This window comes from Macrobrachium nipponense, chromosome 20, assembly GCF_015104395.2.
Source record: "Macrobrachium nipponense isolate FS-2020 chromosome 20, ASM1510439v2, whole genome shotgun sequence".
Taxonomy (NCBI): domain Eukaryota; kingdom Metazoa; phylum Arthropoda; class Malacostraca; order Decapoda; family Palaemonidae; genus Macrobrachium; species Macrobrachium nipponense.
This window is the reverse complement of record NC_061089.1, coordinates 21,424,779-21,568,957: the sequence shown is the minus strand read 5'-3', so window position 1 is coordinate 21,568,957 and position 144,179 is coordinate 21,424,779. Positions and strand designations below refer to the sequence as shown.

The following is a 144,179-nucleotide window of genomic DNA, read 5'->3' as shown; positions in this document are numbered from 1 at the left end:
CAGATCACACCCACACTGAGAACACCCAGAGAAAGAAAAAATAAAAAGGGGAAAAAAAACTCGGCCAAACGAAAAACCGGCTTTAAAACAGATAGAAAGTAATCATGTCCTATCTTAAAGGCGGTAGGAAAGTAACTGTCAGGTCACGGGAAGCCAAGGGCATTCTGGGTACTACATACCCTGTGACCTGGTACAGATGCCAATAGTCCCTGGATCTCAAGTTTATTTTTAATTCTACCGGTTTCCAGCTTGGCGCTAGTATTATCCTAATGTTAAGACCGAAGGTTTGTTTCGTATATGAAAAAACATTCCTTTCAATGAGGAAAAAACCTATTATAAATGGTATTCCCACTTGTTTCTTTTATCTCTCAAGAGTGTAATTAAGAAAATACTTTTATCTCTCAAGAAGTGTAAATAAGAAAATAGATCTAACCTTTGAAATTTATCACTCTTTGGCACTTGCAACAAAAATGTAGGTATATAGTTTACGTAGAGAATATACATTTACCAATTTACCTTCAACTTTACTTAAAATTACATAACTTCTAAAACATGCTCTTGAGAAATGAGAATAAAAAAATTTAAGTTTAAAAATAAAAATTACATTTGTATGATTCAAGTTTTATATATATGTACATACTTACCAAGTAATTACATAGGTATAGTTTCCTCTTGCACAGCAGCTTGAATTCAAGAATTAGCAAGTAACACTGCAGTTTAATGCAGGTGACTGGTCCCGCTGACCAACAGGACCAAGAACTAGTACTTAGCAAACCTCATTCTGTCTATGCCATACGTTCATCAGAGGGGAGGAGGAAGGGCTCTGATCATGTAATTACGTACTTGGTAAGTATATATGTAAAACTATTCTATTATAAAATTGTCATCTTTACATAAGTAACTTGGCAAGTAATTACATAGCTGACTCCTACACTGACAGGAGGTGGGATACATGGACATATTCTACAACAAAACATTAAGTCATATAATGAATTTGAAAAAGAAAGTTGCTAGCATTAAATACAATGCTTGTATTCCCTTGTTAGTTAAGAGAGCCTGCAGTAGCAAACTGTCTCTACTTAAGTGGGAACTTTGCAGCGAAGGAGCTGTCCGATGGCTAGCAAAGTATTATGGGAACTTTGCAGTGAAGGATTAACCTGATGGCTAGCAAAGCATCCAAAAGTGCCTTGCCCTAGGAGGAGCAGTACCAAAATAAACACAACCAGATCGGACTGTCACCTGCACTGAAATAAAAGACCAAAACCCATCCACTGATAGTGACGGGTGCTCAAGATACATTGTAACCCCTGGCTCTCATAACTCTCGGAACCTTACTATGTGAATAGATAGTAGGAAAAAATTCAATGCTTCCTTCCACAATGCCATCTCAGTTACTAAAAATTATCACAAGATACTGAAAGAATCTAAAACTGTTTTTAACTTCCTTCGAAAAAGTGAGAATAGAGATAGATTGTAGAATGGACATCAGGGGCATACTGTGCTTGAAAGCTAATGAAATAGAAGCTGTTCTGACATTCTTAGCTTTCATTAAAATGGGAAAAATGCTTTCTAAATCTGAGTCTCAGAAAAGGTTGATTGTGGACTGGACATCAGGGGCATTACAGTGCATACATGAAAGCTAATGAGGTAGAAGTTGTTCTGATGTATTTAGCTTTCACTGAAAAGTAGACCGAGGGCTCTCCTAAATTTAAGAGTGGTCTCAGAAAACAAGTCCAATCAAAAGAAAGGACCATATGTTCTTGGACGGAGGGCAAAAGGGAACCTTGCCAGGACACTTAAGGTTATGAATGTTCCCGTGCTTTCAATCTTACTTGGGTATTATCAGAAAACTCCAACAGAATAGCAAACTTCTTCACTTCCCTACAGCCAAGGATGAGGGAAGAGATGGTGCCAGAAGCTGGTGCCAGGCTGTAGGCAGGGCCATCTGAGTTGGCTGCCAGACAACTAATCGGTCAGGCACTGGTGGGCGCTCCTACGAGCTTGGGGTAGAGCTGGCGCCAGGCGAGATGGAGGCAAGGCGAAGTCAAAGTTTGGGCTGGTGGGAGCTCCTGGGAGCCCAGCGCACTGACCCCAGCTGTCAAGACAGTCTTCTCTTCCATTAACTTCTTGAGAGTGAGAAAGGATCTAGGTCATGGAAGGGTCCTCGTTCTCAAGTAAAAATTCCCAGGGTAAATAAAAACATATTACTGAGTCAGTCATAACTCAATACCCCATTTGCAATTCTCACATGTCTCTTGTAGCACCTCTGAAACACCAACCCCCCTTCCTGATAAACAACTGGACAGCTCAAAGGCCTGTCTGCTGAAGAGCATACCACCCTTGATGGTGTCTCTAGAAGTGAGGTTGATCAAAAAAAAAAAAAAAAAAAAAAAAAAAAAAAAAAAAAAAAAAAAAAAAAAAAAAAAAAAAAAAAAAAAAAAAGAGAGGTAGAATTCTGAGTCTCCACCAATCAATCGTAGCAATCCGGTAACCATAAAACAGAATTCAGAAACAGGGCTACGAGAAACATCATAACGTTCTGACAAGTTTGAAAAAGTCCTCCCGTTCCTTGACCGTTTCGAGCAGTGGAAGAGCATATAAATCCAGGTTGGAACGATCTTGCAGTATGGTGCCTGTTACTCATGCTAGAAGGTTCCTTTAACCCTTAATGAACTGATATACTCATGAGTGGTAATAACAGGTTTTGGGTGGTTGACGGATTTACTCATGGTAACAATATTGCTTCTATAGCCCCTAAATTCACTAACAGCAACTTTTAGACTGGTTCAGATAAAATGGGCACCCCAAGACACAGTTAGTAGTGTACTTGACTTCAAGGAGAGATGTACTGCCTGCTGAGTTGGCGGCGCGCCAGTTTTAAAATTGTTCTTGGCGGCCCTTTCGCAACCTGAATTATTTTTGTACACAACCAAAAAATCTTCGGATTTGCTTTCGTGACCTGAATTTTTCGTACTTAGGGACTTTTGTATGTAGAGGTTCCAATGTATATACATTACTTTTTATACACTAATGTACATATGCATAAAGAAGCTCATTTCAATTCAATTTTATTCATGGTGAAGACAAAGATAGAGCATTGGAAAAGGAGTAAAAATACAATACTGCAGTTCACAAAAATTAATTCAATCACATAAATCAAAATCTTACCTGCTCAAATATGACAGTTATAAGCTCCTTCATTAAAAAGGCATCTTGAACCTGCCAACTAAATATTGTCGTCAATTGACGGGCAACCTGTTCAAACCTGCAAAAAAATAAAATAAAATAAAGAAAAAAAAATAGAAAAAATGTCACAGTTCTTGTTACTTACATATATATATCAAAACATCAGAATTAAGATAATGGATTATAAAACCATCTTCAGTTTACTATATGGAAATGGGCCAGTCTTGGCATTCACACAACACAAATGAATGGAGTGATACAATGTAATACTTAATGTGAATAAAAATTAATGGCCCTTTAGCCAGTCCCAAGCCTAAACAATGGGAAAAGATACATTTGTTACTAAATGAATTTAGAGTTTCTATGCAGAGTAATTACCAGAAGTTGGATTGCTAGGTAGGAAGAGGCAAACGAAACACGAAAGTATGATGCAGCAAGTAGTGCAGTAAGTAACTGTGAATGAGTGCTTGGTCTCTTCATGCATCTAGCAAATACTGAATGTTTATCCAGTAAGATGATATCTTTATATGGAAATAAGGTTTTGTATATACTTACCCAGTAATTATATAGCTATTAGTTTCCATGGATAGCAGCCTAATTCAAATTTCACAGGTAGCGCTTCGGTTGCTCAGTGTGTAGGTACTAGGTATACAGTGCCGTCCCCCAACGGCAATACTAGGAACAACTTAGCAAAGCACTTCATTCTGTTTCATGCATTATGTCCATCAGAGGGGAGGCGGGTGGACTCCGATCATATAATTACTGGGTAGTATATACAAAACCTTATTTATTATAAAAATATAATTTTTCCTTTCACTGAAAGGAGGTGGGATCATGGACATATTATACTCCAAAGCATTACATCATATAACGAATTTGAAATAGAAAAGTTGCTAGCATAGATGAAAAAACATTGCCTGTCATTCCAATCAGTTAAAGAGAGCTATGTAGAAGAACACTGCCTCTGGTTGGCGCTCATCTTAACTTGTAGTGGCGTGGCGGTAGAGCCAAGGGTCGCCTCCTACTTAGGGGAAACTTTGCAGCGAGGAGAATGCTCCTATGGCTAGCAAAGTATGATAGGTGCCCACCCTTGCCCTGGGTGCAGCACCAAAATAAAACAACCAGAAAACACTGACACCTACACTGAAATAAAGTCACGACCCATCCACTGAGTGGTGGGTGCTCCAAGTACACTGTACCCCCTGGCTCTCCAAACTCAGCACCTTACTGAAAAGTGAAGAGATAATGGCAGTCCCCGGTTATTGTCGGACTCGGTTATCGGCGGTCTGGTTTTATGGCGCTTGTCTAGTGCAATAAAATCGGCGATTTATGGGGCCAGAACGGACCAAGTACCAGTTATCGGCGCAGTAAGGGTTCTCGTGACGCACCATACGGGCGCTTACAGTGCCAATAACTGGTTATCGGCACCATAAGCTCCACTATGGTGCCATAAATTGCCAAATTTCAGTTAATGGCGGTTTTCGCTTATCGGCACACCCCCAAGAACAGAACCCCTGCCAATAAACGGGGACTGCCTGTAATAAAAGAACATCCTACGCTTCCTTCCAAAATGCCATGCCAGTTACTAAAATGGTCACAAGGTGGTGGAAAAATTTGACACATTATAAACCTATATAAAACATATAAGTGAAGATCGCTCATGCTTCCAGTAGTTCGATGGCAGAATGGGCATAAAGAGCAAATAACTCCTAAAAACTAAGGAAGTAGAGGTTGTTCCTACATCCTTAGCTTTGCTTCAAAGTAGACCAAAAACCCAACAACAATGAGTGTGTTTTAAACATGAAGTCCATATAAACTAGAAGACAACACGTTTAGACAGAGGAAGAGAGATGTTCTGGGAGGAACTCCTCTCTTCACACTGGAAGTAGGGCTTTCAGGCTGTCTTCCAACGTCACTCCAATTCGGCATGAACAACTAATAATTGAACACTTTACGAATCAGAAAAAGTATATGGAAGACAAAAAACCAATGTGTTTGTCCAAGAAATCATTCTGAATCATCACAGTGGCCTACGGATCAATTGCAACAAAGCAGACTTAGGACCTCTGTTGTACCATGGGGTAAATACAAAGATGATAATATAGATGATTCTAAAGAGACCTATCTCTGTCCGACGATACTCACAATGACAAATGTGGAGTACAAAATAGGAACCATAAGCAAGAATCCAAAGCCAACCAGAGACCTAAGTCTGTCATGGCCGGGCAGAGATCTGAATAACAAATACAGAAACACTCGGTGAGACGGCAGTCACTGCTCCTCACGTGACTCCGCAGGTTGAGTTGCCTGGTAGCACATTCCACCTTGGAATGCATTCATCTTGAGAGCCATGAGTGCACGACAGATACCCTAAAGCAACTGCACAATAACTACAACAAGAGGGAAAGAAGCACCCTTGTTCAGTGATAATTCCAATTCTGTGTTGTTGCCAAAACATCACCAAAATCAAAATTGGCAACTCTTGGGAGGCCCAGAAGGATCTCCTGAGTTTCAGGAAATTAAGAGAAGGTACTACATTCATCTCGTTCATACACCAGAAGAATTAACTTACAGGCATGTGCCTATTATTTGCACTGTACAACTGATAACAGACGCATGTCGCGAGAATATAAAAGTAAATATTCGTAGGCTCCTGTCGACCAAGCGTCAGTTTATTCTTCTTCACTTTGAAGAGAAAAAGAATAAAAAGAACTGGAAGAGAGTGAAGGTGAAGCTATCCCAAAGGAAAGCTTCTACAGCAATAACAAGACACCGATGATGACTAGTTCATACCGTACTGGTTGTTCACGGACTGGAAAGATCCTAAGATCGAACCAAGAACATAGGCTCTTGTATCCAAACTCTGGGGAGAGTAATCCATAGACTTCCTCTTATTCAGGATGACTGTTCTTCTCCGCTCTTCTCTGAACTAGCAAGAGCAGGTGATAATGCATGCAATCATCAACTTGCGGTGATGATAGCAGTCCAAAGACTTAGGAGAACATATTTGCCTAAGCGAAAAATACGCTTCCTGAAAGGAGAGCAGAGGTTTTCACCCACCAATTGGAGCATTCTCTTCCTACAACTGGTTCGATAGCGGGAATGCGAGAGAGAATAGAGTAGCGTTGACTGCGCCAAAAAAAAGGCGATAACTTGCTCCTTCTCGTTAGCATCTGTCTTCGTGATCGAAATTTTCTTCCTTGACTCTCGGGATGTCCTGTTCAAGTGGTGGCTAACGAAAGATCATCTAATGTCCACAAAGATGAACAAGAAGACTGAGTTGTCGGGCATCCAATAGGAAGTGCAAGACTACCAACAGCTGGTGCCAGGTGAGGCATGGAAAACACAGAACAAGGTGAAGATAGGAAGTGGACACCTCAGATGGCGCAGATGCATAGCGCCTGGACAGGGAACTGGTGCTCGACATAATACGCCCAATATAAGAAAGATTCAAGCGGTTAGGCGCTAATACCTGATGCTCATCATGAGAATCAGTACTATTCTCATGAGTGTCTAGGATAAAAGTATTGAGAGGGCTCATATATACCAACGCAGGAGCAGAGTTCTATTCCACTTCTTCTGCAATCAACAAGTCGGTATCTCCACCTGTAGGTGCATGTGATGGCGAGCGAATCGACACACTGGCTGCAAATGCCTGGGAGAGGACTGGCTATTGGAAGTAAAAGGTCGCTTACGATGCTTCCAACGTCTAGGCGCTAGCACAGGGCGTTCAGTATTAATACTAATTAAGTAAAATAAGTAACCTTTCTTTAATTCTATGACTACTGATAACCAGTTAGACCAAGGGGGAAAAAACTCCCACTGAACTCCCTTCAGTCGAATCAGCTGAGTCGTGCCGAGTCGTGAGTCAAAAATCAACATAGGTGGATCAGCTGAGTCGTGAGTCAAACATCGACTGTGAATCAAATCAGTCAGGCCTCGAATTAAAATCAACTGAGTCGGACCAGGTGAGTAGCAAGTCAAACATCGACTTCAAGTTGAATCAGCAGAGTCTGGAAATGAAAATAGACTAAGAGTCGGATCAGCCGAGTCGTGAGTTGAATCAGCTGAGTCGCAAGTCAAACATACACTGTGAGAAGTCGGACAAGCAGAAATGCAAGGGTGTCAGACTGAAGAATACCTCTTCAGAGGTTGAGACTAAAAAATCACGCCACCGACACGATCTATTAGGTGACAAACATCTGGAATAGGACAAAAACTGTCACTAATACATCTTTCAAGCGGCATTCGGTAGAAACCTAAACGCTCACGATAGGTTTGACCGAGGGGGAAAATCCCTCGTCACTACACTTCATCAAGACACCTTTTCAATGGCTGTCTGCCGATACCTGGGAAAAGCTACAGGTTTGAACGAAGGAGCAACTACCAGGGGCAACCCCCTTGGACTCCCTTTGACTACCAGTATGTCCTCTCCTAGGCTGTTCTTGGCCGAGAGAAGGAGCCGGATAGTGACTAAGTCTAGGAGATCGGAAGGGCCAGATAGTCATCTCCTCTGACACATCCAGAAAGACGCCTTTCAGGCAGCTGTCTGTCGATGCCTGGGACTGACGACAGGTTCGACTGAGGTAGCGACTACCTGTATGTAACCCCCAACCTCCCTTGGACCTCTGGTATGTCTTCTCCCAGGTGCGGGGGAGAGGGACAGAGACCTTCGTCTAGGAGAATTGAGGGGTAAGTAGCCGCCTCCTCCACAGCACAACACTTCATTGTTACATTGATAATTCATGATAATCGAAATAAAATGCTGGCAAAGGCATGGGAAGAAAGTGATGGAGCCAGGAGCAGGAGCAAATGACAAAGATAGGAGTAATAGGAGAGAACTGGCATCAAGTTTGGGAGGCGAAGAAGTCGGTAGGCGGCAGACAGGAGGCGAGAGGCAAAACGCCGGCGCCTCTGTTAATCTCGGTTACTGATTACTTTCATGAAAATAGTCAATCTGGCAACTAGGCCTGAAACATTCATAATATATGAACCCATCACCATTTCATATACTCAGGCATCCATTTAAAAATAACTTAAATTTATGCATAACTCCAAAATATTAATAATACTAATTAATATTCCTATATCAACAAGTTGTTTTCACATTAAAGTATCAAAGTATATCGAACTCTAGTAATGTAAATACACTGCTTTTGTTCTCCAAATAGTGATAAATGAATAAAACAAATACCATTTACAAATATAAGAAATAGCATTTCATGTATTCAGATATATGTATAATTAAATAACATAACCTTCTAAAAAATATACTATACGTACGTATACATATATTTTTATATCACCAAGAGTTTTCATATTAAAAGTCTCAAAGCAAATTTGACTCTAATATAAAAGAATATTTACGAATAACTGATTACAAAAAAAATAAATCATTATAAGAATTATCACGAATGAAAGTAATCGCAATCAGTAACGATTACGTGCCCCACTAATTGACTTGAGTGGCCTGTGCAGGGCTCCAGTCCGCCAAGCGAGCTGGAGGCTATTGGCTAAGATGTGAAATGTTCACAATTGCACAACGCCAGGAAAATACCCCAGTACGCCAAGGCTATGTAAGCCTTCTCTCCCAAAGCCCCTGTAGCCAAACATTTAACATCATTCCCTCCTTACTACTTTCAACCTCCACACTTTCAGTCTCTGCAAAGGAATGGGATTAGTGTCGCAAGCACCACAAACAAAACAGTGTTGGCCTAAAAAAAATGTCTTAACAATCACAAATTACTTTAAGGTAACTATATTTACTGGCGGTTTGCGACTATAATAGACTATGGCTGGTAAAGAAAATCCCAAACACAAGGCATAACCTAACGGAATGGTGCAATCTTCACGAATTACTTTCATAAATGTAATTGTTAACCAGCGACTTGGACATAGCCTGATCCCGGTAAGAAAATTATAAATGCAAAGGTTATAAGATACAAGAATGGAATACCATTTGAGAATTATTTTAAGGTAATTATTTACAGGTGTCTTCCTAATGGCCTATGGCCGGTAAACAAAACCTAAACACAAAAGCTTGGCCTAAGAAATGATGTTAAATCATGATTACTTAAGGCAATTATTAACTGACGACTTGCACATAGCATAAGCCTGGTAAGTACAACACAATATACAGAAGTATTAGGCTTAATTAAATGGTGTTACATTCAAGAACTATTTCCAGAAAATATAAATATCCGACTTGATGATAATCTGAATTAAACAAACAAAGGACAAGACTCATCCTGCTTGAAGGCTAAGAATGCGTTCCGGTGGTTGTGTAACACTACCGAAATCCAGTGATATAACCAGAAAATAAGAACAAGCTGCTGTAAGCAATTGATGTTTAGTCAAGAGTGGCAAGAAACAGAATGAAGTGCTTTGCCAAGTTGTTCCTAGTACATATTGCCGTTGGGGGACAGCACTGTATACCTAGTACCTACACAATGAGCAATCGAAGCGCTACACGCAAAATTTGAATTAGGCTACCACCTACGGAAACTAATAACTATATAATTACTGAGTAAGTCTCATATACAAAAATTTTTTTTGCATGAACATATCACTTGCCTGACCTACATAGGAAGAAAATAGACACATAAATAAAACACTCAATCTCAAATTTTATATGAATCTTTTGAACGTTTTAGTAACTCCAGCTTGAAGTTCTAGGGATATTTAAAAAAAAAAAACTACCCAATTACTTGTCAAAGATATAATGAACACAGTTAATAAGTAACTACAAGGAAATCACATGCAAAGCCATATCTTACTTGTTTGGTTTCATGGTAAGTTGTACAACGAGGTTATTAACTTGTAACACAACTGGGTGGCACATGTACTGTATCTGTGGTTGTGGTACGACAGGATTTGATACCTGAAAAGGATAACACTTCAATTAAGCAAGGGTAAAGTCAGTTGAACTAATACAACTGAATAAGTGTGCAAGACATATAAAGTATATCTGGCTATGCATCCTATGTACAATCCCTAAGACTCAAATTTTAGCCAGTGTGATTTTTGCTCCAAAAGATTAACATTATTTCAATTGACTAAAATTTTACAGCCCTGCATAACAATCTCCAATTACCACAACTTTGAAAGAAAAATGTCAAGATAGAAAGCTAAAAAAGAAATGTTAATTGCAAACATTCTCTGCAGGACTTTACAACACACATCACATCAGATATGCCAAATATACCATCAATGAGTGTTAGTGGCCATGGTAAGGATACCATACAGCATTGTAGAGCTGGTATATTATGAGCCATTTCTCATGCCCAAGGAACCCTTACCAACTGAATATTCTATGAATCTTACTGTGAATTCTGAACAATTATGCTTTGATTTTCTAATTTAATACTGTAACTACTGTACATCATTAATTATTGTACTTAACACTGTCATGGGAAAAATAAATTACTACTTTAACCTAATTGAAAACAAATTATAACTAGTACCAAATATTTTTACCCATGGTTACATCTACTTTTTTCAATATTTTTTGTTTTGTTTTCTATTGCAGTACATGAAATGGGGTATATATTCTATCATATATGGTGCCAGAAAACATTGACATAGAATGATGAGATAGGTAGGTGACATTCACTTGGAACACAAGCCTCATAATTCACATCAGAAATGCAACTTTGTAGTACATTGGACCACCTTATTCGCATTCTCAAGATTCGCGGGTTTCTCTATGGATCATAACTACATAATCTACCAATAATTTGCGGTATTTTTCACTGTGAAATATCCACTAATTATACAGTATTTTCATATTAATTTCATGACTACATGCACTTCATGTGATACAACTATTAAAATGTTCTGGTAAAAGCAATTTAGAGGGCTGGTATGCATCCCCCGCAAATACAGGGGGTCCACTGTATATCACTTTCCCTTTACAATCAGTCATGAAGAAAAACCACAATCTACTGGCATGGCCTTCCGTAAATCTTATCAGAATTTAGACATTAAAATTATGTTTCAAAATAAATAAAGGCAAGAAGTTATAAAAATGACATTTCTATAATAAAATTAATTTTACAGTGGTACCTCGAGATACGAAAGGCTCAACTTACGAAAAACTCGAGATACGAAAGCCAATGCAAAAAATTTAACGGCTCTACATACGAAAAGTTTTCAAGATACAAAAGGTTTATGAAAGTCCGAGATTCGCCCGGATAACAATTTTGAAACTCGCGCCACGCACCGCCATCTTAGTACTAGTAGACTTGCCACCATCCTCCTGCTCTCCCATTGGTTCCTGGTGCTAGTCACCACCATGAAATCCTTCTCTCCTATTGGACAGCATCCCTCCCATCATGCATCTTATATGTATACGTGGTGGCGTACCTATCTCGGCCTCTTTGTACCAACATCTTTATCGTACACACACGGCATTCGTTCGGTCCAACGATTTCGTTTAGTAACGTAAATTCGTTAGTGATTTTGTTGCAGTACTATTATCGTGTTGTGCGAAAACTTCGTGTAACTTACACGTAAATTACGTACAAGATAACAGAGTCATGGGTCCCAAGAAAGTTGAAATTCACGGAAAGAAGCGCATGCTCTCTTTGGAGACAAAGATGGAGATCATCAAGAAGTACGAAGCTGGTATGCGATTGAGTGTGATCGCAAGGAATACGCCCGTGATCCGTCGACAATAGGCACCATCCTTAAACAGAAGGATGCCATCAAAGCAGCTACACCATCGAAGGGCATCACTATTTTGTCCAGCAAGAGGACCCACGTGCACGACGAGATGGAACGGCTGCTCCTCGTCTGGATAAAAGACAAAGAAATCGCTGGCGATACGGTAATGGAGACAGCAATCGCCCACAAGCCCAGCGCTATTTTCGGCGATTTGATTGCGCAGGCAGAAGACGACGGAGGGGAAGGGACTTCAACGCAAACCCCAGAGTTCAAGGCTTCGCATGGCTGGTTCGAGAAATTCCGTAAACGGACTGGCATCCATTCGGTGGTGCGTCATGGGGAGGCTGCCAGCTCGGACACGAAAGCGGCCGAAGCATTTAAGAAAACTTTAGACGAAATGATGACCAAGGAAGGCTACAGTTCTCAGCAAGTCTTCAATTGTGATGAGACTGGACTTTTTTGGAAAAAAAGGCCTCGTCGGACGTACATCACGGAGGAAGAGAAGAAGCTACCCGGGCATAAGCCTATGAAAGACAGGCTTACGCTCACACTTTGTTCAAACGCCAGTGGGGATTGCAAGGTGAAGCCTTTACTGGTGTATCATTCCGAGACTCCTCGAGCCTTCAAGGCCCACAAAGTGCTGAAGGAGAAGCTTCCAGTGATGTGGAGGGCTAATGCAAAAGCCTGGGTAACGAGGCTTTTGTTCACAGAGTGGGTAAATCTGTATTTCGGCCCGACAGTGAAGAAACTTTTGGAAGAGAAGCGCCTCCCCCTGAAATGTCTGCTGGTGTTGGACAATGCCCCTCCCCTCCCTCCTGGCCTCGAGGAAGATATCCTAGCGGAGTATTCCTTCGTCAAGATTCTTTTTCTTCCGCCCAACACCACCCCTCTCCTCCAGCCCATGGACCAGCAAGTGATAGCGAACTTTAAGAAGCTGTACACGAAACATCTTTTCAAGAGATGTTTCGACATCACCGATACCACAAACCTCACCTTGCGTCAATTTTGGAAGGAGCATTTCGACATCGTCATTTGCATCCGACTCATCGATCAAGCTTGGCAGGAGGTTTCAAGGCGAACCTTGAATTCCTCGTGGAGGAAACTCTGGCCTGATGCCATATCCACCCGAGAATTCGAGGGATTTGACGTGGGCGAAGCTGGTGCTGCTGAGTCAGAAACAGTTGACGATCCCGAAACTGTTTCCCAACCAGATCTTGACGAGATCGTTGCACTCGTCAAGTCCATGGGGCTGGTCGTCGACGAGGACGACATCAACGACCTTCTCGAGGAGCACCAAGAGGAGCTTACGACGGATGACCTGAAGGAGTTGGAGGCCATGCAACATAACGTCGTTCAAGAGGAGTTCTCTAGCAGCGGCGAGGAAGAGGAGGAGGACCCTATGACAACGGCAGAAATTAAGGATGTTCTAGCCGCTTTTCATAAAGTGCAATCGTTTATCGAAAAAAGACACCCTGAAAAGGCTCACACAGGTCGTATGCTTGGGCAGTTCGATGAAGTTTGCCTGAGTCGTTTCAGGAACATTGTGAAAAGTAGGCAGAAGCAATCTTCCTTGGATCGTTATTTTTTAAAGAGGCCTTCAGCATTAGCAGGAGTAAGCAAAAAGGAAGAACCAAATGATAAAAAACAGAAAGTTGAAAGCAAAAAGGAAGAACCAAGTGATGAAAAACAGAACGTTGAAATTGGTGATGAAGTTGAAATTCTGTATAAAAAAAAAAAAAAATAAAAATAAAAAAGTTAAAAATCAAAAAAAAAAAAAAAAAAAAAATTCTATTTTTAGTTTTTTGTAAAGTTAAGTGTTACAGTTTTGTTAATGTGTTTCGTAAATTTTAGTTTCATAGTTTTCCTTAAATTTTTTTTGTGTTTTCGTAAAGTTAAGTGTACGTACGTACGTACGTTATCTGCCGTTTGTCCTCCTCCTCCTCTGCCGCCACTTTCGGAGATAGCCTCACTCGAAAGGTAAGCTTCCACATTTTACGTTACAGTAATAATATTTCTTGTACACTTATATACACTTTATTTACAGGTTTTGCATTTATATTATTAAGTTACGTATTGAATGGTCCAAATTGTTGTAATATTTCATTGTTTATAGGTCAATTTAGCTTTATTATGAAATTTACTGGGGTGTTTTTGGAGGGCTTGGAACAGATTAGCCATTTTACATGTAAAATGTGGTCCAAGATACGAAAACCTCATGATACGAAAGGCGCCTCGGAACAGATTAATTTCGTATCTCGAGGTACTACTGTATATATATACTTATCAAGTAATTACATAGCTATAGTTTCTACTTTTAACGGCAGCTTCAGATTTAAAATTTGTGGTATCGCTCTATTGTTTAGGTGCAGGTACATGCCCTGCCCACATCCAGGGAAGCACAGGTACAACGTAGTTGAAGAGTTCAATTCGTTTATGTTCTCTGTCCATACGTGGGGAGGAGGGAGGGCTCCGATTATGTACTTACTTGCTAAGTATATGTGAAATCTAATTTTATTATAATAATTCATTTTTGTATGGACATGATGTGGGACTCATGGACATGCACTACTCCAAAGCATTTATATGAAAATTAATTGAAATAATAAAAATCTAGCATTTTGGGAATGCTATTTTTAACCTTACCAGGTGAGAGAGCTCGAGCAGGAAGATACTGCCTCCAGTCGTGGCTTATCTCAACCTATAATGGATATGATTATACTGTATTGTCAAAAGTTGTCCCTACTTTAGTGGGAGCTTTGCAGTCAGGGAGTACTCCGATGACCATCAAAGTAAAACTAATGCCCTTGCCCTGGGCATGGCACGACCATAACTAACAAAATCTATTACCTGAACTCCAAGTTAAAACAATACCCATCTGATTAACCCTCTTACGCCGAAGCGGTAAAAAAAAAATTGTCTCCCGTGTGCCGGAAGTGTTTCAGAGTGAGCGCGGAAGCGGAAAAAATATTTTTTTCAAAAAATCACAGCGCGCTTAGTTTTCAAGATTAAGAGTTCATTTTTGGCTCCTTTTTTTGTCATTGGCTAAAGTTTAGTATGCAACCATCAGATATGAAAAAAATTATCATTATCATATATAAATAATGCGATATATGATAGCGCAAAAACGAAATTTCATATATAATTGTATTCAAATCGCGCTGTGCGCAAAACGGTTAAAGGTAACAAGTTACTTTTTTTTCGTTGTAATGTAAACTAAATTGCAATCATTTTGGTATATAACACATTGTAAAACGATAAAAGCAACAAAGAGAAAATATTATCACAAAATAATGCATGAATTCGTAACGCACGGACGTAAACAAATATTTTTTTCAAAAATTTACCATAAATCTAAATATTGTCCTAGAGACTTCCAATTTCTTTCAAAATGAAGACAAATGATTGAATATTACTATACTGTAAGAGTATTAGCTTACAATTGCAGTTTTTGACCATATCTGACGAGTTAAAGTTGACCGAATGTCGAATTTTTTTATATACATATTTTTTATATGCAATTATTTCAAAAATAAGAAAAGCTACAACCTTCAAATATTTTTTGTGTTATTCTACATGAAATTGCGCACATTTTCATATATAAAACTCTATGAAATGCCTAATATGAAACAGAGCAAATATTCCGAGAATGGGACGTACGCATTTCAGAGATTTGTGGCGGAGAATCCGCGCGCGAAGGGAAGGAAAGATTTTTTTTTTAATTCACCATAAATCTAAATATTTTGCTAGACTTCGAATATGTTTTAAGATGAAGATAAATGACTGAATATTACTAGACTGTAAGAGTTTTAGCTTACAATTGCGTTTTTCGACCATTTCGGTAGAGTCAAAGTTGACCGAACGTTGTTTTTTTTCTATTTATCGTAATTTACATGCAAATATTTCAAAAATGAGAAAAGCTACAACCTTCAATTATTTTTAGTTGTATTCTACATAAAATTGCACACATTTTCATATATAAAACTTTATGTAACGGCTAATTTAAAATGGTGCAAACATTACCACAATCGCACGTATGATTTTTTCGGAAGAGTTACCGTGCGGACGTAAAGAAAATGTTATTTTTTTCATAAATTCTCCATAAATCAAAATATTGTGCTAGAGACTTCCAATTTGTTGCAAAATGAAGGTAAATGCTTGAATATTACTAGAATATAAGCGTTTTAGCTTACAATTGCGTTTTTTTACCATTTCGGTAGAGTCAAAGTTGACCGAAGGTTGAAATTTTGGCAATTATCGTTATTTATATGAAAATATCTCAAAACTGATAAAAGCTACAACCATGGATTGTTTTAAGTTGTATTGTGCATGAAATTGCGCACATTTCCATATATAAAACTTTATATAACAGCTAATTTTAAAATGGTGCAAACATTACCACAATCGCATGTATGATTTTTTACGGAAGAGTTACCGCGTGGACGTAAGGAAAAAGTTTTTTCATAAATTCACCATAACTCGAAATATTGTGCTAGAGACTTCCAATTAGTTGCAAAATTAAGGTAAATGATTGAATATTACTAAAATATAAGAGTTTTAGCTTACAATTGCATTTTTCGACCATTTCAGTAGAGTCAAAGTTGACCGAAGATTGAAATTCTGGCAATTATCGTTATTTATATGAAAATATCTCAAAACTGATAAAAGCTACAATCATGAGTATTTTATTGTTATATTCTACATAAAAATGCGCACATCTTCATATATAATACTTCATGTAACGGCTAATTTACAATGGTACAAAAATTATGTCAAAGTGATGAAATAATTTCCGAGATGTGTCACAGATACTTTTTAGTGCGGCAAGAAAGAAATTCGCGCTTGCGCGCCTGCGTAACGATTGTAAACAAAACAACACCTTGATCCGTGAACTCCCAGCATCCCCCAAGGCGCGTGATTCAAAAGTTTTAGGCTGGTAGGCCTATAATTATTTTTCCGCGAATTTTAAAAAAACTTTTGTAAGTCGACGTAAAATACGTTCAGTCGGCACACGGGAGACAAAAAATGTCGACGTAAAATACGTCCAGTCGGCGTAAGAGGGTTAAATGAAATGACTGGTGGGTACTCCAGGTACCAAGTGGCCCCCAGGCTTCCCAAACCCCAACAACCTTACACCAGGTATCACTTCTACCTCTCATTCCCTAGGTACCATGCCAGCTGTGGAAAAAGGCCCTAATGTAATATAGTCCTCAAACACTGTTTCAACATTATGCAAATAGTGGTTAGCAAACACTGATTGGCATTTCCTGTAAGTTGACTGAAGTGAGAGAGCGATTACATTGCGAAGCTAAAGACATGGTTACTGCCTGAATGTCATGCACCTTCACCTTCAATAAAGGTAAGGCTTCCTCCTGAATACTTGAATGAGATTCTACAATAGTGAACTGCTTTCAGTTCTTTCATGTTTATGTGAAGATTCCTCTCTTCTTGAGACCAAATCCCTGTGACTTCCAAGTCTACTAAAATCACTCCCCAACCCAGATCCGATGCGTCGGTCGGAAAACAATGCTAGGGTTGGGTTCAATTGAAGGAGTGACTTTCCCACTAGAAATCTCCCTTCTTCTAAGTACCATTAATGGTCTTGTTTTATCTCCAGAGTGATGGGGAAGACAAATGAATCTGGGAGTGTCTTTCTGTTCCAACTGGCTTTTAGGAAGACATGCAACAGTCTTGCATGTAAAAGGAACTAACATCTCAATGGAAGAGAAGGTTCCCAAGAGTCTCATCCAGTTGTTGGCCAAGCAAAACTGGCGATCAATGAAGTGACAAACTTTCTGAATGCAAGACTGAATTCTCGTCTGACAGAAAAATAAAAAATCTCGAGAGTCCATCTTCATCCCTAAATAGACTAAGGATTGAGTTGGGGCTAATTGGGACTTCTCTTGATTGATCACTAGACCTAGATCTTGTGCCAAGTGAAGAGTTTCCATTAGGTCTCCATACATTTCTTTTTCAATTGAGACCGAAGGAGCCAGTTGTCTAGGTACTATAAGCATACCTTTACCCCCAACCCCCATCAGATGAAACCATTGCAATAGAGGGGCGAGAACTTGGGTGAAGACTTGGGGGCTGTGCTCAGGCCAAAGCACAGAGCCCAAAACTGAAAAAACTGGTCCTGGAACATAAACCTCAGGTACTTTCTGGACTCCAAGTGTACTGGAATGTGAAAGTTTGTGTCTTTCATCTCAATGGTTATCATCCAATCTCCCTGATGAATAGCCAAAAGAACTGACTTGTTTGTCTGTAACTTGAACTTCGTTGTTTGGACATAAAAGTTCAGAGCAATTACGTCCACGACCAACCTCTGACCTCCAACCTCCCGATGACTTGGGGATGAAGTCTGTTACGGAATTCCTCTGAAGAAGCGTCCTCTACCACTTCTATCACTTGTTTCTTGAGAAGAGCTGGAAGCTCATTTGACAGCTGAAATCTTTTCCGAGTTTTCTGAATACGCTTCAAGGTTATAGGATAAGACACTAAAGGGGGTTTTCCCTGAATGGGATTGAGTATCCTTCTCTAAGAATGGTCTTCACCCATGGTTCCGCTGATCTTACTTATCTTGCACCCACGGGTGTACGGAGTGATTATATATTGTATAATTGTTATGGGTATAGATAAGTGTGATTATATATTGTATAATTGTTATGGGTATTTTATGCATTGTTGAAATATGGTGGGTGTCCTATATATAGACAACATGTGGTAGATTCTAGAAGGTGTCTGTTGATGTATTTAAGTTGTGTTGTGACGTCATAGGCTGTGACGTCATAGACAAGATGGCGGCGGCGTCGGCAGGATGTAAACAATAACACGGGGGAGTAGAAAGCACGTGTTGGTGGTGTGTGGTTGGTAGGGGAGAGCTCTCTGTCTGGTAGGAGTTGTTTTTTGGGTCGTAAGTCTCGTGGTGCTGGTGTTTTAAGGTGATTTCTGGTGTGTACTGGAGTTGGAGAAAGCGTACAGGTGGGTAGATTATTCATTTTTATAGAGAAAGAAAGGAGTTAGGCTAGGCCAAAATTCAAACGGAGGACTGGATCCTCACTTGGCATATGTCGGTCAAGTAGTAGATTTCTTACTGGTCGGTCTAATCGAAAATGGTCGAGGTTGGGCTCTTCCTCTGCTGCCTAGATAGGGCTGTTGTTGAAGAGGTGATGAAGTTCTTGCTGTGAAAGATGCTGTAGGTTCACAATTACGTTACTTAGGCTGTTTGGTCGACTGTGCAAGATCATGCGTTGCTTTCTTTTGAAGCTCTATAGCTACCTACTCCACAGTAGCTCATAACTCCCTTAGAAGTGAACAAGCACCACAGCTCTCTCTTTATGAGGACAACGGCCAAAAAAAGAGCTACCAACTCCATCTCAGATCGATTTATTGGTACAGGAGAGAACCCCAAGCCAGTCTGCTGCAAACTTGTCTTGCAGTGAAGGACAGTTCTCAATCTTTTTAGTGAGTGCTCCCATGGACTAGTCTAATAAACTGAATATCTCTAATACTTTAAAAATATCCTTGACAAAATGGTCCAACTCCATGGACGAAAATCAAATCTTGGCTGAGTAGAAGGCTGACCTACGAGTCGGCTCAATGAGAACTGAAGTCCCCTTGGGAAGAGACAGAAACTCCCCAAGAAAGGCACTTCTCTCGTTGCATAATAACCATACCTCCTCTTAGACAGACATGTCAGGGAGACCAGAAAACCGCTTTCCCTAATTCTCTTCTCGGCTAAACATGAGTAGATGTCCAACAAAGCCTTCTTAGCAGAAATCAAAAGAACCATCTTGAGAAGTTTAGCTGATCCTGAGAGTTCTCATACCATGAAAGCTAAACCAGAAGACAGTGTCACTAGAGATAAGTATGACAGAAAAAGGGAGAAATCACTTTATATGGAGCAATCCTCATTAGCTTATGCCAACAAGGGTTGCTCCTATTCAACTTCAGCCAAAGAAACAAGAGAAAGAGCCAGGCCGGGTTGAGTATTCTCTGGTAATGCTGTCTAAGCACTGATGAATCGGAATAAGTGTTGGATCCTGCGTCGGCGAGAGGTGTGCACATCACATTCTGACGAAGATGAGGGGGGAAGTCTGCAACTATAAGCATTGCGCTTACATCCTGGGCAACTGGCTGCGCTGCTGTCAATTTGTACTCTCCCTCGTCCAAAGAACATTAAGAAATGAAGTCATCATCCAAAGTTCTGTTACGCTTTGTTTTAAATGTCGAATCGGTATCCACTGGCTTAACTGATCCCTTTGGACACTTGCAAGTCACTGGGAGCTTTGATCCCATGGGGGCAATCTGATCCCATCGGATGCATGGGATCCACTTGGCACCTAGAAGACATTGACGCTTGTTAGTTATTGGGAGCTCAGTATCCACTGGGCAATCGCCATCATCCCAGAAGCTACAAGGGAGTTCTTGATTCCTTTGGCACTTAAGGGGGATAGAAGGAGCATTCGGAACCGTACGTCTCTTCAAAGGTCTAGACTCATCTTGGAAACACCGACTGCACCCTCAAGATGCAACCAAAATGGAACCACTGGATGAAAGGAAGTGCAAAACTCCTTGAACACCTTTCCAACAGTTATCCTGTGGAACCTGGGAAGTAGCAACAGGTTCTGATGAAGGAGCAACTACTAGTCATGGGCAAGCCCTACCTACCTCCCTTGGACTTGCGGTTTGCTTTCTCCCAGGTACTGGGGAGTCTAGAAGGGACCACTGGCAATGGCACTAGGTTCAGGGGGGGTGAAAACCAGGTAACAGAGTGGAAAGGAATGCAAAAGAACTGGGAGTAAGAAAAATAAAGCTGTCACAGTATTCGAAAGAACTAGTTTAGGAGACAAAGACCCAGAAGCTCTAGCTTCAGCTCCAATGGCAGCCTTTTTCTGCCTAGCTTTTTCTAATTTGTCCAAATGTGCATTTAAAATTTGCCACTTACTGTCATCCCACTTTTTACTCTCTATACATGTCAAGTGAACAAATTTGTCCTCCACAATTATAACAGATTGAATGAAGGTCATACTCAGAGGAAGTCAATGGTATTGCACTGATACTAGTTGCACTAGCGTCAGACATATTAAGTCAAAGCCAATTATTTTCTAGTCTTAACTAAACTAAGGATAAATATAGCACAGAGGCTACCAAATAACAGAATACTTCACCAAACCTTATATCAGAAAAAACCATCCAGCAAGCAATGCTCCCTAAAAAAATCAAAGTTCCCTAAACAACCGTGTTTGGTGGTTGAGCAGCAGAAACAAACTGAGGTCTTCAATTACGTTGTACCTGTTCTTCTCCGGATGTGGGCCGGGAACTTACCTGCACCAAAACAGTAGAGCACTACTGCAAATATGTTATTGTTATAATACAATTAAGTTTGTTCATACTTACCTGGCAGATATATATATAGCTGTATTTTCTGAAGTCAGACAGAATTTCAAAACTCGCGGCACACGCAGTGGGCGGCCAGGTGGTAGTGATTATATATTGTATAATTGTTATGGGTATAGATAAGTGTGATTTATATATTGTATAATTGTTATGGGTAGTTTATGCATTGTTGAAATACTGGTGGTGTCCTATATAGTAGACAAACATGTGGTAGATTCTAGAAGTGTCTGTTGATGTATTTAAGTTGTGTTGTGACGTCATAGGCTGTGACGTCATAGACAAGATGGCGCGGCGTCGGCAGGATGTAAACAATACACAGGGGGAGAGGAAAGCACTGTTGGTGTTGGTGTGTGGTTGGTAGGGGAGAGCTCTCTGTCTGGTAGGAGTTGTTTTTTGGGTCGTAAGTCTTGTGGTGCTGGTGTTTTAAGGTGATTTCTGGAGTGTACTGGAGTTGGAGAAAGCGTACAGGTGGGTAGATTATTCATTTTTATAGAGAAAGAAAGGAGTTAGGCTAGGCCAAAATTCAAAACTGGTAGCAGAGCGGTTGATCAAAGATGCCTGGATCCGACAGTGAACAAAGGGAGACTACTAGATGGAGAAGGGAATGTCCTAGTTTAGCGGGATACAAGAAGAATACAAAGAATGGAAAGTCAAGCGAAGATTGGCTATTGTTGTATGGAGAAGAATACAAATATCCCGGCGATAGAAATGAGAATGAGCTTAAAAGGAAAGCCCGAGAGCTAGTGGAAGCATTAGATAAGATAAACTTATTCTGGTACAGAGGGTCCAAAGTTAATCCTAGAGAAAAACTAGATAAAGCCTATCTAAAAGACTCGGTAATGGAGAATTACGGTAGAATAAAAAGATACCTTCTAATAAGAAGAGAATCTAGTGAAAATATGGCGGACTATTTAATTAGATACGAGAAGGCAGCATCTGAGTGTGAAAGACAATGGGGAAGGCGCGCTTGAAGGCGAAGTCAAGGGGTATCATGTAATAGAGCAAGCAAATCTCACGGAAAATCAAAAACAAATGGTATTATCGCTTGTGGGCAAGAAAAGCAAGTAGAGTACGGAACAGGTGTCGCAAACAATGAAAAGACTATTTGAGGGATTAGGGACTAAAGAGGAACGGGAATGTGGGGTTCGTCAGAAGGCAATGCCAGTTCCTGGGAGAGGGAGGGAAAACCAAAGATATCGGGGAAGATGGAACCGAGGAAGGGGTGGTAGAAATCCTATAAACAAAGAAGGGAAGGTAACAGTATGTGCAATATGCAGCTCAGAATGGCATTGGGCTAGGGATTGTCCTCAGAATTTTCATAATAGGAAGAAAACTGAAACAAGACTAAGAAAATAAGGTAAAAACAGAAAATGGGACAGAAGAAGAAGAGTTTATGTAGGAGAAGTTAATAAAATAGTGGAAGCATCATGGGAGGTGGTTGATGCAATTTTTGGACACAGGTGTAAATCAACAGTTTGCGGGGAATTGTGACTAGCACCGTATTGTCATGGATTTGATCAGAAGAGTTGAGGAGAATGAGGGACACTAGGACAGAGTCTAATAAAGTGTTTAAATTTTGGTGAGACATCTTATAAGTCCAGAGAATAATAGAAATACCTGTGATACTAAAAAACAGAAAGTTTTATTTGAAGACGGAAATTCTGCAAGGTGATATACCCTGGACTGATAGGTAAGCAAACCATGAGTAAATGGGTATGACCCTAAATTTGAAAGAAAATTGTCATAGTAGAAGTATTAGGGGGAATGAAAGTAGAGTTAAGAGAAGACGAACAGGGTCATTTAAGAGTGCCTATAAGGAGGAGGAAGGTAGAAGAATTATTACTGGAGGGTTTGGAAGGGAAAGAATCCGAGGGAAATTAAGAACACAATGAAGAAATTACATTTACAGTTTGGTCATGGAAGTGGAGATAAAATATGGAAGCTAACAGAGGAAGCACAATGGAGTAATGGGTTAATCGAAAAAGAAAAAGAGGAAATAAGAAAGTTTACTAACGGAACTGATTAAAAATTGTGAGGTTTGTAAAAAATACAAAAGAAGAAACCCCGCCAAACCGGTAGTAGGCTTTTCTTGGAGTAAAACGTTCAATGAAGTCGTAGCGATGGATGTGGGAGAGATAGAAGAGAGAAAGTTCTTGGTAATAGTGGATATGGCAACGAGATATTGTCAGGCCTGTTGGATAAAGATAAGAAACCAGAAACTATAATAAAGATACTTTTTGAGTGCTGGTTTGCTATATTTGGAGCACCCTCCAAAATATTGTCAGATAATGGGGGAGAATTTCAAAATGAAAAAGTAAGGAGGATGGCAGAAAATGGAATATTAAAGTATTAGCCACAGCATCAGAATCTCCGTGGAGCAACGGATTATGTGAAAAGACCGTAGGCATGATCAAGGGAAGTGTAAGGAAGATGATGGAGGAAGAGGAATTAGTAGATTGGTCCCTAGCTTTGAAATGGGTATGAGTGCTAGGAACTGTTTAATGAATAATGGAGGTTTTCTCTCCAACCAATTAGTATTTGGAAAAAACCCTTCACGCCTAACCTAATAGGAGAAGAAAGTTCTAGTCCTGCAAGCAGAGAAAAAGGATGGAAAAGAGGGTATGGTAAGGGACACACTGAATGCAATGCACAGGCCAGAGAAGCATTTATAAAAAATGAGTCCTGTAATAAAATAAGAATAGCGCTAAACAAAAACATCAGAGAACATAAATTTGAAGAAGCAGTGGTAGGAGATGAGGTATTCTATAAGAGGGAAAATGAAAATGAATGGAGAGGACCTGCTCAGGTAGTGGGAGTATCGGGGAAAACAATAATAGTCAAACATGGGGATTCTTTGAAGAGAAGTAGCTAGGATAACATGTGACAAGGATTCAACGACGATCACCAGATACAGAAGAGATATCGGCTAGAATAGATCCCAATCCCATGGGTGAAAGGTAGGTCAGATGGCCCAAATGAAGGGAAAGTAGATTGGCTGGAAGGAGAGGATATAAGGGTGAGAGAAGGAATGCAGACACAGAAGAGACTATAGAAAGAGAGGTGATAGAGGAAACAGTGGAAGATAACGTGCAAAGTGGGTCAATAGAAAGCGAGTTAATGGAAGAGATACCAAATTCAAAAAGGAAATAGAGTTAGGGCTATAAACAATGATACAGGACAAGTAGAAGAATGGACTATTTTTAGGTCTTGCAGGAAAGATCAAGCCAAGCATGGGCTGTTCGTACAATATACGAGCTCACAGTCAGGTGACAAAGGGTGGGGTTAACTTGAGGGATTATAGTCAGGTAGAAAAAAATTGAAGATGAAGAGGAGGTGTTGCTGGGATTTGAAAATAGAAGCATAATGGAAGCTAAAGAAAAAGAACTTCTAAGTTGGAGAGATAACCAGGTATATGAGGAGGTAAAGATGTTGGACAAAAGCTATATCTACAAGATGGATAGTAAACTGAAAAGATAAAAGGGGGGGAAAGGATATGTAAAGCAAGATTGGTAGCTAGAGGGTTTGAAGAAAGAAATGGCTGAGTGGGAAAAGGATGTCACATGCAATGCTGAAATTTTAAAATTCTGTCTAACCAATAATAAACAAATGGTGAAAAAATTGGAATTGTTATACATTGGATGTCAAAACTGCATATTTACAAGGTGACGAGATACAAAGAGAAGTGTACTTGAAGCCACCAAGGGAAGATGGTTGGAGGGGATTATGGAAGTTGAAGAAAACAGTCTATGGGCTCAAGGATGCAGCAAAAGCATGGTATTGTAAAGTGGTGAAAGTAGTGAAGGAGCTTCAAGGTGAGAGAAGTAGACTAGAACCTAATATATTCTTTTTGGAAAAAGAACAATAAATTGGAAGGCATTTTGTGTACACACTAGATGATTTTTGCTACGGAGGAACTGAAGGATTCTTAAAGGAAACGATTGGGAGATTGAAAGGGAAATTGCAAGTAGGAGAACAGAGAGTAAAAGGTTCAAGTATATAGGAGTAGTAATAGAGCGAAGGAGAATAGATTTTCCTAATCAGTGCAGTATATAAATTCATAAGAGAACCAGAGGCTAGAAGATATACGGGTAATAGAGTGCTAGAACAAAAAGAGTTAACAGAGTACAGATCAGTGGTAGGAACAGCTGAATTGGGTATCACTACACACGATGCCAGAAATATCATATGAATATTAGCGAATTAAGTAAAGCATTTAAAGAAGGAACAACTCAGGATATGAAGAAACTTATTAAATGTGAGAAAAACTAAGAGCATGATGGGCGAAGTTACAATAAGATGAGATGGAAGAAGAAAGGTTTTATTGGGAAGCCTATGCAGACGCTTCATTTGGAAACATAGAAAGATGCCATACTCAACGGGTTATATATTTCTTTGACGGATGGGAAGGGAGAGAAGTCCCATATGGTGGAAGTCTAGGAAATCCAGGAGAGTGGCAAAATCCACCATTGAGGCTGAAGCCCTGAGTGTTGGGGAAGCTGTAGAAGGATTGATATATTTCAAGCATTTGTGGGAAGAGGTAGTAGGAGGGAGAAATTTAGAAGCCTTGGTTAACACTGATAGTAAAACACTAATGACCGCCATCAATCGAGCACTGGTGTAAAGTAGCAAAGAGATTAAAAATATATTGCTGCAATAAGGGAAACCATTGAATCCGGGGAAATAAAGGAGGTGAGATGGATAAAAGGAAAGGAGCAAGTGGCTGATGTAATTAACTAAAGCAGGAGTTTCAGGGGAATGTATTAGAAATTATGTAGAGGGTAAAGAGTTGGAGGACGAAGGAAATTAAGAGGGGAATCACTAGGTTAGGAAACAGTCGGAGGGGAGGGAGAAAGAGATAAGTGTGATTATATATTGTATAATTGTTATGGTATAGATAAGTGTGATTATATTGTATAATTGTTATGGGTATTTTATGCATTGTTGAAATATGGTGGGTGTATATATATAGACAACATGTGGTAGATTCTAGAAGGTGTCTGTTGATGTATTTAAGTTGTGTTGTGACGTCATGGCTGACGTTCATAGACGATGGCGGCGTCGGCAGGATGTAACAATAACACGGGGGAGGAGAAAGCACGTGTTGGTGGTGTGTGGTTGGTAGGGGAGAGCTCTCTGCTGGTAGGAGTTGTTTTTTGGGTCGTAAGTCTTGTGGTGCTGGTGTTTTAAGGTGATTTCTGGAGTGTACTGGAGTTGGAGAAAGCGTACAGGTGGGTAAGATTATTCATTTTATAGAGAAAGAAAGGAGTTAGGCTAGGCCAAAATTCAAAGGTAGTACCCATTCCCGCCGCTGGGAGGCGGATATCAGGAACCATTCCCATTTTCTATTCATATTTTATTAATGCCCCTGTCTCCTGAGGGGAGGAGGGTGGGCACTTTAATTATATATATCTGCCAGGTAAGTATGAACAAACTTAATTGTATTATAACAATAACATTTTGTTCATGCCACTTACCTGACAGATATATATATAGCTGAATCCCACCTTCGGATGGTGGGAAGAGACAGAATAGGATTTATAGGAAACTTAAATTAAGTAGATTATGTATACAGTGGACCCCCCATATTCGCGTTCTCCAGATTCGCGGACTCACACATACACGGATTTCTCTCTGGAACGTTTCCCTGCATTACTCGCGGAAAATTCGCGCATTCGCGGTATTTTTCTATGGTAAATATCCACAAATTCCTGGTTTTTTTGATGAATTTCATCATAAAATGCACTTTTTGTGATAAAACTATTAAAAAAACCATGTATGAAAATTTTTAGTGGGTTTTCTTGAGTTTTAACTAACAAAATAGGCTGTTTTTAGCATTTTTATAGGGGTTCCAAACATTCGCGGGTTCTAACTATTCACGGGGGGGTCTGGTACGCATCCCCCGCGAATACGGGGGGACCACTGTATCTTGGTTCCTTACCTGTTAGCAAAGTAGACTCTGTGATTACTGTCACTTAAGCCTGCTTTTGCTTAATCAGAGTTGCCAGCCAGGTGAAGACCTGTAGTGCTGGTGCGCTCTGGATGATCTGTCAACGGGGACGTGACCTCAACGTGACAAGACCATCGAGCCATACATATGAGGGCAACGAAGCAACTGACCACCACCTGACCAACTATCCAAAGACCCCTTGAATACTAAACTAAGGGATGGGAGATCTTCACACAAGACTCACCACAACCTAAAAACACAACAATAAAAACTAACCTAAACCTAACTAAGGGATAGGGAAAGAGCTACCTCCAGCCCCCAAGACTGTGTCTGCAGAAACGTATGGCCCAAGAGAATTACAGTCGTCATAAATCGTTCTCACATCCCTTAGGTAATGTGAGGCGAAGACAGAGTTGCTCCTCCAAAAGGTGCCATCAAGAATGTCCTTGATTGACATATTCTTTTGGAAGGCAAAGAGAGGTTAGCGACAGCTCTAACTTCGTGAGCTTTCACTCGTAAGAGGCTCAATCAGTCTTCTGGCAAGATGAATGAGCCTCTTTAATGACGTCCCTCAGAAAGAAAGCAACAGCATTCTTAGATAAAGGTAACTCTGGTCTCTTCACAGAGCACCAGAGATTACCTGAGGGACCTCTTACCTCTTTTGTTCTATGCACATAGAACTTGAGAGCCCTGACAGGGCACAAGGCTCTCTCTGGTTCTTGGCCCACCAGACTTGACATACCCTTGATCTCGAAGCTTTTCGGCCAAGGGTTAGAAGGATTTTCATTCTTTGCCAAGAAAGTTTGGGCTCAAAGAGCAGACAGCGTTGTCTCCTTTGAATCCCACTAGATTACTAAAAGCTTGTATTTCACTAACTCTCTTAGCCGTCGCCAGCGAAGTTAGGAAAAGAGCCTTCCTTGTCAAGTTTCGAAGAGACGCTGCTTGAAGAGGTTCAAAAGGACTTGACATTAAGAACCTAAGAACCACGTCAAGGTTCCATGAAGGCGGTCTCGTTTGGGGAATCTTCGAAGTCTCAAAAGATTTTAAGAGATCATGAATGTCTTTGTTGTCAGAAAAGCCAATCCAAAGTAAAAACACGGTCCACTATCGCGTATGCCAATCCAACAATCAAAAATCAATACCAAAAGTCAATCAGATACTTAAATGCGAGTCAAATCCAAAAAATCCTGGGCGGAGGTCTGTAAACAGTAGTTTACGGACCAGCGACAGAAAAAAATATGAATAGAAAATGGGAATGGTTCCTGATATCCGCCTCCCAGCGGCGGGAATGGGTACTACCACCTGGCCGCCCACTGCGTGTGCCGCGAGTTTTGAAATTCTGTCGGACTTCAGAAAATACAGCTATATATATATATATGTGTCAGGTAAGTGGCATGAACAAATTGGAATTTTTATTATAAAATTAATATTAATAATACTTAGCTGTATAATTTATCTAGCCCTAAATCCACAAAAACCGCACCAAAATTTACCACATTGGCAACCCTGTTATCTCTTATTCTGTCCGCCAGTTGGCAACACTGCCGTTAGCAGTTACAAAACCTTCCCTTGAAAATCAGTTGTGATAGGCAGATCGTGGGGTAGGATGGGAGGGACTAGATAAATTATACAGGTAAGTATTATTAATATTAATTTTATAATAAAAATTCCATATTAATAAACATTACCTTAATATAATTTATCTAGCCCGATTAACCACATTGAAAAGGAGGAGGGAATCTGAGTACAATTTCCCTTTCGGGCAGAATAAGACGTAAAACAATCAAAGAAATATATATCATAGGCAGTTAAAAACTCAACCCAAGGTCTAAGAACTCAAAGTCTCCTACCATAATGCCGCCAAACTGCGGTAGTAAAGGACAAGGAGTAAGTGCATAGTCAGTCTGGTGACCAGTCAGACGAAATGAGGACAGCAAGGCTGCACCCTGATGACTTTATCAAGCATTACAGCGACACCTGCTCTCTCACAAATGTCTGGCGCCAGGAGAGAGGAGCGGGTATGACAACTCTTTCCCTGAGGGATGAGGGCCTGGACTGCCTAGGCGATTCAAAGCTAAGCAAACATTGGGGGTGTATCAACGCAACCCAATGTCGCCAGCAGCGATATCGGCTCATGAGCAACTCCTGACTCGAGCTTTCTGGTGCCAAGAGAAAGGAGCGCGGAGCAAGAAGGCGACTCAGTCCCGAAGGACGAGTGCCGGCAGTCCAACCTGGTCTCATGTTAAGGGGGCCGGCCGGCTAATGCCATTTTTTAAGGACAGGACTTTGATATTCATACCACTTAATAAGGTGACTTGGGACATCTCTAAACCGCATATGATTTTTGCCTCTGACCTTCGGTTTGTGACGCCAGGGCGATTTATCCCGAAAATAACCATTTTTCAAATTCTATCTCCTCCCTTGATATTTAATATGAAGACCTGGGATTACTACCATATATAGACCCTGATGTAGACCTCCAATCGAATGGAGAGTTTTTTTCTAAAAGTCATTTTTTTGCTACATATGAATTTTTCAATATGGTAAAAAAATAAACCCTATAAATCAGGAGAAAAAAATTTATAAAAAAAAAGAAGAAACAAAAATTGGAAAAAAGGGCTCTATTTGATTGTTCTATAATGTCTTTCTGAGTTATATACCAAATTCCAATGTTATAGCTTTAAAACTAAGTGAGAAGATAGATTTTGAAGGTCAATAACTATAGTTTTGAGATACGGGCGTTCAAAGTTTTCCTTCGTATTTCTATAAAGACAATGTTAATAAATAATGATTATTATGAATGTATATTTCTTTTTTGTGTATTAATAAACCAAAACTATTTTATTTATCATAATTTAATCATAAATGATGATCCCTTTGCTCATATATTGCAGCCTGGGGCACTGCTTGAGGCAAGATGGGGCACTCCTTCCTACGCAATTCTCTCTCTCCCCTTCACTAACTCGGCTTATTACACCGAATTTGCTTCTTCTGTATGTTAGCAAGATGTTTTCCTTGTATTTTCCTCTTTGGCATGAAGAAATTCTTGCCCGAAACAAAGATAAACAAACATAAATGCAAGAAAATGTTAGAGGTGAAACTCGAAGGTGTCTTTTTTTTTACAAAGACAATTTAATAAATCATGATTATTATGAATTTCATATTCCATTTTGGGTATTAAAAAACCAAAATTTTGTTATTTATCATAAATGAAGATCTCTTTGCTCAAAGATCGTAGCCTTGGGCACAGTGTGACGTGTACTGTCAGGCAAGAAGGGGGCGTTACTAAGCAACCCTACCCTGTCTCTTCACTAACTACGAGTATATTATGATATTCTGTAATAATACTTGAGCAATTTTTCTTCGTCTGTATGTTAGAGAGATGTTTTCCTTGTCTTTTCCTCATTGGCATGATGGAATTCTTGCCGAAACATACATAAACATACGTAAAGGCAAGCGAATATCAAGAGGTGAAATGGAACGTGTAAACTACTTGATGTCTGTGATCGCACTAATTCATGACTGGACTTGGTAGCTGAGCCTGAAGTCTCCTTCTCGTCTCGGGGAATGTCTACAGATGCCATTTCTCCCAATTTCTTTGACAATAATTATAAAAATTTACGATAATAGAAGAAATATTGCATTTTCTTGTACGGATCAGTGTTTTAGGCTTATTGAGTTATGTTAACTAATTTCCCTGTAACTACGAAAGTAAGAGGAATTTTGACAAAATATTTCGTATTTCGTATACGTATTCTCAATTGCCATATGAAGCTCCATGAATTTTTTCATGACTTTGCATTTTTTGCCCTATACCACCATATAAAGGGGTTCCGGCCGGCCCCCTTAAACGATCATCGGAGGGTGTATCAATGCAACCGACTTCATCAACAAGAAACTCAGGGCTACTAAATGTCGCCTGATCTCGCACGAGTGTCTGACTCCGAGAAAAACAGGTGAGACAAAAAGTAGGTGGTGAACGAGTCACCAGATGACAGCAGACGTTTCATCGACCAATTCCCTGTCCAAAAGGACAATGGAAGAAGCGTTAGTCATCAGGGCAAGCGAACCAGTGGCTAGTCCTAGGTCGGCATCAACTTTGGGAGAAGCATAGTCGCCAGTGCCGACAACCCAGTGGCTGATCCCATGTCACACTGACAATGGAAGCTGTCAAGCAGCTAGTCCTTGTCATCAACAACACCTAAATACCAAACTGCCTAACAGGGCAAAAAACTAATTCCTCATTTAAGGGGGCCGGCCGGCTAATGCCATTTTTTAAGGACAGGACTTTGATATTCATACCACTTAATAAGGTGACTTGGGACATCTCCAAACCGCATATGATTTTTGCCTCTGACCTTCGGTTTTGTGACGCCAGGGCGATTTATCCCGAAAATAACCATTTTTCAAATTCTATCTCCTCCCTTGATATTTAATATTAACACCTAGGATTACTACCATATATAGACCTGATGTAGACCTCCAATCGAATGGAGATTTTTTTCTAAAAGTCATTATTTTGCTACATATGAATTTTTCAATATGGTAAAAAAATAAACCTTATAAATCAGGAGAAAAAAATTTATAAAAAAAGACGAAACAAAAATTGGAAATAAGGGCTCCATTTGATTGTTCTATAATGTCTTTCTGAGTTATATACCAAATTCCAATGTTATAGCTTTAAAACTAAGTGAGAAGATAGATTTTGAAGGTCAATAACTATAGTTTTGAGATACAGGCGTTCAAAGTTTTCCTTCGTATTTCTATAAAGACAATGTTAATAAATAATGATTATTATGAATGTATATTTCTTTTTTGAGTATTAATAAACCAAAACTATTTTATTTATCATAATTTAATCATAAATGATGATCCCTTTGCTCATATATCGTAGCCTGGGGCACTGCTTGAGGCAAGATGGGGCACTCCTTCCTACGCAACTCTCTCTCTCCCCTTCACTAACTCGGCTTATTGCAGCGAATTTTCTTCTTCTGTATGTTAGCTAGATGTTTTCCTTGTATTTTCCTCTTTGGCATGATGAATTCTTGCCGAAGCAAAGATAAACAAACATAAATGCAAGAGAATGTCAGGTGAAATTCGAAGGTGTACTCTCTTTTTACAAAGACAATTTAATAAATCATGATTATTATGAATTTTTCCATTTTGGGTATTAAAAAGCCAAAACTATGTTATTTATCATAAATGAAGATCTCTTTGCTCAAAGATCGTAGCCTTGGGCACAGTGTGACGTGTGCTGTCAGGCAAGATGAGGACGTTACTACGCAACCCTCCCCTCCCTCTTCACAAACTACTAGTATATTATGATATTCTGTAATAATACTTGAGCAATTTTTCTTCATCTGTATGTTAGCGAGATGTTTTCCTTGTCTTTTCCTCATTGGCATGATGAAATTCTTGCCGAAACATACATAAACATACGTAAAAGCAAGCGAATGTCAGAGGTAAAACTCGAACGTGTAGAATACTTGACGTTTGTGCGCACACTGAGCTTGGACTTGTTAGCTGACTGAACTGAAGTCTCCCTTCTCGACTCGGGGAATGTCAACAGATGCCATTTCTCCCAATTTCTTTGATAATAATTATCAAAATTTACGATAATAGAAGAAATATTGCATTTTCTTGTACGGATCAATGTTTTAGGATTATTGAGTTACATTAAATAATTACCCTGTAACTACGAAAGGAGGAGGAATTTTGACAAAATATTTCGTAAACGTATTCTCAATTGCCATATGAAGCTCCATGAATTTTTTCATGACTCTGCATTTATCGCTCTATACCCCCATATATAAGGGTTCCGGCCGGCCCCCTTAAATTACCGACAAAGTCGACCAGCAACTTCAGCACGAAAGACCTGGGAATGGGATTATCAGACGATTCAGTCTTTGCGACAAATTCGGGAAGGTATGACAAAATCATGTCTTGTCCAGATCTGGCAACCATAAAAGAGAGTGCTTGCAGTTCACCAACCCTCTTGGCTGTAGCCAGCGAGACAAGGAAGAGTGTCTTAGAAGAGAGGTGCCTAAATCCAGCCTTATTCAGAGGCTCAAACGGAGGGAACCTTAAGGCTTGAAGGACTTTATTAGCGTCCCATGTCGGAGGAGAACACTGCGGACTGGGTCGAGATATGGAAAAGGATCGAATTAAATCTCTAACGACATAAGATGAAGAGATTTCAGGGAGCCTCGCCTTAAAAACATAGGAAAGCATCGACCTATAACCCTTAATGCACGAAGGTGACAGGGCCCTGTCATGATGTAAATGAGCTAAAAACTCCGCTACTTTTGGTAAGGAAGGTCTAGAAACTGAATGTCCTTGAGACTTACACCAACATCTGTAAACAGGCCATTTACACTGATAATTTACTCTGGTTGATTGCTGTCTAGCAAGAGCCCACTGTCGCGCCACTCTGGAGGAGAACCCTTCGTGCTTGGAGAATCTCCTGACAGTCTCCAGGCATGAAGATGAAGCATGTGGAGCCTCTGATGGAACCGATGAAAATGGGGTTGTTTGAGAAGATCTGGTCTCTCTGTCAGACGAACGGGGGCTCCACCAGAGCTTCCAGTAGGTCCGGAAACCACTCCTTCTGTGGCCAGAAGGGGGCGATCAAGGTGAGATCCAGACACTTGGTTGCCCTCACTTTGCTGAGGACTGACCTCACCAGAGCGTCTGTCCCGGCACTCTGAGGAGTCTGGTAAGGGGCGAAGAAGATCTGGCACTGAAAATTCAGTGGGGTTGCAAACAGATCGACTGTGACAGGCCACTTCTTCCTGAGGCTGTCGAAGACTTCCTGGCAAAGTGTCCATTCTGACCCTTGAACTTCGTTCGGTCTCGACAAGGCGTCTGCTAAGACATTGTGGTGGCCCAGGATAAATTGAGGGACTAACGTAATCCCCCTGTCTTCTGCCCAACACAGGATTGATCACGCTTCTTGAGTGAGAAGGTCCGACTGTGTGCCACCTTGGTTTCTTAAGTACAAGACTACTGTGGTGTTGTCGACAAAGATCGCGACAACCGACTCCAACAGTTGATCCTGAAATGCAAGAAGGCCTAGGTACACTGCCCTTAGTTCCCTCCAATTTATTGACATGATCCTCTCTTCCTCTGACCAAAGGCCCGAAGCGGCTTCGGAGCCCAGGTGCGCTCCCCAACCTTGATCCGAGGCGTCTGACCAAAACATTAGGTCCGGCGGAACTGAAAGAAGAGACGTCCCTGACTTGAGGCGGTGAACTTGCATCCACCAACGGAGGTCCTTCCGACATTGTGGAGAGGAGGCGACTATCATGTCCTCGGACACGAAATCCCACGACTGGCGAAGTGTCGACTGAAGGGACCTCATTCTGAGACGACCTCCGGGAACCAGTTGGATGAGGGATGACAAATGGCCCAGGAGAGTCCTCCAAAGAGAAACTGGCTGCATTATGGAGGACAGAAATTCTTCGACCAGACTTAGATGCTTGTCTATCCGTTTCGGAGTGGGACAAGCCCTCAAAATCTGGGAATTCAAAACAATCCCCAGATAAGTCATGATCTGGCAAGAGATTAGAGTGGACTTGTCGAAGTTGACACGAATGCCCAACTCGACACAAAGAGACAGAACTATCTCCCTCGACCGGAGATATCTCTCTAGAGATTCGGCCTGGACTAGCCAATCGTCCAGATACCGAAGCATCCTTACATTTAACTGATGGAGAATAGCCGAAACAGGAGCCATCACCCGAGAAAAGACCTGTGGAACAATGGTGAGGCCAAAACAAAGGGTCTTGAACTGGAAAACTCCCGAGTCCGTGAAAAACCGAAGGTAAGGTCTGCTCTTCGGATGGATGGGGATTTGCAGATAAGCATCCTGCAGATCTATGGAAATCATCCAGTCCCCCATCCTGACGGATGAAAGAACAGTCTGAACCGTCTCCTTCCGGAACTTGGACTTTAGAATAAACTTGTTCAAGACCGAAAGATCTATGATGGGGCGCCAGGCACCAGAGGCCATTAGAACTACAAACACCCGTGAGTAAAACCCGGGAGGAGGAGGAGCTCGCTCTATAGCATCCTTCTCCAAGAGAGCCAAAAGCTCCTTCTCCAAGGCTTGACCCCTGATTGAGTGAGGGGAATAACTGCTGAACTCGAGAGGACGATTGGAAAGTGGAGGTCTTGAAACAAAAGGGATCTCGTAACCTACCTTCAGGACCTCCACTAACCAAGCATCCACTGCTCTCTCCTGCCAAGCTGACCAATGGCAAGAGAGACAAGCTCCTACTGCGGTCTCCGGGCGAGGTAATGACTCCTACTTCTGAAAATTCTTACCCAGAGACAAGGAAGAAGAAGAAGAAGAAGGTCCTCCTGGAGGTTGAGCTCTTCCCCTGTCCTTAGAGCCACGCCAAGAACCTCTCCTGTGTTTCAAAGAGTGAGCACCAGAGGAGGAAGCTGAGGCGCCAGAAACCTGAGATGTATTCTGGAAAAATGAGCCAGGAGGAGGAGGTTGTTGGACAGGAGCAGAAGGTACGGATCTGGCACTAAACTTACACTTACTCCTTGAAGGAACGGAAGGAAGATCAGAGGAAAAGGCCCTTGATAAGGCCCAGTGAGCTTGGGAAGAGGCATCACCTTGATGTTCCTTCAAAACCTCAGAAAGCACAGACATATCAAATAGGGAATCGCCAAAAGGAGAAGAGGACAACAAACAGTTTCTCTGAATCTCCGATACAGAGGAGGGTAACTGCGACAAATACAGGTTACACCTTAGAGAAACAAGAAAGGCCTGCATTGAAGCGGCAAGCTTGTTCTGATGTACAGAAGCGATTGAAATAGAGGAGCATAATTTCTCAAAAAGAGGAGCAACGGGAGGAACAAACCCGGAGTCCTTGGTATATATACATTAAAAGACCTCCGAGGACCCACACATTGAAGGATTGAGCTTCTTGTAAGGAGGTCATAACAGACTCCATGGCAATAAAGTCTTCGATTGAGACCGAGACCGAAGCCTTGGAAAGCAAAGGTTGACCCTAAAGTCGGACAAAATTAGGATTTGGTTTGGGGGGTCGAGAGAATGAAGTATCATCCGCCACCTGATAAACTCCTCTCCGGTGTCGTAGAAGAGAAGAGAGCTTCCTCTTCCCTTTTCCGATCACCTTCGAAAGTTTAGCGGGAACGTCCGCCCTCACTCTCGCGAACCTCTGAGCAAAGGGAAAACGTGAAAATTCCTACGACCGGGAAGGACTGTCAAGAAAAATCCCTTCTGTAATACAACGAGGCGGAGGCTGCTTTTGCTCTTTAGGTCTCACCTGAGGAAGAAAACTCAAAGTTAAATAAAAAATTTTCTTGAACTCTACATCATCATAGTCAGATCTTCATTGAGAAACTTCCCCTGAAGTAAGATCCTGACGACTAGCTATCTTAGGTCTAACACTAACACCCCTCCCCCCTTCTCCTAAATAAGCACCCTTTGGCACTGTTACGGGAATAACAGGGGACACATTGGGTAAAGAATCGTCAGGCACCTGCCCGGACCAGATTCCCCCTAGGCCTTCGCCACGACGGGTTTCACAAGCCGGGGTATCTGTCGCACCGTTACCCATCGTGCTGTCGACAGGTACCTGAGGAGGAACTGAAAATGAATCTAAAAGTGTGTTGGACATTCTAGTAAAAGCTTCTTCAAAATTCTCTGGCAGCTTGTTAAACTTGGCTGAAATGTCTGTATCTAAACTAAGCTGTAAATTTTCAAATTTCTGTTTCCAACTGGTTTCCATCACCAAAAACTTTGAATCAACATCAGAAACGACTTCACCATTTACCGGTTGTACAGGTGGCAAAACATCAATTAATTCAGAATCGGAATCATATGATACCGAAACCGAAGAGCCAAAACCATGGGCGCATTAAGTCAAGGAATTCATTAGATACAGATCTAGCTACTGATTTCTTTTTTTCCTTAATCAATCTGTTACGCTGCAAGATTCTTTGATTTTTCATATAAGTCGTCATGTCTTCGTCAGACCAAGGCTTACATAAGTCACAACGAGAAGTCAAGTCACAAACCTGTCCACAACAAAAGCTACAAATGTCATGGGGTTCATACTCCCTGCTACTCACCCTTGTCCCACAAGACGGGCATTCCTGCTGTTGCTGGCAGAAGGAAGCATCGAATTATCTTGGCAATCCATTGGACTGTCGGACAGGTCACGTAATTCCGGGTCGCACAAAAGTTCGTAATATAATATAAATACCACAATAGAAATAAAAGTTAATTAATGCAAACTTTAAAGGCACAAAAAGGTTTAGGAAATTTATAAAGAGCGGCCGTGATGTAAACAGCACGGGCGCTCATTAACAACTGATTTTCAAGGGAAGGTTTTGTAACAGTCAACGGCAGCGTTGCCAACTGGCGGACAGAATAGGAGGTAACAGGGTTGCCAATGTGGTAAATTTTGGTGCAGTTTTTGGGGATTTAGGGCTAGATAAATTATATTAAGGTAATGTTTATTAATTTTAAATCTAAAGCTGCCATCAAATTACTTGGTAAGTTACCTATATAAAATTCTACTTCATAAAGAACTCCATACTGACACAAGGGATGACATCTGACACTCAATGCTCTAACCCACCTGATGGTGTTGCATATTCTGTGGCGGATCTCCCATAGACACATGGGGCTGAGATTGCTGTGGTTGAATTTGTGGTTGAGCAGATGGTTGTACAAATGTACGGGGTACAAATTCAGGTGCATCCGCAGAAAGTGAGATTACTTTTTTAGGTTTAACTTCTTGAGTATCTGAAACAAAAATCAATATTTGACACAAAAGTTTTTACAAAGCAGTAGCTATAATCTACATACAAAACAGAGAAATAAGAAATATAAAGTTTTCATAATAAAACTAATATTGTAATATACTTACCTGAACACCTGAATTAGCCCTGGTCACCTGACCAGCCCAAACATAATCCCACATATTTACCCACTAGAAAATTTTTTTTAAACTGTTAGCATTACCAACGCTGCTGGTAAACTATTTACTGAGTTACTTGCCTATCTACCGTTAGCAACACTGCTGCCAGAAACCGGCTGGCAGAGGGTTCCCCCCTTCAATTGCCATAATCATTAATCATTTAAGAGGGGAGGCAGGTGGGAGTCATTCAGGTGTTCAGGTAAGTATAAAAATATTAGTTTTATTATGAAAACTTCACATTGCAATACACTCCCTGAACACCTGAATTAGCCCTATTAACAACATTTACACAGAAGTGGGGTCAAAGTATCAGTCCAACACCTCCCCTGAGGCATACACAGGTAACTCAGTTTAACCTACTGTGCATGAAATTTGTGAGCTCACCCATATTCCGCTCAACAGGTGAGACATCCGAAGGAGAGAGTACCTCAACGTCAGTCTCGGTCTCGTCTCTGTCAAGCTAACCTCCCATGTGGTATCTTATACCTCGCATGAATGGAGAGGGGACTGAAGCCTCTCACGTGACTATCTAGCCTCTCATTTATGGAGAAGTTCCAAGAGCAGTTCTCTCACTACATTTGCTGAAGATCATCGGTGCAGTGTGCATGAAGAGTTGAAGGAGCTGTACAGTCCTACGGTCTGCTTATTTATCAAAGTTAGTATATGACACTCACAACAAACTATACCTAGGAAAGAACTATAAAATTTCTGAAATTAACAAGAACCCAACAGCTGAACCCCTAACTTACCATGCGATTGGATAATCGCAACACCACATTGGCTGCCACAAAAGGCCCAAGCGAGTAACCCTCCTCCAACGCAAATTGGACATCTCTCAGGTACAAAGACTTAAATACTGATACACACTTCCATGTCGCCGCCTCCAGAATAGCCAACATCGAACAATTCCTTAGAAAGGCTGAAGATGTCGCCATGCCCCTGATACTGTGCGCTCTGGGGTGAGGCTCAGAAACTCTGTGGAAAGCATACTTGGGGGGATCTGAGGTGCCAAAGATGCTTCTCTCAAAGGTGCTGAAAGTGCTTGGTCCAACCCCAACAACTCGTTCAAACCTGCCAGCTGATTTGACCCAGAGTTTATGACAAAGTTCCCACCTGAACGTGGAATACCAGAAGGTCGAGACAAAACTTTTCCTGAAGAAAGGGACATTCCTGGAGGCACACCTGTAAAAGATGCCTAAGAACATACCAACAGAGGCACCGAAGTGTGACTCGAAAAGGAAGAAAGAGACAATCCTGAGAAGCTGTCTTAGTAGGTAAAGAATGAGGAGAAACATCTGAGACAAGTGGAAACAGCAAAGATGAAGTGGAGGAGAAAGGAGACAAAGCCATCCCTTAAAACAAAGATGAAGTGGAGGAGAAAGGAGACAAAGCCATCCTTTTAAGGGACAGAAAATACACCGATTCACACCCGCCTTGGTAATCCAGACAATTCTTTGGTAAATTCCTAAGAACATGGTCCCGAATGTTAGAAACTCCCAGATGAAAGAACTGTCTGACTAACAGTCTGTATCCTTGAGAAAGGCCCAACCAATTGGCATTATACTTCGCCAAATTAAACGACATATTCTCCTAAGAGCTCTCACCCGACAGGCCCTCCGAATTAACCCCCGAAGGGGATGGAACCTTCGACGAAGGAATGTCATCTCCACTTTCTACTTTAGACCCCTCCACTTTCTACTTCAGACCCCGACTCAACAAAATCTATAGAAGGCTTAGCAGACTTGAAGCGTGGCACACTAGAAGAAGGGAACAAAAATTCCAAGGGATCCCAAAGGGGACCCAGATCTACCCGGATTGAAATCCAAACCAGCAGGAAGCTGCCCTTGCAACTTCTCCTCCAATACCTCTACCTTAAGGTCCCAACTGTCTTAGTCTCACCAAATGCTAAATTGCTTTTACCACTTACACTTTTGGGGGGAGAAGGGGGATTCAGTTACTAACACTGCCTCCTCCATGCCGGGGGTGCCAGCAGATCCTACCCTCCGGGTTTGTGGTTCTCCATGACCCCCACCACCCATTAGGGATGGTTCTGGAACAGGCAGGGGAGCTGAAAGAGAATGATTAGTAATTGTTTCCTACTGCTAGAATCTCTGTCTTCATTCAATTTTGCCATTAAATTTATGAACAGACTTGTCATCCTTGAAGACAGCCTATCCTCTAGTTTTCTGAAAAGTACTGACACTAGACCCTCTGTATCTGCCTTCCTTAGACTCAGTAGCTATCCTACGCTTGCTTTTGGCTGCTAGCGCCTTCCTATGTTTCAAATAGCCTTCCACCTGGTCTGCCGACCAGTCCCTATAATCATCACATCTTTGATTCTAGCTACATTGTACCTTTCTACAACTAATACACATAGAATATCGATCGTATCTGAGAGTACTCATCCTTCAATTGCAGGCCAAACAGGACAGTGTGCTCCCACATCATCACTGCTGGGCTGCTCTGAGTGTTGTAGAAGGGGCTGGTTTCGAAGGGATGGCTGAGGTGTTCTTAGTTGATGAATCCATAATCCAGGCCGAGTCCATCAACATCTTAAAACAGCAGAAATCCAAAGGTGTCGTCCAAAATTTAAATCAAAACAAAGTCAAGGGCATCAACAACAGATCTATATCCAAAAACACAGTGGGGGTCAGGCTAAGAGACCAAAAATGTTTGCTTGCAACAAGGTGTGTCCTGTCAGGTGAGCGAACAAGAAGTGCTTGAAGGGGGGAACCCTCTGCCAGCCAGTTTCTGGCAGCAGTGTTATCAACAGTAGGCAGGTAACTAAGTAAACAGTGTTTACCTGCAGCGTTGGTAACGCTGTCAGTTAAAAAAAATTTTATGTGGGTAAATATGTGAGGTTATGTTTGGGTTGGTCAGATGAACAGGGCTAATTCAGGTGTTCAGGGAGTGTATTGCAATAATAATTTTTACAGGCTTATTGAAATAAACCACAGAAGTCTGTCATATTCTACTATAATACTCTTAACAATTCTTATTTGCACATGTATAACACACTTACTTTACTTATTCTATAACATCCTGTAGAGTTCATACAGCTGACATTTTCTTTGATTTAGAAAAGGCAAATGATATTGAAGGAGCTGGCCTCTTCAGTCATTGTCATTTACTGCGAGAAAAACCTGAAGTCAACCAGGACGAAGCCAACAGGAGACTAGGAAATGATATCATCTTCAACTCTGCCTCTATGAAATCATGCCTTTCATATATACAAAACTCTGCTCTTCTCCAGCCTCCCACCTCATAGCTCTCATTCATATAGACCTGAATCTCCTAACTCTTCTGGTAAGCACAAGCTCAGCTGACAGTATTACATACTGTTCTTCAGTATTAAATACTGTTCTTCCATGAATGGTGCTGGTTACATATCCAAGCCAACTTCATCTCACTTCATTATCATCATATCACCTACATTCTCATTATCCTGCCATCTGATTCCTGATAGTCTTGAACCATTAATGAAACACCGACAATCATTTAATTATCATACCAAGATCAAGGGGGCTGGCCGGCTAATGCCATTCTTTAAGGACAGGACTTTGATATTCGTACCACTTAATATGATTTTTGCCTCTGACCTTCGGTTTTGTGACGCCAGGGCGATTTATCCCGAAAATAACCATTTTTCAAATTCTATCTCCTCCCTTGATATTTAATATTAAGACCTGGGATTCCTACCATATATAGACCTGATGTAGAACTCCAATCAAATGAGGAGTTTTTTTTCTAAAAGTCATTTTTTTGCTACATATGAATTTTTCATTATGGTAAAAAAATAAATCCTATAAATTAGGAAAACAAAATTTATATAAAAAAAAAGATGAAACAAAAAAAAGATGAAACAAAAATTGAAAAAGGGGCTTCATTTGATTGTTCTAAAATGTCTTTCTGAGTTATATACCAAATTCCAATGTTACAGCTTTAAAACTAAGTGAGAAGATAGATTTTGAAGGTCAATAACTATAGTTTTGAGATACGGGCGTTCAAAGTTTTTCTTCGTATTTTTATAACAATGTTAATAAATAATAATTATTATGAATGTATATTTCTTTTTTGTGTATTAATAAACCAAAAATATTTTATTTATCTTAATTTAATCATAAATGATGATCCCTTTGCTCATATATCGCAGCTTGGGGCACTGCGTCAGGCAAGCCGGGGCACTCCTTCCTACGCAACTCTCTCTCTCTCCTTCACTAACTCGGCTTATTACGGCGAATTTTCTTCTTCTGTATGTTAGCTAGATGTTTTCCTAGTATTTTCCATTTTGGCATGATGAAATTCTTGCCGAAACAAAAATAAACAAACATAAATGCAAGAGAGTGTCAAGAGGTGAAATTCAAAGCTGTACTCATTTTTTTTTTTTTACAAAGACAATCTTGATAAATCATGATTATTATGAATTTCATATTCATTTTTGGGTATTAATAAACCAAAAATGATATTGTTATTTTACAATAAAGTTTTGTACATACTTACCTGGCAGACATATACTTAGCTTACGTCTCTGATGTCACGACAGAATTCAAAACTCGCGGCAAACGCGACAGGTAGGTCAGGTGATCTACCTTACCCGCCGCTGGGAAGCGGGTGTAAGAACCAACGTACCTTTCTTGCCAGATTTTTTCTCTCTTATACCTGTCTCCTGAGGGGAGGCTGGGCGGGCCATCAATCATATACGTATGTCTGCCAGGTAAATATGTACAAAACTTTATTGTAAAATAACAATACCATTTTTGTACATGAACTTTCCTGTCAGACATATACTTAGCTGATTGACACCCTTGGTGGAGGGTACAAGACAGAAAATGTAAACAACACCTGTTGTAGGATAGACAGAAAATAACAAAGAAAAGGTAAACAACACCTGTTGTAGGATAAAAATAACCTTGGTTCTTACCTGTTTAGGCTGAAGACTTCATAGGTACTGTCTATTAGTCTGCATAGCCATAAGAGCTACAGCGAGGGCGTGACCTACAGCTGAAAACTCTTTGGGTCTACTAACGGGACTTGATATCCGCTTACTTAGTAGAATCCAAGTCGGATCATGTCAATGGGGGTTCGCCCTCTTCTATGACAGAACCTGTCCACTACCAACGCAGGGAGCTTCAAACCAAATCCGATCACCTAACCAAACTAAAGTTATTAGTATTACGAAACGAAAAAAGATGCCTACCTGCATCATTTTTCTTACAACCATATGAACTCAATTACCAAAAACAAGGGAAAAAACTACTAAGGATATGTTCCAGCTCCCTGCCCCAGCACCGAATCCGCCGATACGTACGGGCCTAATGCGAAGCACTCGTCATACGTAATACTGACGTCTTTAAGGTAGTGGTTGGCGAATACTGAATTACATCTCCAGAATGTAGTTTTCATCAGATTCTGAAGAGACATATTCTTATTAAAGGTCAAGGAAGTGGCAATGGCTCTCACTTCATGAGCCTTGACTTTTAGGAGCTTGAAATGTTCTTCATTACAAGATCTATGTGCTTCTTTCACTAGACTTCTAATGAAGAAAGACAGCGCATTTTTCGACAATGGTCTGCTGGGGTCCTTTACAGAGCACCATAGTCTGTCCTCAATGCCCTTAAGGGTTTTCTTCTTCTGAAGGTAGTATTTTAAACTCCTAACAGGGCAAAGAGTTCTTTCGGGTTCTTCCCCTACTAGGGCAGATAATCCACGAACCTCAAAGCTCCTTGGCCAAGGATTTGAGGGGTTCTCATTCTTTGCTAAAAACGAAGGAAGGAAGGAACAAATCACGGAATCTCCTTTGTAACCTACCCTTCCCTCTAGGGCATGAATCTCACTAACCCTTTTAGCGGATGCTAGAGCCATGAGAAACAGAGCTTTCCTCGTAAGATCTTTGAAGGAGGCTAACTGTGGTGGCTCAAACCTAGAGGACCTCAGGAAACGAAGAACCACGTCCAGATTCCAACTTGGAACTTCGTTCGAAGTTTTCTTGGCAGTTTCGAAAGATCTTAATAGATCATGCAGATCTTTGTTATTCGAAAGATCTAAGTTCCTATGTCTGAACACTGCAGCCAGCATGCTCCGGTAGCCTTTGATGGTAGATACTGCCAAACCGCATTTTTCTCTGAGGAAAACTAGGAAATCTGCGATCTGAGTCACAGAGGTACTGGAAGAGGAAAACTTCTGGTTCCTGCACCACCGGCGAAAGACGTCCCACTTCGACTGGTAGACTTTAAGGGTCGAAGGTCTTCTAGCTGAGGCGATAGCTTTAGCAGCTTTTGTCGAAAACCCCTTCACTCTGACAAGACTTTTGACAGTCGAAAGCCAGTCAGATTGAGAGCGGGGAGGTTTCTGTGATACCTGTCGAAGTGGGGTTGTCTGAGCAAATCTTGTCTTTGTGGAAGTGCTCTTGGAAAGTCCACCAACCATTCCAGTACCTCTGTGAACCAATCTTGGGTGGGCCAGAACGGAGCTACTAGCGTCAATCTTGTCATCTCCGAGATAACAAATTTATTGAGGGTTTGTCCCAGTACTTTGAAGGGGGGAAAGGCATAGACATCTAGACCTGTCCAATCTAGGAGAAACGCATCCACTGATACTGCTCCTGGGTCTGAGATCGGGGAGCAGTAAAGTTCTATCCTTGCGTTCCTTGCTGTTGCAAAGAGGTCGATGTGAGGCCTGCCCCATCTTCTCCACAGGTCTTGGCATACTTCTGAGTGGAGGGTCCACTCGGAAGGCAGGAGTTGATTCTTCCTGCTCAGGAGATCGGCCCTGACGTTCCTTTCTCCCTGTACGAATCTGGTGAGAAGACTGATCTTCCTTGTTTGAGAAGATCCCTTGCTGTTTCGTACAGGGAGAAGGAGTGTGTCCCCCCCTGTTTTTTGATGTACGCCAAGGCTGTGGTGTTGTCCGAATTGACCTGAACTACTGCATTTCGGACGTGGCGCTCGAAGGCTTTCAATGCCATCCAGACTGCCATCAACTCTTTCTTGTTGATGTGCCAGGACACCTGATCCCCCTTCCAGGTGCCTGACACTTCTCTTGTCCCGAGCGTCGTTCCCCAACCTGCTTCCGACGCGTCAGAAAACAACACATGGTTGGGGTTCAGCATGTAAAGAGACATTCCTTCCACAAAACGGAGTGGGTTGTTCCACCACCGAAGGTCCCTCTTGATTCCCCTTGAGATCTTGAAGGAGAACTCCAGATCTAGGGAGAGACGCCTCCAGTTCTGGTATAGGAAGAACTGTAGAGGCCTGAGATGCAACCTTCCTAGAGAAACAAATTGCTCTAACGAGGAGAGTGTCCCCAGCAGACTCATCCACTCCCTTGCTGTGCATGCATCTTTCTCTAGGAAGGTCGTTAGTTTCTCGTAGCAACGAGCTATCCTCTCTGGCTACGGAAAAGCCCGAAAAGCCAGAGAAACTATCCGAATCCCCAGATAGATCCGCTCTTGACTGGGGATTAATTGAGACTTCTGGAAGTTCACCAGAAGTCCCAGAGAACTTGCCAATGTAAGGGTCTTTTGAAGGTCCTCCAGACATCTTTCTTGAGACTCTGCTCTGATTAGCCAGTCGTCGAGATGAAGCGACACCCTCACTCCCTCCAAATGTAGCCACTGTGCCACGTTTTTCATTAACCCCGTGAAAACTTGGGGTGCAGTCGACAGGCCGAAGCACAAGGCCTTGAATTGGAAGATGTTTCCTCCCATCATGAATCGCAGATACTTCCGTGAAGAAGGATGGATCGGCACATGAAAGTAAGCGTCCTGAAGGTCTAGTGACACCATCCAGTCCCCTGGACGAAGAGCCGCTAACACTGAGGAAGTCGTCTCCATGGCGAACTTCCTCTTTTCCACAAAGACGTTCAGGGCGCTTACATCCAAAACCGGTCTCCATCCTCCTGAGTTCTTCGGAACTAGGAATAGCCTGTTGTAAAAACCCGCAGAGCGGGGATCTTCCACTAGTTCTATAGCCTCCTTCTCTAGCATCAGATCTACTGCTAGAGAAAGGGCTTGATTCATGATGGGGTCCTTGTACCTGGCCACCAACTCCCTCGGAGTCGTCGTCAATGGTGGCCTTGACGAGAAGGGAATGAGATATCCTTTGCTGACAATCGATAGGGACCAATTGTCTGCCCCTTTGTGGGCCCAGACGTCGGCAAATTTCAGTAGTCTGGCACCCACTGATGTCTGAAGTCCTTGATCGCTATTTCTTGCCTCTGATTGACCTAGAGAAGGTTTTACCTCTCTTAAAAGGTCTAGATCCTCTGGTTGAAGAAACTCTGGCAGTGAGTCCTCCTCGAAAGGGCTCCTGCCTCAGAGGAGTCTCTTTCTTGGTCTTGGGTTGGAAGACAGAGCGAGGTTTCCTGGCCGACTGGGCTAACATGTCCTGAGTAGCCTTGGCTGAAAGGGCACTCGAGACATCCTGAATGATTTTCTTGGGGAAAAGCAGAGGAGAGAGCTGAGCATAAAGAAGTGAGGCCCTTTGTGCATGCGAAACTGCCTTCGTGAGAAACGAACAGTAAACCGACCGCTTCTTTATCACTCCGGCTCCAAACAGTGAAGAGACTTCACTTGAGCCGTCTCTCACTGCTTTGTCCATGCAAGTGAGGACACAATTAAGATCTTCAGGAGACAGGGAATCAGGGGTCTGGGTCTTCTTAGCCAGAACTCCTAAAGACCATTCAAGGAAGTTGAAAACTTCCAGGACTCGGAACATTCCCTTCAGTAGGTGGTCAAGTTCGTTCATCCCCCACGTAGTCTTGGCAGACAGGAGGGCAGATCGACGAGCGGAATCCACCAGTGAAGAGAAGTCTGAGTCAGCAGAAGAAGAGAGAGCGAGGCCTAAAGGTTCCCCCGATTCGTACCAGAATCCTAATCTGCCAGTCAGTTTAGACGGAGGGAAAGAGAAAACAGTCTTCCCTTTCTCTTCCTTAGCAAGGAGCCATTCCCCAAAACCTCTAAGCGCCTTCTTCATTGAAATAGTCGGTTTCATCCTTACACAAGATGAAACCTTCGAAGTCTTCGAAGTGGAGAACAAAGAAAGAGGAGAAGGAGGAGCCACAGGAGAAAGGAAATCTCCAAACTCTTGAAGGAGCAAATCTGTTAACCTCTTATACGAGGAAACAGAGGAGTCTTTTGGTCCTTCTTCTTCCGAGGGATCCTGTTCTTCGTCATCAGAAGAGCCCTCATGATCCTTAGAGGCATGGCTACCTTTAGAAAAGTCTCTAGAAGAGTGAGGTTTGACTCTTGGAAACAAAACTTCTGGAACTTGCCTACTCGCAAAATCCTTCTTGTCTTGAGGAGGGCATTTCCCAGATTCTTGGAGCCTAACAGGAGTAAGGCGGCTGTCAGGAGCAGAGCGCCTATTTGAAGAAAAACTTCTATCAGGCTCTTGGCGCCTATCCAAAGGAGAGCGGCTACCAGGCGAACAGCGCCTGCCATGAGAGAAGCGGCTACCAGGCTCTTGGCGCCTGAAACGAGGAGAGAGGCTCTCTGGCGACGAGCGCCTACTGGGAGAGCGCCTACCAGGGGAGAAGCGTCTGCCATGATCTCAGCCTGTCCAGCGAAGAGCGCCTGTCCGATTTAGGGCGCTTGTCAACAGGAGAGTGGAGGCGAGACGAGGAGCGGCTACGAGGCGAGTAGCGCCTACTAGGCTCTTGGTGCCTATCAAGGGGAGCGATCCTGTCTCGAGAAGAGCGTCTGTAGGGCGAAGATCTCCTACGAGAAGCCTGCTCCTTGTCCGAAGGAGAAACAAAAACATCCTGTCTGTCAGGCGAATGGCGCTTGGACGCAGATGGGATCTTGGCTGAAGCAGAAAGTCTCCTGCGAGACTCCGAAAGCACAGGCGAGCGGGCCGCTTCCGTCAAATAGCGAGAGTCAGGAGAGGGGAGCCTGGACTTCTTTACAGGAAGCGAGACGTCCTTCCTACGACGAGACGACACGCAAAGAGAGCCAGCCAGAGCCGAAATCTGCGCCTGAAGGTTAGCCAACACCCTGTGAGGGTCTACCGCAGCTTTCGGTAGCCTCACCTTACACTCAGTCATACAACAAACTCTAAACATAGCAGTTTTCTTAGTATCAACATCAGACATCATGAATCCAAAGAAAAATCCAAAGAAAAGTCCAATAACGGTCCACAAATCGCGAATGCCAGGCCAAAAGATCGGGTACTTCACCAAAAGTCCGTAGAAACAATCCAGGGCGAAAACGAGAAAAGAATCCAACTGTCAAGAGGTACCGACAACAGGTGTGGTCGACACCGACGACAGAAAAAATCTGGCAAGAAAGGTACGTTGGTTCTTACACCCGCTTCCCAGCGGCAGGTAAGGTAGATCACCTGACCTACCTGTCGCGTTTGCCGCGAGTTTTGAATTCTGTCGTGACGTCAGACATATAAGCTAAGTATATGTCTGACAGGAAAGTTCATGTACAAAACTATGTTATTTATCATAAATTAAGATCCCTTTGCTCAAAGATCGTAGCCTGGGGGACAGTGTGACGTGTGCTTCAGGCAAGACGGGGGCATTTACTTACTAAGCAACCCTCCCCCTCTCTCTTCACTAACTTCGTCTTTATGTTAGCGAGATGTTTTCCTTGTCTTTTCCTCATTGGCATGATGAAATTCTTGCCGAAACATAGATGAACATATGTAAAAGCAAGCGAATGTCAGAGGTGAAACTCGAACGTGTCGACTACTTGAAGTCTGTGCTCGCACTGAATCATGGTTCAACTTGATACTCCCCTCTGCAACCCTTGGAATCTCTACAGATGCCATTTCTCACATATTCTTTGACAATAATTATCAAAATTTACGATAACAGAAGAAATATTGCATTTTCTTGTACGGATGAATGTTTTAGGCTTATTGAGTTATGTTTACTAATTACCCTGTAACTACGAAAGTAAAAGGAATTTTGACGAAATATTTCATATACGTATTCTCAATTGCCATATGAAGCTCCATGAATTTTTTCAGGACTGCATTTTTCGCCCTATACCCCAATATATAAGGGTTCCGGCCAGCTCCCTTAAAGTCAGTATATAGTATATAACAACAGAAATCATATTACACTACAGTATTGTATAATCTTACTTGCATAGGCTATTTCAGTCATTATTTGCTTTTCATATCTTATCAGCTTGCCTAATGCTTGATTTTACTTTTAAAGTCTAGCAAAATATTTTACCTAATGAGAACCTACCTTGGATATCATTGTTTATAAATTATTTGAAAGACTACCTCATTAATCCTTTCTAGAGCTAACATTGTTTTATCCCACTTCATTTGTTTTTCTTAGAACTAAAAGTCCCACCTCTCTAAGATATATGACTTACTCTACTTAGCAATTGTAAACTTATAGCAACTTTCCATAACTGCAAACAACAAAGGTGGCATAACATTACTGTAAGCCTCTGCTACTTTATTCATGGATATTTTCAGAAACTGTAATTTCACATACTATTTACCAGGAATACCACAAGGAAATACCTGTTATATAACTAACACATTGGTCTGTGGAATCTGTAACCTCCCATGGAGCCTAAAAAAAAAAGATTCATGAGGGTGAAAGGGTCCTGTACCACAGGGAATGGGCCAAGGGGGTAGATAGAAAGAGTGAGAAAACAGCTTCCCACAGTAGAAGTCTACCTAAGATACTTAAGTCTTCTCAGAGGAATCAACCACCAGCTCCTCAAAAAGAGGTAGTTCTTCTAAAATTACCCAAGCAGGAAAACTGAACTGAAGCTACAAAAAAAAAAAAAAAAAAATGAATACAAGTGTTTAAAACTAGTAAGATTCTCTACTACTGACACGAACCTAAACATCCCATATTCTCAGATCAAGAATTGCTACAGCTCTTTGGGGGTAGGGAAGTACTATCAAGGTTCCCGACTCTCCACTCAAGGAATAGGTCAGAGGAAGCTTGGATCCTAACACCTTAAAACCCTCCCCCAAGACATGCAATAAAACAGATTCCCTTGGGAAAACTAAAACACAACCCAAAGGAAAGAGATATCATTCATCTAGTAAGTGAGTTCATGCTTAGAAGGTAGGGTCCATGATGAGCAGCTGCAAAAGTGGTCCTGGCACTTATATGTCTACCTCACAAATGGAGCTGCATCAAGAACAATATTAACAAGAACTGTTCACTGACAAATCAACCATAACACTTGGCCATAACAGACAACTTTCACTAGCCACAAGAGCAGAGTAGAAAATAGACCTAGATCATATCAGCAGAGCTACATCTCAAATAGTACTGATCTTGGGCAGCAATGAACACAATAGAGTTGGGCACACAAATACCAATCTTGACAAAAGCAGCAGCACCAGACACAAGCACACAAATAAAGATGCTTGTCCATATGTAAATAGTACTGCCCCAAAATTCCTTACAAAATAATTTCCATGGTCTGATATTGCTGGCCACTTCATATTTGAAAAGCAAACAATTGAACATGAACATACCAAAGAAAGCCTTCCTTCGTAATGGGACTGTTCCGCAAACAAGAACATCCTAAGAACCAAAGCCATTCCTAATCAGAAACCAACCATTATTCAGTACACAGGCTACAGCATATCCAGAATCCAAACCAACACAATATTCAATGGTAAGCCATATACCTTGTCTGCATGGATTTAAAGGTAAGGAATCTTTAGTCCTTAAATAATCCGGCATGATAAGGATCGCGCCCCGCCCCCGGGACTGCGCTCTTATGATGTGAGACACTGCTCAAACTTAATGCTGTCCAGGGTAAAACCACAAGCCAAGATATTGGAACATCACAAATGATGTGAACTGTTATCCTTCAGCAGTCATGTATATACACATTGTAACAGCCAAGGCAGAAAACTAGTCCCAGCACTGTGTGACAGTCGGTTACTAAATGGACAAACATAGCCACACAGGTAACCGTATGCATTTTCATAGCATATGAGCCCAGGTAGTACATGTACATGAGCAGAGAGTATGCAATAACACATGCAGTTTCCAAACAAGGGCAGCTCTGTACAAACCACGGGGATGGACATCGAAGAGCAAGCAAAGTATGGGCATATGAGGCCTAGGTGTGCCCCCCCCCCCCCCCCCCCCCCCCCAACACACACAGACAGTCAACTGAGGTTATCTTAAGAACAGTAACTAAACCATGACCACAAGATTCTGAAGGATCTACAGACACAGTTTCATGGGCAGATCCATTTCCTCCCATGATGTCTACAGAAAGAAGAGGAATTGATTAGTGTACGTACTGTTTAGTGAATGAAAAGGTCCAGGACAATGAGCACTGGCAGAAGAAAGGGAGAAGGAGGAAACCATATTTCCTACTTTTACCTTATTGTACCTTCCAACCTCCAACTCCCTTTAAAGGCTCTCAGAACAGTCAAGAACATGGTAACTAACCAACATCTGGTAATCGGTTCCAATACAGGGAAAAGTTCAGTCTCATTTTTTACAGGGGAGGAGAAAACTCACAGGAAATCCCAAAAAATAAACTTATGGAGAAGCCTCCCACTACCTCCAATCTGCCTTCTCAATGGTCTGCCATCCAAAGAGCGAGAAAAGGGAAAATGCATGAAAGGCTGAGATCAATTCTTACCCATTCTAGAGAATTACACACACTACCACTATGTACGCCTTGCAGCAAACCAAGGCTTAGTGTAAAGATAAGATTTATGAACTACTGTAATTGACCACTTCACAATACAGTGAACCTTCAGTCCATTGTAAATACTCCTGCTAGAGAGAGAGAAATAAATAAGTTTATGTTCTAGTATCCCTGAAATACTAAACAATCTCAAGACACGAGAGCAATAATGATGTACTATAATCTTAAGAATCCCAACCCACTTCAAAAAGAACCAAGAACTCACTGAAGGTAGAAACATATTCACTTAACCCTCTTACGCCGGAGCCCTAAAAATCAAAACGTCTCCCGTATGCCGGGCCTGGTTTGGAGTGAGCGCGGAAGTGGAAAAAATAATTTTTTCAAAAAATTTACAGCGCGCGTACTTTTGAAGATTAAGAGTTCATTTTTGGCTCCTTTTTTTGTCATTGCCTGAAGTTTTAGAATTGCAACCATCAGAAAGTGAAAAAATAAATAATCATTATCATATGTAAATAAAGCGATATATGGTAGCGAAAAAAAAAAAAATGTCATACATAATTGTATTCAAATCACGCTGTGGCATAAAAACGGTCAAAGCTAACCAGTTACTTTTTTTTGCGTTGTATTGTACACTAAATTTCGATCATTTTGATATATAATACATTGTAAAACAATAAAAGCAACACCGGAAAAATATTATCACAAAATGATGTACGAATTCGTAACGCGCGGACGCAAAAAAAATATTTTTTTTTCAAAAATTCACCGTAAATCACAATATTGTTCTAGAGACTTCCAATTTGTTTCAAAATTAAGACAAATGATTGAATATTACGATACTGTAAGAGTTTTAGATTAGAATTGCAGATTTCGACCATTTCGGACGAGTTAAATTTGACCGAATGTCGAAATTTTAATATATAATATTTTTTCATATTTTTTCATATGCACATATTTCGGAGATGGAAAAAGCTACAACCTTCAATTATTTTTTAATGTATTCTTCATGAATTTGCGCACATTTTGATATATGAAACTCTATAAAAAGGCTAATATGAAAAGGAGCAAATATTAGGATAATGCCATGTACGTATTTCGGAGACTTGCGGCCGCGAATCGGCGCGCGGAGTGAAGGTAAATATATTTTTCAAAAATTCACCATAAATCACAATATTGTTTTAGAGACTTCAAATTTGTTTCAAAATGAAGAAAAATGACGGAATATTACTAGGCCGTAAGAGTTTTAGCTTACAATTGCGTTTTTCAACTATTTCGGTAGTCAAATTTGACCGAACGTGGTTTTTTTTCTATTTATCGTGATTTATATGCAAATATTTCGAAAAAAGAGAAAAGCTACAACCTTCAATCATTTTTAGTTGTATTCTACATGAAATTGCGCACATTTTCATATATAAAACTTTATGTAACAGCTAATTTTAAATGGTGCAAACATTTCAACAATCGCACTTAAAAAATTCTGATTTTTTGGAGGAAGAGTTACCGCGCGAACGTAATTTTTTTTTTTCATAAATTCACCATAAATCGAAATATTGTGCTAGAGACTTCCAAGTCGTTGCAAATGAAGGTAAATGATTGAATATTACTCGAACATAAATAAAGTTTTAGCTTACAATTGCGTTTTTTCTTTTTTTCGAACCATTTCGGTTAGAGTCAAAGTTGTGAACCGAAAGTTGAAATTTTTGCAACTTAACGTTAATTTTATATGAAAAATATTTGCAAAAACTGATAAAAAGCTACAACCATGGGTTGTTTTTTTGTTGTTGTATTGTGCATGAAAATTGCGCACATTGCCATCTAAAATGCTTTATTTGTAACGGCAAATTTAAAAGGGTGCAAACATTTAGGACAATCGCCCACGAAAAAAATTTCTCGGAAGAGTTCTATCGCCAACGAACGTAAGGAAAAAGTTTTTTCATAAATTCAACCATAAATCGAAATATTGTGCTAGGAGACGTCCAATTTGTTGAAAAAATGAAGGCAAATGATTGTAATATTACTATTAATATGAAGAATTTTAGCTTACAATTGGCGGTTTCTCGACCGTTTTCTGTAAGAGTCAAAGTTGGACCAGAAGGTTGAAAATTTTTGCACTTATCGTTCTTTATATGAAAAATATTTTCAAAAATTGCTAAAAGCTAGAATCATGAGTATTTTTTAGTTGTATGTGCATTTGAAATTGCCGCCAGCATTTTCAATATAATAATACTTCATGTAAAGGATAATTTAAAATGGTGCAATAATTATTGTTCAAAGTGACGAAATAAATTTCCGGAGATGTTTCACTGATACTTTTTAGTGCGATAAGAAAGGAAACATTTCGCTGCTTCGCCGCGTGCGTAACGGATTGTAAAAAAACCAAAACAACGCCTTGATCTGTGAAAACTCCCAGCCATCCCCAAGGTGCGTGATACAAAAGTTTTTCGGCTGGTAGGTGATTTAAGTATTTTTGTTTCCGCGAATTGTTTAAAAAAAACTTTTTTGAGCCGACGTTATGATACGTCCAATCGGCATAACAGGGAGAAATTTTGAACTCGAAGTTTAATACGTCCAATCGGCGTTAAGAGGGTTAAACAATCAGGGGTGGAATAAGCAGGAAATCTGTCACTCACCCAACCTGCCACCAAATTAATTAACCAACTTATCCAAGCCTAACCCATTCCAACTTGTGCTGGGAATAAACGTACTAGCATTTCGGGCTCCAAAATATCTACATAGGTTAAATTACTGGAGGACACTTGGCCATTGCCTTACCACTCAATGATTAGTACCATCTAAGCCCTACCTGGTAATCATTCAATGGACACTAGGGTAAACAAACACCGCAGAAGGATCCATCATCATCGCGCTGGCCAGGCCCTTATTCACATCAATATTTGTTGGTTGGTGAAACCCAAGAATACAATTACAACTTTAAGCATACCATTCAAAAAGATTGAAGTTTCGTTCAACATAATGTTGTAATATGAAAGCCCCTATACGAACTAAAAAATAAGCATGTCGAGCTCATTCATAAAATATGGTTTTCAAGGCCAGTTTGGAAAATCCCAATATGGCAGCCTCGTTAAAAATATGTTTCAAGGCAGTTTTGCAAATCCAAATTATGGGCGGCAATCGCATGGCTGGCCGCTTCTAACCACAGACAATTCCACCACATCCCCTTTTAGCCGCCACAGCATTCAATTTGAAACAATGTTAGCGGTATATATGTAAACGTTTATTGAATCTTGCACAAGGGACTTGCAGTTGTAAACTCAGCACAACCCAAAAAACAAACATTTTGTTGGCCTATATTAGTGATAGTATGAAAGTTTTTCGTTACCGTGGTATGGTCTTAATTCACTCCAAACAAAATTGCACTTGAACCACGATTGCTCTGTTCCTTGGTTACCTCAAGCACTTCACTCCGCCAAACAAAAGGTTGACGAGCAGCAGACGAATACATGTTTATGAGGTACCAAAAGCTTTATTTCCTTTAATTGTTTACTTCACTCATTATTTAGTTTAACTTTATTACTACAAAATGTTTATTAATTTGCAAGTGCTATTATACCCTTTTTTGACCAAAACAAATTAACCCCAAAAAAATTACAGATATTTCTGAAGTTACGAGCAGACGACGGCAAAAAGACTCATTGTTGCCAATCTAGTAGAGCTTCACGGCAATATGCCGATGCAATTTACAAACTGTTTCCATGAATTCTAGTTGTACATAGTAAATGCCAGTAATGATAAAATTCGTTGTACAATATATATATATACTACAAATCGATATGCTTAAGTTCCACGTAGTTTCCCCAGTTTTGTGTAAAGTCTTCTATACCCCAGTTTGGAGGGTAAAAACACACATTACCAAACTGAACAAACACTGAAATAAACAACAGAAAGAAGTGTAAAACGCCGCAAAGCCTGTTGTAGTCCCCTTGAATAAGTAAGAAATAAGTACTGGTTAGAGGGGTGGTTTTATGATTGTTGGATGAAAGGGTTGCCCCTGCCCAGCGTCTATGGGTACAAGTCGGTGTGTGCGGATTTAGCACAGGAAATGGGAAATTTGTTATGAAACAAAGCGACTCTGCAAACATCGAAGGATGGGCGTACCAATCATCTAAACTTTTTTTAAATCGTAAGTAAAAAATTTCAAAAAGCGTTTTGGGGTAGGTTATCGGTTTGCACCTGTGTTGGCCACACTTTTCATTACCCTCTGTTTTTAAATCTGAAAATATGGCCTTTAATTTCTAACTTTGGAGAAAATACTTACGTTCAAAAGGAAAGTAGAGGCTCTTGAGCTCCTGCTATAACCACCAACAACCCTCAGACTGTATGAACCATCTACCAGGTGTCAGGACGTGTTAAAGTACTTTTTCGGAGGGTGGCCAAAACTGCGGCAGTCAGTGAGTTGGCCAGTTCGCTCGGTTGTTTACCCTAGTATATACATAAAGTAATTCCCAGGACTGAACGAGTGGTGAATTTTTTGGCTAAACAATAGGCATAACTATAAAGATGTTAGATTTTATATTTTCTTGGTAAAATCTCAAATTATCTCACCTGGAAAATGCATTATATACATCCTTTATCATAGGCCTATTATTGTCAAATATGTTATTTTCATAATAAAATAAATTTTTGAACATACTCACCTGGTAGTTATATATATAGCTGAACGTTCAGGGGACGTAAAGCTACATTATATCACTACCAGGTGAGTTAGATGTTTAAAAATATTATATTAATGAACAATATCACAATACGGCCGTCTTCTTCACAATCACCAACAGAACTACCTTAAGTGCAGTACATTAGTGCTGACCCTCACTTGGTTAAATTAAGATTTGTTAGTTTGGCAGTACAATTAACCTATACAGTGACCTACCCTAGGCATAGGGTAAAACATCACGGACAACCAACCCTCATCACGCTGAACGAGTCTTATTCACTCGATATTTAGCATACCATTCAAAAGATTGAAGTTTCGTCAACATAATGTGATATATGAAAGCCCCATACGAACTAAAATAAGCATGTGACGCTCTTCGTAAAATCTGTTTTCAAGGCAGTTTTGAAATCCAATATGGCGGCCACAAGGGCCTGGTCAGTGATGGACACCATCTTTCCCAGCCTTCCCAGCACTCATTTGAACAATGTTAGCGTATATATGTGACGTTTATTGATCTTACTTAAGATTGCAGTTGTAATCAGCACAATAAAACATTTTGTTGCCTATATTAGTGGAAACAGTATGAAAGTTGTTTATTCCCGGGGGGTCACGGGTTGAACTGAATTCATTTTACCTTGCATCACAAGCTGAAACTCCACTGTGCGTTAATTGATTGTTGATTATACACATTTGGTCTCAAATTCACTCCACAGTTGCACTTTAAAACAAGGTTGCTGTTCCTGGTTCCTAAAGCCGTCGCGACCACCACAAACACAGGTTATGAAACAGACAGACGACAACTGCAAAGTTTTATTCCTAAGGTTGTTTACTTTACCTCGTTAGTTAGTTCAAACGTTACTTTTTTTTTTTATTTTTAAAAATGTTAATTTAAGTTCATGCCTTAATTATCCCTTTTTTGTTTGCAACCAAATTAACCCCCAAAAATTACAGACATTTCTAAAGTAGATACAATCCAATGTTTCATTGACTTAAGGCTAATTATTAGTATTTTGATTTTCTTTAAAAAAATAACTGGTATGACCAGAAATAAAATTGTAAAACATGGACAATTTGTCCAAAAATTGCATTTTTCCTAACTATACAAACCTCAGGAGGACCGAAGGGGTATTCAAACTACTGGTTGTCCGCAAAGACACGGTCGAAAGAAAACGCCTCTGTCGCAGTAGCGGAAGTTAAACGTAGCTTGTTCGACGGCCAGAACCTGAGAGAGCCTTCTTGGTCGGAGAGAGAAGACTAACCTGGTTCAACACAGTCGGCAAAGCTTACCAGATGCCGGCATGGGACCCACCGTTCGATTGGGTTCCCTCTCGGGGCCCAAAAACCCAAAAACGGTACTCGAGCCGAGAAACGGGTGGCTCTCTGCTGGTTGGGCAGTGGGGCGATCCTTCCCCTGAGGTCGTTGTGCTGACGAATATCAGCGCCATAACCTCGGCAAAGTTCCTCTAGATCTCGGAATTCACAGCATGCTTGCAGAGTTGGGATCGTTTAAGCCCCCCTTCGAAACAAGAGCCATCATTCCGAAGAAACCTTCCTCCTAAGAAGGGGGTAAAACAGCGACAGCCCTTCTCGGTCTTCCCCATCCCACTTGCGCAATACGTCCATGGCCGGCGTCCAAGAAAACCGTGCCTGGCAACGTTTTGTAGGGGCGTTTCGTTGGTTGGGAAATTATGAAGGGGGGCGCACCCCTCACGATCACTCCTTCAATAACTCGCTCCTCCCGGTGTAACCCAGAGGCGGTTGGAAGGTAACGGGGAGGAGGCAGGACCTGACCGCTCCCTCCTCGCTCGCTGGCCTGGCCAGAACCAGCAGGCGTTGGTACGGGGCCTGGCAAGGCGGATCGTCAACCCCGCGGTTGGTGGCGATCGAGAAGCTGCAGGGCCCTGGTTCGAAAACCGTTCTCTGCTGTGGAGAACGGGCTGGACCCTGCAGCACAGCGGGCCCCGGATCCGCGAGTGTCAGAAGAGACTGGGCTGGCTGGTTCCCGTACCCGATCGCTTCTTCTGGTGAGAGCGAACGGTCAGGCGACCTGGCAGGCTCCACTGTCACAGTGAGACCGGCGTGCTTGTTCCTCACCGGCAACGTCACGTCGCGGTTCCAGCCGTGGCTGGGCACCGGCTGAACGGGGAGGACCTCTTCCTCCAGCCTCAGCCCGTGGACCCGGTAGGGTGGACCAGTCAACGTCCCCAGGGTAGCCAGCTGTTCGCCGCGAGAGAGTGAGAGCTGGTTCTGGTTGAAGCAGTCACGTGAGGGCTCGTTCACCAGGTCTTCCGCCCCGTGCCGTGAACCTGACGTCTTTGAAGCGAGAACTCAGAGGTTCTGGTTCCTCGGCTCAACGGTCGCCATGGTCGGCGACCGTTAAACAATCAGCTTACCACTACCCCCTGGCGAACGATGAAGGCCGGAGACGGGACCCTGATGGCAGTGGCAGAAACCACTGACCACCAGGCCGAGGAAAGTAACCGGTGTTAGCCCGGTACCCCACTTCTGGTCCCCGTAGTCTTCTTCCTTGCGGAAGAAGAGAACGGGCCCCCGCTCCCGTAACGAAGGAGCAGGAGGACCAGGCGGAAGGAAACCCCTCCCGTTCCCACCACCGAGGTGTGAGGAACTGGTGGTCCCGAGAAGCTCCCGAGGGAGGACTTCTTAGGAGGGAGGAGGCAACCTTACCTTCTTATTCCTCCGGCTGTGGAAGCCTTTTTTTAGAAGGTCGGAAGGGGAAGAGGCGGCAAAGCCCGACGACGTAATGAAGTAAGGAATGAAGCCGACGACGACGACACCTTCCTCCCTTCTTCTTCGTCAGCTTCCCTCAGGACAGGACGTAAGATCTGCTATCCAGGGCGGAGACCGGGGCTGCTGTAGCCGAAGCACCAGGGCCGGCCCGGACGCATCCTGTACAGGAACAGACCAAAGTCTGGGGTAGTACCACCACGAAACAGGGACGAACATCAGCAGGTTATGGGGCATATCAGGAACAGCAGGCCACAGCCAGAACAGCAATCGGTAGGGGACAAGCCAGCGCAGCAACGGGCAGGGACAGCCAGCGCCAGTAGCAACGGCTAGGGGACAGCCATGCGGCCAGCAAACGGCAGGGACAGCCAGCGCAGCAACTGCATGGACAGTCAGCCCAGAATCGGCAGGTACGGCATGGCAGCACCGGAAACAAGGAGGAAGTGGAGCAGCAGACCAGCAAACATCCATGGTACCGGCGGCAGGTCCAGGGGGAGGGGCTGAGCTTAGGGACAGCGGAAAGTGTGGTCGCTGCAGCGCGGTCCAACCACGATCCTGGCGGCCGGCAGCCCTCCCCCTCTCGGTTACGGCGAACGGGCACTTCACAGCGGCTGATAGGGCCAAGACTGTTACCACGTGAGGCGAGTACACCAGGTGAGGAGGGACGTGATGGTGTCACCATGGTTGCGTGGTCAGCCACCCTCCATGGGTGACCCGCAGTAGGCCCAGACATAGAACCGCCAGCCCCTGGACACTAGCAACGCCCTGCAAATGGAAGGACGCCCATACCTCACCAAGGTCCAACCCTCGGGTGGCAGATAGCCACCTGCGGAAAAATAACAGTAGTAGCGATTAGTGGGGGGGAAGTCCCCTCGCGCGGGGGGGGCGGGGTGAGCCCTTCTCCGAACGAGTGGAAGGAACCCCGAATACCAATTGTAAATCTCGGGCACGCGCGCCCTCCCCCGCACCTCGACGGATCGGGCGAGGAGAAGAACGCCGATAATACCTCCCCCCCCCAAAGGGGGGAAGGGCCGTCTGTTGGGGAGCTGAGCGGGGGGGGGGGGGGGGGGGGGGGGTTGGGGGGGGGTGGGGGGTTCTCGTTCCCCACCCCACCGCACACGCACCCATGATACCCCCAAACAAACAATATAAGAAGCCCGAGAGCAATCGCTTTTTTTCCATGCCATCGGCCCCGAATGGCAACGGGCATAAAGGATTCAATTCCCATGACTGAGCGGAACTTGGAACCAAATAAATATTGATGCCAATCAATAATAAGGAATAAAATGAAAATGCATCGTTGCATTACGATTCACTTTCACAATGGAATAAGGGCTCGGATCGAGCGCATTTCGCCCTCTGGTATCCGAGCGGCAAAAGGGTAAAAGGCCCATTGTTCCGTTAACCGTTTATGGATCAAGGTTTATGGAAAACTTTCGGATCCATAATGAATTGATTGCAATCAAAAAAAAAAAATGAAAAATGGAAAAAAGAAAATACTGCGCTTGCGATTTGCACTTATACAAAATTAAAAAAGGGGAAGGATCAATTCCCGGGAAATTAGCGGAAAAACATTGATCCCTCAGTAAAACAATGCAATCTCAAAAAATAAAAAAGAAAATGAAAAAGAACTGGCACTTGCGATTTGCCCACTTCAGTTCAAATAAAAAGGGGAAACAAGGATCAAGTTTCTGGGGGTTAAGCCTCGGGAAACTGAATCCAAAATGACCAATTTGTCTAAAAATTTTTTTTGCATTTTCCTAACTATACAAAACCTGAGGTCCTTTTACAATAGGAAGATACTAGCGGGCTCCAGCCTGGATAGGTCGTAAAGCTTCCTCGAACGAAAAAGGGGTTCGGGTAGTTAACTGCTTGTCCGACAAGGCGCGCTTTGCTGCGCGACTGGGAGGTAAACAAATCCACTTTTGCTTAGGCCCAAGCAAAAACTGTACAGACGTGAGGGGTGGCATGGCAAAGGAGGTGGGGTATTGTGTAAAAGGACCTCAGGCGTTTGTATAGTTAGGGAAAAATGCAAATTTTAGAACAAATTGTCAATTTGTTTCCGGACACGGCATACAAAACTTCGGTCCTTTTATAAATAGGAAGACTCACTTTCTTGGTGGGGGTGAATCTGAGTCTTTTGTGAACAGAACTGGTGTTTCGCCCTACCGTTGGGAAGCTTCCTGGCTCGGTAAGAGCGAGGGAGGGGATCCAACAAGCCTCTGTCCGATTGATCGGGGCGTGGGTGCAACCAGCAGGATCAACTGGTCAGGAACCTTCTGGACCGAGTTACTAAGAGAGGGGCATTGCGCACTCTTATTAGTACCAGCAATGCAAGAACTTGTTCCTGTACAGGAGCAAATATAAAGTCATGGGTTTGACTCTTGTAGGCATCCACTTCCCCCCTTGTAGAAGGAAGTGGTGGATATTCTGCTCCTATCCCTCGTGAAAGGGATAGGATGGGGCTCTGTCATATAGCTCACCTGCATCTCGTCCTCATCCAGCGTAGTGACGACCATGGCCCTCTGCCCACAGGTAGAGGGGAAGGAAAAGATGGGAAGAGAGAGCCAGTCACTCACTCACTCACACTCCATCCACACAGTCACACCAGGACTCGATGCTGTTCAGCCTGCGAGGGTCTGGGTTAGCTACACAACTTGTTGAGCAGCCACCACGGGTCCCAAGGAAAAGGTATCCAAGGACCTGTGGGCAATATCCCGAAGGTAGAAGGACGTAAAGGTAGTTCTGGTTAGACCAGACCCCTGCCTTCAGGACCTGCGCCAGCGGAGAAGTTCTTGCGAAACGCCAACGAGGGGCCAATACTTCTGACTTCGTGAGCTCTCGGACGGGACGTACGGATGTCGTCACTACCATCAGCCTCATACGCCCTCCTGATGACCTCACGCAGCCAGAATGAAAGAGTGTTCTTGGATACTTCTTTCTTGGTGACCCGGGTGCTAACGAAGAGGCGTCGACACTCAGGCCTGAGGTGACGAGTTCTCTTCAGATAGCGCCGTTAGCGCCCTCACAGGACAAAGCAGCATCTCATCCGCATCATTATCGGTGAAGTCCAATAGGGAGGGAATCGTGAATGACTCGAACCTGTCATCAGGGACTGACGGTTTCTGAGTCTTCGCAACGAAGTTCGGACGAAATCGAGCGTCACGGATCCCCATCCCCTGGAGTGTCGTACATCATAGGAAAGACCATGAAAGTTCCCCTACTCTCTTCGCCGATGCCAGGGCCAGCAAGAAGAGGGTCTTGAGGGGTCAGAATCCCTGTCTGACGACTCTCGGAGTGGCTCGACGGTGTTCGAGTCAGACTCCTAAGGACGAGAGTCACGTCCCACGCAGGGGGCCTGAGTTCCCCTGGGTGGGCAAGACCTCTCGAAGCTCCTCACAGCAAGGAGATCTCGACGGCGAGTTCGAGATGTCCAACCCCCTCAGTTTCAGGACGAGCGCCAAGGCGGCTCTGTATCCTTTCACTGTGGGGACTGATAGGAGCTTCTCTCGGCGAAGAAAAAAACGAGGAAAATCCGCTACCTGCTGAAGAGTGGCTGAGAGGAGATAGACCCCGTCTACGACACCAACCACAGAAGACGGCCCACTTCCCCTGGTACACAGCTGCAGAGGACTGACGGACGTTTCCAGCCATCTCTGTTGCTGCGCTACGAGAAAAGCCTCTCGTTCGCAAGAGATGGTGGATAACAGCCAGCCGTGAAGACGTAGGGACTGGACTGCTCGGTGGTACCGCTCGAGTGTGGCTGGGCGAGAAGGTTGTGCCAAGGGGGAATCTCTCGGTTCTCCTGCGAGAAGAGCCAGCAGGTCCGGATACCAAATGGCTTGTGGCCATTGGGAGCCACCAGGATCATCCGAGATTCGGGGTGACAGCGCTCGACTGATCACCTTGCGAATCAGGCTGAACGGGGGAAAGGCATAGACGAAGAGGTTGTCCCACGGGTGTTGAAGAGTCCTCTGCAGCTGCCCATGGGTCCGGCACGGCCGAGAAGAACACTGGAGCTTCCTGTTGTGCCGGGCGTGGCGAACAGATCCACGACTGGTCGCCCCCACAGGTCGAAGAGCCTTTCCGCACGTCCTGGTGTAGAGACCATTCCGGTCCCTATCACCTGATCCCGACGGCTGAGCGTGTCTGCTACTACATTCCTCTTCCCTGGAATGTAGCGTGCCGACAGCTCTATTGAGTGTGCCTGAGCCCACTCGTGCACCTGCCGTGTCAACTGGTACAACGGGAGAGACACTAGGCCCCCCTGTTTGTTGACGTAAGCCACCACCGTGGTGTTGTCGCACATCAACACACTGAGATGTCCCATCAAGCGGTCCTGAAACTCTTGGAGAGCGAGGAACGCTGCCCTTGAGTTCCAGTACATTGATGTGAAGGTGCTTGTCGTTCTCGTCCCACAACTCCTGAAGTCAGCAACTCCTCCAGGTGTGCGCCCATCCCTCGGTCGATGCGTCTGAGAACAGCTGCATGTCCGGGGGGGGAGTGCGCAGAGGCACTCTCTTAAGAGGTTCCTGTCGTCGAGCCACCAGGCTAGGTCCTGCCTCACCTCCTGTGTCAGTGACACTGGAAAGCTTGGGGGATCCGTCGCCTGTGACCAAACTCTCCTTTAGTCTCCATTGAAGAGACCGCAGGTGAAGACGCCCGTGAGGGAACTAACTTCTCGAGTGACGACAGGTGTCCGATCACGACTTGCCATCGCTGAGCTACCTGTTCCTGCCGAGACAGGAACTGGTGGCTGCCTCTCTGAATCTGCTGATCCGCGAGTCCGCGGGGAAGACTCGCCCTGCTACCGTTTGTCGATCAGCATACCCAGGTACTTCATCCTCTGCTTGGGCTCGAGATCGGACTTCTCGAAGTTCACAACGATCCCCAGATCGCGACAGAACTCGAGCAGCCGATCCCTGTCCTGTAGCAACTGCGAGCGGGAGCTCGCCAGGACTAACCAATCGTCGAGATACCTCATCAGACGTATCCCGTGCGAATGGGCCCAAGCAGACACCAGAGTGAACACTCGCGTGAACACCTGTGGGGCGGTTGAGAGACCGAAGCACAGTGCCCTGAAACTGGTACACCGTCCCGTCGAGGATGAAGCGGAGGTACTTTCTGGAGGACTGATGAATGGGTATTGGAAATACGCATCCTTCAAGTCCACTGAAAGCATGAAATCGTTCTCCCTGATGGAGTCGAGCACTGAGGCGTGCCGTCTCCATCGTGAACCGGGTCTGGCGAACAAACCGGTTCAGGGGAGAGAGATCTATCACCGGGCGCCAGCCTCCCGTAGACTTTTCCACCAGGAAGAGTCGACTGTAAAAGCCCGGTGACTGATCCGTGACGATCTCTACAGCTCTCTTGCTCAGCATGGTCTTGATCTCCTGTCTGAGTGCTACGTCCTGCGGTGACCCGGGTGGGGACGTACGACTGCTGTTGGACCGGGTTGGAGGTGAGGGGTGGCCGAGATTCGAAGGGATAATAGATATCCCTCCCGAAGGACATCTACAATCCAGGTCTCGGCGCCGTAGCGCTGCCAAGTTGCCCAATGGCTGGCCAGGCACCCCCCCACTTCCGGCAGCAGGTGAGGGGGAACGCCGTCCCTAGCGTTTCCCCCCTTTCTTCAAAGACTTCTTCCCAGAGCCTCCACGGGATGAGGAGGGCTGGGAGGAGGGCTGGTTACGGCCCCCCTTGCCAGAAGTTGAAGAAGACCAGAGTCATTCCTCGGGGCTTCGACCCAGCAACCGTCTTAGCAGCCGAGGAAGCGCTAGCCGAGCCTCTTATTAGACTTGGCCGCAGTCCGAGGCTGCCCAGAAAGCCTTCGAGACTGCCTGGTGAACCAGACGGTCACTGTCTTCAGTGCGCCGTCTGTCCACCGCAGCGTCCACCATCTCTCCTGGGAAGAGAGACGTGGAACTCCGTAGAGGTCCGTTTCGAAGCCCCAACGCCGCCTCACGCCCGGCCGCCCGGAAACCCGAGTAAGGACAGCGTCCCTTCGTCGGAGAAACCAGGTTGGCCCACAGGTTTCACCGTCTGGTGGGCAAGGAAGGAGATGGCTCTTCCCCCAGACTGGCAAAGTCTCCTGAAGGCCGAGTCCTGCTTCGGGAGAAATTCCCCGGAGTTGGCTGCGACCTTATAGATACTGTGAGGGACCACAGATCTAGCCAGGAGACGGCCTGGAAAGCTGCCCATGGCGGTAGATTCCAGGCCGAGTGCCTCTTGCTGCGAGAACCACAGGTTCTCGGACAGGAGCTGTTGCAGAGACACACCCGGAGTCAGCCTAGCTAACTCCGGGTTCACCTGTTTGGCGGCATCGGGTCTTCAGATGGCACGTAAAACCGCCGCTGTCGTAGCAGAGGAGTGGAAGCAGCTTGCTCGACCTGCCAGACTTGAGCGAACCGTCTTGTCCGGAGACAAGCGATTCAACTGGTCTAGCACTGAGTCCGCAAGCTCGGAACGCGGCAAACCCACCGTCGGTCTGGGTTCCCTCTTCGGGCCCCAGAACGACTCGAGCCGGGACGTGGGCTCGGATGGTGGGAGCGGCGATCCTTCCCCGAGGTCGTTGTGCTGACGAATCAGCGCAATAACCTCGGGTGTGATAGCATCCTGTGGAGTCGGACCGTCCAGTCCCCGAAAACCAGGAGTACCTCCCGAGACCCTTCCTCCCTCAAGGAGAGGAGCAGCGACAGCCCCTCTGGGTCTCCTCCAACCACCTGTGCGTACGACCTGGCTGGTCCGAGACCGAGCCTGGTACGTACGACGACGTGGCGGGATCCTGAGGGGCGCACCCTCACGATCACTCCTCAATACCTCGCCCCTCCCGGTGTAACCCGAGGAGGTTGAAGGTATGGGAGAGGCAGACCTGACGCTCTCTCCACGCTCACTGGCAGAACCAGCGGGCTTGGAGGACTGCAGGCGATCGCCAACCCGCGGTGGCGATCGAGCTGCAGACCTAGTCGAGCCGTCTCGCTGTGGAGAACGGCTGGACCGAGAACAGCGGGCCCCGGTCTCGTGTGTCAGAGGAGCTGGTGCTGGTCGCCGTACCCGATCGCTCTCTGTGAGAGCGACGGTCAGGCGACCGGCGAGCTCCACTGTCACGGTGAGACCGGTGCATATCCTCACGGTCGCCGTCAGTTCGCTGGTACCAGCCGTGGCTGTGCCGGCGCAACGGGGGGACCTCTTCCCAGCCTCAGCCCGTGGCCGGTCGTGGCCGTCACGTCCGCCCGGGTAGCCAGCCGCTCGCCGTGAGAGCGAGAGCTGGTCTGGTGAGAGTCGCGTGAGCGGCTGTCACCAGTCTTCCGCTCCGTGCCGTGAACCTGACGCTGAGCGGACTCAGAGGTCTGGTTCCTGGCTGCACGGTCGCTGGTAGGCGACCGTACACTCGGTACCTCTCGCGAACGAGCGGCCAGACGGATCCTGCTGCCGTGGCCGAACCACTAACAGCAGGTGAGGAAGTGCCGGTGTTAGCCGGCACCCCTCTGGCCCCCGTAGTCTTCTTCCTTGCGGGAGAAGAGACGGGTCCCCTGCTCCCAGAAGGAGCAGGGCGACCAGCGGAAGAACCCCCCGTCTCACCAGAGCGAGACGGGCCCTTAGAAGCTCCCGAAGGAGACTTCTTAGGGGGGGGGGGGGCGACCTTCTTTTCTTAGGCGGGGGAGCCTTAGAAGAAGAAGGGGAAGAGGCGGCAGACGACGACGACGACGAAGAAGACGATGAAGACGACGACGACACCTTCCTCCTCTTCTTCTTCTTCTTCGTCAACCTCCTCAGGACCGACGTCAGATCTGTCATCCAGGACGGAGCCGGGGCTGCTGTTGCCGAAGCAACAGGGCCCGGACGTACCTGTCCGAACAGACCAGCATCGGGAGCAGCGGCGCCAGGAAACAGGGACAACATCAGCAGGTGCGAGCATCACCGGAACGGAAAACGGCAGTCGAGACGGCAGGAGCAGGAACAGGAACAGCAGCGGTGGTCACGGCAGGTACGGCAGGCTGTGTGGACGGTACAGATGGTCTAACCAGCGGCACAGACATCATCGGCACCGGTGGGAGGTCCAGGGGCGAGCTCTTCGGGCACATGAAGTCCGGTCGTGGCAACACGGCAAACCCAGGTGGCGGCATCACACTCCCCCCGAGTTACGGCGACTGGCCCCTGCACCGATGTTGTGGGTGTCACAGAGACCGCGTGCTGGGTGTACACCAGGTGAGGAGGTGACGCGTAGCCAGGTGTTGTCAGGGTCGTGGTGGTGGTTGTGACCGTAGCGTGCGTAACCGCCCACGGAGCCAGCGAGATGATAGAGCAGCCCCTGGACACTCGGCACGCCCTGCAGTCCCAACGACGCCCACACCTGTCCGAGGTCATCCTTCACGGCAACCGCACCTGAGGAGGCAAAAGTCGGGTGATTAGGAGGATCCTCTACCCGCTCGCGCGAAGACGAGCGGATAGAGGACCCAGAGTACAACTCTACGTCGGGGTATCTAGCGCCCTCCTCCACACTCGACACATCGGGGGAGGAGAAGGACCTAGACACCGCCCCCGAAGGGGAAGGCGCGAGAGTGGAAGTTGAGCGGGCGCAGGAAAGAAGACGAAGTGTCCGTCACCAAAGGAGTCGCGGGAGAGCTTTCCGACGACTCCTTTGCAGGCCTTCGCTTCTTCCTGCCCTCATACAATGTCCACTGCGCCTCCGACCAGTTTCATACAAACATCACAGGGCTCGGCCCGGGTGCATTCGCGCCCCCGGCACCGAGCACACAAAACATGAGGGTCTATCTCGGGGAAAGATCTGAATTTCCCACATTTGCGCCCTTCGGTACCCGGGCAAAGTCTCCTTGGGGTAGCGAGGCGCGGAGATTCCATCATTAATGAATTCAGCGTAATTAATATGAAAAGAGAGAATACTGTACTTACAATCTTTCATACACAATTACAAACAAACAAGAAAGCAAACGACGAGCAGCGGGCAGAGAGCGAACACACACGTCCATCCACTGTGAGGCCGAAAGCAAAAGTGGTTTGTTTACCTCCCAGTCGCGCGCGCGCGCCTGTCGGACAAGCAGTTAACTACCGAACCCTTGTCGAAAGCTTACGACCTATCCAGCTGCCGCTAGTATCTTCCTATTGTAAAAGGACCGAAGGTTTGTATGCCGTGTCGGAACAAATGAGTATTGCTACAATCAAAATAAATATATGAAAATGAAAAAGAATACTGTACTTGCGATTCCACTTCCATACAGAATAAGTTTCCGTGCCGAGCGCATTCGCTCGGCAACGGGAAAACGGTTAAAAAAAATATAAATGAAAAGAGCACTTACTTACGATTTTCATCTACACATTTCCAACCCAAATATACGCTCGGAGCGAGCGCTCCCGCCCGCTCGGCACCGAGCACACACAATACGAGGATCATTTCTGGGAAAATGGAATTCCCGCCACTTACGCCCTTCAGTCCCGGCACTCGGGTAATCGGAGGGCGTGGTGCAACCAAGATCCTTTAATTCACACTTGAATTCATGGAAATAAATATGAAATGATTGTACTTACAATTCAGTTTCACTAGATAAATAGAAAAAGAAAAACACAACCATGCGAAAGCAACGACGATGAAGCGGGCAGAGAGCGATGATACACGTCCACACGCCAGCAGGCCGAAAGCAAAAGTGATTTGTTTACCTACCAGTCGCGCGCGCGCGCCTGTCGGACAAGCAGTTAACTACCGAACCCCTTGTTCGAAAGCTTACGACCTATCCAGCTGCCGCTAGTACCTTCCTATTGTAAAAGGACCGAAGGTTTGTATGCCGTGTCGGAACAACTTTAATGTTTGCATGCTGAGAATGGCAAAATCATCGTTGCCACATTAGTGGAGCTTCACACATACGCCGATGCATTATTATAAACTGTTTCCATGAATTCTAGTTGTCATAGTAATGTAATAATGATAAAATTGCTTCAATATTTATGTATATATACTCCCAATACATAGCCTAATTTCACCAATTTCCACGTTTTGTGTAAGTCTTATACCCAGTTTGGAGGGTGAACACAATTGGCCAACGAAAGGAGAGAGAGAGATGAGAGAGAGAGAGAGAGAGAGAGAGAGAGAGAGAGAGAGAGAGAGAGAGAGAGAGAGAGAGAGAGAGAGAGAGGAAGGTGAAGGAAGGAAGGAGAGGGGTGGCAGTGGAGGTGGTGGGAGAGGGTAGGTGGAGCTTTTTACGCATGTTTGTATCCATTTCTGAATAATGGAGTTTTTGTCTCTTGGTACAAGGATTAATGTCGTTATTCTTTACGATTAGTGATTCACGATACCCTTATAAATTACGGCACTGGGTGTAATGCACCATAGCAAAATCTTGTTCTGATACAAGTGTTCGTTACAGAAATATTGCCAAAAAACTTGCTTGCACTGTCCCTGAAACCCATGATAGGTATGCTGCTTAGTTGTCAATCAAGTTTTTTGTAATAAAGTATATTTTACAAGCTAGCTATTGAATAAATAGTAAATAAAGATATATATGCGCAATACGATTATAACAATTACATGAATAGCTGATAACAATCTGCATGAATAACTGGTAAACTGTTCTGCAAGAAAGTTGCCAATTGGTGTGTTCACCCTCCAAACTGGGTATAAGACTTACACAAAACGTGGAAATTGGTGAAATTAGGCTATGTATTGGGAGTATATATACATAAATATTAAAGCAATTTTATCATTATTGCATTACTATGACAACTAGAATTCATGGAAACAGTTTATAATAATGCATCAGCGTATGTGTGAAGCTCCACCAATGTGGCAACAATGATTTTGCCATTCTCAGCATGCAAACATTAAAGGTTACATTTATTTCTGGCATACAGTTATTAAAGAAAATCAAAACACTAATATAGACTTAAATCAATGAAAAGTGCTCGCAAAAAAAAAATAAATAAATAAATAATCCACGTATCCGTAGTCTGTTCCTCTATGGTTTTTGGCAGCCAGATGTACGACACAGTTAGAAACATTGGATTGTATCTACTTTAGAAATACCTGTAATTTTTGGGGGTAATTTGGTTGCAAAAAAGGGATAATAGACAAGAATTAAATTAACATTTTTAAATAAAAAAGTAAAGTTGAACTAAATAACGAGTAAAGTAAACAATTTAGAGAATAAAACTTTGCAGTGTCGTCGTCTGCTGTTCGTAACCGTGTTTGTGGCGCGCGCGCTTAGGAACCAGGAACAGCAATTTGTTTAAAGTGCAATGTGGAGTGAATTGAGACCAAAATGTGTATAATAACAATCAAATAAGAACTGTGGAGTTTCGGTTGTAATGGCAGTAAGGATAAAAACCACCGATTACAAGGTAAAAATGAATTCAGTTCAAACCATGACCCCGGGAATAACAAGTTTCATACTTTCACTAAAGAAGGCAACAAAATGTTGTTTTATTGTGCTGATTACAACTGCAATCTTGAGTAAGATCAATAAACGTTACATATATACGCTAACATTGTTCAAATGAGTGCTGGGAAGGCTGGGAAAGATGGTGTCCATCCATGACCAGACCCTTCCATCCACACGGTAGCCGCCATATTGGATTTCAAAACTGCCTTGAAAACATATTTTACGAAGAGCGTCACATGCTTATTTTAGTTTGTATGGGGCTTTCATATATCACATTAAGTTGACGAAACTTCAATCTTTTGAATGGTATGCTTAAGAGTTGTAATTGTATTCTTGTTTCACCAATTAAATATCGTGTGAATAAGACTCGTTCAGCGTGATGAGGGTTGGTCGTCCGTGATGTTTTACCCTACAGGACTTAAAAGAACGTTCTAATTCCGAAAAATAATTACTTAAAATTTGAGTCAGAATCGAGTTACTTTTTCAATAACGAATATTCTCAAATTACTAATCATAAATATGTAAAATATTGATGCTTTACTATTTATTTAAAAAATTATCTAAGTGCACATTTCGTTTTCTTCTTCTACCAAAACAGTTGTTTACTTAAAAACGTCCTGGTAAGGGACTGTGTTCTGATTGTTGTGATGAAAGTGCCCCAGTGTCTGTGGGCACAAGTGGTGTGCAGATTTATCACAGGAAATGGGAAGTTTGTTGACACAAGCGACTCCGTAAACATCGAGAGGGCGTCAATCTTCTATAATATTGAAGCGTAAGTAAAGATTTCGAAAGTGTTTTGGTGAGATTTCCACTGCCGTGGACACCCTTTTCACTACCCTCTGTTCAATGCTTTAAATTTGGCCTTAATTTCTAACTTTGGAGAAAATACTAGGCTACTTCAAAAGGAGAGTAGAGGTCTTTAGCTCTGTTTCTCACCAACAAGAAGTCGTGACTGATGCCCATCTCCGGTGTCAGGACGCGTTAGCTACTATAATGTACTTTTTCGGAGATTGGCATGCATTGATACCTAGTCGTTGGCCTGCTGCAGGGCATGCGGTGTTTTACCCTATGTCTTAATGAACCTAACCTTACCAGTGGCAGCCAAATCTCTCTATTCCCTCCAAATGCATTTACTCCGCTTTCTGCCCCACTTCTTGTGTCCTGCGCTAATGGAACCGATCTCTAACTTTAACTGGGTTAGGTTAGGTTACTATAATGACCATAGCTAGTACTAGGTATACTGGCTTAGGTCAAGCTGCGTGACCTAGGAGGCTGTCTAGCAGAGCCTAGGCCTAGCATTTACGCAACGATATCCGAACACCTCACCTGCATTGGCATTTGCATTGGCCTCGGTAGTATTCGTCGCATTCTGCTGCTGCGGAGCCTGCGGCGCCACAGGAGCCGCGGGACTCGGTGGCTGCGGTGACACAGCAGCAGGGGCAGCAGTGGAAGTCACCACCTCTGGAGGAGGTACATGTGGTCTTCTGAGGTCAGTTAAATCCGATCCGTTCGTACCACGCCCACGCCCGCGCCCTCTCCCAACGCCCACTTCCATATCTGCGTTCTGCCGAAAGGTGTTGCCTGTCGTATTGCTTTCAATCAAGAAAGCGACATATGAACTTCAACAAGAAGCCGATGATGGCCTTTGGGAAGAGTTCTTTGGGCATGAACTTCACTGCACAGAAACAAACCGTTTCAGAGCTTCTACCTCTACCGGACGGCGTTACGTTTAAGAATTGTACGATATGTTTTCCCAACTAATTTAAACTGGAGTTGGGAATATTTTTGTTTCGTTTTGTTTACCTATAGTTTATTCTATAGTCTTCATAGGTTCTAGCACCATTATACTTATGATTTGCCATTATCTGTATCAGTGCATCTTTAATGGTAGTAAAAAAGCAGTAGAGACTCTTCAAAATATCACGATTCGTTTGCTGCCTAGGAGAATTGACCTTTTGTTGTATTGTATCGTAATCACCTTGCATAATTTAAACTTAACTTTTTACTGTAAAATAAAAAGAAAATTTAGAGCCTTGCGTGGACTTTATAATTACTTCATCATAATGCGGAACATAGCACTGGAAATCATAAAGTCGAAATAATTACGGTTGACATATCTATTATGTGGGGTTATATTAATTGTAATTAAACTCCGCAATAAATTGCAGATAATGCTACTAAAATTAATCTATATACGAGAAAGAGTGACAATTCACTAAAGGAATAGGAAATCTCAATTTCAACGGACTTAAAGGGATGTCTTCAGCAGTATAGCATATGAATTTTGTTGTCAGATGTTACTGGCTTGTAGTGATAGATAATGCCTTGAAATGTTAGTACGTTTATTCACAGAACAAAACTGTGCCTAGAAAATATGAACAAAGAAAATAATGCAAACCATAGTATAGGATCGTTCCCATACTAATTATTCTGGGCATTAATTAAAGTGATTGATGCTCCTCTGTTTATTTATTTACTATTATTTGGTCAGTTGCACATCAATAAATGGAAAATGCGCCTATTGCCCACAAATATTTCAGATAAATAGGAATGTGATAAAATGAATAAGAAATCAGTAATTATACTTACAAGAATTTTCTTTTGTCATTTCTCACCTTTCTCACCAGACGCCAGGTAGGCCTCCAGGCCTGTCAGTCGTCCTGCTTCAGGAACAGTCTCCATTCTTGGCGATCATCATAGAGCCTCATCTCATCAACTTCCCGCAAACTAGAGCCTCTCCTCTCTACTCCTTTCTCTATGTTTTGTAGCCATCTCATTTTTTGGTCTTCCTACCGGTCTCCTTCCTTCCGGTGTCCATTCCAAAAACCTTATAGGCTATCGCTCCTCCTCCATTCTTTTGGTGTGTCCAAACCATCTAAGCTGTCCTCTCTCTACAAAATCTAGTATCCCCTCCACTCCCAGTTATCTTCTAATGTCTTCATTTCGTAGCCTATCCATTTACACCTTTTATGAGTCTTAGGGCTTTCATTTCAGCTGCTTGAAGTTGGCTTCTAGTTCTTGATGTTAATGTCCATGATTCATGGCCATAAGTCAATATTGGTCTTAGAATAGAGAGGTATATTATGGTTTCACTTTGCGAGGCATATTTCTGTCTTTCATTAGTGGGTAGAGCAGATAAAGATTGTTACTGAATTTCTATATTCGGGTAGTTATTTCCAGTTTTGAATCGTTTTGGTCACTAAACTCTACTCCTGAGTATTTGAAATTTCTACCCTGTTTCAATGTCTGACCTTCTAATTCTGCATTTACGTTACTTGGTGTTCGTGATAGGTGCATGATCTCTGTCTTATTCTTGTTGATCCGCATTCCATTAGCTGTTAAGATCGCGTTCCAGTTGTTGACATACATTTTCTTGAAAAGATTCTGCGCTGGGGGCTATCATTGCATGGTCATCTGCATACATAAGGTTAATGGTCATATCTGCAGCTTCATCCTCACCTAGTTCCCTCATACATTATATCTAGGAACAATATAAACAGAAGTGGAGAAAGGACGCTGCCCTGTCTTACTCCTGATTTAATTTCAAACCAGTCTTCATTCTCTTGATTTGTTTTTACTCTGGATCTGATGTTTTGATAGGTGTTATAAATTGCTCTTATAAGTTTCTCAGGGATTCCATAGTAAGGGTCTTTTAGGGCATCCCATATTTTCATTCTTGGTACTCTATCAAAAGCCTTTTCTAGATCTATAAAAGCAATATATCTGTCCCTGTCCCATTCCCAGTTCTTCTCAAATATCATCTTGAGGGAGAAAATCATATCAGTTGGTCCCTCTTCCTGGTCGAAAACCGTTTTGCCATTCACCCAGCTTTGGTTCAACATATCCTCTCAATCTAGTTTCAAGTATTCTTTCACATACTTTAAAAGCATGTGACATTAGGGATATTCCTCTATAATTGCTGCAATTTGTCTTGTCACCTTTCTTATAGATTGGGCTATTTAGATTCTCTTTCCTCCCCAGTCTTCAGGTGGAATTTGCCCATTCCAGAGTATGTCGATTAGCTCTAGTAGCCAGATGACTGCATCCCCCCATGTTTTTAAGGAGCTCTGCAGGTATCGTATCCACTCCAGGGGCCTTATCATTTCTCATCCTCTTGAGAGCATTTTTTACCTCCAGTGTTGTTATGTCAGGTTCTGCATCCCCAACCACATCAAATTCTACATCCTCTTCAAGGTAATTGTTTTCGTTGTTTAGTAGTGTTTGAAAGTGATGTTTCCATCCTAATTCAATTTCTCGGGGTTCGGTTAAAATTGTCCCATCCATAGGGTCTTTGATTACATAAGTGGGTGGTTGGCTTCCCTTTCTATAGTTTTTGGCAGTGCTATATATGAGTTTTCTGGTACCTTGGAGATCATTTCCCAGATCTTCTCCTATTCTTTCCCATGTTTCTTTTTATGTTTGAGCTTTTATTCTTTCCGTTTCTCTCGAGGCTTCTTTATAGTTATTGTGATCTTCCAAGTTCAAAGTTTTCATCCATTTTCTGAAGAGTTTCATTTTGTTTGCAACAGCGGCCTTTAGTGTGGGGGTCCACCAAGCAGTTTGTTTTTTCCTCCTACCTCGAACTCTTTTCTTTTGCACTGTATTATTAGCAGCACCCACTACAACCATTTTAAAGTGTCTCCATTTTTCATTTGGGTCATTGCTCTCCTGTTGCATTTGTCTAGCTCTACTTACTTCGTTTTGATATAAGCACTCCTCTTCTCTCATATTCTTTAAAATAAATCTTTCTCTCACTTGGCTTTTAATTGGTTTGGGTTTTGTCATCTTTAATTTAATTAAGAGAAGCCTGTGATCTGAATCGAATGACACAGAGGGGATGGTTTTTACATCTCTGACCATATTTTTGTTATTTGTTATTGCCATATCAATCATTGATTTTTCAGTATGTGCTCCTAAAGCAGAGTTCCATCGGTACCACGTCCACTTGTGGTTGTCTCTATGATTATAGAAAGAGTTCATAATGGACATCTGGTTTAGTATGCAAAAATCAATTATGTTTTCTCCTCTATTTCTGTCTCCAATGCTAAATGCTCCCAATATGCTCTCTATGCCTGTCCTGTCTTGCCCAATATATCCATTCATATCTCCAATTATTGCCATCACTGGTCCATCTAATGTTACTCTTGATTTCTTTTCGAATATATCCATTCTCCACGCATTTCTAGCTGCTATGGCAGCCAGTTCGATAGCCTAGTTATTGTGTCCTTGGATGTTTTTGTTCCTATATCTTTTTTACCAGTTTGGTGCCATCAACTATCATTTCTCCGTTTCTACACATTGTTAACCTTATTGGTACTATGTGGGTCGATGGAATCTCTCAAATGTTTCAGTTTTGCTCTTTTTAATTCGAGGGAGAACAAAACACATATACATATTTCATCATGAATGCAAAATTTTTATTTGGAAATGTCACATTTTCGCTATATCTAGTATCTGATCTTATCAAAGTGTTTAGTGAATACTTGTAAGTTCCGCACTGCCAATGCATTATGTGGCTATTTATAATTGTGTCGCCAGTATGCTGTTTATTTTCCCATTTAGCTGTTTCATATCCATTCAGTTTTGTTCTCTTTCTCCGTGATCATCAATTTTGGACATACTTTCAGCATTGCCTATAATCTGCTAAAACTGCATATCAGCCTACAAGAACAGACTATCATATATGCAGTCTTATAGCATAGGTTTAAAATTTAACTGCTCCAGCAACATGGAGCTACTTATTTATTATTCTCTGCGTAATAATTTGCTTTGTAGATTTACATATTTCTAGATGTTCGATCAGTGCTGTGAGTCTGTCATGCACTATATATAAAACTAAGATTGGAAATACACCTGCATATATACATCAGGTATTATTACGATTTTAAGCACACACATACACATATATACCCGTAAATACACATGCGAATGCGAATATCATGGTAATTTTATTGTCTGACGGAAACTATATTGTACGTATTATTGTATGTCAATGAAACAACCACTATCGTGTGAAGTCAAGCCGCGAACTCGAAGCAATAATACCCTGCCAGACGTAGTGTCCGTCAGAATCTATATTGCACAAAAAGTAAGGTCTGTATCATCAAAGTATACATGCATTTCTAAAGCACATCTAATCAACGCTATTTAATGAAAGGACTATCTGGATTACAAAGGTTGCAAATATTATATAAAGAGTTCAAGAAGATATTTACAAACATTCATAGATGAAATATATCAGACAAGAGGGCTGAAATTCGAAAGGTACAAAACTTCAACTGCTTTTCTTAAAAGCAGTCATTCAAATGAAAAATATCAAGGTACGATATTATACAGAGTGAATTTTAAAGTTACATGGCATAACTATGCATCAGATTCTGAACTACAAAATTTCAGGTCAGCGCGCAAGGAAACACTTCTTGTAAACATTTACAACTTGCAGCTCTAAAGAGAAATACCAGAATAACGAGAGTGGTCTATCTGTTGCTCTATCACAGCTTTGCTGTAGCGACTGCCACTTTGATACCTGAGAAATACCATTTATGTTTATTTTGAAACATTGTTATAAAAAAAGAACACATCTTTATCTCCATAAATTAACGCACAATATATCATAATCTCATAAAATCTTTATTTATCACGTGTAGGTTCATCTCATATAAAAAAAATTACGTGCACAAATAGAGATTAAAGAAAATATTTGGGTAACTGGAAACTTTTACGTTAATTTCACTGTTAATTTCACTAATTTAGCTTTCACTTCTCGAATACATTTATTTGTTACATTGAATGGCATAAAATAAAAACCAATTGTTATGTATGATTAAGCACGCCATCATAGATATTAAAAGAAACAACGTCCTATTTGACTTTCAGTTTTATCAAATCTTTTAAAAAATATGCACTGTTATATTAACCAGGAACTGCCTGATATAAACAAACTAAAGAGTCCACCTTCCAAAACTACTTAAAGGTCCATAGATTTATATTGCTTCGAATAACGGAGTAATTTAGATATTACTTATGGCTCTGTATCTCTTATTAGATAATTAAATAAATTATATTAAAAGAATATAGTTGTATTATTACTATCAAATTATTTTTTACACCATTGGAAGACAGTATTATAATGTTCATTAAGAGAGACAATACAATGATTAGAAGAATGACAACTGTAATTGACAAGTGCTGGAAAACAACATTGTGACTATTTTCAATTTTGTTAGACTTTTCGATATGGAATTATTAAAAGAAGCGAAGAACGTAGTCGATTTTGCGACATATGTAAGTTTAATAATTGAGTGAAGTAATGGTAACTCCACAGTCTCTTATTATTGCTTAGGTGGTGTTTAGGCCAAGCATAGGTTGTCATACCCAAAGCAGTCTATGCTAGGTGCAGCAATTCATTTCAACCTAACCTTGCACACCAGGTCGTAACTGGAAAGAGGAAATTTGGAGGAACGAGATTAATCAGTGGGAAGATTATTTCCAGGTGGATAAAATAATTCTACATTATTTTTTTTATTTAACATAGCTAATAGTGAACACATTTTCTTTTAATATACTAATAATGAACACATCATCTACAATTGCATAGAATAGAGGTGGAAGATTATTTCCAGACGGACAAAATCATTGTACTTCATTATTTTTTTTATTTAATTTAATATTGAACACATCATCTACAATTGCATAGAAGAGGTGGCCTAGGCCTGACTAAAGGCCATAGCAAACAGACTAGAATATTAGCTATAGTTGCCTATTATGAAGTAATTTCCTACCTGTTACATGATCCATGTAAGTTTCCAAATAAATATATATCTTGTGTTTGTTCTGATGAGGATACAAACCATTTTTGTATCCTATGTAGATATACTAGGTACCTTCAGTGAAAGCTTGTTTAGGGGGAAACACCGCAGTGGATCCATCGTCATCGTGTGGATCAGCCTTATTCATTCGATATTTAATTGGTGAAACAAGAATACAATTACATCTTTAAACATACCATTCAAAAGATTGAAGTTTCATCAACATAATGTGATATATAAAAACACCATATGAACTAAAATAAGCATGTGAGGTCTTCGTAAAATATGTTTTTAAGGCAGTTTTGAAATCTAATATGGCGGCACTCATGTGAGGTGCCGTTCATAAGCACAGCGGAGCCACCATCTTTCCCAGTCTTCCCAGCACTCATTTGAACAATGTTAGCATATATATGTAACGATTATTGATCTTACTCAAGATTGCAGTTGTAATCAGCACAATAAAACAACATTTTGTTGCCTATATTAGTGAAAGTATGAAACTTCTTATTCCCGGGGTCATGGTTTGAACTGAAATTCATTTTTACCTTGTAATTGGTGGTTTTATCCTTACTGCCATCACAACTGAAACTCCACAGTGCTTATTTGATTGTAATTATACATGTTTTGGTCTTAATTCACCCCAAATTGCACTTGAACTACGTTGCGATTCCTAGTTCCTAAGCACTCATTCCACAAACGCAGTTGCGGGCAGCACACGAGTAGTACACAGTTTATGAGGTGCAATGCCTTATTCCCTTAATTGTTTACTTTACTCATTATTTAGTTTAAATTTATTTTATTACTTCAAAATGTTTATTTAATTCATGTCAATTAACCCTTTTTTTGCAACCAAATTATAAAAAAAAAAATTACAGATATTTCTAAAGTAGATATGAGCAGACGGCAAAATGACTTATCGTTGCCAATCTAGTGGAGCTTCACACATATGCTGATGCATTTACAAACTGTTTCCATGAATTCTAGTTGTCATAGTAATGCAATAATGATAAAATTGCTCTAATATGTATATATACTAGAAATAGATATGCTAATTTCACCTATTTCCCTGGTTTTGTGTAAGTCTCATACCCAGTTTGGAGGGTAAACACATACCAAATGGCAACACTGATAAATAGAAGAGTGCGAAGAACACTGTGGGTACTGTTCATAAGCAAAACTTGTTGATATTTGAGTCGGGAATCTAGTTACTTTTCAACAATGAATCTTTTCAAATTAATAATCATGAATATGTAAAAAATTTATGCAATTCATGACCTTATACTGCCGTTTAACTATTTATTTAAATAATTATCTAGTGCATGCTGCTTCTTCTTCTTCTACCAAAAATTGTAGTTCCCTTGGATAAGTCTTGGGTGGAAGTCATTGTTTACGATTTTTGTGAAGAAAGTGCCCCAGCATCTATGGGTACAAGTGGTGTGTGGATTTAGCACATGGAATGGGAAGTTTATTGACATAAACGATTCCGCAAACATCAAGATGCCATCAATCTTCTAAATATTCGGAGTTGTAAGTAAAAATTTCAAAAGCGTCATGGAGGTATGTGTGCACTGCGTAGAGCCAGACTTTCATTAACCTGTTTAATCTTAAGATATGACCTTAATTTCTAACTTTGGAGAAAATACTTTCTTCGAAAGGAGAGTAGATGTCTCGAGCTCCTGCTCTCACCACCAACAACTCGTGACTGATGTCCATCTCCAGTGTCAGGACGTGTTAAATTACTTTTTCGGAGGGTGGCTTCACACGCGGTGGACACTGGATCTGCTAGTCCAGTCGGTTGTTTCCACTAGTTGTTAGTTACTTAGCAGTAAGTGAGCGAGCAGGTGGGGAACCCACCCTCTCACCTAACTACAAGTATCACTTTTACTTTGGCCATATTGCTGTAAATAATTAATTTTATTTGCATAGTATGTATTAATTTCTTGAATATCTTTCCAGTATCCGCTCCTCAACAAAGCAACAGTGGACAACGACACACCAACCCCTGGCTACTTGTTTGAAGAAATCATCAGTATCCTTTTTCATGGCATTTAACATCTGAAATGTATCATGTAATACAAGGGGCTGTAGTAGGGAAAGAGAACAAATGTAAAGCTATTTTGTTCCGATACGTAATACAAACCCTCGGTCCTTTAACAATAGGAAGGTAACTAGCGGCAGCTGGGACGGTCGTAAGCTTCGAACAAGGGGAGAACGGTAGTTAACTGCTTGTCCGATCGTGCGCGCGCCCGCGCGCCCGAGAGGTGAAGAATCACTTTTGCTTTCGGCCGCGGGTGTGAAGGACGTGTTCGTCATCGCTCTCTGCCCGCTTCATCGTCGTATGCTTTGTTTATATTGTGTTTGTTCCGATACGTAATACAAACCCTCGGTCCTTTAACAATAGGAAGTAGCTAAGCGGCAGCTGGAACGGTCGTAAGCTTCGAACAAGGGGAGAACGGTAGTTAACTGCTTGTCCGATCGTCGCGCGCCGCGCGACTGGGAGGTAAACAAATCACTTTTGCTTTCGGCCGTGTGTGAAGGACGTGTTCGCCATCGCTTCTGCCCGCTTTGTCGTTTGCTTCAACCTTGAGTATTTGTTTTTCTCTTTCTTGTATATCAGGAGTGATTGTAAGTACTTTTTCTCAATTCTATTATTCTTGCAATGAGTGAATTGGAAGAAATGGAAATATCACCGCGCCCTCCAGTCGCCCGTAGAGTGTGTCCCGGGCTGGAGGGGCGTAAATGTGGAGGGTTCAGGTCATTTGTTGAGGTGGACCCTCACGAGGTTTGTTCTCGTTGTAGGGGGCGAGAATGCTCCCGCAACGAACCATGTGTGGTTTGTATGAATTGGTCCGAGGCGCAGTGGGTGCTGTACGAGGGCAGGAAGAGACTTAGGCCGGCCAAGAAGTCATCGGAAAGTCCAGTGACTCCTTTGGTGACGGACACTTCGTCCTCTTTCCTGCCTCCCGGCCAGCCCCCACGTTTCGCGCCTTCCCCTGCGGGGGGGGGTAGCGGAGTCCTTTTCCTCGCTCGATCCGTCGAGTTTGGGGAGGAGGGGCGCCCGCTACCCGGACGTACAGTCTGTACTCGGGGTCTTCCGTCTGCTCTGGGGGGGGTGTTTCGCCCCCCCAGGCAGCGGGGAAAAGAACCCTCCAACTAACCCGACTTTTGTCTCCGCAGGTGTTGCCATCAGCGAAGGACGACTTGGACAGGTGATGAGTCGCTGGGACTGCAGGGAGTGCCAGCATCCAGGGGTTGCTCCAGCGGTTGGCGGGGTCGGCTGTGGTCACTCATGGTGCGGTGACCACAACTACCACCACAATAACGACACCAGCGTATGAGATGCCACCACATCTGGTGTATACGCCCCATATAATGTCGGTGACACCCACGGTGGCTATACAAAAACCAATTGCTGCCGTACCAAGGAGGACGGTGCCACCACCACCTGGATTTTTTCCTTTGCCGACCCCGGACTTCCGCTGCCCAAAGAGTACCCCCCTGGACCTGCCGCCAGTGCCACGGATGTCGGTAACTGCAGACAGGACGCCTGGCTCTCCCGTGGTACCTGCCGTGCCTGCCGTACCTGCTGCTGTTCCAGCTACTCTTTCTATTTCAGATCGGCCTGCACTTTCCCTTTCAGATGTTCCTGCCGTTCCTGCTGTTCCCGGACCTGTTCCTGTCGTTCGTGCTGCTGGTGTTGCTGTCACAGGCTCAGGTCTTTCCGGACAGGTGCAGTCGGGCCCTGTTGCTTCGGCAACTGCCCCGGCTCCCTCCTGGATGGAAGACCTGACGTCTGTTCTGCGGAGCCTGGCGAAGAAGAAGAGGAAGAGGAAGAAGGTGTCGTCGTCGTCTCATCGTCCTTCTTCGTCGTCTCTGCCTCTCCTTCCCCTTCGACTTCTAAGGCTAAACAGCCGAAGAGAAGAAGGCTGCCTCCTCCCCCCCTAAGAAGACTCCTCGGGTCTTCTAAGGGCCCCGACTCGCTCAGCGAGTCGGGGAGCTCTTCTGCTGGTCCTCCTGTTCCTTCGGGAACGGTGGGCCCGTCGCCTTCTTCTGCAAAGAAGAAGTCGACGGGGACCAGAGGTGCACCAGCCTCGGCTGGTGCGTCCTCACCTGGTGCTAGCGGTTCTGCCGCGCTAAAAACCAGGTTCCGTCTCGGCCGCTTCTCGTTCGCGAGAAGCACCGAGTGGACGCTCTTCCAAAGAGGACCGTCCAGCCAAAGTTTTGACGCCCGAGCTTGCTCGCCGTCTAAGACAGCGGCGCGGAAGCAGAAGACTGGCGAGAGTCGTGCACGCGACTCTCGCCAGGCCAGTGGACGCTCTCGCAGCGATCAACTGGCTGCTCGGGCTGACGTGACGGTCGCTGACCGGCCACGGGTTGAGGCTAGGAAGGAGGTTCCCACGGCCGCAGGTACCAGCCACGGCTGGTACCAGCGGTTTGACGCGCCGAGAGGACGCTGGCCGGTCTCGACGCGAAAGGGAGCCTAGCAGGTCACCCGTCCGCCGCTCCCGATGGGACCGGGCGGAGACGGTGACCAGCGCAGCTCGCCTGACGCTAGAGATCGGTCTCGACGTTCTCCAGCCGAGGCCAATCGCCCCAGGCGAGCGGCAAGGCTAGGCCTGCTGCTCGAACCGTCACCCGCGGTGTTGACGATCAGCAGCAGCCCTCCACGCACGCTGGTCCGGCCAGCGAGCGAGGGGGGAGCGTCAGGTCTGCCTCTCCTGTACCTTCAACCTCCTCGGGCTATACCGGGAGGAGCGAGGTACCAAGGAGCGATCACGAGAGGTGCGCCGCTCGTGACCCAGCTATGACGCCGTGCGGCTCAGGCACGGTCTTAGGACCGACCAGAACGTACGCGCAAGTAGTTGGAGGCGACCGTCAGGGGTCTGTCCGCTGTTCCTCCTTTCTGAAGGAGGAGTATCGAGGGATATGCCTCTTGTTTGGAGGGACGGACGGTCCATAACTCCACAAGACGCTGTGACGCCTGAGATACAGAGGAACTTCGCAGAGGTCATTAAGTTGATGCGTCTACATAATGACCTTGCGGAAGGATCGCCGCTACCACCAGCAGAGCCCACGTCCCGGCTCGAGTCATTTTGGGGTCCCAAGAGGGAAGGGAACCCAAAATAAAAGATGATGGGGTTGCCACGATCGGAGCTTTGCGGACTCGGTCCTGGATCAGGTGGAGAATCTCGTCTCCGGACGGGAGGACTCGCTAAAATCCGGACGGTCCTCTAAGCTGCTTCCTTCCTCCTCTACAGCGGCAGAGGCGATTTTTACGTGCCATCTGAAGACCCGATATTGCCGAAACAGGTTAACCCGGAGTTAGCGAGGCTGACTCCAGGGGTGTCCCTGCAGCAGCTCCTGTCGGAGAACTTATGGTTCTCGCAGCAGGAGGCACTTGCCCTGGAATCTACCGCTATGGCAGCATTCCAGGCAGTTCCTGGTTGGATTTGTGGTCCCTCACAATATCCAAAGTAGCGGCCGGCTCTGGGAGTTCTGCTCTCGAAGACGACGCTTCTTTCAGGAGACTGTGCCAGTCTGGAGGAAGAGCAATCTCTTACCTCGCCCATCAGACTGCTAACCTGTGGGCCAACTTGGTTCTTCGACGTAGGGACGCAGTCCTTACCCGAGTGACCAAGGGGGCCGGGCGTGAAGCGGCACTCGGGCTACGAAATGGACCTCTTAGGAGTTCCCCAGCTCTCTTTCCTGGAGAGATGGTGGACGCTGCGGTGGAACGGCGGCGCACTGACGAGAGTGACCGCTTAGTCCACCAGGCAGTCTCGAAGGTTTTCTGGGCAACCTCGAGTAAACTGCGCCAAACCAAACCAAAGAGCTTGGCTAGCGCTTCCACGGCGGCGAAGACGGTTGCACCGTCCAAACCCCGTGCGAAGACTCCAGCTGTTTCAACTTCTGCTAGAGGAGGCCGAAATCAGCCCTCCTCCCAGCCCTCCTTTCCCCGAGGAGGTGCTGGAAAGAAGTCGAAACGAGGAGGGAAACGCTAGGGACGGCGTTCCCCCTCACCTGCTGCCGGAAGTGGGGGGGTGCCTAGCGAGCCATTGGGCGACTTGGCAGCGCTACGGCGCCGAGAACTGGATAGTAGACGTCCTTCGGGAGGGATATATACTACCCTTCGAGTCTCGGCCGCCCCTCATCTCCAAACCGGTCCATCTACAGACCTATGTCCGGGGATCAACAAAGGACAACGCTCTTCGACAGGAGATCAAGACCATGCTGGCGAAACGAGCTGTAGAAATCGTGGAGGACCAGTCACCGGGCTTTTACAGCCGCCTCTTCCTAGTGGAGAAGGCATCGGGGGGCTGGCGCCCGGTGATAGACCTCTCTCCCCTGAACCGCTTCGTTTCGCACGACGCGGTTCACGATGGAGTCGGCACGCTCAGTGCTCGACTCGATCAGGGGGAACGATTTCATGCTTTCGGTGGACCTGAAGGACGCGTATTTTCAAATACCCATCCATCAGTCCTCCAGAAAGTACCTCCGCTTCATCTTCGACGGGACGGTGTACCAATTCAGGGCACTTTGTTTCGGTCTCTCAACCGCCCCACAGGTGTTCACGCGAGTGTTCACTCTGGTGTCGGCTTGGGCCCATTCGAACGGGAATAACGTCTTCTGAGGTATCTCGACGATTGGCTGGTCTGGCGAGCTCCCGCTCGCAGTGCTACAGGACAGAGATCGACTCCTCAAGTTTTGTCGCGATCTGGGGATCGTGATAAACTACGAGAAGTCCGATCTCGAACCCAAGCAGAAGATGAAGTACCTGGGTATGCTGATAGATACGGTAGCAGGGCAAGTCTTTCCCGCAGACTTGCGTATCAGCAAATTCAGGGAGGCAGCCGGCCGGTTCCTGTCGCGGCAGGAACAGGCAGCACAGCAATGGCAAGTCGTGATCGGCCATCTGTCGTCACTCGAGAAGTTAGTCCCTCACGGGCGTCTTCACCTGCGGTCTCTCCAGTGGAGGCTAAGGGAGAGTTGGTCTCAGGCCAGGGATCCTCCTTACTTTCCCGTGGCTATCACGGACAAGGTGAGGCAGGACCTAGCCTGGTGGCTCGACGACAAGAACCTCTTAAGAGGAGTGCCTATACGCACTCCCCCCCCGGAGATGCTTCTGTTCTCAGACGCATCGACCGAGGGATGGGGCGCACACCTGGAGGAGTTGCTGACTGCAGGTGTGTGGGACCATCACGAAAAGCACCTTCACATCAATGTCCTGGAACTCAAGGCGGCGTTCAACGCTCTCCAAGAGTTTCGGGACCGCTTGGTGGGACACTCAGTGGTGTTGATGTGCGACAACACCACAGTAGTGGCATATGTCAACCAGCAGGGGGGGCTAGTGTCTCTTCCGCTCCATCAGTTGACAGTGCAGGTGTTCACGAGTGGGCCACGGCTCACTCGATAGAGCTGTCAGCACGCTACATTCCAGGCAAGAAGAATGTAGTAGCAGACAAGCTCAGCCGTCGGGATCAGGTGATAAGGACCGAATGGTCTCTACACCAAGATGTGGCGGAAAGGCTCTTCAACCTGTGGGGGCGACCGGTCGTAGACCTGTTCGCCACCCGGCACAACAGGAAACTTCAGGTTTTCTTCTCAGCTGTGCCGGACCCATGGGCAGCTGCAGAGGACGCTCTCCAACACCCCTGGGACAACCTCTTTCGCTTACGCCTTTCCTCCCTTCTGTCTGATTCGGAAAGTGATCAGTCGAGCGCTGGTCACTCCCAATCTCAGAATGATCCTGGTGGCTCCCAAACGACCTCAAGCCGTTTGGTATCCGGACCTGCTGGCTCTTCTTGCGGACGCACAGAGAGAACTACCCACCTGGCACAACCTTCTAGGCCCAGCCACACGTAGAACGGTACCCACCACGCAGTCCAGTCCCTTCAACTTCACGGCTGGCTGTTATCCACCATCTCTTGCGAACGAGAGGCTTTTCCTCGTAGCGCAGCAACAGAGATGGCTGGACCACGTCAGACAGTCCCTCTGCAGCTGTGTACCAGGGGAAGTGGGCCGTCTTCTGTGGTTGGTGTCGTAGACGGGGTCTGTCCTCCTCTAGAGCCACTTTCTTCAGCAGGTAGCGGATTTCCTCGTGTTTCTTCGCCGAGAGAAGCTCCTCTCAGTACCCACAGTTAAAGGATATAGAGCAGCACTGGCGCTCGTCCTAAAACTGAGGGGACTGGACATCTCGAATTCGTTCGAGATATCCATTGCTAATGAGGAGCTTCGAAAGGTCTTGCCACCCAGGGGAACTCAGGCCCCCTGCGTGGGATGTGACTCTCGTACTTAGGAGTTGACTCGAAGACCCTTCGAGCCACTCCGCCGAGTCGTCAGACAGGGATCTGACCCTCAAGACCCTCTTCTTGCTGGCCCTGGCATCGGCGAAGAGAGTAGGGGAACTACATGGCCTTTCTTATGATGTTAACATACCAGAGGCTGGGGATCTGTGACGCTCGATTTCGTCCCGAACTTCGTAGCTAAGACTCAGAATCCGTCGATCCCTGACGACAGGTTCGAGTCTTTCACGATCCCCTCCTCCCTCCTGGACTTCACCGATAATGATGCGGATGAGATGCTGCTTTGTCCTGTGAGGGCGCTACGGCGCTATCTGAAGAGAAACTCGACATCTCAGGCCTGTAGTGTCGACGCCTCTTCGTTAGCACTGGGGTTACCAAGAAAGAAGTCTCCAAGAAACACGCTTTCTTTCTGGCTACGTGAGGTGATCAGGAGAGCGTACGAAGCTGATGGTAGCGACGACATCCGTACGCTCCGACCGAGAGCCCACGAAGTCAGAGGTATCGGACCCTCCTTAGCGTTCCGTAAGAACTTCTCCGTGGAGCAGGTCCTGAAGGCAGGTGTCTGGGCCAAACCAGACCACCTTCACGTCCTTCTACCTTCGGGATATTGCCCACAAAGTCCTTGGATACTTTTTCCTTGGGACCTGTGGTGCTGCTCAACACGTTGTGTAAGCTTACCCAGCAACCCGAGCAGGCAGAAACAGCATCGATTCCTGGTATGACTGGGAGAATGCATGTGTGAATGAGAGAGTGACTGCTTCTCTTCACCATCTTTTTCTACCTCTACCTGTGGGCAGAGGGATACGGTCGTTACCTTGCTGGAAAGGAAGTCAGATGCAGGTAAGCTATTCAACAGAGCTCCATCCTATCTCTTTAACTAGAGATAGGAGTAAATATCCACCACTTCTCAACAAGGGGGAGAAGTGGTGATGCACATGAGACAAACCCATTACTTTACATTTGCTCATGTAAAGGAAAAAGTTCTTACAATGCTGGTACGAAGAGATACGCTTGCCTCTCTCTTAGTACTCGGCCCAGAGGTCTGACCATTGATCCTGCGGTGCACACCCCGATCAATCGGACAGAGGCTTGGATCCTCCCTCGCTCTACGACCAGGGAGGCATTCCAGGGATGGACGAACACCAGTCTGTTCATCAAAAAGACTCAGATTCCTCCCACCAAGAATCAGTCTTCCTATTGTTAAAGGACCGAGGGTTTGTATTACGTATCGGAACAAATGACAATTTGTCGAAAATTGCATTTTTCCTAACTATACAAACCTGAGGTCCTTTAACATAAAGTCCCTCCTCATGCCACCCCTCACTCTGCGTATTTTGCATGGGCCAAAAGCAAAAGTGATTTGTTTACCTCCCAGTCGCGCGGCGCGCGACGATCGGACAAGCAGTTAACTACCGTTCTCCCCTTGTTCGAAGCTTACGACCGTTCCAGCTGCCGCTTAGCTACTTCCTATTGTTAAAGGACCTCAGGTTTGTATAGTTAGGAAAAATGCAATTTTCGACAAATTGTCATTTTCTACTAATGGTTTGGTTTGACTTGAAAATGAAACTGTAAGTACACTGTTTTCATTTTCATTACTTAATTATGAATCAACATGGAGCTATCGCCGTAGAGACGGCGATTTCCGCTCTTTTCATGAATTGAACCCTTGAATTATGTCTCGGTGCCGAGGGCGGGCGCACTCGCGCCGAGTCATGTATTTTGGGCGAAAGTGTGTAATTGAAAGATGTAAGTACTCTTTTTCATTATATTTTTGCCCTGTGCGTTCGTTGCCGAGAGCTTGATTGCGCTCGGCAAGAGCCTCTTATTTTGTATGAATAGAATGCAATGAAAGTGGATTCGCAATGCAGATTCTGTTTCATTTTCATATTACTTTTCACTGCTGTGCGGGGGTAGGGGAAGCGAAGGTCTGCCAGGAAGTCGTCGGAAAGCTCTCCCGCGACTCCCTTGGTATCCGATTCTTCGTCTTCTTTCCTGCCCCCCCGCTCAGCTTCCTCGTATTTTGTTTTTGGGGTCTTCCTTCCGTTCGGGGTGGGGCATGTCCTCCCCCCCCCTGCGTGAGGGAACCCCTCTTACTAATCTGTCTGTGCTACCGCAGGTGCTACAGCCGTGGGAGACGACCTTGGACAGGTATGGACCACTGCGGCTGCAGGGCGTGCTAGCATCCACGATCTGCTGCAGAGTCTAGCGAGGTCTGGGGCGGTGACCTTGGAGTGTTCTCACTACAACCTTCACGGCCGCTTATGCTGCTTCCCCCCGCTGGTCTACACTCCCCATGCTGTGTCGGTGACGCCGTCTGCCGCTTCTAGGGCCGGTCGCCGCCGTCGTACCGAGGAGGGGTATGCCGCCGCCGCCTGTGTTTTCTTCGTGTTGCCTGCCCCAGACTTCCGCTGTTCCAGCAGCTCGCCCCTGGACCGGCCGCCAGTACCACGCTGGCTGCCGATGATTCTACGAGGCGATGGCTGGGCCTGCCGTACCTGTCGCTGATGTGGTTCCCGCTACTGGCTTGGCTGTCCCTTGTCTGTGTTTACGCTGGCCGCTGTTCCTGCCGCTCCTGAGCTGGTTGCTGTTCCTGTCGCTCCTGGTTCCTGCGCCTGTCCATGCTGGTCCTGCCCATGGTGTCTTCCCCACCCCAGTCCCAGTCCTTCCGGACAGGTGCAGTCGGGCCGTGTTGCTTCGGCAATAGGCCCGACTCCGGCCTGGATGGAGGACCTGACGACTGTCCTGCGTGAGCTGACGAAGAAGAGGAAGGTGTCATCTTCGTCTGTTGCTGCCTCTTCCCCTTCGACTTCTAAGGCCCATAAGCCGAAGAAGAAGAAGGCTGCCTCCCCCCCCACTAAGAAGTCTCCTTCGGGAACTTCTAAGGGCCCGTCCCACCTCGGTGGACGGGGGGTGGGGGGGTCCTTCTGCTGGTCCTCCTGCTCCTTCGGGAGCGGGGCCCGTCTCCCCGTTCCGTAAGGAAGAGATAGACGGGGACCAGAGGAGTATCGGTTAGCTCTGGTACTTCCTCGCCTGGTGCTAGCGGCGATGCCGCTACGCCAGGTTTCCGGCTCGGTCTCTCGTTCGCGGGAGATCCCGAGTGTACGCTCTCCCTCGGGAGACCGTGCAGCCAAAGTTTCGGCGCCAGAGTTCGCTCGGCGCCAAGACCACGGCACGGAGCAGAAGGCTGGCGAGAACCGCTCAGGTGACTCTCGCCAGGCCAGCGGCCCGCTCCATCGCAGCGACCAGCTGGTAACCGGGTTTTGTTATTCCCCCTAAGAAGACTCCTTCGGGAACTTCGAAGGGCTCGTCACATTCCGGTGTGACGGGGGGGGGGGGTTCTTCTGCTGGTACCTCCGTGTTCCTTCGGGAACACCGGGGCCCGTCTCCCCCCTTCTGAGAAGAAGAAGAAGACGGGGACCAAGGGTGTGCTGGCTACCGCTGGTACACCCTCGCCTGGTCTTGGCAAGCTCTGCTGCTAAGCCAGTACCGGCTCGGTTTCCTCGTCCGCGAGAAGTTCCGAGTGTACGATCTCTTCGGGTCCGACCGTGCAGCCAAAGTTAAAGACGCCTGAGTTCGCTCAGCGTCATGACCAGGAGGCACGGAGCAGAAGACCTGTCGAGAGCCGCTCAGGTGACTCTCGCCAGGCCAGCGGCCGCTCTCGCAGCGACCAGCCGGTTACCTCGGGGGTGGACGTGACGGTCTCTGACCGGCCACGGGTTGAGGCTGGGAAGGAGGTTGGGCCCCCAGGTCCCCCTCGACCGTACGGTACCAGCCTCGGCTGGTACCACGCGGTTTTGACGTGCCGCGAGGACGCTCACGGGGTCTCACGGCGAAAGGCGAGCTCTGGCAGGTCACCTGACCGCCGCTCCCACAGGGACCCCGGGCGGATACGGTGACCAGCAGCAGCTCGTCTGACGCACGGGACCGGGGTCGACGTGCTCAGTCGAGCCGCTCGCACAGGTGGAGCGGCACGGCCAGGCCATGCAGATCGATCCCCACCGCGGGTTGGTGATCGGCTGCAGCCCCCCACGTATGCTGGTCCTGCCAGCGAGGGGGGGGGGAGCGTCAGGTCTGTCTCTCCACTACCTTCAACTTCCTCGGGCTACACCGGGAAGAGCGAGGTAGCTAGGAGTGATCGTGAGAGGTGCGCCGCTCACGATCCCGTCACGACGCGCACGTGCCCACGTATGGTCTTAGGACCAACCAGGACGTACGCGCAAGTGATTGGAGGCGACCGTCAGGGGGAGAGGAGGGGGTCGTAGCGTCAGTTCTGTCTCTCCGATACTTCAACTTCCTCGGCATACGCCAGGAAGAGCTAGGTATATAGGAGTGATCGGTGAGAGATGCGCCGCTCACGATCCCGTCACGACGCCGCAACGTGCCAGGTTGGTCTTAGGACCAACCAGGACTTACGCGCCAAGTGATTGGAGGCAACCGTCAGGGATCTGTTGCTGTCCTTCTTCTGAAGGAGGAGGGTCCTGGGAGCTGCTCTTGTTGGAGGGACTGGACGGTCCTACTCCTCAAGAACGCTTGTAACTTCCGAGATTCAGAGTAACTTTACCCAGGTTATTGCACTGATTCGTCAGCACAACGACCGGGGGGAAGGATCGCCGCTCCCACCAGCAGAGCCCATGTCTCTGCTCGAGTCGTTTTGGGGCCCGAGAGGGAACCCAAACCGACGGTGGGTATGCCGCGATCGGAGCTTACCGATTCTGTCTTGAACAGAGTCTCTCGTCTCCGGACAAGAAGGCTCTCTCAGTTCTGGCCGGTCGATCAAGCTACTTCCACCTCCTCTACTGCGACAACGGCGTTTCTACGTGTCTTCGGACACCGTATTTAAATACTCCTTCGGTCCTCCTGAGAGGTTTCGACCTCGACGAGGACTGGAATGAGTCGGAGGACGGTATCGGCTCTCTCCCTGTCAGGTGTCGATCAGCCCCACCCAGACGACGTTCACAGTGGCGGCAGACCCTTACCTACAGTGAGAGTTCGTAACCCCTCCTCGGGAAAAACGTTTTCTCCTGACGATACGTTTTCCCAGACTCTGAGAGGCCATCGCCGCAAGGCGATGGCTGCTCCTAATCTCTTCTCCAACTGCTAGTTTCCACTGGGAAGGCGAGCGAGTATCCAATTCCTCCCCCACCATTCCCTCTCTCCTTACGGCTACGAGGGAAAGGGGAAGGATCCTACAGAGATTTCTCTGTAGGATCCCACGTTGGGGACTGCGCTACCAGGGGGGACCTTCGGGTCTACCTGACGTAAGCCCCGGTCGTTGAGGAGGGATCCTGCCCCATTCTCGATTTCTACGGGAATCGAGAGGACCAACCAGCCGGATATCGTTTGACGAATTCGGTGGGGGTTTCGCAGACTGCTTAGAATTCTACGGAATTTCTAGCGCATTCAGAGTGTTTAGAGTTTCTTACGATCTCCAAACACTTAGGCGAGACCACAGTCCAAAGTGAGCGAGACGAGAATCCCCGATATGTTACACGATAATCGGGAACCTCGCCTATGCTCGAATTCCTGGAATTTCTAGCATTAGGAAGAAGACTGCTGCTGAAAGAAGACTATCTCACAGTAGGCGACCAACCTGGAATAGAGAAGAACGGACGGGAATATCCAGTTTGGCTGGAACTTATCGTCTTAGTATTCTGTTCACCATTGAAGCTTTCCTTCGAGGAAGACTCTCCTTCACTCTCTTTTAATAGAGAACGAAGGTGGGTCGATCTCCAATCCTTATTTTTTGTTTTCTTGAAGGAAAGAATTTAGGATGGAGATCGTTGTTCAGAATCCTACAAACATTACTACGTATATTAACCTCGCGACATGATTCTGCTAAGCAGTTGAATGGTCCGAGGGGTAGGCGCATATCCTGGTTATTCTACGGATTGCGACTTAGACGAAAAAAGTATTCTAATTGAACTTGCAAACCCGGGTTGCCTGCAACCTCCCAGGAGTTTCCAGTTTCAATTTTATATACTTATGGTGTTGTCACAACAACACCATTTTAGCTTTTATATTTACCTAAATTCGTTTCTTCTTCTAAAATAATTGCTCGAGCATATCTTTTTTTTATGCTCGTGGTTCTAGCCGAACGCATTCCTTCGTGGAAAGGATTACTTGGCAACTCAGGATGACGAGTCAGCGACAGCTACTGCGTATTGAATTGCCCGAGGCATTTCAGTATCAGCTGCCGCTTTGATATAGACGGTTGTTTATGTCTTTCTCACCTGCTTTGATTGAATAACAACCGTATCTCTGCCCAACAATCACGGACTTTAAGTCTCTGCTAACGGGGATTCTCGCATACATGAATGACCATTCTACTGCTGAGAAACGCTAGTATTCATCGTCTTCGGTATTGCGAGAATTTTAAACAGAGATATCTATTCGACTCTCATCTTCTGTTTTACCCGCACGGTAACAGAATTCTGTAATAGTCTCTTGCTGTATCGTATCCCGCTGAATGCGAATGATTTTGCGGAATCTGAGTTGTCCTCAAAAATATCTTGTATTCGGAGGTGTACAATTGTTCATTGTTCACCCCGGATTAGCAGATGTATTGAAAGACATCGCCTACTCCCACACCATGCCAGCTCTACTTCCAAACGTTCAGCCCATGAGAAGCAAGTTCTTCAAGCGGCTCTCCCCCTGTGTTTCATTACTGAAGAACGCCCGCTTTCATTGCACAACGGACAGCAATGAAATGGCGGTTAGAGTTTTCAGTCATTTGTAAGCACAGGTTTAGAATCTTGAGATTCCTTCTCTCGATTCAGCTGGAAGACGTAGGTTGCATTCATTGCCTACCTTCGTCTTCAACGTTCACATAGTGTTGTTTCTCCTTAAGCTGAGATTCAAAGTCTATGAGATTTTCTTGCCATCAGGGACCTCGGTCTTTTGAAGGCAATTGACTTTCGCCTTTTGTTTTGAGCTTATGCATTAAGGAGAATCATCGCCGCGCCGTCCGGCATCGGTGACTAACAAATATTTTATTTGTTTGGTCTCTCAGCATAACTCTTTAAAGGGCGAAGGTCCACGTGAACTTACCGGATGCTTGGACAACTTGCCTCTACTGATTCCGAAAACCAGTCAGTCGGCAGCTGTCAGAGCGTCCGAGTCAGTTACGAACTATGCTGTGACTTAGTTCGGGGTTTTGTTTCCAGAGCAATCATTACTTCGTCTTAATAAAGCTTGTCAGTATGAGTACTGTACATAACCAAAGTCGAGAAGGGATAGGTCATACGACTATTCCCTTCTTTTCGTCTTAGGTAACTGCATGGACTTCTTCTTGAGAAGTCAAGCACAAAGGGATGGGGATTTGGTGACGCTCGATTTCGTACCGATCTTCCGTAGCGAAGACTCAGAACCCTTCGGTAACTGACGATTGGTTCGAGTCCTTCACAATACCCTCCCTAATGGACGTCACCGCCTCCGATACGAAGGCTATGCTGCTTTGTTCCTGTGAAGGTGCGACGGAGCTGTCTGAAGAAAACTCGACACCCAGGATGAGTGTGGAGCCTCTTCATCATTCTCTCGCGTTCCGCAAGAACTTCTCCGTGGCGCAGGTAATGAAGGCAGGCGCCTGGTCCAACCGGGCCGGCCACCGCAATGCACCTCCTTCTACCTTCAGGATATTGCCCACAGTTCCTTGGATCTTTTTTCCCTTGGGAACCGTGGTGGTTGCTCAACACGTTGTGTAGTTAACCCAGACCCGTCGCAGGCTGAACAGCATCGAGTCCTGGTGTGACCGTAAGAATGGATGAGGAATGAGAGTGTGACTGGCTCCTCTTCCCAATCTTTTTCTTCCCTCTACCTTTGGGTAGAGGGACACGGTCGTCACCCTGCTGGGTAAGGACGAGATGCAGTGAGCTACTCAATAGAGCACCATCCTATCCCTTTCAGTAGGGATAGGAGTAAATATCCACCACTTCCTCCAACAAGGGGGAGGAAGTGGATGCCAAATTGAGACAAACCCATCATTTTATGATTGTCTCTTGCAAACAGGAACAAGTTCTTGCTTGCTGGTACGAAGAGATACGCTTGCCTCTCTCTTAGTACTTGGCCCAGAGGTCTGACCATTGATCCTGCGGTGCACGACCCCGATCAATCGGACAGAGGTTTGGATCCCTCCCTTGCTCTTACGACCAGGGAGGCACTCCAGGGTTGGACGAACACCAGTCTGTTCACCAAAAAGACTCAGATTCCTCCCACCAAGAAGTGAGTCTTCCTATTGTTAAAGGACCGAGGGTTTGTATTACGTATCGGAACAAATGACAATTTGTCGAAAATTGCATTTTTCCTAACTATACAAACCTGAGGTCCTTTACATATAGTCCCACCTCATGCCACCCCTCACTCTGCAACTTTTTGCATGGGCCTAAAGCAAAAGTGATTCTTCACCTCTCGGGCGCGCGGGCGCGCGCACGATCGGACAAGCAGTTAACTACCGTTCTCCCCTTGTTCGAAGCTTACGACCGTCCCAGCTGCCGCTAGTTACCTTCCTATTGTTAAAGGACCTCAGGTTTGTATAGTTAGGAAAAATGCAATTTTCGTCAAATTGTCATTTTTGTAAATGCAATTTCCCCGGCAGATATATACTTAGCTTATGTCTCTGACGTCCCAACAGAATTCAAAACTCGCGGCACACGCTACAGGTAAATCAGATGATCACCCTCTCCCACCGCTGGGTGGCGGGAATAGGAACCATTCCCGTTTTCAGAACAGATTTTCTCTGTCGCCGGTGCTAGCAACATCGTTGTTAGTTCCTCCTGCACGGAATTCTGCTTGCTTTGGCTAAGGATTGTTTTTGGTGAAGTATTCTTTTTCTTTTGCTTTGGTATAAACGCTGATTTTGGAACCGTTATATGGATTTGCTTAGGATTCTTCATTATGGCTGATGTTGTGCCTGAAACTCGTTTTAGAGTTTGTGTGAAAGAAGGATGTAAGGTGAGACTGCCGAAAGCTTCGGTGGACCCTCACACTATTTGTGTTAAATGTAGGGGGAATGAATGCTCAGTTAGTAACACATGTGACGAATGTTTGAGTTTGACTGAAGTGCAATGGAAGAGTTTGACTGCGTATGTAAATAAGTTGGAGAAAGATAGAATTAGGAAAGCTGCTAAAAGTTCAAGTAGGTCCTGCTCTTTGGATCAGGACAATCTTTCTATTTCCAATGTATTTTCTCCTACTGCTAACGCAGGTTCAGCTCCTTCCCCCCGCAGCGAAATCGTAGATTCGTCTCGATCGGAGAAAGCTGCAATGGAAGCGTCGATCCGTAATTTGCAAAGGCAATTATGAGAAATGGAAGGTAAGAGTGAAGTGTGCAGTGAAGTGTACAGTGTCCCCAGTGTAGTGGAGGGGGAGTCTGACCGACTCCGCATTGCTCCTAGGCCTAGACCTCTTTCAGACTCCCATGACCAAGGGAGGAGGAATGTCGAAAGCCGCAAGGGGGATGTAGAGTATTCCCAACGGTCAGCGTCCTTTTATTCGGCCGGACCCTGTAGACTCGTCCCAGGCTGCCTTGGACAGCTATAGACAAAGCGTCCTTAGGAAGTGTTTTTCCGACTCGGATTCTACTTCTCCGAGACGCGGATGGAGCTCCGCGTCTAAGTCGCGCCCTCTGAAGAGAGCCTGGAAGGCGCCTGCAGGAGATGCATTAGGTTCCAGCCCAGAGCCTTTTCCGGAGTATTCTCCCGCTCAGAAGAAGAGAGCGATGAAGTCTCCTGTTTCTTCTCCGGAAGGAATTCGTGCTTCTACAAAGAAGTTCTTGGTAGGACTGCAGGAGCAGTTATCCTCGTTAGTAGGCTCGCTGTCTAAGGAGCCTTCTTGCAGGAAGGACGTCTCTCTTCCAGTAAAGAGCTCTCTTAAGAGACGGTCGTCAAGTCGGCGTTCGGACTCTGGTAGGCGTCTCTCTCCTGGAAGGTGCTACTCCCCAACAAGATCGTTGCTATACGCCTCTCCCTTTCGAGAACGATCTACTACTCCGACCAGAAGAGCTTCTTCTAGTAGGATCCCGCATTCGTTTAGACGCCCGAATAAGGGCGCAAGCCCCTCTCCTGACAGGAGCCAGGATAGTCGATCCTTTCGTAGGAGTAAAGAATGTTCTTCTCCTTATAGGCGTTCTCTGAGAGATAGAAGCGCCTCTCCGCTATCTTAAGGAACAGGATAGTCTCCGTTATTCACGGGGACGCAGAGAGAGAGAAGAAGAAATCTTGCCCCCCAGACGTTCTCGGAGAGATTTTAGCGCCTCTCCTAGCAAGCGCCATCGTGATGTTAAACGGTATTCTTCAACCAGGCGTTTTACTCCTTCCAGGCACCCAGAACGGGACGGTAGCGCCTCTCCACGCAGACGCCAGGAGCCTGAAAAGAGCATGATGGTTTCTGTACGCCCTACTCCTGTTAGGCTCGCCTTAGGAGTTCCGAGTTTACCTTCTCGCAAGAGTCTTCGGAAGGAAGTAAACCCCTCTCCTGGTAGGAGCCAGGATGAGAGCAGACGTTTTTCTACCCCAAGGCGCGTAGCGCCTGATAGACGCTACCGACGTGACGCTAGCGCCTCTCCTCACAGGCGCCAAGAGCCTGGAAAGAGCCTGTTACGGGATTCTCGCCCTACTCCTGATAGAGTTTCCTGTAAAGATGTGAGCTCTTCCCCTCTCAGGCAGCAAGATCCTTTGAGAAGAAGCAGGCATTCTTCTTCTGCTAGGCCCCTTCCCAGTAGAAACTGTTTCTTCAGGCAATAGGATCTCTTCGGGGAGTGGTCTTCCTTCCGCTACCAAACTTCCTTCGAAGGAAAAGAGCGCTTCTCCTTCTAGGACTCCTTCTCCTAAGAGGCATTCTTCTCCTAATGCTACCTTTGAAGAGGTATCTGAGGAGGAACTTCCTGTAGATGCGGGCGTCTCGGATTACAAGAGACTGGCAGCCCTGCTTCTTCAAGAGTTCGGTGACTCTCTTCGTCCTGCAGATCCTCCTTCGCCGGGATCACTGCTTTCAAGCACTAAGGTTTCCAAGTCCTCTTCGTTCGTGAAAATGAATCCGACCCTTTCTATGGAGAAAGCCATCAAGAGTTTGGAGAACTGGCTCCTCTCTAAGAAAGAAGCGGGCAAGACAGTTTTTTCCTGCCCTCCTTCGAAGTTGGCAGGTAAGCCAGGTGTCTGGTATGACACGAAAGAGCCAATGGGATTTGGCCTCCCTTCTTCAGCTGATGCTGATTTTTCAGCGTTAGTGGATTCGTCTAGAAGACGCTCTCTTCATTCGGCAAAGGCCTCATGGGGAATGTGCGAAATGGACCATTTACTTAAGGGTCTATTTCGCACACTTGAGGTCTTTAATTTTATGGATTGGGCCTTGGGAGCCCTGGCCAAGAGAGCACAGGATCCAGACTTTGTTTCGATGGAAGTTTTAACGAGTGTCCTTTCTTGTCTGGATAAGGCCTTGATGGATGGATCTACGGAGGTGGCTTCTCTCTTTGGATCGGCAGTCCTTAAAAAGAGATCTGTCTACAGTTCTTTTTTGACGAAATCGGTGTCTCCTCTACAAAGAAGTTCTTGGTAGGAAAGGCGACTCAGAATCTGCTTGCGCAGTCGGCAAAAAGACTGAAACCGGCAGTCCCTTTGGCTAAAAGAGAGAAGCCTGCTTTTCAGCAGCCCTTTCGAGGGAGAACGACGGCTAGACCCTCTCTTAGGAGTAGGAGGAACCGGTTAAGAGCGGAAGATCCAGCACGCAAGCCCTTCCCTAAACCGCAATGAGAAAGTAGTCCTCCAGACTACAGTAGGAGCCAGACTGCTGAAGTTTGCGAAAGTCTGGGCTCAGAGAGGGGCGGACAACTGGTCCCTCTCTATCCTCGAGAGAGGATACCTTATCCCCTTCAGGGAGAAGCCTCCCTTAACAACCACTCCAAGGGAGTTAACAGCAAGATACCAAGATTCTTTAAAGAACCAGGCTCTGCTACAACTAGTAGAAGAAATGATGGACAAAGAGGCGATAGAAAGGGTTCAAGACCTGCAATCTCCAGGGTTTTACAACCGTCTTTTTCTTGTACCAAAAGCCTCAGGAAAGTGGAGACCAGTCCTGGACGTAAGTGCCCTGAATCGCTTCATTGTCAAGACGAAGTTCACGATGGAGACGACTTCCTCTGATCTTGCAGCTCTTCGTCCAGGGGATTGGATGGTGTCCCTGGACCTTCAGGATGCCTATTTTCATGTACCTATCCATCCCTCATCCAGGAGGTACCTAAGATTCATGGTACAGGGCAAAGTTTTTCAATTTCGAGCCTTATGCTTCGGTCTTGCCACGGCCCCTCAAGTGTCACGGGTCTTATAGAATGTCCCGCTCATTTGGCTACATATCGAAGGAGTAAGAATCTTGTTGTATCTCGACGATTGGCTGATCCGGGCCCAATCAAAAGATCGATGTCCGGAGGACTTGAAATTAACACTGGACCTAGTTCAGTCCCTGGGACTGTTATTGAACCTCGGGAAGTCCCAGATGAATCCCCAGCAAAGCATTGTCTATCTGGGGATTCTGATGGATTCTCGGGGTTTTCGTGTGTATCCATCAAAGGAACAACAGGAGAGATGTTTACAGAAAGTGACGACCTTCCTAGAGAAAGAACAATGTTCCGCGAGGGAATTGATGAGTCTTCTGGGGACCCTTTCCTCGTTGGAACAGTTCGTTTCTCTAGGGAGGCTACACTGAAGACCCCTACAATTCTTCCTCAGAGAGAAATGGGATCAGAAGCATCAAGAGCTTTCAGACTCCTTGCAGCTCTCAAAGAGCATAAAGGAGGACCTCAGTTGGTGCTTAGAGCCAAACAGATTAAATCAAGGGCTCTCCCTTCAATTGTCGAGCCCTCGCCTAGTGTTATTTACAGACGCCTCGGAAAAAGGATGGGGAGCGACTCTAGGCTCGAGAGAAGTGTCAGGCACCTGGAGTGGGGAACAGGTGTCCTGGCATATCAACAAGAAGGAACTAGCAGCAGTCCATCTAGCTCTCGTTCACTTCGAATCTCAAGTCTTGGGTGCCGTGTTGCAAGTGAATTCGGACAACACGACAGCTCTAGCTTATATAAGGAAACAGGGAGGGACACTCCTTCTCCCTGTTCGAGAAAGCAAAGGAGCTTCTTCTTTGGACCGAGGAACGGCGAATAACTCTTCTAACCAGGTTCATCCAGGGGGAAAAGAACGTGAGAGCAGATCTTCTGAGCAGAAGAGATCAGGTCCTTTCCACGGAATGGACTCTGCATTCAGAAGTGTGCAACGAGATTTGGGACCTCTGGGGGGAGACCCAATATCGACCTATTAATAAACATTACCTTAATATAATTTATCTAGCCCTAAATCCCCAAAAACCGCACCAAAATTTACCACATTGGCAACCCTGTTACCTCCTATTCTGTCCGCCAGTTGGCAACACTGTTGTTGACAGATACAAAAACCTTCCCTCAAATCAGTTGTTAACGAGCGCCCGTGTTGTTTACATCACGGCCACTCTTTATAAATTTCCTTAAACATTTTTGTGCCTTTAAAGCTTTCATTATTTGTTAAATGAGACTTTATGTGAATTACCACTCACGCATTACATCACGAAATAGTGAATCAACTTTGATTTCTGTTGTGGTTCTTATCTTAAATTACGAACTTTTGCGCGACCTGGAACTACTGACCTGTCCAATTCTACAATGGATTACCAAGAAATTACGATGCTTCCTTCTGCCAGCAACATCAGGAACTGCCCGGTTTGTGGGACAAGGATGATTAGCAGGGAGTATGAACCCCATGACATTTGTAGCTCTTGTCGTGGACAGGTTTGTGACTTGACTTCTCGTTGTGACGTATGTAAGCCCTGGTCTGACGAGGATATGACTGCTTATATGAAACGCCAAACAATCTTGCAGCGTAAAAGATCGGTTAAGGAGAAAAAGAAATCGATTGCTAGAACTGTATCTAACGAATTCTTTGACTTGGGCGCTCATGGTTCTGGCTCTTCGGTTTCGGTATCGTACGACTCCGATTCCGAATTAATTGATGCTTTGCCCCCTGTACAACCGGTAATTAGTGAAGTTATTTCTGATGTAGATTCAAAGATTTTGGCAATGGAAACTACCTAGAAACAGAATTTTAAGAAATTACAGCTTAGTCTAGATAGAGATATTTCAGCTAAGTTTAACAATCTGTCAGAGAATTTTCAAGAAGCCTTTACTAGAATGTCTAACACTTTTAGATTCATTTTCAGCTCCTCGTCAGGTACCTGTCGACAGCACCATGGGTAACGGTGCGACAGATACCCCGGCTTGTGAACCCCGTCGTGGCGAAGGCCTAGGGGGATCCGGTCCGGGCAGGTGCCTAACGAATCTTTACCCAACGTGTCCCCTGTTAGTCCCGTAACAGTGCCAAAGGGCTCTTATTTAGGAGAAGGGGGGAGGGATATTAGTGTCAGACCTAAGATAGCTAGTCATCAGGTATTTTACTTCAGGGGAAGTTTCTAAGTTAGGATCTGACGATGATGATGATGATGACGCGGATTCGTGTGATATTGATGTTTCCTCGAATGGATGTCATGATGTAGAAATTCAAGAAACTTTTTGATTTAATTTTGAGTTTTCTTCCTCAGGCGAGGCCTAAAGAGCAGAAGCAGCCTCCGCCTCGTTGTATTACAGAAGGGATTTTTCTTGACGGTCCTTCCCGGTCACGGGAATTTTTACGTTTTCCCCCTTTGCCCAGAGGTTCGCGAGAGTGAGGGCGGACGTTGCCGCTAAACTTTCGAAAGGTGATCGGGGAAGGGAAGAGAAGCTCTCTTCTCTTTTACGACACCGGAGAGGAGTTTACTAGGTGGCGGATGATTCTTCATTCTCTCGACCCCCCAAGCCAAATCCTGATTTTGTCCGACTTTCAAGTCAACCCTTGCCTTCTAAGGCTTCGGTCTCTGTCTCAATTGAAGATTTTATTGCTATGGAGTCTGTTATGAGCTCCTTACAAGAAGCTCAATCCTTCAATATGTGGGTCCTCGGAGGGCTTTTAATGTATATCAGGACTCCGGGTTTGTTCCTCCTGATGCTCCTCTTTTTTAGAGAAATTCTGCTCATCCATTTCAATTGCTTCTGTACATCAGAACGAGCTTGTGCTGCTTCAATGCAGGCCTTTCTTGTTTCTCTAAGGCGTAACCTGTATTTGTCGCAGTTACCCTCCTCTGTATCGGAGATTCAGAGAACCCGTCTGTTGTCCTCTTCCCCTTTTGGCGATTTCCTTTTCGATATTTCTGTGCTTTCTGAGGTTTTGAAGGAACATCAAGGTGATGCCTCTTCCCAAGCTCACTGGCCTTATCAAGAGCTTTTTCCTCTGATCTTCCTCCCGTTCCTTCAAGGAGTAAGCGTAAGTTTAGGACCAGATCTGTACCTTCTGCTCCAGCCCAACAACCTCCTTCTGGCTCTTTTTTCCAGAGTACATCTCAGGTTGCTGGTGCCTCTTCTTCATCCTCTGGTGCTCACCCTTTGAAACGCGGGAGAGGTTCTTGGCGTGGCTCTAAGGGCAGAGAAAGAGCTCAACCTCCAGGAGGACCTTCTTCTTCTTCTTCTTCCTTGTCTCTGCGTAAGAATTTTCGGAAGTAGGAGTCATCACCTCGCCTGGAGACCGCAGTAGGAGCTTGTCTCTCCCGCCATTGGTCAGCTTGGCAGGGAGAGCGGTGGATGCTTGGGTGGTGGAGGTCCTGAAGGAAGGTTACGAGATCCCTTTTGTTTCCAGACCTCCACTTTCCAATCGTCCTCTCGAGTTCAGCAGTTATTCCCCTCACTCAATTAGGGGTCAAGCCTTGGAGAAGGAGCTTTCGGCCCTCTTGGAGAAGGATGCCATAGAGCGAGCTCCTCCTTCTCCCGGGTTTTACTCTCGGATGTTTGTAGTTCTAAAGGCCTCGGGTGCCTGGCGCCCCATCATAGATCTTTCGGTTTTGAACAAGTTCATTCTAAAGTCCAAGTTCAGGATGGAGACGGTCCAGACTGTTCTTTCATCCGTCAGGAGGGGGGACTGGATGATTTCCATCGATCTGCAGGATGCTTATCTGCAAATCCCCATCCATCCAAGAAGCAGACCTTACCTTCGGTTTTTCACGGACTCGGGAGTTTTCCAGTTCAAGACCCTTTGTTTCGGCCTCACCACTGCTCCACAGGTCTTTTCTCGGTGATGGCTCCTGTTTCAGCTATTCTGCATCAGTTAAATGTAAGGATGCTTCGGTATCTGGACGATTGGCTAGTCAGGCCGAATCTCTAGAGAAATGTCTCCGGTCGAGGGAGATAGTTCTGTCTCTTTGTGTCGAGTTGGGCATTCGTGTCAACTTCGACAAGTCCAATCTAATCCCTTGCCAGATCATGACTTATCTTGGGATTGTTTTGAATTCCCAGATTTTGAGGGCTTCTCCCGCTCAGAAACAGATAGACAAGCTTCTGAGTCTGATCGAAGAATTTTTGTCCTCCGTAACACAGCCAGTTTCTCTTTGGAGGTCTCTCCTGGGCCATTTGTCATCCCTCATCCAACTGGTTCCCGGAGGTCGTCTCAGAATGAGGTCCCTTCAGTCGACACTTCGCCAGTCATGGGATTTCGTGTCCGAGGACACGATAGTCGCCTCTTCTCCACAATGTTGGAAGGATCTCCGTTGGTGGATGCAAGTTCACCGCCTCAAGTCAGGTACATCTCTTCTTTCGGTTCCTCCGGACCTAATGTTTTGGTCAGACGCCTCGGATCAAGGTTGGGGCGCACACCTGGGCTCCGAAGCCGCTTCGGGCCTTTGGTTAGAGGAGGAGAGGATCATGTCAATAAATTGGAGGGAACTGAGGGCAGTGTACCTAGGCCTTCTTTCATTTCAGGAACAACTGTTGGAGTCGGTTGTCGCGATCTTTGTCGACAACACCACAGCAGTCTCGTACTTGAGAAACCAAGTACGAGACAGTCGGATCTTCTCACTCAAGAAGCCCGATCAATCCTGTGTTGGGCAGAAGACAGGGGGATTACGTTGGTCCCTCAGTTTATCCTGGGCCATCACAACGTCTTAGCAGACGCCTTGTCGAGACCGAACGAAGTTCAAGGGTCGGAGTGGACACTTTGCCAGGAAGTCTTCGACAGCCTCAGGAAGAAATGGCCTATCACAGTCGATCTGTTTGCCACCCCACTGAATTTTCGGTGCCAGATATTCTTCGCCCCTTACCAGACTCCTCAGAGTGCCGGGACAGACTCTCTTTTGCAGGACTGGGAGGGACTTCAAGCCTATGCTTTTCCTCCGTTCTCTCTGGTGAGGTCAGTCCTCAACAAAGTGAGGGCAACCAAGCGTCTGGATCTCACCTTGATCGCCCCCTTCTGGCCACAGGAAGGAGTGGTTTCCCGACCTTCTGGAAGCACTGGTGGAACCCCCCATTCGCCTGCCAGAGAGACCAGATCTTCTCAAACAACCCATTTTCATCGGTTCCATCAGAGGCTCCACATGCTTCATCTTCATGCCTGGAGACTGTCAGGAGGTTCTCCAAGCACGAAGGGTTCTCCTCCAGAGTGGCGCGACAGTTGGCTCTTGCCAGACTGCAATCAACCAGAGTAAATTATCAGGCTAAATGGTCGGTTTTACAGACGTTGGTGTAAGTCTCAAGGACATTCAATTTCTAGACCTTCCTTACCGAAAGTAGCAGAGTTTTTAGTTCATTTACATCATGACAGGGCCCTGTCACCTTCGTGCATTAAGGGTTATAGGTCTATGCTTTCCTATGTTTTTAAGGCAAGGCTCCCTGAGATCTCTTCATCTTATGTCATTAGAGATTTACGTCGATCTTTTTCCCTATCTCGACCCAGGCCGCAGTGTTCGCCTCCGACATGGGACGTTAACAAAGTCCTTAAGGTTCCCTCCGTTTGAGCCTCTGAATTCTGCCAAATTTAGGGACCTCTCTTCTAAGACACTCTTCCTTGTCTCACTGGCTACAGCCAAGAGGGTGTGTGAACTGCAAGCACTCTCTTTTCTGGTTGCCAGATCTGGACAAGACATGATTTTGTCATACCTTCCTGAATTTGTCGCAAAGACTGAATCGTCTGATAATCCCATTCCCAGGTCTTTCGTACTGAAGTCGCTGGTCGACTTTGTTGGTAATTTAAATGAGGAATTAATTCTTTGCCCTGTTAGGGCGCTCTCATGTTATTTACGCCGCACGAAGGACATTCAGGGTCGTCCCTGTCATCTGTTTGTTTCACCCCGAAATGTCAAGAGACCTATTTCAAAGAATGGTGTATCCTTTTTTCTCAGAGATCTGATCGTTAAAACTGGTGGTTCGGCTGCTGGGGAAGACCAGACGCCGAGAGCACACAGTATTAGAGCAGTTGCTACATCAGTAGCTTTTATGAAGAAGGTCTCAGTCGCCAAGGTGCTTGAGGCGGCGACTTGGCGTTCTAATTCTGTTTTTGCCTCTTTTTACTTGAGGGATATTTCTCTGTTCTAGGGCGACCTTCGTTCTTTGGGCCCGTTGGTGATGGCAGGACAGGTCGTCAGACAGGAGAATTAGGTAGTCTTCCTGTTTTACGTTTTGTTGCTACCTGTATATTATTCATTAATTTTTGTTTTGTTGTATATATTTTTTGTTTTTGTATTATAACCCATGGCAGTTTTTGACGTAGTTATAATGGGAATTAGGCAGTTTGGTATTTAGGTGTTGTTGATGACAAGGACTGACTGCTTGGCAACTCATGCTGCTTCCATTGTCAGTGTGAAATGGTTCCAGCCACTGGGTTGTCGGCACTGGCGACTATGCTTCTCCCAGAGTCGATGCTGACCTAGGACTAGCCACTGGTTCGCTTGTCCTGACGACTCCTGCTTCTTCCACTGTCCTGGACAGGGAATTAGTCAATGGATCGTCTGCTGTCATCTGGTGACTCGCTCACCATCTACTTTTTGTCTCACCTGTTTTCTCGGAGTCAGACACTCGTGTGAGATCAGGCGACATTTAGTAGCCCTGAGTTTCTTGTTGACGAAGTCGGTTGCGTTGATACACCCCCGATGATCGTGTAACATGAGACCAGGTTGGACTGTCAGGCATTCGTCCTTTGGGACTGAATCGCCTTTTGCTCCACGCGCTCCTTTCTCTTGGCACCAGAAAGCTCAAGTTAGGAGTTGCTCATGAGCCGATTCGTTGCTGGCGACGTCGGGTTGCGTTGATACACCCCCAAGGTTTGCTTAGCTTTGAATCGCCCAGACAGTCCAGACACTCATCCTTTAGGGAAAGAATAGTGCTTGATAGTCTTCAGGGTGCAGCCTTGCTGTCCGCAATTCGTCTGACTGGTCACCTGGTCGGTCACCTGACTTTAGTACAGACGGACTGACTATGCACTTACTCCTTGTCCTGTGCTACCGCAGTTTGGTGGCATTATGGTAGGAGACTTTGAATTGTTAGTATCTTAGACCTTGGGTTGAGTTTTGACTGCCTATGATATATATTTCTTTGTTTGTTTTCTCCTATTCTGTCCGAAGGGGAAATTGTATTCAGATTCCCTCCTCCGTTTCAATGTGGTTAATCGGGCTAGATAAATTATATTAAGGTAATGTTTATTAATATGGAATTTTTATTCTAAAATTAATATTAATAATACTTACCTGTATAATTTATCTAGTCCCACCCATCCTACCCCACGATCTGCCTATCACAACTGATTTGAGGGAAGGTTTTTGTATCTGTCAACGACAGTGTTGCCAACTGGCGGACAGAATAGGAGGTAACAGGGTTGCCAATGTGGTAAATTTTGGTGCGGTTTTTGGGGATTTAGGGCTAGATAAATTATACAGGTAAGTATTATTAATATTAATTTTAGAATAAAAATTCCATGTTCACAACGAATTGGAATGCGAGGTTGGAGAACTACTGCTCTCCGATTTCAGATCCAAAGGCAGTTGCAGTGGACGGTCTCCTTCTGGATTGGAAGGGGATCGACGGGTACGCTTTTCCTCCTTTCAAGATAATAGGAGAAGTGGTAAGGAAGTTCGTCTCGGCGGAGGCAGCCAAACTGACCCTCATCGCCCCATTCTGGCCAGCCCAAGATTGGTACACAGAGGTACTGGAATGGATGATAGATTTCCCGAGGGCCCTTCCACTGCGGAAGGATCTTCTCAGACAGCCCCACTTCGACAGATACCACAAAAACCTCCCCGCTCAGTCTGACTGCCTTCAGACTGTCGAAGGACTCGTCAGAGTGAGGGGGTTTTCACGCAAGGCTGCAAAGGCAATTGCTAGAGCCAGAAGACCTTCAACTCTTCGCGTGTACCAGTCGAAGTGGGAGGTGTTCTGAAGATGGGCCAGGTCCCAGAAAGTATCTTCTTCCAGTACCTCTGTAACTGAAATAGCTGATTTTCTCCTTTATTTGAGGGAGAAATGCAATCTGGCTGTTACCACAATAAGGGGATATAAAAGCATGCTCTCATCTGTTTTTAGACATAGAGGACTTAATATCTCGGAGGACAAGGATTTGCATGACTTGTTAAGGTCCTTTGAAACTTCAAAGTCCAAGACTATAAGACCACCTAGTTGGAACCTGGATGTGGTTCTTAGATATTTAATGTCTGAGAAATTCGAACCTCCTCAAAATTCCTCATTCAGAGACTTGACTAGAAAGTCTCTCTTTCTCTTTGCACTAGCCTCTGCTAAGAGAGTTAGTGAACTTCAGGCTTTAGAAGGAACTGTGGGCTTTAAGGAAGATTCTGCAGTATGCTCCTTTAATCCCCTGTTCTTAGCAAAGAACGAAAATCCTTCTAAACCATGGCCAAGGACTTTTGAGATTAAGGGACTGTCCTCTTTGGTAGGGAGAGACTTAGAGAGGACATTGTGCCCAGTCAGGATCCTCAAGTTCTACCTAGAGAGGAAGAAGCTACTTGGTGGAAATGTGGATAGCCTTTGGTGTTCCGTAAGAAATCCTAAGAGGATGATTTCTAAGAATGCTCAAGCTTATTTTATTAAAGACGTTGTCAAAGAAGCGCATGCTTCCTGTGAAGAGGAACATTTAAGGCTTCTAAGAGTCAAAGCACATGAGGTCAGAGCTGTAGCTACCTCTTTAGCGTATCATAGGAATATGTCGATACAGACTCTTGTCGAATCCACCTATTGGAGGTGCAATTCGGTTTTTGCATCAAATTACTTAAGAGACGTGCGAGTCACTTATGATAAGTGCTTCTCTCTCGGACCATTCGTGTCTGCGGATTCGTTGCTGGGGCAAGGAGCTGAACCTAATCCTTTATAGTTAGTTAAGTTAGTAATTTTAAACGTTTTTTGGTGTTGTGTTTTTATGGTCGATTGGAAGGTGTCTTGGGAATGCTCCTTTCAAATCGTAGTGTTAACAAATGTAGTGTGGTCTGGTGGGCGGGATTGGTTTTTCGTGCTCCTTGTTAGTGATTTGGACCTAGGCTCTGTCATGTAAGAGGGTTAGTCCCTGTTGATATGACAAAGGTGAAGGCTCTACCATGTAAGTGGGTCAGCCCCCATTGGTATGATCCAAGACAAGGCTGAGTCAAGTAAGCGGGCTCGCCCCCATTGACACGATCCAGAAGAGCTATCAGTGTCAGGTCTCATCCCCACTGAAACTCTTGAGGCAAGCAGACTCATAGACAGTAATCATGAAGTCTTCTGCCCAATAAGGTAGGAACCAAGGTTTTAATAAGTTTATATATATGACCTACAACAGATGTTGTTTCCCTGTTTTTATTGTTGTTTATATTGAGTAACTATCTCTTACCCGCCACCAAGGGTGTCAATCAGCTAAGTATATATCTGCCGGGGAAGTTACATGTACAAAAATGATATTGTTAGTATACAATAAAGTTTTGTACATACTTACCCGGCAGATATATACGATGAATGGCCCACCCATCCTCCCCTCAGGAGATAGGTGTAAGAGAAAATCTTTTCTGAAAACGGGAATGGTTCCTATTCCCACCACCCAGCGGCGGGAGAGGGTGATCACCTGACCTACTTGTAGCGTGTGCCGCGAGTTTTGAATTCTGTCGGGACGTCAGAGACATAAGCTAAGTATATATCTGCCGGGTAAGTATGTACAAAACTTTATTGTATACTAACAATATCATTTTTGTGTTATTCTTTGATACCTATAGTTTATTCAAAGATCAGAGTCTCAAGTATACCATTGAGAAGTGTCTGAGGCTAAGGTTAGAAAATGAAACTTTCAGAACAAAGCTAATGCTTTTTATACAAACCCATAAATTTGCAAGTATAATCCTGACTGCAGATTGGGAGACAGTATCTTTGGTAGGATTTTGCTTATGTTCTTAGTTGTTCAGATCATGCTTGTGTTTTTAAATGGTTGAATTCCGTATTGAATAGGTAAAGTATGATTTTAAAGTTAACTGAAAAAACTGCAATATTGTGGAGTTATAAATAAAATAAGAATACTTTTCCTTAGATATTTTTTCAAGAACTAAGTCATCAGTCATCTGGGCATCGCCAGCACTTAGTAGATTTTATGCTTGCACGTTTACAGATTTCTTCGTGGCCTGGGAAGCAAAAGGTATGTAACAACTGTACATATCATATTTTCTGGCATATAAAACATGCTTTTTCCAAAAAAAAGGGGGATTCACATTGTACCATACTAGGTGAAGCCCAAGTGTACAAGTTTATCATCTGGATTAGCAACTGGTTTTAGTGACAGTTAACCAGTTCCACCCGTAAATGTAAACACAAACTACTTTGGTCTCTTATACACCATGTTAGATTCAAGTGACAAAGCATAATACTTTATAATTTTAAACATTCAGCTTTCAATTATATAGGCATTATGCAAGAAAAAAATGGAATACTTTAAGATTAATCAAATAAGTTTTGTCTCAAGAAATGTTAAGGAAACACTTATTTTTCAGTACATAGTAACTGTTATGTTAAGATAAGATGCATAAAAGTTGTCTTTTCTTTATGCAAATGGAAGATCATACGGGTTATATAAATTACCAGTTTAATAAGCAGCCACCTTCATTATGCATTAGTCATCATATTTCAACTGAACATTGTGCTTTCATCAATTACCATCTTGCTCAGCTACTCCTTTAGCCTACCTATAAATTACATATTTGCCAACAATGTTAAAATTGATACTTTACTACCCTACAGCTGTGCTGTGTATTGTATTTGATTTTATTTTATTTTGTGAGGAGCAGACCATCTAACATGAAAGATTCACTTTTTCCCTCCCCTACATACCATAAATTGAATAATTGCAAGTAAGAAGCTTCAAAATACATAAATATTGAAAGGAAGGTTACAAAGATCATGGATTACGTAAAGGGTATCTGTAAGTTCCCAAAGTAGCACTGTATGTTCCCAAAATTGGTATGTGCTGTACAGTGGGCCCCCGTATTTGCGTTCTCCAGATTCGCGGACTCACACATTCGCGGATTTCTCTCGGGAATGTTTCCCCGCATTATTCGCGGAAAATTCGCACATTCGCGGTATTTTTCTATGAGAAATATCCACAAATTCCTGGTTTTTTGATCAATTTCATCATAAAATGCACTTTTTGTGATAAAACTATTAAAAATACCAAGTATGAACATTTTTAGTGGTTTTTCTTGAGTTTTAACTAACAAAAGAGGCTGTTTTTAGCATTTTTATAGGGGTTCCAAACATTCGCGGGTTCTAACTATTCACGGGGGGGTCTGGTACGCATCCCCCGCGAATACGGGGGGACCACTGTATATGTATACCAATACACTGTATATGCCAGCAAAAAAATTTTACATGAATGATGTAAGAATCTCTCTCTCTCTCTCTCTCTCTCTCTCTGTCATGGAGATTGCCAAATTACCAAATACGTAGTCTAAGTTATTACTAATATTTACTGTTTAAAAATTTTAATTGTGGGGATTTTTGCCGAAAAAAATTTACAATTAAAGTAATTTTAATCATCATCCTCCTCTAAATAAGCAAAGCTGTTAGATAAGGAAAAATTAACTTTTGCAGGTTGTCCGAATACTTCATCAAGTTTGTTCTCGTGGACATTTTGGTGTGAGGATTTATTTGAGGGGGAAGGATGGTGAACTTAGGAAGGCCTCATCTGCTGGAGGTCCACCTGATCCAGTTTTAGCAAATACTCCACAGCTGTTCCTAAGTTCAGCAATTCAGGTGACAATATTAATGGTATTTTTCTGTAGCATAATAGAAAAGTAAAGCACCAAAACTTTAATTACTTTGGTACTTTTAGCATTAGTTCTTCAGTTTTAATGTGCATATTATACTATTTCATAGTGGTTTTAATGTTTAGATGAAATTAAAATGAAGTATAGCAATTTAGTATAGATTTATTAACATTTGATGTCTAGTGTTGAACATGTGCAGTTGTTAAAATTCACTTGTATCTTTTTATATTGCCCTATTGTAAATGCTAAATCATTCTTTAAAAACAGTTTAATCCAGATTAACTTATTATTTCATTGTACGTACTTTGAAGGAATATTGTAACAAGGTGTAAAATTTTAATTATTAGGACATTTACCTGTATAATTCCTTTGTCTTTCAGGAACTGCTAACTCTTCTTTTTGACCCAAAGTTAATGAGAGAGGATGAATTGAAGTTAGCAGGTAAGCTTTTTATCATATTGATGAAGATGCCGTAAATAAAACTGAAGAAAAAACCTAAAAGTTTACTGTAATTACAGGTTATTATAAAAAAAAAATTGCTTTTGCTCATGGAAATTTTCATGGTTAGGTACAAATACAGGCTCAGTTTGTATTTTTCTTAACATATTTAAGTTTTTATGATTTACGTATACATTGGTCCCAACATAATTAATTTTTTATGATTTACGTATACAGTGGTCCCTCGTATTCGCGGGGATGCATACCAGACCCCCCCCCGTGAATAGTTAGAACCCGCGAATGTTTGGAATGCCTATAAAAATGCTAAAAACAGCCTATTTTGTTAGTTAAAACTCATGAAAAACCCACTTAAAATGGTTCATACTTGGTTTTTTTAATAGTTTTATCACAAAAAGTGCATTTTATGATGAAATTGATTAAAAAAACCCAGGAATTTGTGGATATTTCTCATAGAAAAATACCGTGAATGTGCGAATTTTCTGCGAAAAATGTGGGGAAACGTTCCCAAGAGAAATCTGCAAATGTGTGTAATCCAACTCCAATGTAAACATTTTTACGAATAGGTTTTATCTTCAAGAGTGTAAAATTATTATATTTTCTAATGTAAATGATTCACATAACTAGTTAATTTTTACACTCTAAACATTATCTTTGGTTTTTTCTGACTTACACAAATTTATCAAGTAGGTAAAGCTACCTTGCTGATGTCTATAAGTTAGTTTTTGTATTTTTTAAGTATGAATGAGGAATACTTGCATTCTTATTTTCCGAGTTTGGTCTTTCCTTACACTAAAAGAACTGTAATGTTAAATAATAGTTTTGTAGTACAGTGTATGACGTTCACAATTCCCTTTTTTGCAGAAACAAGTCCTTGGAAAGTTTTTATATAAACAGGGTTTTGCACAAGGGAAAAAACCACCACTCTAAATGAGTCATCATTTATGGGCGAGATGTTCACAGAAACATACTTTTGTGTCTTGTAGATAGAAGGCATAGAATATCCAGGAACATCTCATACCTTTGACTCATCAGTATCTAGTAACTATCTTCCACATTGTTTACATGGATTCTATGTGATACAGAGAGAATGATGGGATGGAAAGTTAACACATTCATGACTGATGGATTTATATGGAAAATTATGTTCTGTTTTGAAAAATTCAATTTCTTTTATCATAAACCTATCAACCATTTAGAGATCAAGGAGATGCTCAGCTTTTTCAAGGGTCTGATGAATACAGCTTATAGAGCTAGAAGTTTGTACTTTGTGAAATGCCAAAGACAGTTGAAATCAAATACTAGTCATTCAAGCAAAATGAATAAGGTATGAGCAAGGGTCATTGTTTGTTAAAAGGAGGAACATCATTTTAGTGTATCTTCTAGCACTGATGAAACTTGTTCATCTCTTACTAACAGTAGCAATTTGGCAAAAGTAGAAAAACGTCTCCAAGTACTGTACCAGCATTTAAGATAGTAATGATCTCAGTGTTCTTGAAGCTTGGAGGACAGTGTATTTTTGGAAACATTTCTTTTGCTGGTTTGTCGATGAGTAGTGGCAGAAGGCTCTTACTAGACAAAATAAGATCTAGTTAACAAACATGAAGACCACAATGTCAGAGTGTTAGGGGTTTGGCAATGAAGTAAGCAACATAAAGGACCATCCTTTACTGTGAGTAACTTTTCATGTCATGGTTTGCATACATTTAAAAGCTGCAAAAGATGACAGAAAGGGGTTTTTCAAGGTCAAGTGCTCAACAGGCTACTCTCAAAGCGAGCACGGGCAAGGCTAGAGTGAACTTGGAAAAGGTCCACTTATCTACCCAAGAGGGAGACATTTTTAATGTAGTGTAAACCACTCAAAACCTTGGATATTGTTACCTCAATGCCTCAGAGTTCAAGCAGTCATGAAAGTGCTATTGTATAGTATTCTTTGATTACAGAAACTGATGGGTTATACTATGTACAAAACACAAAAATATGAAAGTCTTGGGACATTCAAACCATGAGTGAAGGCTGTGTATGGTTGCTGTTTGTTATAAAGCAGAGTATATTTTCAAGTTATTTATACTGTATTTCAGGGAAAGCAGATGGTGAAGAAGGATTGAACAGTTCTGCTCAACAGTCACTGGTTGGTCAAGGCTATGGTTCATCAGCACCTAAAGGGAAATATGAAGGATTTGGAAGTTCTCCCTTACCTCGGAATGAAAACTTAGTCAGTCAGGTAAAATATAAATGATTTTCTTAATAAAAGTTCAGTACTACTAATTTATTGTTTACTATAATAATTTATTGATTGACAGTGTTTCAGTTCATGTTTGTACATAAATGCAAACCACTATAATATCTTTGTGCTTTACTTTGGCATTAGTCTGAAACAGGGGCTTAAGTGCAGGAAGTATTTTTTTATTTTATTTTACATCATGCTAGCACTGTGAAAACTCCATGACAGTTACCTTTGTTCATCAACTTTGTCTTTTTCTTGCTGGGTTTAGGCAAGGTTTGGAAGCAGATGCTTGCATTTTACAGCAGTGAGCTTAGCAGACTTGAAGATTACATCAATGTTGAATAGCTAGGGAATGCAACTCATGGTACATGATTGAGATCTCTTATTTCTACAACTAACGAGAGCATCTTAAGCACTTGTTAGCCAACCAAGATGATGTTGCTTGGTAATGGTAATGGAACTAATGGTACCATTTGTAGGAAGTAGTATGTCAGTATCATATCAAGGCAAGGAGTTTAGATGTTTAGATATAGGATTGATAGTACAATAAGTCACAGTATATATTTTAATTCTCCTTAAAACTAAATTGAAAGACAGTATGTATAATTTCTTTGAACCAGGTACGTGACATAGTAGAACGTGTCATGTCCCCTTCAGGAGAAAGCAAGAAAGAGGTAGATTTTCTGCAAAGTGAAAAGGGAGACTATCAGCCTCTCTCTCTTCCATCTCTTGGATCATCTGTTTCTGGGCCCAGTCAGGCAGCTCTGCAGCCACACCTTCCTATTCTTGCCAAGTCACATTCTGCTAAATATAAAGGTACTTCTTACAACAGTTGATCTTCATCACAACAGTTGTTGTATTCTGTGATACAGTGAAGCATATGTTCCAGTTTCAGTGATAAATGGTTTGATAATTTTTTTCATATTCTTCACTTAACAATATTTATTTTCTTTTTAAAATTCATGAATGTTGTGATTCGCATTTCCAATAGACATTTTTCCTATATTTTTGTATGTTACCCTAAATTTTCTTAAAAATAATTAGTAGTACCTTTCTTCACCAAATTTCTAGTCAATTTTGTGAAAGTGATTTTCACATTTTTTTACATGGCATTCCTTGCTTGTAAAATTGTCATGTTTTTTCTAGCCCACAGGACAGGACGAGCTGGAGGAGGCTGGGATAGTGATGAAGAAGCAACAGACATGCCTCCATCACCTTTTGCCTCTGACATGGAAATGTCTATGGGAACATCAGACCATCATTTAAGTGAGAGTCAGTCAATTGGGATGTCAGAAGAGGAATTTCTCAACATTTACATACACGACAAGGTCGTATGGCCAGTAGACCATAATGAACTAGTCAAAACATGCCAGGAATGCACCTCATATAATCTCACTCTTTTGCTTGAGAAAGTGTTGCACAAACTTAGTGAATTTGCAGAGAATAAGACCCTTGCTGAGGAATCATCTGCTGTTGTAAAAGAAACTGCACCTCTAGCAGGTAGTTTGCAGACATGTAGATTGTTGAGGCTGCTTTTGATGGTGGAATTTGGTATCCATTATGACGTATTTTCTCCAGCTCAGGTTAATAATATATTAGGAAAAATGTTTCAGAACCTCCAAGGAAATGAGAATTTAGAATCTTCAGTCAGGTTAAAATCTAGGAAGCTTTCTTTGATTCTTCATAAATTAGTTTAAGTATAAATATGTGAATTTTATGTATTTATATTTTAGTGTGTTCTAAGTCAAAATATTTCAGTTTTTTTATCATACTTAAAAAAATGTTCCTTTACTCTCAAACTTATGTTATTATTGTTGTTGTCTCTGTAATTTGAATAATTTATCCATGGCTGAAATTAAATGGAAGTTTAATAAGCACTCCTTTACTCCCTTATGAAGCTTCACCTGTCAGGAATTTTACTAGGGATTTTTGCATTCTATTACTTACTCATGCACAAAACTCCAGAACTCTATGCGGTTGTGATATTCTTGTTTAATGTAAATGAGAAGTTGATAAATGATAGAAGATACAGTATAACAAGAGCATAATGAAGTATTGTATTGATAAAAGAAATAGTGAACAGTGTTAAGTAAAATTCTGTTTTGAATAATAAATGAGGGTAATTGTGAAATTTTTACTTAGAATTCTAAAAATAGGAAAAAGGATTTTGAAAACACTGTTAATGTGTCTGATTTAGGAAGGAAGAGGAGTAATTGCATTTAGCATAATGCTGTTAGCCCCAGCTTATCAGAGTTCTTTACTCATTAGCTACATCTTGCCTTGCCAGACTACCTGTTTAGACATGATGCATTTGGAAAGATGTCTCTTAATGGAATTATAGGAATAAAATACAGTTTAGGCTATAACTATTTTGAGTGTTCAAGTGTGGGTTATACTATAGAGCCTATTTCTTATCAGATTTTCAACTTGTAAAAAAACAGTAACCCAGAAGCATATGATAAGTTGAAGGTCTACCATTTTAAAAAAGAAAAATTATATGAACCAAGAATGAGTGAATGCCACACAAGAAACAGGAACTACTCTACAGGTGTTTAATTTAAATGCCACAACAGTAGCATTATGTCCATGGGTAAAATTATAGCAAGAAAATGTAAATATTATACTGTAAATAGATAGATACTGTGCTCCAAGAGAAATTAAAAATAGCTCAGAGCTACGTGTAGGTTTTTATCATTTGTAAAACATTTGAAAGGAAGGTTTTATAACTTAAAACTGGTTTCACATACAAGCTCATAACATGGCCCAGGAGCATTGTGAAAGGGAAATTATAATTGTTGTGGTTGCTGTGAAGTAAAAGTTTTTGTACCTAAGTTAGTTTTCTATACAATTAAGTTACGTACCAGAAGTATTAGAGTTAAGTCAAAATTATATTCTCAAAATCTGTTGCTTTTATAGAATGTTCTGATTGTTTATATTGCTGTACAATATATGATAACTTTGTGTTTTGTTATGATTGTTTATCTTTAATATTCATGTTGTTAACTATTTATATTGTTAGTGTTACTAATTCATTTTGATTATCTACCCTAAACATTTGAGTTTTTTAAATACAGAATAATGGGCAAGTCAGTTTTTTTTTTTAACCTTTTGCTCTACACTTACCATTGGAACTGGTGTTCTTTTATTTTTTTCTTTATGTTCTTTAGACATTCATAGTACATACTTTACAACTTGAAAAGTACTTTCCTCTAGCACACACCAGTTTTGACTTTATAAGGGCTAAACGAAAATCAGAACAATTTATGCAGTTTCCAAATTTAAAATGGAGGATGATGTATAGTAAATATGTATTTAGTAACGTTAACTGAACTGAAATTCCCCCAAATTATAGTATGTTGGAATATGCTATCAAAAGGGAAGACGGAGACAGTAATTTACAATTGATCCCTGCATCACTCTGTCCTACATTAAGTCCTTTTCAGCCCAAAAGTAATATATTGGTCTAAAAATTGGTCCTCCACCATCTAGCAGCAACCTTGAAACGGAATATTTTCAAAGATGGATTAGGTATGTACGTACATTGGTATCGTTGTGTCATGGAGCAATAAATGGGGAAATTTCACTTACAATAATTTTTCAGTAAACTACCATTAGTTCTGACTAGAATTAAGTTGAATGGGAAAAAGATGGTAAATTGTCCTTTGCAGACATTTTGTGAACTGACAAAAAACTTTTATTGGAAGACAACTTTTGCTGTTTCATTCATATGTAATCATAACGTTTCACTAACGTTTGCAATTGGTTCCAGTGCAGTTTTAAGAGTGATTTGGATGTGCTTTGAAAATCAATTTGAGATATAAAATAGTATCTCAACATCTAACCCAATTACTCTCACCCAGTAGGCATGGTATGTAACAAAAGCAAAAAATTTCGAGATCCCTTAAAAATATGTAAATCAACTTCAATAGCAGTCAAGCTGCACTACATTTTATTAAAAACCGCAAAAGTTACAATCCTCAAACCATCGGTAGTTTAACAAACAAGCTGATATATATATATATATATATATATATAATATATATATATCTATATATATATATATATATATATATTATATATTATATATATATATATATATATATACATATATCATATATATATACATAATATATATATATATATATTATATATATATATATATAATATATATATATATATATATATATGAAATTCATATTAAGAACACTAGCAGATCTATATAGCAGAGACATGGAGAATAGTTTGCTCTTCGGGAGTGACGAAGCATATTCGTGTTATTGGGTTCTTTAACGACGGGACGGCGGTTTTAGGACGATTGTTGTTAACTTATTTATAGGAGGAAGGAATAACTCTGTGTGGCTGAAACTTAAGAATTTAATTATGATTAGCGCCGCGCTCAGTAGGATACGTGTAGTCTTCGAGGGTAATCTCTGCAGTGGCGGCTACTCTCCCAGGATTTGCAGAAGCTAAGTCTCATTACGGTTATGTTCAATATCTTGATTAATTTGCTAGAAATTAGTGACTTGTTAGCAAAAGGTTATTTGCCGTTATCTTGAAAGTTCTTGGGTGTAGTTTTTTAATGTAATGGCTTGTTTAGTTAATTTTTTTTTTTAGTTTCTTGAAGTAAGCTTTCTCCAATGAGACATTATTATTGATGATATACCTTCTTTAATATTTCGTGTCATATTTCCACAAGGACTTGCCGATTTTCATAAGGTTTCGCAGTACTACCGACGATTATAGCAGATGTGGATGGTAAAATCATACCTGCCACCTGTGCACAACAAGAATACTGTACTGGTCATTAATAGTTTTTTTTTTTATGTTGTAGAACAGCTTACTCAGTCCTCAGAAAACTGCCATACAACACTGTTCTTTGTGTATTTGGTTTCACTCATGGATATTGAAAGTCTAATAATTAGGCCGTGCGTCATAGATTTCTTTACTACAGATACAATATTTTTCCAGGATCAGGTGACCTCTGATGGTTCAGAAGATTTCCATGAAAACTAGACTACTTTATGAAGCAAGGAAACTTCTCCACAAAAACACTTGGGAAATAGGAAGCCGAGGTAGAAATTTTCAAGACAGGATAACATATGTCACTAGCTACACAAAAGGTGGACTTCTTCCCAAATCCAGGTGAGGTGTGTAACTTTTTTTACCTCCACCCCTGCAGGGGCGGTGCCCCTGTAGGGGTGGAGGCCCTCCCAATCCCTGTTCCATAGGTCTTATGACCTATGGACAGGGTGCATGAGAGGTTTTGTGTTTTCTTTTCGGGAGGTAATTTCTTTAACGATTTAAATATTCGTATTATAGTAAGGACTGTTAAATGTTAACTATTAGTGATGTATTTAAATTTCAGTAATAACAGTCCAGAAATGATATTTAAGTTATTATTACTTGGTTAGTTTTGTTGTTAATATCTTAATTTGTAAAACTCGGCAGTAATTTAGTTTTACTTTTGCAACGTTACTTCCCAACTTTAAAGAACGTTTACTATTAATTTTTTCATATGAAAAAATAACTTGAGGCAGTGCATTGCCTTAGATATTAAGGTTTAATATAATTTATTTACTCAAAACTTTTAGTTCTGGTATTTTAAAACTTTAACGCAAATTATAACTTCCATTTTGTTCATAACATAATTAACGTAACTCTTATCACAAACAAAAAGTTCATAACTGTAGTAAAATAATACAGTGAACAGACCTCTTGTTTTCACTATGATACAATACAGACTTTTTCTCAGCAATGACGATTATACAATAAAACTCATGCATACCAGTAATGATAAGGTCATAAGGTTGACACACCTTATATTCTGTAAGCCGACAAGTCACGGTGACGGAGCCTTGACTAAACACCCCTGACAAATAGAACTTTTTGTAATTTTGCTCGGCACCTCTGACCTCCTGAGCTTTTAGGTAATGTCTTTGGTCACTTCAGATGTTGGTACTTTTGGGTACCCTAGGCCATTTGATTTGATTGCACTTCCGCACGCGCGCGCGCGCGTGTATGTGTGTGGGTGTGTTTTAGGCTCTGGTCAAATCCTTCATAAGTCCTTAATTAGTCTGTAGGCCACAGGAAAATTTTGGATTTGCTATGACGGCTTCAGTTCATGATAGTTGATAATATATTTTGCTGGCTTAAGAATCTTAGATAATATATTTTAATATAAGTACAATAAAGTTCGTCTGATTTTTTCCATGCTTTTTAGGATATACTTGCTGGAACGGCGTTATTTAAAACAACGCAAACAAGCAGACGACTATTATTCTATAAGTGATTGTCCATACAAAAGGAAGATCTGCAATTTGCCATCAATCAAATGGAGGCACTTGTCCCCTGGAATTCCGACTACGTGAACACTTTAATTTCGTGACCTGTTCTGAAGCATGAAGGCTGGCTTATTCCAAGTGCAAACCAACGATAACCCAAGTAGTCTGCTTTTTTCCCCCAGGTTGACCAGTGATCAGGGCTGAAGTCGTAGTTTTGTTTTTATATCTTTATTATCACTTCTCCTGTGATTATAATTATTTCTCCTGTGAATATCATTATTTATGAAAGATGAAAACAAGTAAAATCTAGATGAAACTTTAGATTTTTTCACACCTTATTAAAGATTACTAGTCTTAAACGAAAATTCCCTATGTAAGTACACTATAGATTAAAAGCTTATCAAGTGGCAGGATTTTTCTACACTAAGAATTAAAACTCTTAAGTTCCTGTAATTCTGTACTCTCAAGCCAGAAAAATTCTGAATAGACTCGGATTTTCTAATTAATTTTGCATTTGTAATAATGTTTTATCAGTACAGCATTCCAAATTTATGTATCTTTTGATAGAAGATTTAAATTTTTTAAAGTTATACTTCCCCAGTAATATGCTTTCACAGTTACATGTTTAGTCTTTTAATTCTATTCGCTATTGTTTCATTCAGGCTAAGGGGATCACCTGAACATTAGCGACCCCCAATACCTCTCCTGAAGAAAATCGACCGCAATATTTTCCTCCTAAAGAAAAGCGACCCCAATATTTTCCACCTGAGGATAAACGACCCCTGCTTGTTGGTGTCTCCAATCTTTAGGTGACCCACTTTAGCTCATAATATTATAGAAAAAATTAGAAAAAATATGGATATATATTAATTAAAAACTACTTTATTAAATATTTGTTAAAAACACAAATTTAGACAATCAATCAATAGTTAATTAAAAGCGTAGTCGCAATTTCAGTAAAAAAATAATCAAACCTACTGTAACCCCTGTGGCTAGCGCGCACAGCGCAACATTACCTCTTGCCAAAACATACCGAGCTTGCCAAGAATCTTTAAATATGCGGATAAGGCACGAAGCGTCGTTCCGCCACGGCCTTACTGTAACTCCTGTTAATTCCTCCCCTTAAGAAAAGCGACCCCAACATGTGTTGGGGTCGCCTTTTTTCAGGTGATCCGGTTAAGGTAATTTTAGCAATTAAGTGTATACACACACCCCTTTTTTCATAAATCAGAGAATTACACAGTCCTTACTTTATTGCCGGGTAAATTTCAGTTTAATATTCCCATTCCCTTAATGATATGTTTGACGTTTCGGAAAGATAATCTCACCAACCCCCCCAAAACCTTTTGTGGTGATGCCAGGTGATTTGGGCTGTCGAAAGATTGTTTGTAGTGCTGTTTATATAAAAAAAGGTTATTCAGTTGTTAAACTTATCTTATGGCCATAATCTTGTTTATGCAGTGTTTGATAAGTTATAATTCGAAGAACAAAGGATGGTTGTATGCTACCAAACAAAAAAAGTTATGAGGAAAACTTTCTCTGTGCCAGAGGCAAAGGAAAATGAAACGACGGAAGTCTGGTAGATCCTTGTCTTTTGGAAAACACAATATCTTCATATTTTCTCGATCAACAATTTACATAAGAGCAACAAGGGCCGACCAGCGACCTTATAAATAAGAATAAACAAACATGAACATAACTTAATAGTAGGATATACATGTATGGAATTTGGAGAGAATGCTAGACTAAAATACATCTTGTGCTGTCCAACATTTCATAAATAAGGAATAAGGAAAACATTAGCAAGTGATCCCATGCACGCCAGGTCTTTAAGTCCACCTTAATTCATTACTCTTATGAGAACTACAAACAAAAGGACCGACGTGCACTCGTGAATGAGCACTGTACAAGAGTGGGGACGCAAATCGTCTCTATTCTGTGAGTATTTTGGCATGATAATATTTCCACTAATATGCCCTAAAGGGAAAGCCTCTTGGAAATTAACTTTCCATACCCTTCAAGCATTCTATATAACATCAAGCCACTTGTAATTTGGGAGGTACGACGAAGTCTCCCCTAAGCCCCTTATCCTATTTGAACTGGATGCCTGTTCGGGTTTCCAGGTCTCCTGCCTGGCCTGAATTGTGCTCGAGGTGGAGGTCTCTGCACCAACACTTCTTCGGGTGAATGGAAAGCAGCAAATGGACGTTGACCATCGCCAAAATCAGGCGTGGGCTCGAACGAAGCCGAAGTCTGCTGTCCAATTAATCCGGAGAAATGGTCTGAAGACTGAAACTCTGGCAGTCCGTGCTGAACTCTATCGTTTATCTGCGATGGCTGGAAGGACTGTCCTACGTGCTGTCCTTCAGCCAATGGCTGATAAACTGGAGGACCTTGGTCCTGAACGATGACTGGCCGACGATTTTTCTGGGTCACTGGAAATCTGGCAACTTGCTGGACCGTCTGGTATTCATTTCCAGAGGGCGCTACGGCTTGCAGCTTAACGGTACTTCCTCTGTCAGCGAAACCCTCTGGATAATAACGATCCGCGTAGGTCTTGTTGGGGCCTTCAAGTTCCTTGTACAGAAAATCGTTTACGAAATGGAAGGTCGATGACCTCTCGCAAATGTTATCCTCCGAACGGGGCATGCAAATGAGGTGGACCTGAACGAAATGAAGAACAAACAGTTTATAAACTATTTTATATCTCTACATTTATAGGTGTATATATATATATATATATATATATATATATCTATATATATATATATATATATATAAAATCTCATAAAATCATCACAGCAAAGTGCTGCGCATACAATGAAAACCTACCTGATGGAAAGAGGCGCCTTCTGGACACAGCCAAGAGTGCTTGACGGTGTCCTGGCAGTAGTGGAAGACTTCGCAGTTGACGTCTTCGTCAGCGTAGTAACCGTTATTCTTGTCAATGCAGGAGAACTTGGAGTCGAGGAGGAGGATTGCAAGGCGATCAGGCTCCTCTTCCTCCTCCTCTTCTCCTTCTTGGCCGGGTTGGATTAGTTCACCGTTTTGGTTGTACACTTCGTGGTACTGTGTAATAGGGATAGAATGTTAGTTTAGTACAAGATAATGGCTAGTGGAAATATTGACTGAATGCCGTCGTGCGTTTTTTTTAAATGCAGCAATAGAGGGAAAGACGATGGAAGCTAAAATTCATAGTTGTTATCTATTTTTTTTTATAAATTTATCTTAAGGTTGAGACTATTTCCCAAAAAGTCACTGGCCATTATAAGATTAATTTTTGAAACCGGGGCGCTGTTTAACAGAATTAAATATATTATCAAATGAAAATTACATTTACATTATTGTCCTCACTGAATGTCTTGGTCTTTGAAAGTGGCGAAAAACGAAAGCAGAATCTTCGCAGTAACTGGCGAATAGATGGCGGATTAGATTCAACAGCTTGTTAACAATGCTGCTTTGCGCTTAAGTAAGCCTTACGCCAGCACGGGCTCTTGCTCCCAAAAGCTGCTCGTATGGGATTTAGTAACGCTGATTTTTGTTTTTAGGAACGCGTATCTTTAAAAAAAAAGAAGAAAATGGAAACTGATTATTTTAAACTAAATATAGAATAAATCTAATTGTAAAATGGAGAAAAACCAATTTAACGCAATAACGAATAGTTTTTTTATTTTTTATCTGGCAAATGACAAAGATGCCGCGTAGACCGCATTCAATGAGCTTTCATGCAATTATGTGAGAACAGCTTGAACGGATCGGCGATAAAAGCAATATGTATGTGCATGAGCGACTCAACTGCGTTTTCGCGCGCACGTGAGCCTGTCTGACCTGAGTACATATGTGTTAGCGTGTTTCTGTGCAGCTTTATTAGGCCCATATGTGTGTGTGTGTCATGCGCACACACGAGACAGATTCTGGGTGTTATTAAAAGTGTAAGTTTGTGCGTCTAACGCAATGGTCTGAGCTTGAATAAAAATCCCTCATTGAGAGAGAGAGAGAGAGAGAGAGAGAGAGAGAGAGAGAGAGAGAGAGAATTACACGTGTGCTCGCCAAATGACGTAAACTTTTTGAAGAAGAGAGAATCCCAGACGAAGAACGGCAGATGGCTAGAAAGTCTGGAGGACCAGAGGCCATTGATCGGTCAACAAATGAGGAGAAAAAATGTCATCTGGAGAGAGAGAGAGAGAGAGAGAGAGAGAGAGAGAGAGAGAGTGTAGGATTATTGCAATTTAAGAACGAGGAAGCAAAACAGAAAACGAGATATGCTTGAAACTAGAAAAGAAGGAAAGTAACTGAAAGCAGACGACGGGATATTTTGCAGGGAGTAAGAATTAAAACAAAGGGTCATGATTTATTAATATTAATAAAGACGGTTATATCCAGTAGAACAGCGTAACTAAGCTAGAGAACGCATTAACTGTATGTATGCTTTAGGATGAAGAAAACAGGAGAGAAAAGGCTCACAGCCAGGCAAGAGGTTCTGGACTTGTCCAGTGTGAACCGCATTCGTCACCGCCCACCGGCAAAATCCATTAGCGGAGGGCACCGCAGTGGGAGCTCCTTGGAGGAAGTTTTTTTTTTTTTTTTTTTTTTTTTTTTTTTTGTTAGCAAGGAATATTTCAAGTCCCCTTTCAATCAAGACGTTTGACAGTTGCTTATGTGTGTCTGCTTATATCTCGTGACTGCTACCGTGATCTGCTGTCAACTATTTGCCTCGAGATAAAAGCAGGTACAAAAACAACTGCTGAACGTCGTGATTAAAAGGTCCCCTGGAGGATGTCAAACAATGAGGCCAAATACTAAGGCACATCTCAAATGAAGAAGAAGAAGAAGAAGAAGAAGAATCTTACCCCAGATGAGGCGCCGGAGGCAATGAAAGTGAAAACCAGACCCAGAATGCACGATGCTATCCGAAACGGTAACGAATATTTGCAAACGATGCCTGTCGTTGTTTGGTTGATCTGCCTTTTGATTCTTCCCAAGCAACAAATTTACCGACGTATTGTACTCGTCTTTCCACAGCAGCCAAACAGTTCCAAGTGTGTTTTAGAGCTCCTCTTATGGCACAAGGGAAACATTAAATTAAGTCTCGCGAGGAAAAATTAACAACTAAGTCACGTGTAGCTTTCGATTACTTACGAGCCTAAGCAAAATTCCAAACTTACATGCACGGATCAAGCAAACTTATAGATGTTTAAACATTGTTACATATTTGGTGTATATGCCCATGTGACAGTGGCTGTTGCAAGACCAAAGAGTCATAGAGTATTTAATAAGAAATATCTTTCTCACGGAGAGTATTCCTTCCGGCCCTCGGTTGCATAAGCATGGTAGGTTGTCCGTGTCAAACTCACGCACCCAGAGGAGGCTAAGGAAGTTTGAATTACATTTTACGACTACTTCTCTTAGTAATACTAATGCTATAACAATCTGATCGTTCTTAGATAGTGACCCCCACGGGTTTTAACCCGGTATGTATCCACCTTTGCGGTATGTTTAGTACAAGCCCGTTGGGGATTACCGTAAAGACATACACAAGAGACTGTGAATATCATAAAGATAATGACACCCAAGAAATATTAATCACAGACAACGATCCTCGAAAACCCTCATAAATTTTAGAAGTAACCTTATGAGCCACACATTTCCCTTGTCGAAAATGAATGAATAGCAAAGGCAAGTGTCAAATATAGCCAGTTAATTCCCTAGTACCAAGATGACCCTCTAAGTGCGCCAGAATGTAACGAATCAGAATTATTTATAAACTTAATGCCAACTTTCAAAGATTTTCACATTCGCTTTCACAAAGGAGCATTTGCAAATCTCAGCCAATGTAAGGTATGACCAGGCAATGAATGTCATGCTTACATAACCCTAGTTCAAGGTATTTTCAGGACCTGAAGGACAAAGGCGCTTCAGACCCATTACTGGAGTGCAAAAATGGGAACAGCCACACGACAACAATCTTAGAACAAATAAAGAAGAAGAAAACACACTTACTTCTGGGATCTGATTTGGGTGGACGGGGCGACGGGGCCTAACTGTGTTGCGTTTACGAATAGTTGCTGGTGGAGGAGCAGACAGGAACTCTATCTCTTGCGTTTGTTGTTCTTCAAGCCCACGGGTAAACGGAGAATCACTTGGGTCAGCAAAGAGTGGCTCTCTTGGAAAAGTAGGCTCTTCGCGGCTCTGTGGTATCGGGCGTTCAGGCGAGCGGTTGAAAGGATTCTGGCTTGGCTCTACCGGATGTTTCTGTGGGGCCAGAGTTGAATGAATGGTTGGTTCTGGGGAGCTCTGCTCCTCTGATGGAGGTGGGGGATTATTTAGAGGTTGATCCCCTGCGACCTCTTCGTCAGGTTGATCTCTTGGTGCTATTGGTACAAAGCCTCCTTCCAGCTCCTCTTCCTGTTCGGGGCCATTAAACTCTGGGGAATCAAAGGTAGGCCTTGGATTCAGAGGCAACTGGCCAGTCCCTTGGTGCTGCTCTCTCTCTTCTGAGAGATTTCGCAGATTTGGTCTGGGGCGCCTGAGCCCACCTGGACTGAAACTAGGGTGGGGGCGCGGCCCTCCCCCACCTGGTCTCTGTGGTTGCAAGAGAGGACCATCAATAAACCGTGGTCTCGTGGCTTGTGGCGTTGGATCGCTGAAGACCACCTGAGCAGCAATTAAAGAGATGAATAATGCGGGAGTTATGCAAAGTGTCCTCATCTCGAAGAGCCTGTGAGAAGAAAAGCAGTAAAATTAAATCCAAATGAATCAGATAATCGGTAAGTAAATTTTTTTTTAGCTTGTACGCTGAATTGCTTGGACGTGCATTCCTGTATTTTTCTTTATCGAAAATAGGTTAATTTTGAAATGAATCCTAACACACACACATATATATTATATATGTGTGTGTGTGTGTATGTACGTATGTACACACACACACACACACACACACACACACACACACACACACATATATATATATATATTATATATATCTTATATATATATATATATATATATATATATATATAGCTGCAACCCCTTTAATTCCCTTTACTGAGAACCAATTCATATCTTCTTTCCACCTTGAAATCCACCCTTTCCTAACAGCGAGGTTTTCCTCCTGTTACACTTTTCAAACCCACCTAATCTCAATTTCCTCTCCAGCGGTGAATGACCTCATAGGTCCCAGTACCTGGCTTTTGGCTTAAACTGTATATATTCCATTCCATGCGACTGCATGAGTAATTTTTTATGATGTCGTCATCGTCGGCAGCACGTGATTCAGGGAAAAGAAATCGCCCTCGTGACAGCGCCTTCAAGTGAGGGATTTTATTATCATCTTCCTTTGTTTAGTCAATTCGCAAAATTTAGGGAACGACGGAAATCGAGTTCATCTTCTTAGGGTCAAGAGGGAACGTGACGAGAGGAAAGGAAATGCCGTTGAAATATAATTATTCTCGTATAAAGATTTATGTGACACTTTTCCCTGTCTAGCAAACTTATAGTATATATATATATATATATATTATATATATATATATATATATATTATAATATTAATATATATATATCATATATATATATATACACACAGGGTGTCCATAAAGTCCCAGTACCATTCTGAGCAATAAATACTTGTAATGATACTGGGACTTTATGGTCACCCTGTATATATATACACTACGTGCTTGTTTGTAAGATAAGGGAGAGGCTTCTGATAATATTCACTCGATCCATATAAACAGAAAAGACAGTTATGTAAAGAACTCTTAACGTCTCAGTTCCTCCTACATTTTTTAAAATGTATTTTCCACTAAAAACCCTTAAATCCAAATTAAGAAAAACAAGCGTAAAATCACGCGAGACGAAACCGTTCATTAGAGAAGGTGGAATTCACACGAAATCAGAAACTTTACAACTGAATGATGGCGTAGCTCCATTGATGAAGACGACATTACAGATGAGAAAACACAGCTTACGAGAACGGAAAGTCATGGGAACGGTGAAATGAGGCCCTAGGAACATAACTGTAGTGACTGGGAATAATAAATGACAGACGAAAGGAAACAAGACAGCGCTCGCCGAGAACTTTCCCTTGCTCTTGCATAATTACAGTTATGTATAACAAACACGTACAGGAAGCATCTGTTGCTGCCTGTTATTTACTTAAGAAAACAATTCTGGCGTCTCGTCACTTTCACTTATTTTGAGAAAAGGCATCTTTTTGCGGTAGTCTTACGGTATTTTATTTAAAATTTTAAACTTCGCTTCATAAGATAAAAAATACAGTAAGAAAACTTAACAAAGTATGAAAAGGTCAAAATTTCTCACAGAAAGTATGCAATTGGAAATAAACTTCTAAGAATATTCATGTATTAAAGATATGGAAATATAGAAAAAAATAGTGTGCGTCTGGTGCGTTTATAGAATGTTAACGATATAAAAGCCATTAAATTCAACCAAATCCCAACAAAATAAAGTTGAAATCTCATACTCCTCCAAATCCAAAATAAAAAAAGAATAAATGAAAACGTTGTTTCTCTCTATATACAACAATTTATCATATGACTTCAGTACTAATGTATTAATATATCATAAATTTTAATATTTTCATTTATTCACTAAAGTATTAAAAATCTGTGTGCAAATAAAGTATGAACATCACATTCTATTGCCTTGCTAAAAATCCATTTGTGCTTCAGTATCAGGAAATTATAAATAAAAAGTTTAATTATTTTCTTGATTGAAAACGTCAGTGGTGACACGCTAAATCTTTCGTATGGATAATCACATAAATTTCTTAACTAGTAAATTGTAAATCAATCTTTTATTCATCATCTGAAAAATTCAGATAAGTTTCTCCACCAATAAATGACTATAAATAGAAAATATGTCTATTCTTTAACATTCGAGAAACGAAATCTGATATTATTTTCTATATAGCAAAATGCAATCAAGTTTGAGACCCTTGAAGTGTAAATCGTAAATCGCTATTTCCAGTAATTGTTTTTCATTTGACGAAAGCGAAACCAGAATCACGGAACCGTTAAGATGTGAACCGTTGTCTTTCGTGAGTAATTATTAGTCAACACTGTTGCGTTCAGTCGATCACGAATGGCAGTCTTCACGCACGGATGCGTGAGCAATGAGTGGCGAAAACAGCCTGTTGACTAAGTGGAGCAGTAAAGCACGCACGCACAAACTTGTGTACACTCATTCAGACATCAGAGACTGTGTACACGTCCTTGAACTCACACACGCACGTACACGGCGAGAGAAAGAGAGGTCAATTCTAATTTTAAAAATACTTGATTTTCTTAATGATATTACTCCTATTCCAATCGTGCTTGAAAATATGTAGCTTGTTACCACTATAAATGGCAGTACTCACATAAGAATGATTATGAATGAGTATGGGAAAATCTACTCGAATATTTCTCTCTCTCCTTTCCCTCTCGAGCAGTGATTACTAAGCTACACTTGCAGATGCAAGCAAGCAGTAAACGCCAAGAATATTCCCAACCAACGCCCAAAGGAATGCAAACAAGGAAATGTCCGGAGTAAAAAACATGAGATAAAAGTAATTGATAAAAAAAATAAAACCGGATTGCTTGCATGTCAAGACTGGGTCTCAACGATGCACGAAATATGTTACCGAACGCCTCATCAAATTTATTCTCTCTCTCTCTCTCTCTCTCTCTCTCTCTCTCTCTCTCTCTCTCTCTTCTTCTTCTTCTTCTTCTTCTTCTTTTTGATAAATTACGCTGTGAATGAGACGGTACAGGAGTTCTGCAAACTAGATGCTACACAGAGAATGAGAAAAAGGAAATATTAAAATGTTCATGATGAAATCTAAATTAACAGAACATACGAAGCTGAGCATCTCCCATGTAATAAAATTCAGCGAATAAAAATGAAATAAGACAAAAAGAGTTGAAAACTTCGGAACAATTAATTAATGATGCTTAAAAAAGACAAATAAAGAATTGGATATGAATGGATAGAGCTGAACGGTAAATAGTGTGAATTAGGAAGCATCAAGAAAGTTTTTCAAGGTAAAAATAAAAGAAAAAAAACAAAACAGAAATAACCGCCAAGGAAAAATGCCAACGCTAGTGAATTAGGAAAGCGTTAATCAACTGGGAACTACTCCTAGGAACTTTCTATGATTAGAGAGCCATATGTGCAGCTTTTTTTTTTTTTTTTTTTTTCCAAAAGGAGCATTTCATAAATAACGAACTCGAAGAAAAAACAATACAGATATCTGAAATACGCGCAGCACTTTTTTTTTTTTTTCATCGGTAAATCGCCGCACCCACAGCAACATTGATGCACCATCGAACAAGAATGACTTTCTCGCCAGATTTCTCACTCGGTCGTGAAATTCTCTCTCTCTCTCTCTCTCTCTCGTCTCTCTTCTCCTTCTCTAAGAGTTATTTGTCTCCTCACTGAACTTTCACTTACATGTGTGATCTCTAGAATTCAGTCTGCCATCAACCGGAGAGACTGAGTGGCAATATTTAACCAAATAGAGGTTTAAATGTTATATTTTATTATCATATATATATATATATATAATATAAATATATATATAACTAATATATATATTATATATATAGATATATATATATATATATATAGAGAGAGAGAGAGAGAGAGAGAGAGAAGACCGAGAGAGAGGAGCGAGAGAGAGAGATGTTGTGACAGCTAATTCATATAATCCTTATCCCCTTTCCATACAAAGGCTTTCAACCGAACAATTTTAAATTAATTGCATTGTAGGATGGTGGTGGGATTTTTTTTCTTAGCTTCTCTTTGCCTCTACAGGTTTTAGAATTTCACGTAGTCATTTTTAACAAGCGTATACATTTCAGTATCGTATGAATTGACGTGCAACATTATTTATATAATAATATGCTTGTATAAATGCATATGATTAATATCTCTCTCTCTCAACTCGCACACGCACCTAATATATATAATGTGTGTGTGTTTTCTCACATATTTATAGTATATATTATGTATAGTATATATTATATATATGTGTGAAAACACACACACACACAGTAAGCAAAGCAGTCAGAAGTCAGAGCCGGTCATAACTGCATACGGGGTCAATCTGAACATGTCTGAACCTGCATGGCAAGTAGCAACATTCAATGACTTTCAGTCGATTGTGAGTCGCCATTTTGTTTGGTTGTGTTTTCTGTTCTGGGCCTAAAAAATGCCAAGTTTAGAAGCTGAACAACGTGTCAATTGAAATTTTTAGTAAAATTGCACAAAACACCAAGAGAATGATTGTTAGTACTACAGCTTATGGGAACGACGACTGCCTGTCTTGCGCGCGTAGATACCCGGCCTTCGAGTGGCACAAAAGTTGCTTTTCAAGAACAGAAGAAAATGTAGGAAAAAACCAGTCAGAATGTTCGAAAAGACCGCCGACTCAGTGTTCGAATGCTAGCTGAATCTGTGAACACTGACCAAGACACCGCGTGGAAAATGTTGCGGTAGGATCTTATATGTGTGTGTGTGTGTGTGTGTGTGTGTGTGTATGTTTTGTATGCGTGAATGCGTATATATTAAAATGCATATAAGAATACTTCCACATCAAAGGAAACACCGATTGCATAATTAACCTGAACTGAATTATACGTGAATTCACACATGTGCATCCTTCCCCGCTTACGTATATATGCACACACATACATATTTGTATATGTATACACATACACGCACACGATGTATAAATATGCACACACACATATATTCACAATTCAATTTCGCTTTAAACTATATGTGAATATTAAGAATAGTTATTCCTAATAATACGGTAAACGAAAAACATTAAATTAAGCTTTAGCTAAAACTTCGAAATCTAACTGAAAGCAAAAATCTACCATATATCCCTTTCCTTGTAATTGGACGAAAATTTTGTGGCCTATTTAAGTCTATTAAAAGGAAATCCTCTCTTCTGAGGAGATTTGGATCGCGGAAGTGACCCCGGAATTAAAAAAAGAAAAAAAAAAATAGTTGCCGATTTTGACATCTTGCAGCCTCCGAAACAGAGCAATAAACTCGGAGCTTAAAAGTCTCACGTCACCCACCTTCAGGAACTCCAGCACTTAAACACTTACAACACCAACTCTCGGAACACTTTAATGTAACTTTCTCCGCACAGGCTTATAAGTAACCACCGTTTGTCAGGGGGCGGCTCCGATCAGGAGACAGGGGGCTCTGTCAGGAGGGAGGGGCCTGAGAGAAGGAGGGCCATGTTAGGCTATATGTTGGCGAGGGAACTCCTTCTCCATTTCGGTTCTGAGACCCCTCCCCCTCCCCCTCCCCCCCCCCCCCCGCCCCGCCCCGCATTTCCATGTTACTCCTCCCACGCACCTTTCTACAATTGGATTGAGTTCCTACGAATTTTATTTTCCTTCTTCATCTTCAGTCTATCATTTTGCATTCGTTTTTTTTCCTCTCTCTCTTGTTATTTTCGTGGTTCATTCCTACTTGGTAAAGGTTATAAGAAGGGAATTAGTAGCTGCAATAATGTTTGCTATTAAAATTTTGGAAGAATGTGCAGTTGTAGTTGTAAAAGGTCTACGGGTTCCTTTGGTCGTCAAAGTGTTAAATGGAAAAATTAGATCCCACGACAGTAATACATTCAAATCTCTGCTATGATCCTTGATGAATTTTTCCCTAGAACTACTAGCTTGTGCCTATCAGTTTTCCACTCAGTACTATACGAATTTTTAAAAGGATTATAGAATAAATACAAAATTAAATGAATCAGCTAGATCAGCACATTCCCTCCCAGACTTATCTTCCTTCCTCCAAAGCGAAAGAGAAAGTGTCGACAAAAGTACTCTTTAAGTTTAATCTTAGGAAATAGTCCTTTCAGTCCCCTAATGGACACACACACGCACAACGCACAGTATGATAGTGTGAAATAAAGTACTCGCTCATAACAGAGTCATTAAGGCAATTGTTTAGGCTCAAAGTACCTTTAAAGACTATGGGAGACTTTCGCTTTCGTCTCGTTGCATCATTGCTCGGGCTGAACTGGGCGATATTTCATGGAGATCGAATCTTTTCTTTTCGTGTCTCTTATTTTTTCTAATTTTTGTGTTCCGTGAAGATTGCTGATGTTTCTACTGCTCTTCTCTTCCCTCGACGCTGGATAACCCCGGTTACTTCTTCACTTCTGTTCCCTGCTTTCGGTCTTCTTGGAAGATCAAAGTTGCTTCTCTTTTCTGATCATTTCGGTATCTGAAGATCAAAGTTTTTCCCTGCCGGTATTTACGAGTAAATTTCGAGAAATCTTCCAGTAATTGTATATAGGTTTAGTTTGACGTTACAGTGAATTCCTTTTAGATATTCGACAACCCGAAAACATATCGCTGAACAAATGAAGATGGCAAGAAAGATCGAAGACTGGGTAAACATTGGTCAGCATCGTTACTGACGCCGATACTCACATGTATGAAGGGAGCTATTTCACGCCTCAAAAGCACCGTTCACCGATGCCTTAGTTTTCCTGATTTGCGTTGCTGTTTTTGTATAATTTTTTTATTTATTAATTATCTATAACATATTTTAAATTTTCTTCTCCGTCTTCGGTTTTATTGCGAATAAGCATGTATTCTATGCAAATTATATATGTAAGCCAGTGGTCTTTCGTGATATTTTCTTGTGAATGTTTGTTCATTTTGAATAACATAAATAATAATGACAATGATAATACATGTTTTATTGAAAATAATGGCTATTTCAGCTGCATTTATTTTCTGTAGAAGTTTCTCTATTCTTATTACCGATTTTCTTCTGTACTCAAATTGGCTGTTAAAACACCAAATGGGGGACTTATGTCAAAAACATTTAGTTTGACAAACATCACGTTTGGAGTTTTAATAGCCAATCTGAGTTCAGATGAAAAGTCAGTAATAAGAAGAAAGAAATAACTTGTATACAAAAAAAACGCGGCTGAAATATCATTATTTTCAATAAAACCTGTATTAATGAAAGTCATCCATTGATCATGATCATCATAGACAATGATGATCATGATCAATTGAATTCTTAGCATATTTCCACGTGGAATTTCTTATGCAGGCGATATAAAGGGTATATTGATGGAGTTCTAACATGTACCAACTAGCCTACCTTATTCACTATCATCCTCCCACAATCTTTGTTTGGACATAAAATAGAATATAAATTGGTATGAGATTGAATGAGGTCAGAGATACATTTCTATCCTAACCCCTCAATTTCGAATAAATTTATACAACGGAAAGGCTCCATTTCTGCATTTTTATTTGAAAAATAACGATAATTTTATTGGAAATTAGTTTACAAGAACCATTGGGTGACCTTTCTGAAATTTCATAGGCGTCGTCTAAAAGATCCATCTTCAAGTGAAAACTGGACCAAGGTAAATTCGGAGAAGGTGGGCAGCTAAGTGTCAAGGGACCATAGGCAGACTGAGAGAGTTCTCGAGATCGGGTGGCCATCGTGGAAAAGATGAGGGTTAAATTGAACGTGCAAAAATAATTCATTTCGTTACCCTTGAAGGACAAACAATACATTTCATCATCCAAAAGGGAATGATCACTATTAACGGTGCTACCGATCATGACCTAAGATATTAGAAAAATAATAACCACAGTCAAATGTCAGAAAGTAGCGGATATGATCGCAACTACGGCATAGATGACGACGGAGGAAGTGAAAGCCTTTTTGATCGACAGAAATGAACAAAACAAGTCTCTCCTCATTTGCCCGTGAACGAATATTAGGATGTAAGCTTCAGCAGGAAGACAGGGAGACAGGCAGGCGGATAGGAAGACTAATAAGGAGAGAGAGAGATTCATAGGGAGAAAATTGCGTGCGCATAAAAAAAAAATATACATATACATATATATAATATATATATATATATATATATATATATATATATATATGTTATGTATATATATATATATATATATGTTTATATATGTATGTATGTATATATTATATATATATATATATATATCTATATACATATAAATATAAATATATATATTGCAGGAAGCCCACTAAAATTCGGAAAAAATTGAAACTTTCAATTTTTCCGAATATTAGTGGGCTTCCTACAACATATTAGAACACGGATATATATATATATATATATATATATATATATATATATATATATATATATATAAAGGTTTTTGCCACGAAGAAAAAAATGAAAAAGCGAGGTAGCCGAGTACTTTCGGTCCTGTTCAGACCCTTTACTAAGTTTGCCTTAGTAAAGGGTCTGAACAGGACCGAAAGTACTCGGCTATCTCGCTTTTTCATTTCTCCCTTCGTGGCAAAAACCTTTATTTATACATAGCATCACGTTTTATATACTTCGTGATCAAGTTATTCATATATATATATATATATATATATATATATATATATATATATATACTTTGTCTATGTCTGTTTGTGTGTGTGTGTGTGCCTGTAGGTACTCTCTCACACACCCACATACACACATAAGAAAATTATGTGAAAATTGAATGCTGAAAAGGAAACCCAGATTTTATACAAAGGAAGTCAATTCCCGTTGACTCCTCTAAAAATAAAATGAATGATTGATATATCTTCCAAAAACAGCAAGGAATTACTGAAGATGTATAGCAAGAGGGAATGACAGGTGATTGACGTCTAGACTGGCAGATTGGATGATGTTCAACCCACAACATCCGGGCTAGAAAGCGCCTCCCACAAAACACTGCCCAGGTGATTAAGAGTCCTCCCAGTTTTGGGAGGGAAGTAATTTCTCCTCCTCCTCCTCCTCCTCCTCCTCCTCCTCCTCCTCCTCTTCCTCTTCTTCTTCTTCTTCTGCATACGACGTCTTATTGTGGAACTGTCAGCAAGCGTTTTCCTTTTCACTAAACCCCAAGTCTTCAGGAAATACAGAAAAGAGTTAATATGAATACAGAATCTGCTGGTCATGGTTGTTCGTGCGCACATTAGAGAGAATGTACTAAATTATCAGGTAGTCACTCAAAAATGTTTTGCAACATGTTCCAGAAGTTTTCGTTATCCTAACAATAATCTATTCGTTTGATATATACGAGAAAATGTGCTTTTCTGGTCCGATTTTGGTTATTGACCGTACGGTTAACTATATAAATAAGAATGGTGAGTGAAAAATCCGTATTACGAAAAATAACGAAACATTTTGAAACATTCCGCTCATGATAGTAGGGTAGAAGAGTAAAATGAAAAACTATAATTAGTCATCCATTCAATTCTTGTGGGAGTAAATTCAGAGACGTTCTCTTTCATGCATAAATAACCCAATGGAAAAGTATAAGGATAATAAATGTACTTACACAGGAAATCGGATATCGCTGATGTAATATACGACAACATGGACTCAGAAATAGGCAAAAGTGATGGCTCTAAATATGAAGAAATACAGTTGTTTCTATGCATCTGAACAGAATGAATTACTGATGGAAATTGACAAAAGGTGGAAGATTAAAAATGCAGTACATTAAATGTAAATATGAAGAAGTATTCTGTTGGCTTAAGGTTTTTCTTGCAATTAATTTTAAAAGAATAACAGAGTGCAAACGGCAAATGACATGCAATGACAATTCATTGCAAGGTGGCACATAAGCACAGACGAAAAGAATGACTGCCAACGCATAGATAGGAAGAATGAAAGGATGCCACACTGAGGGACAAAAACATTAAATTTTCTGGATTAAATGGAATAAGGAGAAACTTATTTTGATATATCACATTCGTTTACCATAGTCTTTAGGGGGCGTGACTATGTTATATCTTATCATTCCGTTAGAATTAAAAAAAAAAGTTTTGTGCTGAATTTCTCTCTCTCTCTCTCTCTCTCTCTCTCTCTCTCTCTTACACTAAAGGGGTCAGTTCTTAGAAGTCAAAAGGCGAGAGAAAGTAGCAATTAGATTAATACAAAAAATAAGGGTTAATGGTGAAAATAAAAGGAAAAGAAAGTAGTGGCCCATGGGAAACTACGACAGATCGCCAGCCCCAAAAAGAAAGTTGGGGAAAGGGATACTCACTGCCCAAACGCTGAGGTCTGGAAAGCTGTTTCGCATGAGTGTTGGATTTTGCATTAAGGCTTCGTTAATTAACGCAAAAAAAACCTAAGAAAAAATTCTGGACACAAAAAAAAAAAAAAACTGGTAAAGGAGAAAAAATAAAACTAATTAGGTAACGCACAGGAACATTAACTTTGTAAGACGCAGGCAGACCATGCTTCGGTTACGCTGGGGACAAAAAAAAAGAAAGAAAAAAAAGAAAAAAAAAGGCGTTGACCGCTTCATTACACGGATGACGATGCTACATGACGCAAATTATTCCGCAACGTATAGTGTTGTGGTTCAGACTGACCAGAACTTTTCACTGACTGGATACGTTCGCTTCAATTTGTCTTAATATTGGTGACTTCACTGTTATATTCTGGAGGCATACAGAAAATATCTCCCTACATTCCTCTATTGTCTGAGAATACTAAAGCTTATGTTCAATTCTTGGAGTTTCTTTTGATCCTGAGGATCACTACTATTTACATAATGTTATATAGTAGACTTATATAGTAGCTTGTCCGGAATCCAGTTAGATTGGATGAGTTAATGTTTCAAGCTTATTTTCGTACCACTGAATATATAGTTCAGAATGATTTACTTATTTGTATTCGGTTCTTACTAGAGATCTTAAATATTGAGTCCTTTTCCAGATGCTGGGGGTTAGAGTCCATTATCGACTACGTACAGATCCTGATATATATGTATATATATATATATATTATAATATATATAATATATAGATATTATATATACCTATATCTATATATATATATACTTATATTATATATTATATATATTATATAATATATATATAATATATATTATATAATGGAAAGACAGACAAACAGAGAGAGAGAGAGAGAGAGAGAGAGAGAGAGAGAGAGAGCGAGAGAGAGAGATGGCGAGATGGAGAGAGAGGAGAGAGAGAGAGAGAGAAAAACTTCAGTATGTGGTCATAAGATAACAGAGATTAAGTAAATCCCTTCAACACAATGAACGAAACGTTTCAAAGAGAAAGGATAAAAAGAATATAGTTACATTTCAACGTAAAGAAAGTAAGTGATAGGTTTGTCATTGCTGCTGTAGCGCATTGAAATGTAATATATTATTGTCTTTATTCTTTTCTGTTTTTATTTTTGTTTATTTATTATTTTTTGTTTGCTGGTTACAGTTAACTGCTTATAAGTTCTTTCTTTTGCCAAGTGACAGTTCCACTTTATTCCTTTGACATGCAAGTGTAATCAAAATGCTTTAACACGATTATTTTCTGTAAAGAAAGATAAAAAACAGATTAGTCATTCTTTTGTGCGAGAAATGAAATTTGTCGTCCAGGAATCTGACTTCCGTTTCTTGTTGATTAGCTTGAAATCGACAATTTCGTAATATTTCTGTTCACTGTTACTTCTAACAATTGCAAAAAGAACAATTGTATGATAACTTTCAACGTGCTTTTGAACTGGACAGTAAAAGTGGAACACTTGTTTTTTTTATCCCTCGAGAGGGCAGCACAGTTAAGACTCTGGGGTTTTTAAAAAATTCTACCTGAATGAATGCGGAGTAAGACAATTTCCGCAGGCAGTAGTGGTGAGTAGCATGCTGTGCTTACGACCGTGACTAATTACGACGGTTTTTTGAGGAAGACAACATAAACTGACTTTCATATGATGTCATTTTGGTTGGATAATTGAAATCCCAGCAAAATTGTTACAGGAAATCATGCAACATTTATATTTTGGCCTGTTTTACAAACGATAAAATGCCTTCTCCAGCAAAACCTTGGAAGGTGCAATTAGTTTCTCAAGATCCATCAATATAGGCTAATAAGAAATCACCTTTATTTTGAAACATCTTGCACGAGATTTTCCCAAACATTCGGTTCAGGACAATGACAGTCCTCTTTACAAACTACCTTTACACACACACACACACGTATATATATATATATATATATATATATATATATATATATATATATATATATATATGTGTGTGTGTGTGTGTGTGTGTGTATGTGTGTGTGTGTGTGTGTGTGTTTGTATTTGTATGTATGTGGTAACGAGATGGGTTAAAATGTGATATAGAATACTGATTGGTTTGATATAGGGCAGTCAACAGACCCACACATATTAAGCAACCTGTGTGTACGACACCCAAAGCTCCCTGGGACGCTCACAACCATGTCATTTTTATGGGACGATTTTTCCTCCATGAACGACGCCAGTTTACACACATCAACCAATCAGCCACCGTGACAACGGCTGAGGACACGAAGCTATGATGGTGGGAAAGGTGTACTACTGTCACTTTCACCGATGAAGCATATGATCGGTTTCGTTCTACCTGACGGAATGAGGATGCTTCCACGTAGATTCGCTTGCTTGAGGCTGATTCCGTTTCCAGGCTGATTGTCGACCATTTTTCTGCAACTGATGGGTGATATTTTCTTTCGCTTTTATGAGGAAACGCGCTATGGTTGATCTATAGCTTGCCTAGACAAAGCAGGCTTACCTGTTCTCATAATGCACTATAGTAGATTTATATCAACCGTGCACCTGATGTGTAGGCCAGTCCCTTACGACGCTCATGATTGTCTGTTGATAAGCCAATCACAGGACTGGAAACTCTCAATCTCTATCGAGAGTTCACGGAGGTAGGATGTACGTTCCACCTTTCCTGAGGGATATTTTTCAAAGACGTATCCCACAGGAGAGATGGAACATACATCCTGCCTATGTGAACTCTCGATAGAGACTGAGAGTTTCCAGCCCAGTGAATGACTTATCAACAGCCAATCATGAGCCTCGTAAGAGACTGGCCTAGACATCAGATGCACAGTTGATATGAACCTACAATAGTACCAGCGTATTGGGCCTTATGCGTACTTTCTAGATGATACTTAGTTTTTAAGGAAACGAAAATGAGCAGTATATTTATCTATACACGACGAAATCACCACCAGATTCTTACTTCAACTTTCAAAATGGGCATTGTCAAGTTACAGGTATGAAATGTTAAATAGTGCATATTCCCATTAGTGAAAATAGACAAACATTAAAAATTAAATTTCTTGGCACTTTAGCCTTAGAGATGACCTTACTCATTAAAAGTCAGTTATGGTGATAAATCCGTAAAGTAGACTGAGTCTACAGTTAAATATACACTTCAGTTAGGAGCGTAGCTGAAATATCAGGATATTTTATAAATTACGTGAAGTTTCTCACGTACGAACACGGAGAAAAAGTGAGAAAACTCCGTCATTTAGCAATTAAGTGACAAGAAATTATTTGGTCTATCATAGTCCAATCCATTATTATATTTTTAATTTTAATCGCCGAAAAACCGGTCGAAGAATTCCAACAATGATTTTTTGTCTCTCAGGATTTTCTCTTTACGAAGTGTAGCCTCGTTTTCTGAGAGAGGGTTCTTTGTCAGAGAAGGAAATACAAATTATAATACAAATTTGTATTTCAGTTCATAATTGTAATTAGTGTTATCAATCTCAACTTAATTCGCATTGATCGGTAATCTATTCCAGCGTCAAATTGACCGGAAACAGAAAGATCCGTCTGGAACTACTTAAATTAATTTCGTGTGGTCATCCTGACGGAACACGTGAAAAAATTTATATATATATATATACATATATATATATATATATATATATATATATATATATATATATATATTATATATATATATATATATATATATATATTATATATAATCTCTGGCAAGCGGCAAAAGGCAGCGACAATCATCTCACCACTCAAATTTCCAATCTAGCTAGAATGGAAGTGTAATTGGACTAGTTTTCTGGAAAATTCTTCGTACCCCCTGTTGACATACGCAATGAATTAGGAACCTGATGTTTAGCTGACTATGCCAGGTTAAAATCAGGGCAGGTAAGGTCATTGGGTTAGCAACTTTGTCCCCAAAACGATTTCCTGAGAGCAGGTTAGCGCTCTTGGATATACGAAAGGGGGAATAGAATATTGAGAATAAATATAGAATCAAGTTGAGACCAAATCACCATTCAAAATGAAGATGACCTCTCTCTCTCTCTCTCTCGCTCTCTCCTCTCTCTCTCTCCCTCCTTGCTTTAACCAGCCTCGCGCAATTATTTAGCATTTACCTTCGTTTTCTCATAACCTGCTGCCAACAATTCCTTTTCGAATTTGCATCCATTTCCAGACTTTCTCTTTTCTGATAGTCATCGGAACGTTCGTGCCTTCGCCTTTTCCCTTTTTCCAAAGAAAAGTCTCCGGGAGAGCGGCGAGATCATGCAAGGGAGGGGGGGGGGGGGGGGGGGGGAAGAGGCCCGAAAAACGTAAAGAAACTTTCCCTCATGCTACAGTTCGTGTGGAAAGTCATTTTGTGTGATCTCCAAACGAAAAAAAATGAGAAGAAATAAATCTACCACTTTATTAAATGATATCAGAGGAGAGATGGAGATTTTTTAAGGAGGTTTCTCTTGGAGGGAGATATTTTTGGGAATGATGGAGTGCAGCGGAAACCGAGATAATGCACAATAATTTGAATTGATAACGTTATTTGATGATGACGGAGACGATTGGTAACTGAAGATAATAACATATGGTCTTTAGCTGGGGTTAGACATAATAAAAAAAAGAGAGATTATGAAGAGAATAATATGAATTGATAACGAGGGTTGATGATGAAGACGTTGGGAAATTGAAGAAAATGACCAATTCTCCATAGTTGAGGTTAGAAATCATAAAAAAGAGGAAATACCATAAATAAAAAGAAATAGATGAGCAAAATTACTTGAGGAGTGGAGGAAAAGATATGAATTATCATGTTATTTCGTATTGTACAAGACAGAATTGATGGTTTTATTATTGAACCCGAGTTTTTTTTTTTTTTTTTGAAGAATATGAAATACTAGCGATAATGACATTGAGGAGACTATCGCAATATAATAGCCCATAAAAAGTTGTTCAAAAAATAAAATCCCGAAAAAAGAATGATTTAAGATCCTCCGTGAAGTTCTCTGCTCTGCCAACTCATCATTATGGTAACGATGAGATACAAGAAATAAATATAGGTTGCTTGTAACAAAATCTGGGAAAATCTTATTAGAAATTCCCCCGGAGATAAAGAGAGAGAGAGAGAGAAATTACGGAAAACATTAACTAAAATCATTGTTTAGTATACACAGGCTCGTATCCGAGAGAGAGAGAGAGAGAGAGAGAGAGAGAGAGAGAGCAAGGAAAATCTTCACAGAAAGCAATGATTAGTATACACAGATTCGTATCCGAGAAAGAGAGAGAGAGATAGAATCTCTACCAAAAACTGGTATATACAGACTCGTATCCGTGAGAGAGAGAGAGAGAGAGAGAGAGAGAGAGAGAGAGAGAGAATGTCTATAAACAACTATGATTAGTATATACTAACTCGTACCCGAGAGAGAGAGAGAGAGAGAGAGATAGAATGGGGGAGAGGGTCGCCGACAAGCAAAATTCCTACGGCAAAATTATCATAATCTGACAAGTATAAAACTGACGAATGCTTTCAAGTAGCAAAGAGTATGCTGTTATTCCCTGTCATCCATCATAGGTGGACACTTCATCAAAATGAGTGATGTAGAACTGTGCGGTTGATGGAGCACTGACCAGGCAGAAAATAGTGCTTTGGGTCATTAACGGCATGACAAGTCCGTTTGGCGGACGGTTCAGCCGTTAAGGCGCTTAAGAAGGGTTTTCGTACTCTCTCTCTCTCTCTTCTCTATCTCTCTCTCCTCTCTCTCTCTCTCTCATAGTTTGAGATTAAACTGGCCTTATGCCAGCACGGGCTCTTGCTCCTAGAGCAGCCCTCTCTCTGTCGATTCATTTATTTTATCCTCTGCTTCACGAATATCGAACTTGATATATATATATATATATATATATATATATATATATATATATATATATATATATATATATATATACTATATATATATATATATATATATATAATATATATATACTATATATCCCCTCTTGATTATACACCTTTATCTGTTTTTCTTGGTTCGGTCGGTTCTTTCTATTTTTCTTCCACGAAGTGACTCTTTTTACGATAGTTTTCATTTCCCGAAAAGGAATCTTTCTTATAGTTAGTTACAGGGGATCGCATGATTTATGCGTTGCTAAGGAAAGTGAAAGACTTTTTTTATTTATCTAATAATGTCAGTTATTTTGCAGAAAGTGGGGCACTGAACCCCATCAGCGATATTCTTCGTGTTCGATAAAATCCAGAGAAAAATCCCGAGATTAGTGTATGACAGTCTGACTGTAATTATTTTGTACTTTAATACAAATTAAAAATTGAACTGAATTAAACTAACTGTGCATTCATTCTAGCTGTCTATTAATAGATTAGGCACAACCTTAATTCCTAGAAAAAAAAATCTATTTTGTTTTTACGGGCAAGAATATTTCTATCTGATTTTAGATGATGTTAGTGATAAGGAACTTTTTTTCTAAACCTAACAAATCTGGTTAACGCTGCAGACAGGTCATAGAGTAGGATTCATATTCATAAAAGATTCAATATTTGTTGATTTGGTATGTTTCTTGTCACTGTTAGTGGTCACCAGTGATCTATTCATCTCTCAGCCTTTTCCCTCTTTTTATCTACGACTTTGAAAAACTTTTCGTCCAATCCATTGGTCGCTAGTTTGCAGCTCTGTTCATTCTTCAGATATCGTTTTGGACATTGCTCTGGGGAAATTCAGAGCTTTGGGTCAATATCGATTCCTCGTCAACGTGTACATGGCAAGTTTTGCTTTGCGACAAGTTAGCTCTGTGAAATAACTTCTGATCAGTCTTTAGCACTTCTCACTTCTACTAAAAAAATAAATGTGGAATGCATCTCTTTCAGGTGTCTTTAACTTAACTTTAATTGAGATTCAAGTTTGTTTCCACTTAGAGAAGGGACGCTTAATAATAGCTTGACGTCGCCTTTCGTATCAGTGTTTAAGATCGATTTAAGTAGCGTGCATTGTGAGCATATAATGTCCGCGCGCTTAGAGATTCAGAGAGACGTAAGCTTTCGTAGCACCCACATTTCAGTCCCTTCCTCGTGCACTAGACTCACGCAATTTGAAAGTGTTTTTCGGAGAAAATAGATACTCAGACATAAAAGTATACATATAAGACGCTGTGGCTGATTGCTACGTGACCAAACGTCTGTCTTGGATAATTAAAAAGAGGAAAAATGCAGAAATTCTGGATTTCAAAATCGCTCGTCTCAGGATTGCGTCATCGCGCCTTCGGGTGGAACCCACAAC

At 42.6% G+C, this 144,179-nt stretch overlaps 3 protein-coding genes across 5 annotated transcripts in view; 1 reads left to right on the top strand and 2 right to left on the bottom strand.

Moving 5' to 3' along the window:
* LOC135223047 (polyadenylate-binding protein-interacting protein 1-like) overlaps positions 1 to 72,281 on the bottom strand; it is a 122,419-nt gene extending 50,138 nt beyond the window's left edge. The window contains exons 1-4 of one of the 2 annotated variants that reach the window (XM_064261558.1): positions 71,894 to 72,281; positions 37,816 to 37,982; positions 9,963 to 10,066; positions 3,169 to 3,265 (exon numbers count right to left, since the gene is read on the bottom strand). In XM_064261558.1, coding sequence (XP_064117628.1) covers positions 3,169 to 3,265; positions 9,963 to 10,066; positions 37,816 to 37,982; positions 71,894 to 72,122 — 597 coding nt within the window. In that variant the 5' untranslated portion in view covers positions 72,123 to 72,281. The remainder of the gene's footprint in view (positions 1 to 3,168; positions 3,266 to 9,962; positions 10,067 to 37,815; positions 37,983 to 71,893) is intronic. The other variant, XM_064261563.1, reaches the window with a different exon arrangement.
* Positions 72,282 to 77,716: 5,435 nt separating this feature from the next.
* Positions 77,717 to 116,588, top strand: LOC135223030 (AP-4 complex accessory subunit Tepsin-like). Of its 2 annotated transcripts, none has more exons than XM_064261541.1 (8): positions 77,717 to 77,851; positions 80,332 to 80,404; positions 109,104 to 109,195; positions 110,644 to 110,805; positions 111,200 to 111,260; positions 113,357 to 113,499; positions 114,123 to 114,318; positions 114,649 to 116,588. In XM_064261541.1, exons 1-8 carry the CDS (start codon positions 77,804 to 77,806, stop codon positions 115,197 to 115,199), a joined length of 1,326 nt encoding a protein of 441 aa, XP_064117611.1. In that variant the 5' UTR covers positions 77,717 to 77,803; the 3' UTR covers positions 115,200 to 116,588. The 2 variants fall into 2 exon arrangements, with proteins under 2 accessions (XP_064117611.1, XP_064117618.1); XM_064261548.1 differs by lacking the exon at positions 77,717 to 77,851 and adding an exon at positions 77,878 to 78,059.
* Positions 116,589 to 121,357: 4,769 nt separating this feature from the next.
* On the bottom strand, positions 121,358 to 131,966 carry LOC135223022 (uncharacterized). Its single transcript, XM_064261533.1, has 4 exons — positions 131,879 to 131,966; positions 125,784 to 126,501; positions 122,616 to 122,852; positions 121,358 to 122,447 (listed from the first exon to the last, which is right to left on the bottom strand). Exons 2-4 carry the CDS (start codon positions 126,489 to 126,491, stop codon positions 121,869 to 121,871), a joined length of 1,524 nt encoding a protein of 507 aa, XP_064117603.1. The 5' UTR covers positions 126,492 to 126,501; positions 131,879 to 131,966; the 3' UTR covers positions 121,358 to 121,868.
* Positions 131,967 to 144,179: the final 12,213 nt, after the last annotated feature.

What these genes read in the sequence shown, in the direction of transcription:
- LOC135223022 (XM_064261533.1), bottom strand. Translation starts at nt 126,491, where the DNA reads ATGAGGACACTTTGCATAACTCCCGCATTATTCATCTCTTTAATTGCT. An exon ending in ACCCAAATCAGATCCCAGAA is followed by an intron (nt 122,853 to 125,783) that starts GTAAGTGTGTTT and finishes CCTATTACACAG; the next exon opens with TACCACGAAGTGTACAACCA. An exon ending in AAGGCGCCTCTTTCCATCAG is followed by an intron (nt 122,448 to 122,615) that starts GTAGGTTTTCAT and finishes CATTTCGTTCAG; the next exon opens with GTCCACCTCATTTGCATGCC.
- LOC135223030 (XM_064261541.1), top strand. Translation starts at nt 77,804, where the DNA reads ATGGAATTATTAAAAGAAGCGAAGAACGTAGTCGATTTTGCGACATAT. An exon ending in CTTGTTTGAAGAAATCATCA is followed by an intron (nt 80,405 to 109,103) that starts GTATCCTTTTTC and finishes TATTTTTTCAAG; the next exon opens with AACTAAGTCATCAGTCATCT. An exon ending in TCCTAAGTTCAGCAATTCAG is followed by an intron (nt 110,806 to 111,199) that starts GTGACAATATTA and finishes TTTGTCTTTCAG; the next exon opens with GAACTGCTAACTCTTCTTTT.